The 144,179-nt window shown below is 39.1% G+C and overlaps 5 protein-coding genes across 7 annotated transcripts in view; 1 reads left to right on the top strand and 4 right to left on the bottom strand.

Moving 5' to 3' along the window:
- The window catches only part of LOC130558607 (NACHT, LRR and PYD domains-containing protein 14-like), a 203,743-nt gene extending 144,506 nt beyond the window's left edge, over positions 1–59,237 (bottom strand). For all 3 annotated transcript variants that reach the window (XM_057341115.1, XM_057341116.1, XM_057341117.1), the window contains exon 1: positions 59,228–59,237. The gene's annotated coding sequence lies outside the window, so the exon portion shown is untranslated. The remainder of the gene's footprint in view (positions 1–59,227) is intronic.
- Positions 16,509–22,745, top strand: nrsn1 (neurensin 1). The gene is made up of 3 exons (XM_057341129.1): positions 16,509–16,643; positions 18,576–18,782; positions 20,565–22,745. The coding sequence occupies exons 2-3, from the start codon at positions 18,585–18,587 to the stop codon at positions 20,961–20,963; spliced, it is 597 nt and encodes a 198-aa protein (XP_057197112.1). The 5' UTR covers positions 16,509–16,643; positions 18,576–18,584; the 3' UTR covers positions 20,964–22,745.
- LOC130558611 (doublecortin domain-containing protein 2-like) lies at positions 24,130–43,795 on the bottom strand. The gene is made up of 9 exons (XM_057341125.1): positions 43,181–43,795; positions 42,553–42,604; positions 41,061–41,137; positions 39,877–40,011; positions 39,240–39,389; positions 39,109–39,163; positions 38,840–39,026; positions 26,416–26,462; positions 24,130–25,933 (listed from the first exon to the last, which is right to left on the bottom strand). The coding sequence occupies exons 1-9, from the start codon at positions 43,465–43,467 to the stop codon at positions 24,992–24,994; spliced, it is 1,932 nt and encodes a 643-aa protein (XP_057197108.1). The 5' UTR covers positions 43,468–43,795; the 3' UTR covers positions 24,130–24,991.
- Positions 50,428–63,182, bottom strand: slc6a3 (solute carrier family 6 member 3). Its single transcript, XM_057341124.1, has 15 exons — positions 62,885–63,182; positions 61,593–61,953; positions 60,641–60,772; positions 58,444–58,657; positions 58,044–58,182; positions 57,235–57,369; positions 56,419–56,522; positions 56,033–56,157; positions 55,052–55,164; positions 54,244–54,372; positions 53,979–54,078; positions 52,481–52,581; positions 52,198–52,365; positions 51,607–51,678; positions 50,428–51,250 (listed from the first exon to the last, which is right to left on the bottom strand). Exons 1-15 carry the CDS (start codon positions 62,945–62,947, stop codon positions 51,227–51,229), a joined length of 1,980 nt encoding a protein of 659 aa, XP_057197107.1. The 5' UTR covers positions 62,948–63,182; the 3' UTR covers positions 50,428–51,226.
- A 12,680-nt stretch (positions 63,183–75,862) lies between these two features.
- On the bottom strand, positions 75,863–142,960 carry LOC130557649 (lysophosphatidylcholine acyltransferase 1). Its single transcript, XM_057339613.1, has 14 exons — positions 142,605–142,960; positions 116,364–116,503; positions 107,330–107,544; positions 98,960–99,072; positions 97,566–97,626; positions 96,564–96,622; positions 96,034–96,068; positions 95,716–95,770; positions 94,559–94,641; positions 93,619–93,744; positions 85,407–85,560; positions 85,136–85,234; positions 80,603–80,744; positions 75,863–79,299 (listed from the first exon to the last, which is right to left on the bottom strand). Exons 1-14 carry the CDS (start codon positions 142,716–142,718, stop codon positions 79,124–79,126), a joined length of 1,572 nt encoding a protein of 523 aa, XP_057195596.1. The 5' UTR covers positions 142,719–142,960; the 3' UTR covers positions 75,863–79,123.
- Positions 142,961–144,179: the final 1,219 nt, after the last annotated feature.

Below are 144,179 nucleotides of genomic sequence, written 5' to 3'. Positions count from 1 at the left end.
TGTTCAGATCTAGAAACACTCTTCATTAACTGCAAGCCGTTCTACTCGCCGCGGGAGTTCTGTTCGTTCATTCTCGTGAGTGTTTACATTCCTCCGCAAGCGCACATGAGCTCAGCGTTACAGAAACTCGCTGATCAGATCACAGACACAGAACAGCAACACCCGGGCTCTGTTTTAATTATTCTCTGGGACTTTAATAAAGCAAATCTCTCCCGCAAACTGCCAAAATACAGACAGCACATCACATGTCCCACCAGAGACAGTAATATATTGGATCACTGTTACACAACAATAAAGGATGCATATCACTCTGTTCCACGAGCAGCTTTAGGACTCTCTGATCACTGTTTGGTTCATCTTATCCCGTCCTACAGGCAGAAACTTAAATCTGCAAAACCTGCATTAAGAACTGTTAAAAGATGGACTATTGAAACAGAGCAGGATTTACAAGCCTGTTTCTCTCTCACTGATTGGACTGTTTTTGAAGCTGTTGCCACCAATCTGGACGAGCTGACAGAAACTGTAACTTCATATATCAGTTTCTGTGAGGATATGTGCATCCCTACCAAGTCTTATCTAACTTACAACAACGACAAACCGTGGTTCACGGCAAAACTCAGAGAGCTCCGTCAGGCCAAAGAAGATGCTTACAGGAAAGGGGACAAAGTCTTGTATAAACAGGCCAAATTCACACTGGAAAAGGAGATCAGAGGGGCAAAGAGGAATTATTCTGACAATTTAAGGAACAAATTCTCTTCCAGTGATCCTGCTTCACTGTGGAAAGGTCTGAAAGATATCACCAGTTACAAGACACCATCCCCCAGCACTTTGGAGAACCAACAACTAGCTGACGACTTGAACAAGTTTTATTGCCGGTTTGAAAAAACACCCCACACCCGCCCTGAACACCTCTCCACACAACCATTCACACCTTCAGCAACCCCCCTCTCTCCCACACCTACAATTCAGATCACTGAAGAAGATGTGTGCCAGGTCTTCAGAAAGAACAAAAGAAGGAAAGCACCAGGCCAGACGGTGTGTCACCACCCTGCCTAAAAATATGTGCTGACCAGCTGGCCCCCATCTTCACACAGATCTTCAACAGATCACTGGAGCTGTGCGAAGTCCCCTCATGCTTCAAATGCTCCACCATCATCCCAGTCCCAAAGAAACCCAAAATTACTGGACTTAGTGACTACAGACCTGTGGCTCTAACGTCTGTGGCCATTAAATCATTTGAAAGACTGGTTTTGGTCTATCTGAAGGAAATCACTGGTCCCTTACTGGACCCCCTGCAGTTTGCCTACAGAGCAAACAGGTCTGTGGATGATGCTGTCAACATGGGACTGCACTTCATCCTTCAGCATCTGGACAGACCAGGGACCTATGCGAGGATCCTGTTTGTGGACTTCAGCTCCGCTTTTAACACCATCATCATGGACACCTTTCAGAATAATCTGGCACAGCTCTCCGTCCCCACCTCTGTCTGTCAGTGGATCAACAGCTTCTTGACAGACAGGCAGCAGTTAGTAAAGCTTGGTAAATTCAAATCCAACACCTGCACCATCAGCACTGGAGCTCCTCGGGGCTGTGTTCTCTCCCCACTGCTCTTCTCCCTTTAAACGGATGATTGCACATCTAAAGACCCCTCTGTCAAGCTCCTGAAGTTTGCAGACGACACCACACTGATCGGCCTCATTCAGGACGGTGACGAGTCTGCTTACAGACAGGTGGTCAAGGAGCTGGCTGTCTGGTGCAGTCTTAACAACCTGGAGCTTAACAGGCTTAAAACTGTGGAGATGATTGTGGACTTCAGGAGAAAGCCCCCTTTTCTCCCCAAACTCACCATCATGAACAGCACTGTGACTGCAGTGGAGTCATTCAGATTCCTGGGCACCACAATTTCTCAGGATCTGAAGTGGGACACTCACATTGACTGTATTGTTAAAAAGGCCCAGCAGAGACTGTACTTCCTTCGCCAGCTGAGGAAGTTCAACCTGCCACAGGAGTTGCTGAAACAGTTCTACTCTGCCATCATCGAATCCCAGAAAAGGGCTGATAAAATCACTCTGGACCCCTCACACCCAGCACACTCCCTTTTTGAACTGTTACCGTCTGGTCGACGCTACAGAGCACTGAGCACCAGAACGACCAGACACAGGAACAGTTTCTTCCCTCAGGCAATCCATCTTATGAACACTTGACATTAAACGCAGAACACACAACTCTATTTTACATGATTTATTCACAAAATTTGCACATATCAGACCTGTACATACATAATTGTCTATATTGTATATTGTGTTTTGCTGTTTTGTACATTGCCTATTTCTATATTATTGTGTATTTTTTTTTTTTATCATCTGTGTTCTGTCCTGTTGCTGTCTTTCTGTTGCACTGTGGAGCTTCTGTCACTATAACAAATTCCTCGTATGTGGAAACATACTTGGCCAATAAAGCTCATTCTATTCTATTCTATTCTATTCTATTCTAGAGCCCCCAAACCGGTGGCTCACGGTGGCTATGGGATACGATCCATCTCGGTTACGCGATCTAGCTTGCCAGACGCCCGCTCAAGTTCCGGGCATCCTCTCAACCTCAGTCAGAGGCTAGGATGCTCCCTTGCTTTGGGCCGGGGTCACCACCCCTCTGGCAAGCGATCGTGGTCGTCCCTCTAGCCGAGATGTTCAATGGGTTTTGCAGCCCGTACTTCATCATCCCCCAAAAAAGGGGGGTTGCTAGATCTGCGTACCCTGAACAGGCACCTACTCAAGCTGCCATTCAGGATGCTCACGCAGAAGTGCATCCTGGCGTCTACCAGATGTCAAGATGGGTTCATGGCAATCGATCTGAAGGACGCTTACTTTCATGTCTCGCTTTCGAGGGCGGGCATATCAGTACAGAGTCCTCCCTTTTGGTCTGTCCCTGTCCCCACGAGTCTTCACGAAGATCGTGGAATTCGCCCTCACTCCCCTCGGGGAGAGAGGTTTGCGGGTACTAAACTATCTCGACGACTGGCTCATCTGGGCACACTCGCGAGATCTGTTGTGTACACACAGGGACCTAGTGCTCCGGCACCTAGATCGGTTGGGACCACAGGTCAACCGAGAAAAGAGCAAGCTCTCCCCTGTGCAGAGCATCCTCTTTCTCGGTATGGAACTCAACTCTGTCTCCATGACAGCGTGGCTGATTCAGAGCGCGCTCAGTCAGTGTTGAACTGCCTGAAACACTTCAGGCAGTCAGCAGTCCCCCTGAAACAATTTCAGAGGCTCCTGGGTACATGGCATCCTCGGTGGGGGTGGCCCCCCTCGGGTCGATGCACATGCGATCGCTCCAACACTGGCTACAGAGTCGGGTTCCCTGGAGAGCGTGGCACACCGGCAGCAGGCGTATGGTCATCACGCCTCTCTTCCGACACACCCTAACCCCCTGGGGTTGGGGTGCCGTGTGCAACGGGCACGCAGTTTCGGGGCGGTGGACGGGCCCCCGCCTGCGCTGGCATATCAACTGCCTAGAGTTGTTGGCTGTGCTACTTGCACTGAAGAGGCTGCAGCCTCTCGTGCAGGGCAAGCACGTGCTGGTCCGGCAGTTAACATGACTCCCCCTACGCCTCCTCCTGTGGAGTCAGCAGGTGATCAGCTCCCTGCGAGCCACACATATCCCAGGTGACCTGAATCAGACAGCCGACGCGCTCTCTCGTCAGTCGACACCTCGTGGAGAGTGGCGACTCCATCCCCGCTCAGTCCGGCTCATATGGGAGCAGTTCGGCCAGGCGCAGGTGGACCTGTTGCCTCCCCAGACTCCTCCCATTGCCCGTTTTGGTACTCCCTGACCGAGGGACCCCTTGGCACAGATACCCTAGCGCACAGCTGGCTGCGGGTCAAGCGTAAGTACGCCTTACCCCTAGTGAGCCTCATGGCACAGGTCTTGTGCAAGGCCAGGGAAGAGGAGCATCAAGTGGTACTAGTTGCACCCTATTGGCCCAACCGGACTTGGTTCTCGGAGCTAATGCTCTTGACAACAACCCCACCCCCCCTAGCCGATCCCCCTGGTGAAGGACCTGCTTTCCCAGGGGAAGGGCACGTTACGGCATCCCAGGCGGACCCCTGGAACTTCCATGTCTGGACGGGACAAGGAGATCCTGAGTGGCCCACCCCCTGCGGTAGTTGGGACATCACTCAGGCTAGGGCCTCGGCCACTAGGCGGCTATACTCCCATAAGTGGTGCCTCTTCTCGTCCTGGTGCTCTTCTCGAAGAGAAGACCCGCGGAGTTGCTCGATCGGGAATGTGGTGTCCTTTCCTCAAGAGAGACTGGAGAGTAACCTCTCCCCCTCCACACTGGAAGTGTATTTAGCCGCTACTGCCGCTCATCACGACCCAGTAGCTGGGAAGCCTCTGGGACAGCACGACCTGGTCATTAGGTTCCTAAGGGGCGCGAGAAGGCTACCGCCTCATCCGCGCCCCGTACCCTCTTGCGACCTAGGTGGCGGGCCTCAAGAGCCCCCTTCAAGCCCCTCAGAGATGCCGCTCTTTCTCACCTCATGATAAAGACGGCTTTCCTGATGGCGCTCACCTCCAAGAGGGACCTACAAGCACCCTCCGTGTCCACAGATTGCCTAGAACTCGGGGCCGATGATTCTCATGTTATCCTGAGACCCCAGCCCGGCTACGTGCCCAAAGTTCCCACCACTCCCCCTAGAGACCAGGTGGTGAACCTGCAGGTGCTCCCCACAAGGGAGGAAGACCCAACCCCATCCGTGTTGTGTCCAGTATGCGCACTGCGCCTCTACTTGGACCGCACGCAGAGCTTCAGAAGCTTCTGAGCAGCTCTTTGTCTGTTTTGGAGGTCAGCAGAAGGGGAGGGCTGTCTCCAAACAGAGGCTGGCGCACTGGATCGTGGATGCCGTGGCTACGGCATACCGATCTCAAGATCGCCCCTGCCCGTTAGGAGGGAGGGCACACTCCACTCAGGGTGTAGCCTCCTCATGGGCACTGGCTCAGGGCGCCTCTCTGGCAGACATCTGCAGAGCTGCAGGTTGGGCTATGCCCACACCTTCGCGAGGTTCTACAACCTACGCGTGGAACCGTTGGACATGTAGGACCGGCAGCCAGTAGGGCGTACGCCTGCGAAAGCCCTTCCCCCTTCCTCTAGGGGGATCAACGGCTATTTACGCCTCCCTTCTTTCCCCACTGGGTAAAGAACAGGCATTCCATCCATCACTAAGCACCTTCCTGGGGGCAGGCTGGGCAGAGCAGCCCTGTCCCCTTAGGCCGGGGAACAGTTGACTTATCTACCACATAGCTCTAACCGGACCTAGTGCTCCAGACATGGTAACCCCCCCCATGGGCGGTTCCGTCTGCTCCTCGTGAATGGTTCCCACCTCGGCAACCCATGACCTCCCTAGGTGGACTTCCACCTTGCGGTTAACTCCTTCAGTCCGCACATTTTCCCATGAGTTCTCCCCTGATGGTGAGACCATGTGGTGTCTCCACTAATTCCTCCCTATGGTAGGTAGTGGTCTCTGTACCGTTTTCCCCCAGGGGGGAATAATGCTCGTGACCGCCCGTGACGGCCGGTGGCAGGGGCTTCCCACCTTTTCTTCAAAAGCTCTGGGACCCCCTACCTCTCCACTGGACGGTTACAATTTCGCGCTAGCGCTCACGTCTGACTCGCCCAGGCCAGTCAGCGTCGCTCCGCTAGAGATTGTGACCGGGCACAGCACTGTGGCGTTTTCCATAGGAACCCCATCTGTCGGCTCAACACAACATCAAGAGACCGACAGAAAGGGAACGTCTTGGCTACGGATGTAACCTCAGTTCCTTGATGGAGGGAACGAGACGTTGTGTTTTTCTTGCCACAACGCTGGCCACCTGCCGCAGCGGTCGAGGGATGCTCAGGCTCATCAGACCAAAAGGTGAATGAATGCAGCACGCCGTCTCCCTTTTATACCCGGATATCCGGGGCGGATTCCGGCATGCAAATTTCATTCGCCAATTTCATTGGCCTTTTCTAAACTAGTCAGAAGTCGATAGGTTCTCAAGAGCGAACCCCATCTGTCGGCTCGACATAACGTCTCGTTCCCTCCATCAGCGAAGGCCTAGAGCCCACTTTTTCACAAAAAGAGTTTCCTATCTCCCTGGGTGTTCTTCACAGCCGCTCTCACCCTCTGTCAGACGGTGTTCGGCCACTCGACGTTGCGTCTTGGCGAGGCGCAACATCGAATGTATTTTGCAGCCCTCAGCACTCTCAAATCGACGGTGCGGGGACCTGCATCGCCAGGCAGGCAAACCAGCAGAGCCAGTCTTCTTCCCGGGGGCTCCCCGGCGAGAGACCCGCACTGCCAGCCATCGAACCACCCCCCGGGGGGTCGATGAAGCAGATCGTTCCCTTAGTCCCCCTGTCACGGTCCCTGGGAGCTTGGCTCGAGCTTCCCACACCGTCACGGTGGCTGAGAAGGACGATCCGTCTCGGCTACGCGATCCAGTTCGCCAGAAACCCGCCCAAGTTTCGGGGCATCCTCGTCACCTCGGTCAGAGGCCGGGTTGCTCCCGTACTACGGAGCGAGGTCGCCACCCTTCTGGCGAAGGGTGCGATCGAGTCCGTCCCCTTAGCCGAGATGTCCAAGGGGTTTTACAGCCCTTACTTCATCGTCCCCAAAAAAGGCGGGGGGGGGGGTGCGCCCCATCCTAGATCTGCGTACCCTTAACAGACACCTGCACAAGCTGCCGTTCAGGATGCTCACGCAGAAGCGCATCCTGGCATCCGTCAGATGTCAGGATTGGTTCATGGCAATCGACCTGAAGGACGCTTACTTTCATGTCTCGATTCTCCCTCGTCATCGCCCGTTCCTACGGTTCGCTTTCGAGGGTCGGGCATATCAGTACAGAGTCCTCCCCTTCGGTCTGTCTCTGTCTCCACGAGTCTTTACGAAGATCGTGGAGGCCGCCCTCTCTCCCCTCAGGGGGAGAGGTGTGCGGGTACTCAACTATCTCGACGACTGGCTTATCTTGGCTCACTCGCGAGATCTGTTGTGTGCACACAGGGACCTGGTGCTCCGGCACCTAGATCGATTGGGACTACAGGTCAACCGAGAGAAGAGCATGCTCTCCCCTGTGCAGAGCATCCTCTATCTTGGTATGGAACTCAACTCTGTCACCATGACAGCGCGACTGTCCGCAGTACGCGCCCAGTCGGTGTTGAACTGCCTGGATCATTTCACGCAGTCGGCGGTTCCCCTGAAACTATTTCAGAGGCTCCTGGGACACATGGCATCCTCGGCGGCGGTGATACCCCTCGGGTTGATGCACATGAGGCCGCTTCAACACTGGCTCCTGAGTCGAGTTCCTTGGGGAGCGTGGCACACCGGCAGCAGGCAGATGGTGATTACGCCTCGCTGCCGACGCACCCTAACCCCGTGGTCTTCCATGGCCTTCCTTCGGGCAGGGGTACCCCTAGGGCAGGTTACGAGGCATGTCGTGGTGACAACAGACGCCTCCCTGCAGGGTTGGGGTGCAGTGCGCAACGGGCACGCAGTGTCGGGGCTTTGGACGGGCCCCCGCCTGCGCTGGCATATCAATTGCCTAGAGTTGTGGACTGTGCTACTTGCACTGAAGAGGCTGCAGCCTCTCGTGCAGGGCAAGCACGTGCTGGTCCGGTCGGACAGCACTACTGCAGTTGTGTATATCAATCGTCAGGGTGACGTTCGCTCACTGCAGTTAACATGACTTGCCCGACGCCTCCTCCGGTGGAGTCAGCAGGTGATCCGCTCCCTGCGTGCCACGTATATCCCAGGCGACCTGAACCAGACAGCCGACGCGCTCTCTCTTCAGTCTACGCCTCGCGGAGAGTGGCGACTCCACCCCCGCGCAGTCCAGCTCATTTGGGTGCAGTTCGGGCAGGCCTAGGTGGACCTGTTTGCCTCACTCAAAACCACCCATTGCCCGCTTTGGTACTCTCTGACTGAGGGTCCCCTCGGCACGGATGCCCTAGCGCACAGCTGGCCGCGGGACAAGCGGAAGTACGCCTTCCCCCCAGTGAGCCTCATTGCACAGACCCTGTGCAAGGTCAGGGAAGAGGAGCATCAAGTGTTACTCCACACTGGCCCAACCGGACTTGGTTCTCGGAGCTAATGCTCTTGACGACAGCTCCCCCCTGGTTGATTCCCCTGGCGAAGGACCTGCTTTCCCAGGGGAAGGGCACGTTATGGCATCCCAGGCCAGACCTCTGGAACCTCCATGTCTGGCCCCTGGACGGGACGAGGAGATCCTGAGTGGTCTGCCCCCGGCAGTGGTAGCTACCATTTCTCAGGCTAGGGCACCTGCCAGTAGGCGACTGTACGCCTACAAGTGGCGCCTCTTCTCGACCTGGTGTGCTTCTCGAGGAGAAGACCCACGGAGTTGTGCGATCGGGTCCGTGCTGTCCTTCCTACAAGAGAGACTCGAGACTAACCTCTCCCCCTCCACACTGAAAGTGTATGTAGCCGCCATTGCTTCTCATCACAACTCAGTTGCTGGGAAGTCTCTAGGGCAGCACGACCTGGTCATTAGATTCCTAAGGGGTGCGAGGAGGCGTAACCCACCTCGTCCGCACTCCATACACTCTTGGGATCTGGATGTAGCCCTGACAGGTCTCACAAGGCCCCCCTTCGAACCCCTAGGGGATGCCTCTCTTCCTCATCTTTCGATGAAGACGGTTCTCCTTTTGGCGCTCGCCTCCATCAAGAGGGTAGGGGATCTACAGGCTTTCTCCGTGTCCCCTGACTGCCTAGAATTCGGACCCAGGGATTCTCATGTTATCCTGAGACCTCGGCCCGGCTACGTGCCCAAGGTTCCCACCGCTCCCTTTCGGGACCAGGTGGTGAACTTACAGGCGCTCCCCACTGGGGAGGAAGACCCAATCCCGTCCGTGTTGTGTCGAGTACTTGCCTTGCGCCTCTACTTAGACCGCACACAGAGTTTCAGGAGCTCGGATCAGCTCTTTGTCTGTTTCGGAGGTCAGCAACAGGGGAGAGCTGTCTCCAAGCAGAGGTTGGCCCACTGGATTGTGGACGCTGTCAAGACAGCTTACCAATCCCTAAATCGCCCGTGCCCCCTAGGAGTGAGGGCCCACTCCACCCGGGGTGTTGCCTCCTCTTGGGCCTTGGCACGGGGGGCCTCTCTCGCAGACATTTGCAGAGCTGCGGGTTGGGCTTCACCCAACACCTTCGCGAGGTTTTACAACCTCCGCGTAGAGCCGGTGTCAGCCCGCGTCCTGCATGGCCACATGTAGGACCGGCAACTGGTAGGGTGTACGCCTGTTCGTTTTTTTCCCCCTCTCTCGAGTGGGTCAGTATACCGATTTAGCCTCCATTCTTTCCCCACTGGGCGAAGAACAGGCACTCCATCCATCACTAAGCAAGCACCCCCTGGGGCGGGCTGGGCAGAGCAGCCCTGCCCCTTAGGCCGGGTTTCACCTGAGTTATTCGCAGCATAGCTCTAACCGGACCTAGTGCTACCAGATGTTGCAACTCCCCAGTAGGGCGGTTCCGTCTGATGTATCCTCATGCTGGTTCCCACCTTGGTAACCCATGACCTCCCCGGGTGGACCTCCACCTCGCGGTTTTCTCTTCAGCCGCACTTTCTTCTCATGAGTTCTTCCCCATCGGTGAGACCATGTTGGTATCTCCACTATTCTCCTCCCTGCGGTAGGAAGTGGTCTCTGTAGCGCATCCCCCACTTGAGGAAGTAGCGCTTACCCAGTGCCTTACGGTTCCGGGCGGCTTCTCGCTGTTAGAGAAACAAGGCCGCCGCCTGTGAGGCCGAAGGTAGGGGCCTTCCCACCTTTCAAGAAAGCTCTGGGACCCCCTACCTACCCACTGGTAGGTTACAATTTCGCGGTAGCGTTCACGGCTGACACGCCCAGGCCAGTCACCGTCGCTTCGTTGAGATTGTGACAGGGCACAGTGTTATGGCGTTTTCCATTGGAACCCCATCTGTCGGTTCGACACAACGTCGAGAGACCGACAGAAAGGGAACGTCTCGGTTACGTTTGTAACCTCGGTTCCCTGATGGAGGGAACGAGACGTTGTGTCCTCTTGCCACAACACGTGCTGTCCTCTGCAGCAGTCGTGAGAGGTCTCAGGCTCCTCAGAACTAATGTGAATGAATGATGCACGCCGTCTCCCTTTTATACCCGGATATCCGGGGCGGAGTCCGGCATGCAAATTTCATTTGCCAATTTTCATTGGCCTTTTCTAAGCAGTCAGAAACGATTGGTTCTCAGGGACGAACCCCATCTGTCGGTTCGACACAACGTCTCGTTCCCTCCATCAGGAAACCGAGGTTACAAACGTAACCGAGATGTTTTCCTTTATCGCTGTTTAGATACGTTAAGCATTTTTCACGTTAAGCATTTTAGAATGTCCCACTAAAGGTCGACAGGATTAACAAAAACACCTATGTTTGCTCCAAGGTAAGCGCACGCTAATGTTAGCTAGCTAGCTAACTCAGCACATCATTGCTTGGAAATAATGACGGTTCTTTGTATACATATATTTGAACATAAATTAAGATGATTAAAGGCAAGACGGAAATTTGTTTGTGTTGTTGATGATGTATGGCTCAGCTCAGCATCTCTGGCTTTTGCCAGGTCCAAGGCGTAGATTAGACCCACGACATGTGAGCAGTAGCCTGGCGCGCTACTAAAATATAAGCGGGAGAATGTTATCATTCATAGGCTTTAGCTTCAATTTTGATTAAATTATTTTCTAATCGGTTGCATATTATGTCGTGGATATATCCCCCGAATGCACACTGCAGTCCTTTTTGTCTTGCTCTCTCAGATATTTCACATGTTCGCCAAAAATTACTAATTATCTCCTTGGGAATGTCTGACACCGGTGCATACACACTGTAATACACTTGCCAGGCGTGAAAGCTTGACAGGCGTAGCAACAGTAACTAAGGAGGGCGGGGCTTAGCGAAGGGTCAATTGATACATCTCTGTGCTCTTGTATGCAATAAACTTTCATTACCAGCATTTGAATCTCCGTCTCCTCTCTGACAGCCATGATGACACACTGATTGTTTCACTTTAGAAGACATTCATTACCTTTCTGGAATTCACGAATCTGAGACTTAGTAGGCTACAAATAATTCTGCTGCATGCACCTATAGAAGGCATACAGTTAGGATGGATCTTAACAATTAATGTAAAGTTTTATCTTTATCTTTTATCTTTAGCAGGGCTGAACCAGGAACTAAAGAGTTAATGAGGTCATAAATCTCCATTGTCCCTTTCAATGTTATCTAACTTTCTCCAGGGAGACTGTTCCTGCAGCTGGAAAACTGTGCCTGATATAACCAAATAAAGAACAGTGCAGTGCTCTAAATATGTTATAAACATTGATAAAGCCTTAAATTCAGGCCAGTGTGATGTAGTTTTATGCAGGATTTTATTTGTTTACTTTTTGGGAGGAAAGTATGATGGAAATAACTTTAACTTACGGTGTTTGTCTACACAAATTTCCAAAATAAAACTGCTCTGAGCAACAATCACTAGACTAAAAATTGTGTCAGCAGGTAGCACAGACCTCTGCTAGGGCAGGAGCTGAAGGACCAAAAAAGGCACTTAAAAATAAAGTACTATTACTACAACGTATACATTAACAAGTGTATTTTTACAGTGTCTAAACAGGTGCCGTAATGTTTTATTAAATATAAATTCAAACCAAAATAGGGAGATAAAAAATACTATATAATTGTAATATAAATATATTTTACTGAACAAAACAGTAATAATCAAGAGGGTAATCATGTTGAATTTGTGTTAAAGCGGCCCTAACACACGCGGTTTCTCATATTTATAATTGCAATATAAATATATTTTACTGAACAAAACAGTAAGAATCAAGAGGGTAATCATGTTGAATTTGTGTTAAAGCGGCCCTAACACATGCGGTTTCTCATATTAATCTTAATTACCTAGAGTAGTATTGCATACTTCGTATCTTCGAAGAGTATTTAGTTTGATCACATTTATGAAAGATAGATACAGCTGTACGATTATTTCTGAAAGCATACGGCGCGTGCGGGGGGGAGGGATAGGCTGAACTATTAGGCACCCATTGCCAACTAAACACAGACATCAGTTTCACTCACCGCATGCGGTTCATGTCTGGCATCTTTTAGCTCTGGGATGGCTCCATATATCAGGTTCACACGATCTCCAAATCCAGCGTTATATCCACCGTTTATATAACATTCATTTAGGCATGGGCCAAATACCGGTTTCAAGATCACGGTTTTAAAACCACTAAAAGTTTATGTTATACCGTTCCAAAGGTATGAGCTGTTTTGTGCAGGAATCCATCAGGTTCTGTGCAATATTTTGTTTATGCTTAATTAGTTGTTTGCTCATCTGCATTTAATTTATTTATGTCTATGGATGAATGCATGCAAGTTTAATTACTGGAAATGCATTCAAAAGAAGACTAGAAAGTGTCATGACAGATACACAGGACGACCCAAGTGTGGTGTAGTAAGAAGGTTTTATTGCGTCACAATCAGCCAGACAGTAGAGAAAACCAACCGCGAACGTTGCTGTTCGCGGTCGTGAGACTTGAATACCCCCGAGGGGTTGAACACGGCGGCTCGGGCAGAGGATAGGTCTCCGGCAATGGACTGTGGACTGAAGTGCCTGAGGACCTCACTCAGCCCGGGGCCCGAGTCTGGAGGGTGACAACAATGAGAGAGGAAATCCGGAATCCTCTTGCGGGTAGCTGCCTGGGATTCGACGAAGTCGAGATGAGCGCCAACGAGAACTGCCGGGAACAAGAAGACAACAGTCGAGGTAACAGGTGAAGGTAAGTGACTTCGCTTGACGAGACATCACAGTATCAGAGAGTAAAACACGAATAAGGAGATTAAACTTCATCAGACGAGCCGCAGCTACGTCTGGGGCAGTCTGAAACTGGTTTTCACAAACAACGGTCAGACAACAGACGAGAGACACTGAGGGAATATAAAGGAGAACATAATGAGATGGAGAGGATAGGCAGGTGTGGGGTAATTACGGGAATGAAAGCTTAATGAGTAATGTGTCAACAGGCGTGTATGTGCGGGGTGGAAAATCACCAGTGCGGGGAAGCCAAAGAGACACGAGGGCGGGGTAAAAAACGCAGACACCGAGCACGCGGTCAGCCAAAGGCTCCCCACGTGCTCGACAACAACAACACAACCCCCGTGCAGATAACACCCCGACCAGACCAAGACCGTGACAAGAAAGGGGTGCCATGCTTTTAAAATGTTGGGGAAGCGCTGATTTAACCTGACATACTGACAGGTTAAATCATGTTTACTACTGTTCCAAATATTTTGTGTTGCTTAAAAATTAAGTCTATTGTGTTCAATGTTTTTTACTCAGACATTTAAAATAACACAATTTAAAGCTGCAACCGAAATATCGCAAAACCGTGATAGGTTGGCTTAAGGTTACCGTACCGTCAAAATCTCATACCGGCCCATGCCTACATTCATCACCCAAATGCAGTGAACAAACAAACACCTGAACTTCGCAAACGTATGCTCTCTCTCCAGCACACAAGTGAAAGTGACGTCTGCGCATGCTCCTTCTCCTGCTCTCCTTGCTGCCGCGTGGGCGTGCCGCGTGCTTTTCCGGGAGAATTGTCCAATAAGGGACTAAGAAAAATTGTTACGAAACAGTTGTATATGTTCGAAAAAAAAACTTTTTACGAAACCTGTACGATCGCTGGGGGAGTGTATCGAGCACAGAAATACTACGTAATACGCTCAACTCGTTTGTTGACAAGTTGACCATGTTAAGCATGAGAAGACAGCACGTTTAACATTGTAAAGAAGTCAGAATGCATGACACACCATTGCACCACCCCTTTAAAATGTCATGGTTCTATTATATAGATAAGTGCAAACTGTCATGAAATCAAAGATATTTAATGCTATATGCGGTAGAGAACTGACTTGGACGTTTAACTTAATCCTATTGGAATAATGCCCAAAAACACACTACAGAAAGACATTTTGTAATGATCTCCATGGAAAAACTGGTTCATAAGCCATATTCGCACGGGATTAGTATTATCTGGGGACCTCTGGTCATTTGTAATAATTGCAGAGATTGTCTGTGATCATGTTGCGCATTCGCACTGGATAAGTGAACTCTGTGATTTTACTCGAATTTACTGACTTATCTCCCGGAAATGACATGAAGGCGCTTCCCTCTTTCTAAACATGGCACGAAAGAGATGTTAACACGGATGCGCTGTCTGACAGAGATTCACCGACGCAACCTTTAGCCCGTTACTGTACACACCAGGCTGGACCTCGCCTTGCGCTTTGCCGCGTCCCACAGTTTAGAAGCTATCTATCTTTATTGAACATGTCAAAGCAACTGTTTCAAATTGCGCGAATAAGAGCGTGATTACATAATGTAACGCTAGACAAAGGATGTCAAAACAAACGGATGCTGCGTTAATTGCGTTAAATATTTTTCACGCGTTAATTTGAAATAATTAATCGCATCCGTTAACGCGTTACCGTTGACAGCCCTACTTGAAAGTCTTGTCGTTGTAGGTGTAGTTGTATGTAAACAGAAGAATGTTCCTTACCGCATGCTGCCATGCATGTCATCCATCTCCATATATTCCTTCTTTTTTGTTTCGCTCTTCTGATCCTGTCATGTTTTTTTACAGTGAATATTTTCTCTCTGCCAATATTATTGTTGTCTGGTATGTAGCAACATAACCCAGCACCCAAAATACTGTGAAAACACTCCAACGCAGCTTCCATTCTTTGCGAAAGATGATTGAAAAGGCGCACAGAAACCTTGAAAAAATGAGATACGATCCGCCAAATCTTGTTCAAAATTTCAAATAGCAGAGATGCCGATTCGCACTGGACTAATATTATCACAGGACCTCGGTGTTCGTCAAAATATGGTAGGTAATTTGTGGGGGGATTTTTACTTGACAAATTACAGACATGGCCTTTTCGCACGGGATTAAGATCACAGACAATCTCTGCGATTATTACAAATGACCAGAGGTCCCCAGATAATACTAATCCTGTGCGAATAGGACTTTAGTCATATTTTAATGTAAACCGTTAAAATGTCTGTAATGGTTATATGTAATGGTTTAGTATTGTTTTTTCAGCAGGGATGTTAACATTAACAAAAAAAACATTGTTACACTACAGAAACTGCATGGCATTTGTTTATTTACACTTGGGTTAAACTGTTTACATAAATAGTACAAAGAACGTTCCATATATTTAAAACGGTTAATGACTTTAGATTAATCTCGCAAAACTCCCATTATAATCAATGGAATTGACGACTACATTGTTGTTTATGATGAACTCGGTGAAAATCGCACACTTAACCTACCTACTGCACCGGTGACTCATTTAGACGCCTCTGATTGGCTATTACGTTACTAATCTCAACAGATCCGCCTGTAACTGGTTGCAATGCTAAACCCAGCAAAAGTGCGCCAGCTCATGCAGATCTACATGTAATGCTGTAATCGAATTTTTAAAATAATTTTCACACTTAATTTCAGTCATGACAGTTAGTAACAGTACTATATTAGTAATATAGTTCGTTTAATTGAGCATGGGGCGTTTCTTCCCCATTTATCATACATTTGGGCGTGTATTTGTTCATTGCCTCAACTAATTTCCGATCTTGCCTGTAACTAAAAAGCACAGTTGGACATTGAATTACCTTGGATTGATAGACCATAACCTGCATGCTGCCGCATTAGCTTCAACAGAATGGCAAATACATTTCTTCTGTGCTACCTGCTGCTGCGAAGTAACTAGGGTTGTTGCTAGAAAGGATACAGCTACTGTCGGAAATGGTGCAAAATCTCGCCATATCATACAATAAAGTACATTAGCTAACGCCTACACCTACCCCAACCCTAAACCTAACCTTACAATAATAAAAAATATTAATCAAATGTTTTCAGCGTGACAAAAATGATGCGGTATTGAAGTGCGCATGCCCAGTGGAGGTGTCTGTATCCCTTCTAGTCAAAACCAGTAACTAGAGACAGGGAGCAGCTGCGCGCGCAGCCCCCGCCTACTGCTCCACCCCCGGCGCAAATTTAATCATAAAACATATATATATATATATATATATATATATATTCGTTGCGATGATAGAAAGCAATTGTTATCTAGTATAATTATCACTTTTATAATTAATAAAACCTTTTTAAGTATGACCATGGGTACATTTACATTTTGACAAAAGGGGCAGGGGCTTGAGCCCCCTGGCCCCTCCCCTGTGCACGCCGTTGGCAGGTACGCTACCAATCCTTAGTATTTGGAATGCCAGAGTGTTTCTTCTACACCATTTGTGGTAAAAACGAAATATTTTAGGGTGATGCTGCGTCACAAGCACACCCCGTATCACATTTTTCCAGGTGGCTCGCAAACGTTACCTCTTTTAAACACCTTGTTTATCAGGAGAGAATTCCAACCTCTCGCTTTGCTCTAGATCAGACGCATGCGCAGTGCGTCGCTTTGAGTCAGGCTCGTCGACGGCTGGAGAGCGCAGAGTGATGAGAGCAGTGTGAAGAACGGCAGCCAGCGATCACTCTCCCGACTGGTTATGACAGGTATTCATATTTCTTCATTTATACTTAAACACGGTTTTAACGAAGCCATTTAAAGCCACTGCGATAGCTGTTATATCGATGGCATCGATTACGTTTGCGTATGATTGTAATGAAGGACACAGCATTTGATGGCTAGACAGTCACTGCTGTATGAATTTGCAAACATATTATTAAATAAATCGATTTTCAAATCGCTTTTAAAGTTATTAAAATGAATATGAATGCTGGTTTCGCATAATAACGATGTATAACAACAATTATTTGTGGGTACACAGAAGATAGCAACAGCTATTAATAGCGTTCACCATATAATTAGAAATCTGTAATGACACGACTGAACACTTGAGTATTGAGTCGTTAGTCTTTAGGGAACATAATGTCTCAGATATTCAAGCACATCAGATGATGACATGTTGGTGTGGCGTCATTTATGACGTGACACGGCGCGCAATGGATTCAGCACCAAGGACAGCGACATCATCTCAGAGAAAAATCCTTACAAACGCTTCACATACAGCACTTTATTTCAATACCCTGTGATTTATACCACAATCAAAAGTTTAAGACCACACTTATAATTGATTTTAAAAGCCTATTTTATATATATATATATATATATACGTATACATAAATCAAGGTCATGACAAAACAGCACTAGTTTGTAGGTCACTAACTAAAGGCAGTTGTTCATGTTAATTACTTTGGACAAAGAGCTTTCATACTTCTTTCTAGCAAGAAGCTTTTTGGATCATTCTAATAAAACACTATCGGATTTTGAACAGGTTTTGTGGCTTCCATGCTGGCTCATTACTGTAATTCTGGCATTTTAAGGAATGAGTAAATGTTGACAATATAATACGAAATCCCAGTATTGTGTATTAAATTAGAAAAGCAAAATGGTACAATTTTCTCCGACTTTTAAAACCCTCTGTATACAGTACATACAGTATGTCCATATTCTGACATTGTTGTAATCATAAAATGAAGCGGAAGATTTTTATTTTTAATAACAAATAATTAATGAAATCTCAGAAACTACAAACATACAGAGAGAAAGAAAGAGAGAGTGAGAGATTGTGATTGAGGCTCATTCATATGCCGAGGGAAAGCTGAGTCATTTCCTAATCAGTTTCAGCAGGTACACACTGAGCCGTGATTTAATTACAGCGTTCTGCAGGAAACGAACAACCTCATTTTCCCTCGCTTAAACTCTTCCTTCGCATAATACAAGCCGTCTTTCAGAAATATTAATATCTGAACCTCAGAAGCAGCAATAACTCACGGCATGAACGTAGCATTTGAACACATCCAACAGTTTCAGAATGATATTAGTAAGATTATAGAAAGGTGGAGGCAGCGAGATATCGGGGAAGAACGATCTGATTTATCTTTTAGGCCGCTGGTATCATTTAGTGCTGATCTATGATGTGACGCAGGTCAGATGCTCTGCTGCAGACAGAAAATGTGTCTGTCCGAGTGTAAAGTTTCACTGTGTTTACTGGCATTAGCACAGGTCTTCTGTTTAAAATTTAATTGTGACCTTTTTCGTGTATCCCAGCTTGAAAGAGACAGTAACAAGTAAAGAATTTGTAGATATATTTTCTAAGGTACATGGTGATTCTGTTTGGTTAAACATCCAACATGTCAACATTAGCTCAACCAAGGATTTGAGTTCAGGGCAGGGCAGTGATTGGGTTACCAGTTGACAAACAGTCCCTATTTAAGAATTTTCTGCTTAAATCGCAAATGAATGTATCACTTTTGATCTCTCATAAGGAATGATTCTTTGTACATTTATTCTATTATGTGATACAATGAAATATGTAGATGTTTAGATGTTAAGCATGGACTAAGGCATGAGTATATTTGAGTATTTTCCATGTTGCATAAAAAATGCTAATGTTTTGGGCCTGTGTTTATGTTCATATGCAGATGTGAAGCATGACTTCTTGCTCAGAGATCTGTGGGTCGGATTATACTGAGCAGGGCCACGGTGCGCTCAGCAGCAGTTACCAAGGTTACGGGGTGCGTTCCTACCTGCACCAGTTCTATGAGGAGTGCACTGCCTCCATCTGGGAGCGCGATGAAGATTTTCAGACACAGAGATCGCCTAGTCGTTGGAGCTCTGTCCTCTGGAAGGTGATTTTCCATTTTGTTGTATACTGTAGTGTTCACTTAATGTATACACATGTATGCAACTAAGTGCTATTTCTACATATTTCTAAATATATTCTTGTGTAGCTATAATTTTACTTTCAAATGAAGTAGTATCTCTATTTATGCTTATTCTGACCAAGTCCCTCTCACTTTACTAATATATAAAAGAATATATTGTGTGACTGACCTGGAAGGTAACTGACATATTTCATTTGTTCAGGGGGAGCTGTTTTTGAAATAGTTACATTTGGTATTAATTTGATTGGTGTGGAACAAACTTCACACCAATAAAACATGTTTATTGCGTTTGAAATCAGAATTTCTGCCCATCCAAAAGCAATAAGTGTTGATTGTTGTTGTTGTTGTACAGACATATCTAAGATAACAAAATGAACCATTCTGCTCATAGTTAACTTGCTGTCAACAAATATACTTTTTTTTAGATTATATTGCATAAACTCTTCAAGCTTTGACCAATCTTTAAAAACCGTTGATAACGTGTTTTTTATTTACTGTTATCCTTTTATCATGTAAATATAACTGTTTCCAGGTAAACAGATGAGTTCCATAAAGCCAGCCAATCAGATTAGGAGCCGGTATAAAGGTGCTTGAACAAAACTCGCGATTAGTTTTGAATTGAGAAAAAGCAACCCAATACAATCAGGCTTTGATGAATTTTGTTATCTTATCAACTTCCTCTGTCAAGTCAGTCTTTAATCCTAAAGCTAAGATGTGTGCGTGCACACGAAAGAGCGATGTCGTAACCGAACAACCAATCGCTTTTACATGGAGACATGGAGTTACGTATTTATCAGGAAATAATCATGCACAAATATTATCTGCAGCAAGAGAGAACTGTTTTAGAACAACTTCTTATTGCATTAATGCAAAAGTTAAACAAATATGTATGAAGTACATGTAAACATTTACTATAGACGGTTTCATCTTAACAACATAAACAAACATTACTGCGTAGGCGCACTTTTGTGACCCCCAACTGAACTTCCGGTACACATTGACAATCAATAGAGTGCCTGTAGATTATTTCTGATAACAATCAAAAGAAACCGAGAAGAAATGTTACTTGGCTAAACTTGTCTCTCCAATATTTTTAATTTAGACTCCGATACCAAGCTCAATCGCTAGATGTCAATGCCATACGGTTTGTTTAAATGCGACCAAATTACAGGACCCATTCAACAAATTGTTTATTTAATAAAATGAACATACAACAAAATTCAACAAATCTTTTATTTAATACAATTATTATATAGTAAAATAATAATACAAATTAATATGAAAAGAAAGTAAATAAAATATAAATATTTATATTTATATTATTAGACACTAGCCAAACACAAACCGGAAGTTAACTGGGGGTCAGGTGCGCGCACGTCCAATGAAAAGGTCTATAGTGTGGTACTGTAAATATAATGTATAGTTATACGTATAAAACCATGGTTAATTTTAAAAGGATTTTCACTGAAATCTACTTAGAAATAGGAAGAAAAAGCCATTGCAACACAGGTCACTTATATGTCCATTTTCTCGGAGAAGATAACCTGCCCCAGAGCAGATTAGACATGCAATGTAAATTATCATAGTGATGAACACAGATTAAAGCCAAACTACTTTCATGGTACCAAAATCCCAGGGTTGGCACGCAAACTAGTCTTAAACTGGCTTCATGGTACAGGCCACAAAACTCTTTTTTTTGTGTAACATGCTATTTGTTGCTATATGTGTGTTGGTTTTATTTAACAGGTCTGTCTCGCGCTTGGAGCTCTCATTCTGGTAGCCGGGCTGTCAGTGCTGCTGGTGGGCTATGCCACTCCTCCTCGGCTAGAAGCATTCGGTGAAGACGAGCTGCTCTTCGTGGATGGCCGCGCTGTGCGCTTTAACCGTGCACTGGATGCCTGTAAGCTGGCCGGAGCCGTTCTGTTTTGTGTGGGTGGCAGTGGTATGGCCGTCGGATTGCTGCTGGCTGCTTGCTCTCAGGGCACCTCCAAAGAAGAGCTCCGACTGCAACAGCGTTTCAAAGAGCGTCTAGCCGAGATCCAGGCCTCCGTTCAACCCATCACTCGGGCTCCGACCCCCGGGGAGGGCAAGGTTCCCGTCACTCTCTCTAAGGTGCAAAACGTCCAACCTGGGGCGGAGACCTGACCTCTGCCCCCTCCTTTACGACCGAAACGACCCCGTTAAAGGTCAGCTAACCGGGTTTCAAATGGTTTCGTGCAAAAGAAAACAACAGGAACAGTAGAGATAGATAATATTGCACTTTCTCTGATGCATATCATTCGTCTATATCGACTAAGAGTACCAAGAGTATTTATGGTGATAAGGCATTAATGTAACTGCACCCTGTAGATTATCATGCCACCACACTGGTGCTCCTGAATAAAGATATACAGCACAAACATACATGCTACGCATATTGCCGATAAGAACTGCTAGGAAATATCTATGGTCAATTTTAGGCAGCTGTTCTTAAGAGCAACTCCTGGTGTGTTCTTGAGGCGTCGGGGCATGTGGTTTATATTCAGTTTGCGTACTAAAACAAGCATTGTCGAAATCGCAAAACTAGTTTTCTCCATTACACTTCAGAAATGAACCAGAACGATCTTCATAGTCTTTCTGAGTTCACAACTTTCCCCCGTGCGGGTAACAGTAAATAGATTCGCAATCACAGTTTCCAGCTTGATTTAGGAGATGCGGCTGTATTACACAGTAAAAAGTAATTCGGTAAACCTCATAAACAAGCAAAATGAAAGTCTATCAGAGCTCTGTGCATTACTGGCTAATTCATCATTGCGCCTTACTAACACTGTCAACAGAATCTATAACATTATTTCAGCAGTTGTTCGAAAACCTTCACATCGGCTCATTACTGTCACCTAAGGCACAAATATTCTCTTGATTCTCTCCCAAACAAACGCTTCACCGTCTATTGCTCCAGTCAATCAATAGTTACTTGACAGAACGCAATGTGTTCCAGAGAGCCGAAGCCACAACTCAACACATTCTCAATAACACGCATCTCTCCTTTCTGCTCAAATACATCATCACTCGCAACGTCAAGGGTGAAAATAGATTAACGTCAAGAGATGCCTGTGGGATTATGTAATATCCCCCCATTGTGTAGCACATCATTCTTGCTGCAGTCTCCATTTTTCTCAAGAGGACATTAGGCCAAGTCGCTGTCTGTATGTAATTACACTCATTGGAGCGCAGCCTATTAAGAGTTTCATGTGCTTCAGCTAATGTTCTGGGATAATGCCACTTTCTTTCTGTTTTTTGTTTGTTCTCCATCTCATTTATTTATTTATTTTGTTTGTCTGTTTGTTCATATGAATTAAAAGCATATTACAAAAATGATTTTGTGTAGGTATTTGCTATCTTCTTGATAGTCATGTTATTTACTTTGTTTAGTGCTTTGGCCATATTTTAAAAGTTGCATGATCACAAAGTCTAAAAAATGTGCTGATGGTGAAAAACTGTAGATATTTATTTTGGATATGAAAATGAATTATGATGGAGCATATTGCGTATTAAACAGTACATTGAAATGTTTAAAAATGTCAAAGCTTGCTAACTTCATGAATCTCTTACACAGAGCACAGTACAGTATAAACTATTTAATAATATAATCTAATTGCTAGAGAACCCCTATTAGAGCAAAAGGAGTTAAAAAATAACATGTTTCAGTCATACAGTACATGAGCCAGGAGTTTGGTCATTTTCTGTTTAAAATGACATCATTGAATATTGCATTGATTGTGACTTCACAGAACTTTGTTGGTTATTCTCTTAAACTATCAAAACGTTTGGTTTGTGATGTCTATTGTTGGAAAGGAGAGAAACTGTATCTGAAAAGGGTATGGAGTTGTTTCTTAACCAGAATAAACATGTAAATGTTTGTTACCGCAAATGTCTATGGATTTTAATGATTGATTGCTCCGAATTTGCAAATCGAGTATACATTTTATAACTATCCTTCTTATGGCTTATTATTTTGAGCAAAATGTGGTTCATCAATCAGAATCAATTAATCACAAAAATTGTATTTTGTTTAAATATATTTAGCAATACAGTACTTATTATATTAATGTCTATTTCCATAAATGTTTAATCACTATAATATCCAATGTAGTACATGAATAATCAAACTTATGAATGGGTAATAACATTTACACAAGACACCAAACAATTGAAATGAAAATTCTGTCATCATTTACCCAACCTCAGGTTGTTTTAAACCTGTATAAATGTCTTTGTTCTGCTGAACACAAAGGAAGATATTTAGAACAATGTCAGAAACAGATCCCATCCCCCATTGACTCCCATAGTGTTTATTTTCCCTACTATGTCGGTAAATGGGAGAGGAGATCTGTTTGGTTACTGACATTCTTTTAAATATCTTCCTTTGTGTTCAGCAGAACAAATACATTTACACAGGTTTGAAACAACCTGGGTGTGAGTAAACGATGACAGAATTTTCATTTTTGGGTGAACTGTCCCTTTAATTTATTGTTAAGCTATTTGAAATGTGACATATAGGCTAATCATTGCCAGACAAAATGTTGCTTTTATATCTCCAATTCCTGATCCAAATAAGGCGACTGACAAACTTTCCAGCATACACAACTGATTTATGTATTACAACCCACAATTTAAACATTTGAGAATGACTTAAGTCTCTTTACATTTCCCTCCCACCCACAAGTATGCAGGGAGGGAGTCGGTGGGCTAAAAATAGATGTTGAGATGAATGAGTCATGGGTGAGGGATCTGTTGCCATCTCTCAGGTGGGAATGACTCATTCACACTGTTAACCTGACAAGTAAGCGGCATAAATACAGCACTATCTACAGAACATTTCTGGCCAGGATTATGTGTGAGTGTGCTTGGTACATATCTCTAATGTAAGATACTAGCTACTGTAATTTAATGTCATTTGTTTTGTACTATCTACTAGAATTGTGGTTTAACACTGAAAGAAATATAATAGGATAGAGCAATATCATTTTTTCCCAAGCTGCTCCTGTATTAAAGACCACAGGAAGAAAAAAAGACTTGATTGTTCTAATTTATAATCAAATAAATGACAAATAGACATTAAGGAGTACATAAGCACATTAAGTCTGAGGAAAATCACTCTAATAGCTTTGTAGTATTAAAGAGAAAAACTCGCTTAATGAAAATTCTGTCTCATTTACCATATGACTACAGCACATAAAAGGAGAATTTTTAAAGAACCGTCACAGCTATTTGTCATACAACTTGTTATACCAGAGCTTTTAAGCTTCAAACAGGACAAAAAGCACCACTTATGGCTTAAGCTTTATTCAAAATCCATACACTAACTTTGGCTGAGAATTAGCCGTTCTGAACATTCACACCCAACATGAGAACATTCCTGTGATTTCCCGGAAGGAGCAGCTGAAACATTCTGCTAAACTTCTGTTTGAAGTCATAAGGTTGCGTAAATTGATGAATAGATTACAGTTCGAGACTGTGTTGGACAGACAGACAGATATCTTATCATTCACCGCTGATGTTATTAGTCAGTTAAATCAGTTAAAATGTAAATATAATATAACAAAAACTAAAATCTTTATACAATAGTAGAGTAGACATTAGCAAAAAAATATATAAATCTACACATTTTGCTTCCACTGACAAAATAATCTACAATGAACATCTTTAGCAGATCTACATCTAATGGCATAAGCAGATATATTAGCATTACAGCTAATTTTGTTGTAGTCATTTATAGAATAGACTATAGAGAATATATATATATCCATAAATCCTACCAGGCTAGATTAGGTATGTTATTACATTTGTTCACATTATTATAATCTCAATGAAATATATTTGAATCAATGCAATTAATCTGCAGTTTTAGAGGAATAGTTTACATTAAAATGAAAGTACTATGATCATTTACTCACCGTACATGGTGGTTTTGATATGACTATTTCCGATATGACTATTTCTGCCATGGAACACAGAAAGAGACATTAAAAAGAGTGACTAAGGGTTGACAAGGCACTATTAAACAAACATAAAACTCAAAAGTTGTTCACTTGACATGTGCAATATATTTAAAGTCTTCAGATCATTTTGTGTACCACAAAGCAAGTCAGTTGGGGGTGAATTGTTCCTTTATGTTTTTTTTTTTTGTACTCTCATTCAGCATTGGTTTGTTCTTCACTCTGATCTGGACTTTCTTCTGTCTGCTCTTTCTCATTGTCTGGTTTCTCATCATTTATTTCCTCTTCTCCTTTCAGCTGCTGCTCTTCATTCTGCCTCTCTTCTTCATCTGCCTCACACTTCTCTTCATTGACATCCTTTGCCTCTGGATCTGATGTCTCTTCCTCATCTTTGATCTCTCCATCAAACTCATTCTTCTCTGCATCTTCTGTTTCTTTGTTCTCATCTTCTGCATTCTCATCCTCCTGATTCTGCTCTTCTTCTCCATTACATGTGGTTTGGTCCTGTTCTTCTGTGGTTAGGTCCTGTTCTTCTGTGGTTTGGTCCTGTTCTTCTGTGGTTTGGTTCTGTTCTTCTGTGGTTTGGTCCTGTTCTTCTGCGGTTTGGTCCTGTTCTTCTGTGGTTTGGTCCTGTTCTTCTATAGTTTGGTTCTGTTCTTCTACGGTTTGGTTCTGTTCTTCTACAGTTTGGTCCTGTTCTTCTGTAGTTTGGTTCTGTTCTTCTGCAGTTTGGTCCTGTTCTTCTATAGTTTGGTTCTGTTCTTCTGCAGTTTGGTCCTGTTCTTCAGTAGTTTGGTCCTTTTCTTCTGTGGTTTGGTTCTGTTCTTCTGTGGTTTGGTCGTGTTCTTCTGTGGTTTGGTCGTGTTCTTCTGTAGTTTGGTTCTGTTCTTTTGTAGTTTGGTCCTGTTCTTTGGTAGTTTGGTCCTGTTCTTCTGTAGTTTGGTCGTGTTCTTCTGTAGTTTGGTCCTGTTCTTCTGTGGTTTGGTCATGTTCTTCTGTAGTTTGGTCCTTTTCTTCTGTGGTTTGGTTCTGTGCTTCTGTGGTTTGGTTCTGTTCTTCTGTTGTAGATGAGTCGTCTATATTAACTTGTTCTTGTGAATTTTTCTCTTGATTAGGGTCTGGACTGACTTCTTCTACCTAATAAAAATATACAAAATAGACACATATAACATAACACAACATAACATATGGATTGTCACACTAGTATGTCTTTTGTCTCCATTTTTTCAATGGGTATTTTAGCGAAATACGCCTTTCTTTATATTGTTTCCTGCATATAGTTCTTGAGCTAGTAGTTTATGTTTACTCAAGAATATTAAAAATGTTCTCAAATCGCAACAGACATAGAGACCTCTGAGACCATATTTGTTCTTACTTTATCCTTAACCTGTAAAGTGCTGATCTGCGCTATGTGTAGTAATACTATATAAATCTGAGAAAAGTTGAACTTTTCTTGCAGAGGCTGATAGCGCAACACTTTAAAACAGGTGGGTAATTTCTTATTAACTTTGTTATAAAATGAATTATGTGTCTGCAAACTGAGTTTATGGCAGTCTTGTAAGAGTGTTAGAAATATTGATCAGGTTAGTGCTCCTAACCTGCTTGACTGCTGAACCCACCTCTGGTGAAAACTTGTCATCCTCTGCACTTCTGTCCTCTCCATCATCTGCAGAGAACAGGCATAAGATAAGAAATTTGAAACATCAGCGCCCCCTGATGGTGAGAATTAAAACTATACAGCGATTCAAGGCCCAGTTTGTTTGGATTGTGTTTGCTCTGTTTAAATACAAATCAGATTAGATGTGTTATATAGTTTAGTTATATACTGTGTATACTTCAACTATATAGTATAGTTTATCATATCACAGCTGATCTTAAAGGGACAGTTCACGCAAAAAAAAAATTCTGTCATCATTTACTCACCCTTTTGTCATTTCAACCCTGTATGACTTTATCCTTCTGCAGAACATAAAAGAAGATATTTATAGAATGTAAGTAACTGAACAATGGTGGTACCCATTGACTTGCATTGTTTTTTTTGTCTAGCAGTGAATGGGTACTGCCGTTGTTCAGTTACCAACATTTTTCAAAATATCTTCTTTTGTGTTCCACAGAAGAAAGTCATACAGGTTTAAAATGACAAGAAGGTGATTAAATGTATTTAACATTTTAGTTAAATACAAACATGTCTTCCTGATTTCTGTAAAATCACAATAAAATTTCAGTGAATACTTGATTATAAACAACATAACAAACTTACTGAATAACACAGCAACCAAATATCAGATATTGCAGATTTCATACAAGACTAAAACAAGCACATACAGAAATACGTCACACTCTTATTAAAAAGTGAAGGTTTTCTCTCATTAAATACTCGCATAATAATGGCAGTAATTAAAGGGAACCTATTAAAATGACCATTAGATTGCAACGGTGCTGTATAATTATTTCAGCAAGATTTACAGTCATACCATTGTACTCTCTAGTAAACAAGAAAATTACATGAGTGTTTTAAATAGTTAATGAGTAATAAATCCAAACAATGTGTTAGATATCAATACACTCTAAATAATTAAACAGCAGAATTAATGCGCCTCATATAAGTTCACGTTTTCCCAAATAGCAGCTATAAAAATATTGCTGTGCAGATTATAGGGTTTTACCCAGGCATTTAATGCATTTCAAATGCAAAACTGATTGAGGTTTAGCAGAGGAGATGAGGCGCTGTGGCAATAATGGGCTTCTTTGAATATTTTATGGAAATCGTTCACATTTATTAACTGTAGTCCAAAACTCTGACTGTAAGCAGGACAGCTAATGTAACAATAAACATTTAAATGTGATTGAGAGAAGAGCTTGTCTCATAAAAATGCTAAATAAAATTAAATATAACATTTTAAAACCTGCCTTCATTAATGCCCGCCGGCACAGAGGGGGCACGTCATAAAGCCTGACTAGAATGACTTGAGTTTTACCGGCTGTTTATAAGCCTACGTTTCTAGAACAACTGCTGTCGGACTAAAAATTGTACCTGCTAAGCAAGACTTTGAGGCTGCCTTCTGTGTAAATTACTTGTCTTTCCACATACAGTACAAGAGTTGTTGTCAAATATAACTAGATTTGCATTTGCTAAAGGAAATGCCAACAAACAATGCCTGGATGAAGTCATTAAGAAAGTGAGATCTGCTTTTGAAAGACCTGTGTCAGGACTTTATCACTTCTCACCGCACAAAGGTCTTAAGGACTCCAGCGGTGATGTATGCAGACATGTGAAGCTGTTAAGAGAGTCATTGGTGGTTGCTAGGCGCTTGGCCGATCCTTTAAACTCCCGCGGGTTGCAGAAGAACAAGTCCTGCTGTTTACGTGCTACTGGATGAGGTGTTTATGGATTATTTTAATAAAGACCTCCCAAGGCCCCATAAAGTATTCCAAAGTCTCATCTACATAATGTTACAAACCGAACGACACCACACACGAGACGTAATCTCTTCTCAGTGATGCTGTGCTGCCATGGGTTTCGGCTTTCCCTCGACTTCTGCTGTGCAGCACTGTTTTTACGAGCTCAACTTACTTGCATTCTTTGATAATGCGATGCATAATAAACCCGATGGAAATCAATTACACCAACAGCGGTGATTGATAAATATGAGAATATGATAATAAAATGTGCAAGTGTGATTGGAACGCCTGCACCTGGCATCAGAAGCATTAAATGGTTTTTCTGGATATGCAAATGAGGATAAAAGCCTACGCAGGCAACCAACGATGTACTAAATGTGTTTGACAGCAGCAGTTTAATCACAGGTGATAAGAAATATTAGTTTTTCTTAAATGTGTTGACTGCTGTGTTTATGAAATATTAAACAGGTAAACTGAAATGTTCTTATAAATATATTCAGTTAAGTCATAGTATAAGAACATCGTAAGTATTTAACAATTATTTTAATAATCGTTGAGAGCAGGTGTCACATAAGCTTCACAGTAAGTATATAGTAATATACTGTACTTTTACTGTATAAAAGTATATGAAGACATACAACGATTAGATGTACAACTATTAACTTCCAAAGAAAATAAAACAGAGATGAAGTAAAATTAATTATAATAGGGATCAGACATGATTCATATTAGGGATCAGACACACCCTAAAACACCCAAGAAACCACCTAGCAACACACTAAATTTATCCAGAGCAACTTACAACCACAACATTGCGATGGTGACTAATTCACAGCAATTATATTATTACATTTTATGCAGAAAACATGAATGTAGTTTAATCTACTCTTTTCCAAATGCGTTAATGATTTGTATGCATATTTATGTATATTATACACCTCATATTGTAACAGAACTGAAAGGAAAATAAAAAAAATATTTTGGACATATAGGTCGAGTCAAGGACACATAGGTCGAGTCAAGGAATGAGCAAGAAAGCCACAGATGGACAAAGAGGAGATGACCTATCACATGTTTTGTGTATTTCCAGACTGTTTCCAGACACCCTTCAAAAGCTTTCATCTCTGAAGTCAAGAAAAGTCCTTTCAAAAGCATCTGTGTGCAACACAGAAACAGGTTTTTTACTAAATGTGCCGCTCGGCTCTACAGACTAAAACCGAATCTTATTTCTTTCTTCTAATCCAATAAGCCCCCTTCAAAGGATCGTAAAAACTGTAGTTTTCAGGACGTGTGGCATGCAGGATAAGGACGTTGTTTTTTTTTTAGAACAATTCACTAAAAAATGACAGAAGACGCCACCTTGTGACACCCAGATCTCACGCTTGTCTGTGAAAATGTTCAGATGTGGCTCACTTTCAGACAGACCTGTCTGCTCAGATGTGTTTTCTGCACAGTTTCAGCATTTGTTTTTGGTGACTGTTGGAAAGCATTTAGGAGACGTTTCGATTGACTAATTCGCTTTGGCAGTGTCACCTTTTTTTTAACAGAGCAGAGGGGGAATATTAAACCTTGTTGTTTGCTTATAAAAGCGGCTTTTAGCGCGCTGATAGCCAGATTAACAAGCGCGCTTTTAATCACAGACTGCTCATAAAGACAGAGGGCTATAATGCTGTCATGGACAACAAATTAAAACTCGAGTTCAACGGAATGGGAGACTTTAGCAGCGCCTGACCTTGTGGACGTGAGACCCTGGGAAATTTAGCAGATAAAGGGCTTTTCATATCACCGCCTGCTTTTGATGACCGCAGAAGTGTTCACATTTTTAACAGTGCCCAGAAGGTTAAACTGTGAAACAACCAATAAAACAGAAGTGGGGGAGTAATCTATGAAAAAAAAAAATGTTTGGAAATTATTGTGGCAATACATTTATACTTAATGCATTTGTATTGCGCTTCAATGGTGCCATTACGGAACCTGTAACCTTCAGTCTTTCTGCAGTGTAATAATATATGAAATATGATGTGTGTGAATGTCAACATCTGAATGTGCTTTATCATCAACGATCATCATACAAACACAAAGAAACATGTTCATGATCTGTAAACTTAAAGTAGTTCTTACATTTCCAGATTTCACATTGAAACAAATATGGACTATATTTGAACATGTCAGATACTATGTCAGATATGGACAGATCTAAGCTTCACAAAACATTTAAATACATTTCGGAAAGTTTTGATATTTTCTAAAAAAATGAATTGGTCCTTGCAAGTCCTGAGAATCATGAGTCTATTCCTGAGTCTCAGCCCTCAGTAATTCAGGAATCCTAGTTTTTAATTCTGGGAGACTTGGTGACATTAACGTTTTAAACCCTTAAAAATGATGCTTTACTTCTCAGTCAGACGGCGTACTAAACGGTCAGTGGCCAGTGAAAAATGCTATTGAGTCCAGACTTTCTTCTCGCTTCCAAACTTATCTTCCGGTAGACCTCCACAAGGAATCAATAACTGTTGTGTAGTTTTAATTTAATTGAATACACTTAATATACAGTACAAACTTCAGGCCATGCGTGTGCATCCGAAAAAAAACATCTATGAAAGATATTCTGGTCTTATGGTTTACGTCCCTCCTACTGGACAGTAAGTCTATATTAGATCTTTGATATGAAGGGACTGGTGCCGTGGCTTTCCCTTACGTCAAATATAAATACTTTCATGTGGTTTTGACATTTCTTAATCAATTATTAATCAGCATTATCTTATTTTAAATTGATGATTTAAGCATGATTAACACCAACCTTTTCTGATACAGAAAGTAGAGAATAATTCATGGTTTAAGTAAGTCTCTAATGAATGCTTAGGCTCTCTCTTCCTGCTAGGTCAGTGTGACTGTAAAAGGGACTTCTTATCATCATGTTTTGGGAACATAGCCTTAGTCTGTGTAAGAGAATGCGAACGAACAAAAGATTGCGGCCTTGGTGTATATGTGTGTGTGAGTGTTCGTAGGTCGAGTCAAGGAATGAGCAAGAAAGCCATAGATGGACAAAGAGGAGATGACCTATCACATGTTTTGTGTATTTCTAGACTGTTTGCTGTCATACCTGACAATCTATGGAACCATATGTTCTACGACGTATATTCTAAAATTGTTCTGGACCTTTTGTCCTTTTACAGAGATTATTTTTTGGTCCAAACAATCACGGAAAGATGTCTTAACTAAGTACTGACGTATTTTAGTTAGCTAGTTAATAGACTCTGTTAGCATAAATACCACTGCAATTCAAATGTAAGGCAGGTCGGCCTGTGGAACTTCTTGAGAGTGCTGAAGCTGACTTCTGCTGGCAAAACTACAAATTATTTTTCTTCACTAAATTTTCTTCTATTAATTATATTCCTGACTCTGAGTCTTCTTTCATCATAACTGGTCTACGGGTCTTTTACTGTAAATCCCCTTACAGTTACTTTAAGCATGAGCAACAGTAGTGGTGATGCTCGCCTTAGCAAATACCACAAATAATTCCCATATGGCTGATTGCAGCGCTCTCAAAAGCAATTTATTATGCTATAATAGTGAAGGGAATTTGGATGTCTCACAATAGAAGACAGGGCTGGGATTTTGAGTCTTTAATCGTCTTCACATTAAAGGCTTTAATGGTTCGCTTTACCAGCACAACACTGCATTATCAGCAAGAATCAGTCCGGGATGGGACTTAATTGGAGATATTTTAAGCCACAGTTCGAGTGCGTTTCACCAATTTGGTGGGAAGCAATTTGCTGCCTTTGACAAAAATAAACTAGCATTCTTTTGGAGGGAGGGCTGGGTGAAAACTCATTACCACCTGCTCTTTGTCTAAGTGTGGGCAGAAATCAAAAGCAGGTTCATCGGTCCTCATTTTCATTCGCTGGGGTGTTTTCTTGCATTACTGTTGATTTGTCAAAGGCAGAAGGGAAACTCCTATAAGAGCCCTGTTACCAGCGAGCAGCAAACCCAAAAATGCAATTGTCCAAGCTCCGCCCAGCAACTGTTACATGGGCCTTCCATCTCAGCCAATCACGTACGCCAGCCTCTTTTTGGCCTCAATTTTTCTTTTTTTTCCCAGAATCTCATAAAAATTCAACCTGAGGACTAATCCGACACGAAACAGTATTCCATCACTAAGCTTAATTGTAAACATTAATAGTTAATGCATCAAAGAGAAATATGTTTAGATTCTCATCAATCCCTCAGACAGATGCGCCCTGTCCTCTGTCATGGGCCAGTGGGATATTTCAGTCAGTAGAGAGTGAAGAATGATGCCGTTACTCATAGCTGGAAGACTCCTCCTTGGGGGTGTGCATATATATATATATATATATATATATATATATATATGTGTGTGTGTGTGTGTGTGTGTGTGTGTCTCAGGTGGACAGACAAACAGGCCTCGCATGACCCTACACCTATTGTTTAATGTGTAGAGATCCCAGAGGAGTGAAAGAATAGTGTATTGTGTTTAATGTGTTTCATTAACACATTTTTTCTCTAGCAATAATACATAATGAATTAGGACAATGAAAGACAAAAAATGTCGTATTAATTTAATTCAGGCACAAAAAAATGCATGTTGGTCCTATTCAGGCACATTTTACTCACCGAGTCATTAAAAAAAAACAGTGAAATCAGGATTTGGATGAAAGATTTTTTTTTTCAAATAACAAAAAAGTTCTTAATGTAATAATGAAATAATAAATTAAACTGGTTTTGTTCATGTCAAATATGTTGTCAAATTAAATATGACGCAAGCAAGCTGACCTTTACATCTGATCAAGTAGAAATATATGTTTATCTGCTTTTTGTAGTGGGATTTGATACAAGAGACATTATTATTACAATTGACTGCAGGGGACAACGTTCCATAACGCTAAGTTATACAAAAATATTTGATCGACCAATCAGAATCAATTATTCCAGGGAGCATGACACAACGTAGTATAGTTGTGTAACTAGCATTAGCTCCTTTTCTAACTACAAAAACACTAAAATGTGAAGCCTTTAACTTATGTACAACTGTAAAGTACAAATTGAAATAAATCCTCTTAAAGGAACAGTTCGCCCAGTTCTGTCCCAATTCTTGAAATTCTATCTTCGTTTGATCACCCTCAATTTGTTGCAAATCTGTATGCATTTCTTAGTTCTAATGTACTGTCATATAAGCCCAGACCAGAGACCAGAGACGTGGAGATTTACAATAAACTAGATTTTTTTTAAATAACAACAGACTTCTTACTACGAAACAAGAGACCACAACTATAAACCATGCCAATGAAATGTAGTCCGGGGGGAAACACAGGCAATAGAGAACACCGGGATGCAGACAAGGCCGTGACATGAACACAGAGAAAGATATTTGAAAGAATGCTTGTAACCAAACAGTTCTTGCATGGCTTCCATTGACTATCATAGAAGGAAAAGTTACAATGGTGGTCAAAAGTGCCCCACAACTGTTTGCTTTCCTACATTCTTCAAAACATCTGCTTTTGTGTTCAACAGAACAAAGAAACTTACAAAGAAATTTCCCTACTATGGTGTATTCATTAGAACAAAGAAATGTATAGACGCCTTTACTGTTAGTAAACACTGTGACACGTTTTTGTGGGCGGAGCTTAGATGGAGGCAGAAATATCCCACTGACTGCATTTCTAATGCTAGGTAGCACATTTTGTTTGCTTGCTTTTTGACAATGACTAGAAAAATCTGATTAAGTTTTAACATTTAAGGTCACTCACTGTCTAGGACTGTGATTGTTTTTGAAAAAGTTAACTTTAACGCCATGAACCTGGCCGACCTGTACGCGCTCACTCAATGGATCCAGGGACGAATTGAAATGATTACCTCCAGTTAAGTGGCCTGACATCTACACCTATTACACCAGACAGAGAAACCAAGCGTGTATAGTAAAGATAACCTGAGAGCGTATAAATCTAAAGATGCCTGCATGTACTAACAGTGGCAAACGTTAGCAAATGCATTTACTTGAACACAAACCTGATACATAACATGAGCATTCTCACTGTTACCTCTCCCTTAATATTAATGCACTTGTGACAACTAAAGAAAACGAGATGACAAACAGTTTCCTTTATGTTTAGTTTCTGGTTAGCGAGCATACCCTATGAGTTCAAAAGCTAACGCTAACTTACGTGAAAAATAACATTGTTCCTCAGTTTCTGATTTGGGATCATAATCCACACCAACAAAAGACAGTAGCTTTTTAATCTTAAATTTTATGAAGTGAAACGCGAGCATTTTTGATGGAATCTAATGAGATCACATAGGTACAGAACACAGAAAGCACAAACAAAATGATCAAATTGTGACAAGAAAATTACATTCATACATTTATGTCTCCTTCAAACCGTCTTTTATTCTCATCTTCTGCCTGTGATTCAGATATTGCATTACTCTCATCAATGCGGGCCATGATCTAATTAGAACCTTGCGAGACTTTAGCACTTGTCACATCTCAGTCTGTTCTGAGATGCTGAAAGAGCCTCACACACACGCGCGCGCTGAGAGACTTCTGATCAGTGAAGTGAGGCAGAAAGGGAGGCACCTTAATGGCCTATTTCAGCATTATTACAGTATTGTGGATGGATTGTCACCAGGATCCCTGAGATACTGAAGTGTGAAAGCCATCAGCGGCTCTCATATGTCTCCACGCTCCTCTGATCTCTCCCTGTTATTACTGGAGTGGGGCAGAAGCATGGCAATTTCCCTCCTGTCTCTCTCGTGCACATCCACACATCCTCTCGTTCTCCTCTCGTAGCTCTCTGACTTCATTATGCGACGTGATTGGAGGATTTGCCCTACATTCACTTAACACTTGTGCCATCTGTTAGACTTCCTTGTTAATGGTGTCATTTCCTCTGCAAATCATTGATATTCAAATGTATGCACATAGCTTTGAAAGTGTTATATTCCAACACTAGTTTGACGCCTTCCAATACGCGGTTTATTTATGAAAGAGGGATACTGAACGAGAGATGCCAAATGTTTTGCCTGCGTGAAGAGCTGTTTTTTTTAATGGCAGAGCTTTACTCCGAACGAAAAATGAATGTTTAAAACGGCCTTTATGTTTCATTTATACTGTAAACGGGTTTTGTAAACAGCTCAACTTGAATTAGACATTCCAGCTATACTGCAGCCACAAAAATGTCATTAAAAATAAATAAAAAAATCACTGAATTGTATTTAGCATTTATTTAAAGTAAACATGAAATGCAATGCACAACACATCAAAACAAGACCACACCAAAGCCATCTTGTGATGATGCTAAAGTCTATGAGCTGACAGCGGATTGGTCCATTTTCAGGTGTCAACACTTAGAACACTATTTCACACTACGTGATGCCCATCTTCGCCGTTTAGACACAGATTTAGTCCCACTTCTGTATTTTTACTGCTTTTATAACAAATACTGAATAAAAGCCACAACATCTGCACACGTGCGATGCTATCACACCTATTACTCACTCCAGATTTTACCCTGCTTTCTCACCTGGCTCCTACTGTCTGTGAGTAAATTTCAAGAACACACGGAGTGGCCCAAAGGCATCCTGAAACTCAATCACAATCCGCCAAAATATGGAGAGTTCTGCTCCTACACAATTGAATAAGTGTACAGCGAAATACTGCTTCTTTAAAACACATTTAAGAGTACAGACCATACAGCAGAAAGACTACAGGCATTTAAACACGCTTGCTCTGTAATCCTGTAGGCTCCATGAACTAATCACACTTGGACATATATCAGCGGCATTGAAAACTTAATTGATTTACAATTTGATAAACTAAAAAATGCTAGGTTATTTTCAATCCAGTGTTGGGTCAAAAAGGGGCGACTCCCCAGCAAATTGGGTTAAAACTAATTTAGAACCCAAATATTGGGTTTGTCCCTTTTTGACCCAATGCTAGGTTCAAAATAACCCAGCATGCATGCTAAAACTGATTCACTCTCATTATGGGGTGCATATACAGTAGGCCTACACATACATTTACAATGAACATCTACAGTTGACCTAAAGTACTGTATTATGCCAACATTTTGTGAGGTTTTATAATGCAGAAGGCAGTATTATTTTATTATGGTTATTATTGATGTATTTTGTAAAGCCTAATTGGCATTTCGCAGACCAAGATCTATATCTCACTGGACCAATTTTGCTCTGCATGTAAACACTTTTGTTGCTGTTTTTAGTCATTGTCTACACAAAATCCCTCCCTAAAAGAACCTCTGATTCATGTCATTCATAGCAATTAAAATCATAAAGTGGAGCGTAATGTCCTTCATTCAAAACAGCAGAGTGAATGTCTGTGGATAGTTTAGAAAATCATCCTTACATAAGTTGTTGCGCGCATTCAGAAATCGTTCATAAAACAGCAACCGATTTCATAAATTGTCGCATGTGTTAGCAAATTGTTCATAAAACCACAACAATTTACATAAGAATGGCAAACAATTTCCACAGAAATCTATTTACGAACAATTTACGCCAAAATTCACTTTGATCATTTTTCTTGAGCACGATGGCCCTGAATCTGCATCTGAGAGTTTGGAGTCAGTAAAAGCTAAAGATTGGATGTGCTTTTGTTTACTTCATCACCATGGTGATTTAATCGGCTTCTTTCAGCCACCTGGGTACCAGCAAGACCCCTAGAGTGCTAATGAGGGAGAGACGCTCTCCTCTAACTACAGGCACACAAATGCACACACGCACTCAAACCCGGCGTAATAAATGACAAGCTCTTCTTACGACGGTCCTCTTTTCAAGATCAAACACTACTCATTACGTGACACTCACATTCAAACACCTTTATTTTTACTACATCTATATCAATTCAAGCACGAATCAAAGAATTCCGAAGACATTTGAAGACAAATCTGGACTGTAACTAATGGAATTTACAGGCGATCTTTGCAAGGACTATTTTTACACATAAACGTCAGTACGAGATGTTTTGGAAAAAGATGCAAGCAGTCAGCCGTGACTCTCATCTCACACCTCAGGCTGCAATCTGAGGAAACATGATGATGAGGATGATGTAATCCTTCTGGTGCCACAGCAAGCACATGAACGCTGGGCTCTCGATGGCCCACTCGCAGACCACCACTGCCATCTCTTGGTCAGAAGGGAAAACTATGTAAAATTCAGTGAATTACATCACCGTTATACAGACAATGGTGGGTGCTGAAAACGTTACTCATTACAGGTGGGTGCACACAAAGAAATACATAGTAAAAAACAGGAGTAAGAATAAAAGTCACAATCACAGTTTTCACCACATTTTAGAGGTCAAATCTGCAAGCTTAACGTGAATTATCCAAAAATATGTAAATAGTGCTAGGAATACAATAAGACAAATCATTGTCCATAAATTGAAGCTACCGTTGTAATATTTGACAAAAGCACCACACATATAGAACAGTTCACCTGAGAATACAAATTCTCTCATCATTTACTCACCTTCATGTCAATTTAAACCTGTTTGACTTTCTTTTCTCTACAGAAAACAAACGAAGATATACATTGGCTCCATTGACTTCCATTTGTATGGACACAAAACCACGGAGACATTTCTCAAAATATCTTCTTTTGTGTTCCACAGATGTAGGAGTCATGTACAGAATTTGAATGATGTAACAGTGACTAATTGATGATAGAATTTTATTTTTTGATGAACTCCTTTAATCTCTGCACCACATCTTCCTAATGTCTAGTTTTGTAAGGAGCTATGAGGCATTACAGTTCTGAGCCTCAGACAACAAGACCACCCACCTTCCTCTGTCCCTTCACTGAATGTCTGATGCATATTGCACACAAAGCTGGCAAGAGCTGTGTTCTAATCTGATTGGTTATGTGCAAACACAATGAGTCAGGTGCACATGCTTTCACCAGACCTCCAGGAAACAAGGTCGTGTTTTATAGTTCTGCCACTTCCAAGAACTCAGACAATAGATTTTCTTCATCAACGTTTTACATTCAGACATTTGGCAGAATTTTATCCAAAAGCAATAAAATTCTGATTAAAATTGCGATTAGTCGCAACTGTACAGCCCTAATGGGGTATATGCACATGGAGCGATGACGTATTTCCGGCAAAATCTCAGCCAGCTCTGTTACATCCCGTGCACGTAGCATCCATAGGGAAGAATGGTGTTTTTCACTGTCACTTCAAGGTGCACATAGGATTACGGTCATCGACGTGAATCAAATTATCCAAAGACTACGTCATACATTGACAACCAAAAAGGAGAAGCGCTTCAGGCTATCCGTTTCGAGCTACATTTACAAATATGAAAAAAGTAGACTTTTGCACTTACTTGAGGCTTGATCACAGAGGAACATAGCAATGCTCAGCCGTAGTGCTGTTTGTTCGTTGAAATTTGAATCTTTATCGCTTGATGAAAAATGACCTCAGCGCTATGAGAACGGAAGTACGTCATCACCCCGTGTGCATATACCCCATTCACTCAAATAAAAATACAGTTACCGATTAGCCTGAGATTGTGTTGGTTTATCAAATTCGCTTTAAACTTGACTTATATCTATTTAATAAATATCTTAGATCAACAGGATCAAGTTAGAGGTTTAATGTCTTACCGTCATCTAGAATGTCATGGGATGTCATGAGACCACTTCTCTTTTTGCGAATGTACATAAGTTTGGCCTGAGAGATCTCTCTGACGAGAGAGGACAGATGTTCTTTAGAGCTGTGCGCCGGAGGGCTGCTTTTGTCCTGTCCACATTCACTGCCACCCACCACTGACTTACTGACATGGTTCCCCACCTGCCAACACAAAAAATTACGATTTACTATTAAAACCATTCGGGTGAATGCACACAGCCTACATCTTTCTTTTTGTACTCACATCTCCATTTTGTCGTCTGTATTTGTATATGGGTGGTAGTGATGCTGCTTTTGACCTAAAATTATATTAGAATTACATTTGGTTTGTAAACTTAGTCTTCTTTTAAAACAATTATATTTTGCTTATCTTACCCATTAACTCTCTTCATGCCTATAGGTTTACTGAACAGGAGGTCACTGTATGGAAGCTTTTTAAATTTGTCTCTGCCAACAGCAACATAAAACTGTCCATTTTCCAACTCCTTCCCATCTGTAATGAGAGTTCCTTCAAAGGTGTACAAACTGCAAAACAAGATTTATAAAGTTAAACACTGCCAGGGCGTTTATGCAGATATAAATGATTAATTCGCCCAAATAAGGAAGGCATCCATTAACATTTATATCGCTTTTTATGAACATTTTAAGGACAATGTCCAGAAGAGCTGTTATAATCTAAGTAGATACAGTAATTGTGTAAATCTTAAATTAAGTAAATACTTTGAATTGTTGCATACTCAGTAACTTCTCCCAAAAATATAGAAAAAAATTAAATATTAATAATTACCAGTGGGTAAACACACTAGATTTTTCCTGAAAACATAAAGCTCGAAAAAGTCTAAAGTTTAATGTAAAACTGCTAGAAGAAAAGGTATTGATGAGTTTTTACAAATTATGTTTTTTTTTTATTCTTCAGAAGCTAGTGCATAAAACTGACTAAATAGAAATGTAAGCAGTTTTACTAGTGCATTCCAATCAACTGAATCATTCATTGTTTCTTAAGTGTGCATACCTCCTCACACCCCCCACAATCCTCAGGCCCATTTTCTCTGTGATCATCTCTAAAATACGTTCGAACTGGCCAATCACACGACTGGGTATCAATAATCTCACCGCTGGATTCAGGACGTCTCCATTAGCCATAACACTGAGGACACATGCACACACGCCAACAAACACACAAATCTTATTTATGACTTTGGATGTATATAAAAAAATACAAAAAACATGTTTTGCACTCAAGCTGGCATGGACTCTTTTGTGTAAATAATTACACAATGTAACTGTAGCGAGGAAGGCTGGACGAGAGCCGTGGGGCAGGAAGGCGGGGCCGGTGGCGTGAGTGATAATGAGTATCAGCTGTGCGCGCACCGGTCCCGCATGCCTCACGGGGGAGCTAGGGAGCATAAGAGGACGAGCGACGGTACTGCCGACGAGAGAGGACCGGGCCCGGAAATTGTTAAGGTTTGTGTTAAGTTTTGTGTGGCCGGCAGTCGTCCGTGAGGGGCTGCCGCCCTGTTTTAATGCTGTTTATTTATTTTTTATTAAATATGTTTAAATGTTTGCCGGTTCCCGCCTCTTTCCTTCCCTTCTATTGAACTTTGCTACAGTAACATTTTTTTAAGTTGTGTTTCGCTTAAATTTTTACTGTTTCTTTATGAAGTTTAACATGCCAAAAATCCTATGATTTTTTTACCACAAAAAAACTGAAAAATATTTTCACACATTTATACATTTCGGTATTATAATACTCGTACGCAGAAATGACAAGGTGCTGGCAACACTGAGATCAAAACAACAGTTTAACATAACAGTTACTAAAAATTAGTCGTCCAAAACTTCAGAAGTGTACATTTGATCGTTTTTGTCTCAGTAGTCATAAAGTATGTTCCAGACGTAGTCACCCATTCTCACTTCATCCCACCTTCCCTGTGCTACAGAAATTTATAGAATTTTCTAACAGACACTATTGGAAAATATTTTTTTAAATATGTGGAAATTTGTACAGTTTTTGTTTATTTGCAATATACTGACATTTTTATAAGCTGCTTGGAACCCCACTGAGATATTTTAATATATAGTGGCTCTGCTGTTATTATTTGTGCTAAGCTGGTTACAAGTTTCCCAGTGATGCTGACTGACTCACTATGGACTGAATTGTCTGAAGTTCACAGTTTTGAGAAAAGAAATGCTCACAATATTGCACAGGGCTCTTTGATGGGTTTGAGGAACCGGGCAGATACTATCATACGACTCTGGGGTATAGGTTTCATCTGCACATAGAACAGAAGAGAAACATAAGAAATGAGTATGTTCTTTACAAACAACACTAAAAGTGATTATTGCTGTATGGTTAAAATGGTCTTTATGGTTACCTTCATGCACCGTTTCATATGGCTGTAAAATCTTTCATTTACATTAAACATACTTTTTAAATGTAAATGTTTTTTTTAATAATCTCTATATTACACATAAATACCCCAATTATGACCACAAAAAAAATGCTGGGTTGTTTCAAACCATGGTATGGAGAAACTGTTGGGTAAACATAGAAAACCTGCATATTTCACCCAACAAAACAACCTAACATTATAAGAATGCCCAGTATGTTAAAGTGAGAGCAGCTCACTTGCTATCAGGGTCAGATGTTAGTTAGATTTACCGGTGTATTTAAGTGAGGGCCTTGCTCGGTTCAACCCAAACACAGGCAGACAATCGCTCTCATCTACTGTTTCAGTGTCTCTCGGGGCCCTGACGTATCCCCTGGTAACCCTGCAGGGCTCTTGTATAAAAACAGAGGGACAGTGTGTCTTTGGGTCACTACCAGGCCTCTCGGAGACAATCAGAAGCTAGTACGGACAAAGTGTGGCTCTCATCTTAAATACAATTGCCTAATGATGATTAGGACACCGTCTAACCAATTACCACAGCAACAGCCCTTTAACACAAATGGCGGACTTGAATGAAATAGCTCCTGAGTAGGTGTGACCATACTCACTTTGTGTGAGAGTTCATAAAATTTTAAGACTGTCGTAAAGTCCCTGGGCTTGTTTTTGTTTTGTTTTCTCTTTCTGTTATTCTCTGACAATATGAAATGTCACTGAGACTGTCTCTGAAGGGCTTTGTTTGCACATTGGGACTGAGCCATCTTAAACATGCATCCAAGAAGGTGGATAACAATTCACAGGTTAATAATTCATTGCTAAATGAGCCAACAACAAAGCGATTTTTTCCAGACGACAAAGGAGTCTAAACATTACACCTCGCTCAGGTAGTTTTTCTTGAACACTAAAGCAGGCGAGACGATCGCCACACTAATGATCCAAGCATGTGTGTTTAAATACGATCGTAAACTCTTTAAACAGTATTTGCTAATGTCTGTTCTCTGGGGTCGACTGTCTGCCAACAGTGTATTCAGCTTTCAATGGTACCTGGTCCCCTGGGAACTGTCATGCCATATATACTGTACCTGAGTACAGTACCAACCAACCTGTCAAAGTCATAAATACTGTAGATCAGTGATTGACTGCTACACTAAATGTTTGTGTTAAACCTTCACCTGGTTTTTTTTATTAATAGGACAAACGATTGCTAGACGTTAAGTTTGCATTACCTACACTACAATATATACATTTTTTTTGTCACATTGGGTTCATGTGTACAAATAAAACATGAGTGTGTTTCTTACCAGTCCATTTGACTGAGAAGTTCTTTTCTTCCTGGTTCCTATCTGTAAATAACTAGAATCCAAACAGAATCATTACCTGTTTTAATAAATAAAATATAAAAAACAAAATATTTCCAGACGAATATAAAGTGAATATGCATGGATTTCTTTACACAAAAATTGTAAACAGTAAATAGTAAATGTTATTATTGTTAGTTTACGGTAAGGAAAAGGTTCACTAAATGAAAGAAAAATAAAAAACAAACAAGTGTCCATGCACCATTTATGTATCTATTATTAATAATATCTAAAAAAAAATTCGACCAAAATGTGTCTTGAACATATGCTTTGCAAAAATGGAAAAAGGTAATTAAGCGCTATAAAATTGGATTCGCGAGTGTGTCCAGAGTGTGCAGAGTTGGAGATTATGTAGGTTGCTGGTTCGAATCCCATGAAACACACATAAATCGTGTAATGTCAAAAATGTGAACAACTGATAGATAGATAGATAGATAGATAGATAGATAGATAGATAGATAGATAGATAGATAGATAGATAGATAGATAGATAGATAGATTTTCCCCAAGTCAAAGCTATACAACTTTAAACAATATTACTAAAAACCGTCATGTTTCAGAGACATCTTACTCTATTTTCTTGAACTTCTCTCGTCCAGCAGCCACATACTGCTCTCCGCTTCTCAGGTGCTCCAGTGAGTCTACTCTGTGTCCTGCTTTGGGCGTGTAGATGTTCCGCACCGCTCCAAACGGAGCGCGCACGCCACCCGTCACCTCCCGCAGCAGCGTGTCGAAGGTCGACACCCGTTTCGCGTTGACCACCAAACGCCTGGGCTCGTAATACGGATCTCCATTCCGATAAAAATAAATGTTTTTCACTTCGGGTTGAGACAGAAAGTTTGGCTTTTCCGCACTCATGGCCGCGCAAGGTGAAAGTTACCGATGGAGAAAAGTTGCGTAGCGCGCAATGGGGCGACTTTATCCAGTTATATATCCAGTGCAATGCTGTGCATGTTAACATCATGGTCGTAGCAACCCATATGCATATTTCAGCTTCTTTAAATGACTGACTAACATGCCTTTGCAAAACAATAAACAGCCAAAGTGTGTAAGGTGAAAAAAATAAGATCTCCAGAAGGTTGAAGAATAAACGCGATGTGCATATCATGAGCTCATTAGATTAAAGATTACTATACATAAGCACAAAAGCTAAATGACGGTCTTTAAGAACGCGTGGAGTGGGCGCTTGAGCATCTCCCGCAATGAACGTGTACGCGCATTGAGCGCGCGGCGCGGCGGGTATCATGGGAACTCTTGTGTTATTTCGCATGGTTTCTATAGTAACATTACAATCTAACTAAAGCCGATTTAACTGATGCAATTAAAGTTGGTAGAACCTCGGTGTTTTTATTAAATATGGATTGTGTGCCCTCATAAATACCTTTTTGTGATTAAACATACTTTACATCCAGACGTAAATGTATGGAATCATATACTATTAGTACCAGTATAAGAGTCATAAAAGCACACTCGGTCTAATTGGACACTAAGGAATTAATGTACAAGTCCTCTGTTGCTCTTAATCTAGATATATCTTGGAACAAAAAAACATGTTTGTTTGGTGTGTTGCATAACAACTGTGTTAAATGCTTTGACCATTCACAAGATTAGTGTCAGGGGAAAATCGAGTTGGAAATGTGGTTAATTAAGACTTCTCTCTGCACATGTGTGGGAAAAACCTGATTTTTCTGTGACAAATTAAATAATGTCCTATCCCATGAAGGGGAGTGTGGGGCACAATGCATTTTGGTTTAAGCTCCATCATTGAAAAAATATTTGGGTTTGAGTTTCTTCATACAAGCAACATATCTCTGCTACAAAAGAACAATTAAAGGTTGTTTCTAGAACCTATCATTTTAAAATAATTAAAACGACAGTGTGAGAAGTGCAAATGTTACACTAAGTGAAAATTAAACTTACATTTATACAAAACTATCTTCCAACGGGCGTTTCGGCCGCCTTTTTATTTTTTCGAGCTTGAGCCTTCTCGACCAATCACGTTCCTCGCATGTAGTTATGGAAACGACAGGTCTCTATCATTGGTTTGCTGTGAAAAGGGAGCTTGACGTTTCAGAAAAGTTGAACTTTTCTTCAACCTCAAAAGACGCTCTGAGCTGCAGAAAAAGACGCCGGCGCTGGCGTTTAAAAAAGCGCTCAGGACTTTTTTTTGAAAACACGGTTTATTACATAGGATTATAATGTAATGTATAATGTAAGTCAAGTCTGAACATGGCCTTATTCAGATTTTCTCATCCTTCGAATTATACTCATCAAAAACTGTTTTTATTATCATTAGCATTAAAAAAATGCAGAAGAGGGTTAGAACAGAATTATATTTTTAATATGACAAAACTTTTTTTCAGAATTATATTTTTAATATGACAAAACATTTTTTCTACAACAGCAAACACCGCAACATCCCCAGCAGCCTCCTCAACATCAGCTATAAGGTATTTGGAAGAATGTCAGTAACTAGACAGATCTCATCCCCCATTGATTCCCATATTATTTATTTTCCCTACCATGGCGGTAAATGGGGGATGAGATCTGTTTGGTTACTGACATTCTTCCAAATATCTTTTGTTGTGTTCAACAGAACAAAAACATTTACACCGGTTTGGAATAATCTGAGGGTGAGTAAATGATGACAGAATTTTCATTTTTGGGTGAGCTATCCCTTTAAGGTTTTTGGACAACTTTATTCACTTAAGTTTCTAATCCCAGACTTGTTAATAGGTGCAACTAAAATATTTGAAAACTTTTGAACATTAGAATGGTCTTTTCTGTTCTGTTTCTTTTTCAAAACAGCATCATGGCATTTGCTGCTTTATCAAGCATCCGTACACTGTAAAAAACGACACAGCTATTTACTTAAAAAAATTAAGGTAACAGTATTACACAAAATATTTTTAAGTACTTTAAAGCATATTTTTAATGCAATATTCCACGAATAAATCAAGTAAAATTACCTAAAATATTTAAGCACGTCACATGATAAACTTTAAAAAATCAAGAAGAAATACTATTTTGAGCATTGGAGATAACTTCTTGATCTTTTTTAACTTCAGTTTAACATTTATTATTGTTTGTAACATATATGATGTACAAGTAAGCTGAGAGTTGACTCATACTGACATTAGCAGCATTACTGTTCACTGTGTGAAAAAACAAACAGCTTGAGCTATCCCACAACCTAAGCACAAGCACCACTCTTCTGAAAGATGGTAACCACGAAACTCAGAAATAACAGAATATCTTCTAAATCTCAAAGACAACTGAACAATAAACACTATCAAGTCTTTCATTTTATTCTAAAGCACATAAAATAGCACTTTTTCACAAAAATGACTCTCCTAATGCTGTCGCATGCAGAGCATGCTGGGAACTCTAAATTCACTGCTCAGTTAGGGAAATTAATTTAAATAATTCATGTAGTTCCACCACAAAATAATTAAATAAAGATCCTTTATCCAATTTTAAGTGGGTTGAACATGATAAAATTAAGTTGAATTCACTCAATTATTTGTGCATTTAGAATTCCAAGATATTTCTATAATTTTAACTTAAATCTTGGTTAAAAAAACAAGAACACAATTGTATTAAGTCAAGTTTACTCAATTAATTTCATGAAATCTACTATGACACATAATCATTTTTTACAGTGTATTGATACACGTATCAGCAAGGAATGCATCGCAATATACAGTATTGCTGTATTGATGTTTTGAGCACAGCCATATTTAAAGCCTTGTTCCATGTGCCCCTTTTATACTTTGAGCACCTGCCCCTTTAAAGGTCTGTCCTGTTTAAAGACATGTCACAAAGTACAATGATATGACACGTGCGACTTGATTACACACCAGATGTTAAACAAAACTGAAATGACTCTCAGTACCATAAAAGTGAATAGAGACAATAACTGTAATTTTAGTAAATGCGGACGTATAGGCTAAATCTATATACTCATATTGTTTACACAAATTGCTTCAGATTGAAATGATTTGTATATGGACCATTTACAGTATAAGATGCTTTAATGTGCTGTCAGTTCCCTTGTCCCAATTCACTTTCACTGTATGGATCGAGAAAAGCTTTTTTAATGCAGGTGTGGAACATTTAAAAAATATAGTTTATTTTTGGTTTAATTTTCTGCAAACAAGTTTCAAGAATTAAGAGGGATAAAAGCATCAGGGCACAAAACAAACAAAGAAACAAATTATTACCCAAGAAAAACTGCGTTCCTTATTAACTTTCAGAGGGAAAAAGATAAATGCACCAAAACATTTATTATAAGTACACTTTAAATTATTTAATTAATACAATTGTAATATTTATCTAACCATAACCCATTAACCTGCTGTCTGCTATAAAACGAGCTCTTCTCGGCAGAGTTTACAGTGTTCTGACTTACAGATCTTTGGGGAAAACATCAAAACCAGCAGAGGTCTCCAGACACACCACACTGTGAAACCCTTAAGCCCAATTTATGGTTCGGCGTAGGACCTACGCCGTACGTTGTACTGTTCTTTAGTAGCTTCTGTTCTGTACTGAATGTGCTACTGTATACATCCCATACATCCGCGTGATTCACATGGGTTACTTGACAGTGACAAATTGTGTGTCTTTTATTTGCTGTTTTTATTAACACAGACTGTATTTGTGTTATTTACGTGTTTATGCTTTACCCGTTACGCTTACCTGCATATACGTTCACTGGCCACAAGATGGTGCAGTATGTCAAATAGAGAATAAAATAAACTCATCCTGTTGTGTTATGGGGAGTCCAACTGCAGTCCAACTGGCTTGATGAAGTTAAGCTTTTTTAAATACATCTATGCAGTCATTCATAAATCAAAGTGTATATATAATTTGATCAAATACGTGCATTTCTTAAATGCTCTTAAATTTACCATCATATAAAAAAAGTGATTTGCATATGAAGAGTTTGGTTCCAAAACGAGATAACTCCGTTTTTAAAATGTTTCAAAAATCATGTTTTTTCCCACCAAACAAAGGCATGTCCAAATGACGTCTTTTCTACATCATTGATGACGTAGAAGAGACGTCCCCTGAGGAGCCAGAATGAAAGTTTTTACAACGTCTTTTTATGACGTCTTCTGAACTTCTGATTTTGATGTTCTGGTGATCTCTATAATTCCATTGAATCAATATCACTTTTGCACCTGCAATTAATGTTGAAATGTATTAAACCACCATTATTGTGATCAGTGTTTGCTTTAGTTGGGCTCTTGACCGTTACATTTCACTTGTCGTTAGGTTTTCTTTGGCCATTGAAACAATGTGCTAAGATACATTTGTTGTGGCAAAGCAAACAAAGCTAAATGAATAATTAGTGTCTCATTTTGGAACCAAACTCTTCATATATTCCCACTAATAGGCAAATAGCCTAGTAATGATCCTAATATAAATCTGTTTGTGTATTAGAGGGTAGGTGCTGGGTGGTGCTCTTGTTTTTGTCCTTTGCAAATATGCTTTTAGATTCAACCACTGCAGCATGACATGAAATTACGGGTAATTGCTGTTGTTTATTGGTTATAGTAATAGCTGCGTTTACACCGTGTCCTTGTGTTGCCCAAAGTGCTTCGTAATTGGAGCTGTTTGACAACACGAGCGCTGAGACAACACTATCCAAGAGGACATTCAGCACACACAGGGAGGCTCATCTCAATACCTCAAAACTCCTGTTTAGCCTGCAGGTGACCCCTTCGGTAACCTGCTTACCACTGCGATGCCCAACCTACAGTAGATGTTTAACATCCAGTGTTTGTGTAGCTAATGTAATGACCCAATGTACAGATTCAATTAGTTTATTTTAGGTTAACACAAATAATTCTAGCAGTATAACCTGAACGAATTTGATAACACAACACATACATTTTCATTTAATTTCTCGTTGAGGCATAAAGGATGTTAAATAACGACTTTTAATAACACAAATCTGGTTTCAGGACTTCAATGGAGATTGTGCTTAACATTTGTGTTTCACAGAAGACAGTTGTAGTAAAAACAACACCACAAACATTAGTAAATGATACATTTTAGCAATGGATGTTTTGTGATATTTCAGTCACCGTCTGAAAATGACATCAAATTTAAATTCCTCAATTCAATTTCAAAGACCTTCAGTTTGACATCAATTTACTCCCAACTCCTCATTGAGCAGTGACTAACTTTGGCTCCTTATAACTATACTGTAAAGTTTCATGCAGTTGTGTTAAACATCAAGTAATAATTCATTTGTGACTGAGCTTCACCTGAACACATTTAGTCTTTATATCCATTTTATAGAAGTAGTTCTTAAAATCACACTCAAGCATACTGATTTGTTAAAAGTTTTGACGTGTTAAAGTATAGTGCATTATGGGGGGGGATTGAATTGTGTTTGAATTGTTTATGTGCTGCAGATGGTCACATTTGTGCCAATTTGTCCCATAAGTGTCAGCAGCTGCTGATCATCTGCAATCAATGACCGTTAGTTTGTCATTTTCATGTCTAAATCAGCTAATTTATTTACCTAATATGAAGTGTTGCCTGTTCAACACATCCTAAGCAATCAGACTTTCCATCTGTGCTCAGGTGTCTGTCTGAAGCCGGTCGTCATCAGCCAAGAAAGGCTTCTCAGATTGAGACTGCTGCACATAATGAACAGGCAGGATTCAGGAACACACCAGTCATCTTGAAAAAGGCCAAAACAATTATTTACCTATAAGGTCACAGAGGCCTCTGGTTTTACCTTTTATTAAGTGCTAGACGATTTGTTATGTAATAATTTGACCTTTCAGTCTGATGGTTTATTGACTGCCAAAATGTCTCAGAAAATGCGCTGGCTTGATAACAAGAGATCTTTATACTGTAGTTTCTGTAAAAATTAATTGAAAATATTATTTTAACATGCAAAGAAATATTAACGTGCGTGATTTTTCTTACTGTGGAATGTCAGAAAAGCAACACCTGGAATGTTTTGTAATAAATGCATATTTTATTCATTAATAGGTCTGTATATTATCTAGGCTTTAAACGGGATTCAGAACAAGTTGGGTTCAGGAGTTGTTAGTAGCCCACTGGTTGAATGGATAAGTATTGACCCAGTTTTTTATCCACAATGTTTGACTCTGTTAAATCAAGGTTTAAACAATCTCTTATTCTGTTATTCTGAGTACACTATGTAATCTTAAACAATATAGGCCTATACATTGCAACATCCTTATTATATAGCATATGAACTAAATTGACACTGTATATGGATTATATTTATAAACAGACAGGAACATTTAGATAAATGAAGGGCCCTGCTGTAGTCTGAGATGCTGAGATAATGTATGCTCCAGCCCTCCTGTGAGGACAATCATCTTTGGAGAATGGATGGACGGATATTCCTGACTGACTGAATTAATAATGTTGTCATGTTAGTTCCTGATTGATTCATTACTAAGACTATATAATCTGTAATCTTTGTGTTATCTGCTTGGACCTTATACTGTATATGGTAACACTTTACAACAATGTTGTATTTGTTATCATTATTAAATACATTAGTAAACATATATAGTTTTTTTTAGGATTTTTTAATGGATTAATCAGCATTAATGTTAGCTATTGTCAATACAATTATTCATGTTAGTTTGTGGTGTATTAACTTATGTTAACAGTTACAACATTAAATTTTAACTGATGTATCAGTACATGCTGAAATTAACATGAACTAGTAAAACGAATTATGTTTTCATATGACTTTCAGGAAAAGATCAAAATATTTCAAAATAAATAAAACTAGAAACATTTACATTTTTATTGACATATTTCAGCAGTTGACAAATTCCAGCAGGCACTCCAATAAATGCAGAGACTCCAATAAAGTACCATTAGAATATTCTTAATAAACTTTCATAAAATTAAAGCTGATAAATCAAGTGAATCAGTTGTGGATGACAACATTCAGTGATAGAAATCTCATCCACGAGTCTGCAAAAATATATACCTCACAAAAGTAACACACTGGTCTCAATGTTTGTTCTTCAAACATTGAGCAATTGCCCCAAAGCAAATTGAAATAACCTCATTACATAATGGCAACATGTCTGAAATCACAGGAGTTATTTTTGAGTCTTTTAGTTTGCACACTGTATATGACAGATATACAGTATATGACATGATTAACTGACACTGATTTGACTAAACTGTTCAACTGTAAATTATTTGCACTTGTCAGACACAAATAGAATAGATTTATTTTTGCAACAGCACTATTTACACATCTCTAAACTTGAAAGTATTTCTAAAGAATGACTTTGTACAGTTTTGACACTTCAATCACATTTATTAATAAGGCTCAGTTGTACTCTGATCACGAAAAAGTTGAAATCAACAGCAAATAAACAGTCAGTGTGGACAACATTGGCCATCATAACAGTCATCGTATATTGAGAGGAAAACTGATACCGACAAATGTCAACCACGTTGTGATCAAAGTCACGATACAGCCACACGTCCGATTATGCGAGAAAGAAACAACTAGTAATACGTTTTTTTTGGCGCAGACACACATCGCCCCTATGGAATAGAGTTTGTCTCCTGCCGTCTCAATAAAGAGGGCCGCTCAAACCACCAGCCAATGTTGAAGCTGTAAACAGACAGAAATCAGTTGCTTGCATTTACAGTAAATGCTGTTGTAGAATTATGCTGGTGCATTTCAAACATGCTGAGTATGTTTACAGACTGCACAAATATATCACTGAAGGGTCATGTGAAGTTTTGCCCTTATCGGGAGAAATCGGTCAGGCTAGAACAATCCTGCCCTATCTGAGGATCGCACTGTCCTGAAATCGCATTTATTTGTGATAACGCTGCAGTTAAATGTCATGTTTAGCATAATTAAAAGTTCACCCATAAAATTTATGTAATCTGCCTATTCTGACTGTGCACATGAAACAACTGTCTGCTTTTTGCCATCCATGATTATGTGAGGTAACGTCTTACCGTGAACTGCCGGACCTCTCCACGCTCAACCAAGTGATGTTCAGTCTCTGGAGTTATGGCATATGCCACTTTCTACAAAGATAATATACAGCTTTACTTTAATATATGCTATACTATACAATTGGGTCAAAAGTTTAGGGTCACTTGACTGAAATGTTTTTAATGATCATAATCACATTTTAATATAGAGGCGTATACTTATATGTTTGAGATGTCATTACTGTTAAAAATGCCTAAAATATAACATAATTTGATTTATTCTGAGTTGTCTTTAGTCACAACTCAAACTTATATTTGTGTTATTCAATCATATTGATTAGTTTTCTGTTTTTCTAAAATGTAAAAGAAATATAAACAAATAATGCCTAAGTGACCCAAACCGTCGAACAGTAATTTACACAGAAGTGCTTTGTTTCGAAAGAATTATATGCAAATGCAAGTTTAATTAATGTAGGTACATCACAAAAAACAAATTACGTATGCATTATAATTTCGTGATAAATGTTTCTTCCCAGACACTGTAAATAAATTACCTTTGTAATTCATCAGTTCAGTCTTATATTAGGTTGAAAACGACTGAGGGATACTTACGTCACAACAGCTTCCAGGCAAAGTGCAGAACTTGTAGATGGCATAGAGAGGCACCATGATCATGGACGATATGGACAGACACCAGCCAATCATGTTAGCCCACGTGGGGAAATAATAAGAGCCGTATTTTGGAGGGTTGAAAGTTGCAAAACTGACAACAACCATGAACTGAAAAAAGAAAGAGAAACAAGTAGCACTATTTAATGAGATCAATGAGGGACTATAAGTGGAATAGTAGTTATTCATTGTGTTGGTGACAGAGGAAGTGTAATGGCAATTGTACCAAGAGAAAACAAGGGCTAACAAACTTCCAGCACAGTCTCCAGTACAGACCGGGTCTCTGTCCAATCATCTCCTCGATATCATCACTAAAGCGATCCACACCTACACACACACAGGATGGTAAACTTCAACACATATTTTTTAAGATTTCTTGAATTTTGCAATATGTTTTGCAAACATTTTGTCTGTTGATCTTGTTTAGCACAAATGTGTTTGAGCAATAGAGGATCTTAACCTCTGCCTTGACCCAAAGATTACAAACTTCAAAGCTGTGTCATTTGTGAAGTGAAGTAGATGGTAAATGATTATTGCTTGTTACAAACAGAAATCCTAGATTGTGATATCAAATCCCGTTTCTTAGATTTGCTCATAAGACATTGTTCAGAGGAAGGACACGCCTCAAATTCAGCCATGCTTTACTGACAAAAACATCCCTTTAATTGATGACAGTGTATTGGAAGCAAACATCATCGGTGGCTTCAGTGTGGAGCAAATATCTTTCTCTCTGAGTCTTCCTGCCTGCAGGGCTTTGATCAAGAGTTGCTGTATAAATGCAGACTGATTGCTCAACAGAAAGAGCAGAGCTGTGTCACAAGATGAGGGCCAAAGGCGCAGGTGTTGTCAATTAAAGGAGCTTTCCTAAAGGCCACTGCAGCCTCAAGCTAGACTGTCTTTCCCTGGCTGAGAGCCTGAAGCCTGCGACCCAGTTCTCTAAGGAAGCAGGGCTGTGATCGTTGCTCTCCCAGTGATGAACTCTCAGTTAGCTGGAGTCACTCTGAAGTTCAGGTCTTCAACTGAACTCAATAATCGTTCATTGCCTCAGGTATGTTTGAAAAGTTCACATTCCTGTGACCAGTGGCTGGTTTGAAAAAGGCAGAGAAATTGATTTTTGAGGACAAACTCAATGTGGAAATTATTAAAAGACTTGAGGATGTTCAAAAAAAGATTTTTAGAGGTAATTTTTGGGCTGTCATGTTTTTTTTTAGATCATGAAACGCAAATTCTATTATCAAATTTGAGGCCTGAACTCAACATTTTGTAGTGCCTGGTTACACTTTTTTGTTTTTTATAAAATTAGTGGAAATTAGCAATTTTGCTAATTAAAAAATTTAGAAATTTAAATTTTACGTTTTTTTATAGTGTAGACAAATATCTTAAAGATAATATGTCTGAATTTTGTATGTTACATTTTTTCCTATCCCAACGTGAAAAAAATACATTCTTGAAAAGAAAAATGTTTCTTACGTCACTGATGTGAATTGTGAATTTATTCACTCAGTATTGCAGACAGTGTAAAATGGCAAAAACAATTTAAGAGTGAACTATTCAATGCTCTACAGAATATGGATCCACAAGCTCAAGAATTCGACCGTATATCAGAACTCTAATAAAACACGGTCAGCCATGAGCACAACTGCCGGCATTCTGTCTGATAGCCCATCACCACTCTAATGTCACATCAGCTTCTCTGGACATGTAATAATAGGAACCACCCTCACCATAGAACCAGGCGATACCAATGGCCTCAATCAACACTCCAAAGAGAATCGATGTTCCTGCAGCAAAGTGGTCCAACAAGGTAAACACGTAGATGCCCCCCTGGAGGGGGAGGGGGGTGAGAGCAACAGACAGACAGAGAAAGAAATCAAGATGAACAGAAATGTGTCACAGCTTTGATATGTTGTTATCACAGACTCTTTAGTCATTGAGAGGTGTAGCAAAAGAAAAGATAATTTGGTAAGCTGAACGGAGGGGTTTTCTCACGTTTGTCACACAGATGAGTGAGATAAGGAATGTGGAAACAACAACGAAGAGTGTGAAGAGCTCCCGATGTTTGTGCAGGAACTTGAATTCATCTATGAGTCCCGTAATGACAGATTCCATCCCTCCCATCTGAAAAACAGTGTTTCATTCTCGTTACTTTACTAGGACTTATCATCTGGGAAAAATTCAATCCTTCCTAACACTTATTAATATTTTAAATGAATATTTAACAAGCAAAAGAATTGTTAAATTGAGGTAAGCTAAATAGGAATAGAGTTGTGTATCATATGCATAGAATAGAAAGTTAATTCCATGGATTCTGTTTATATCATCTAAAGGTAACATATGAAATTAAAAGAGCAGAGGTCCTAAAACAAAACCCTGTTGGACACCACAAGAAATGGCAGAGGTGTTTGGAAACTTTTTTCCAAAGCAGCCAAAAGCAATCTATTCATCAAGTGTGATTTAAAACATTTCAAAACTGCATGTGAAAGCTTTACAGTGAATGAGAATACATTCTGAAGCAGTGGTTCTCAAACCCAGTCACTAGAGGACCCTCCTCATCAGTATACATTTTGGACTTTTTTCTAATCAAATACAACTATTTCAACACATCAGCTCGTTATACAAGTTATCCAAGAGCTAACATATCTGTCCTGTGATACATCCAAACTGGGCAGTGTTGAGGATAACAGATAACCACTCTGTTCTCTGTACACTAGATCAAGCCATTTTATAGGATGTAAATAGATCACAGGGCTTTATTAGCTAGTTGGTTTGGTTTATCAATGTTGCCAAAGGGACTCACAGCACTGTCGATTCCTAACGTGAGCAACATGATGAAAAAGATAACAGCCCACACTGAGGAGCCTGGGAGTGTAGCAATGGCTTCTGGGTAAATTATGAACACCAGACCAGGACCTGGGGAGAAGCAGGTTATAATTTGTTTAGGGCATAACAGAGCAAGACTATACTATTGTATACAGCAATTTACCTAAACAAGCTGAATAAAACAGTCTAAAATAAGACTACATAAGACCACTAGTGTCATGAAAAGGTGCACAACTCTATAAGCAGGTTTTCAGATTTCTTCCATTGGTTGACCAAATTAATAGTCCTGTCCTAAATTAATGCTATTGGACCGAACTAGTGTTGCTGCATAATATAGGCAGCATATTATTATTTATTTATATTTTTGATGAAGTGCTTGTTATTCAATTCCACTTAATTCAGTTGTTTATGCAAATGACATGTATATTTTAAAGCAGTCAATGTAAACAACAATCTAACAGAAATAAAGCATGAATGTTACTGACAATCAGACAAATCTGTATGTTTTAGTTCTATTGACATTCTTCAACTCACACATGTTGATTTTCCTCTCAAAAAGACAAGACATAATTCTCTGTCTCCAGACAGTTTATGTGATTATGACTGCACAATGAACACCATATTTAAATTAAATCAATATGATATTGTTGTGAATTTGATTTGTTTGTTCTAGACCATGGAACATAATCTCAAAATCAAAAGTAAGAGAAACATCTTTTGCATTATTATTTAAATTGCAAAGATGTAATATTTAACATTATTTGTTATATTTAATTGTCAGTAACTTTAACAGCAACTGTGCATTACAAAATGTGCATAGTTGCCATTAAGAGTTTGTCAAAAAAGCTGCATTTAAAGTTTTCATTTTAAGATATTTCTTTGCCAAGATATATGATGATAGCCTGCTATAGGATTCAGCAATCAGAGGAACAGATACACAAGAGAAACACTCACTCACCATCAGTGGCGACTTTATCAAGGGCAACATTGTGTTTTTGTGACATATAACCCAAGAAGGAGAATATGACAAATCCAGAAAAGAAGCTGGTCAGAGAGTTAATGGAGCTGGTTATGATCGCATCTCTATAAAAAAAGAACACATTTGAGCAAGAACTCTCATTGGCTCCCTCAATTTCCTTAATTTATATCTGATATTGAACTGATGGGACAGTTTATATAAAAATGCAAAAAGCTTTTGTGCAAAGCATCAAAGGAATTTTAATTTAGCAATACCGGGTATGACCAAATGTTCGCTTTTGTGTGTGCGCCCCCTCGAAATCCTGGCATGTATGTTTGTGTTATCAGTTCAATATGACTCCAGTCTCATGGTTTGGGTTTGCTCACCTATAACAGTTGTTGCTGAATTTGTTGTAGCTGGAGAAAGCGATTAGCACACCAAACCCCACACCCAGAGAAAAACAGATCTGTGTGGCTGCCTCGATCCAGACCTGCGACAAAAACGGCCCCGGCCAGCCGCACAAAAGGGGCCGCACAACAGCTATCATTATAGATAATTGCAGGAAACTCATTGAACAGAAAGATGAAAGACACTTGTGAATACAGGGTAATTTTGCAAATTGCTGCTGCACACATGTGTCTAATCTAATTCTGAAATTGCTGCTTTGAGGTCTCCTTGCCAAGTGGCCCTCTGGGAATGGATCGTAGATCCTAGAAAAACTTATTTAAGGCTTAGTAACTTAACCTGGCATTTGTGATGAGCGATTCTTAAAAGCTATTTAAGAGATTGATAGGTAAATATACACAAGGTAGCTTTTCTCTCTGGTTCTCCAAGAGCAGAGCAACATGCGAATGAAACCTGATGACCAAATGCTGAGACTTCTGTTTGCCTTTCTTCAGTTCAAAAAAGCTTACTGAATTTCCACGTGTGCTTAACTGAGACATCCAGGTGTCTGTGTATACAGATGTAAACAGGTGCGCATGTGGGTGTTTAGAAAATGAGAAGATTTGGTGTAGCAGTATATGTGTCTGGGGGTTAATCATCTCCAAATGTCATGAATTTTAAATAACCGTTCATATCCGGAACAAGAAGAACTACAATATCTCACTTTTAATTCTTTTATTTTAGCAATTTGGCTTAGTGTTAAAGTAATTTTAAAGAAGCAACATGTACGGGGACACCAGATAAATGTTTGTGTGTACCTGAGCATCATACAGGCGGAGGAAGTCCACACTCAGGTAAGCTTTAATGCCATCGATGGCTCCAGGCAGAGTCACACCACGCAAGAGCAGAACGGTTAAAACAACATAGGGCATCGTGGCTGTGATCCACACAACCTGCGCACACACACACACACATGCATGTATGAGGCATGAACAAAACACAACTGACTGAAGCTTTATACTTTAAATTAGCGATGCACCGGTATATCGGCCAATAATCGGTATAGGTATCGGTTGCTATTGGCTCTGTATATAGAAAATGCCAGGAAACTACCAGATTGATGTTCAGCGTAAATCGTCACTATATGAATGAATAACATTCAGAAAGTCAAGAAATATTAATTTAATCTTCAGAAACGGTATCGGCAGATAGCACTCGAAATAATCGGTATCGGTGCATCTCTACTTTAAATGTTACTGTATGTTGTTAAATCTCATTTGTTTTACTTAACCGAGCATGTCTATCATTGGCTAATATTTTGTGGCCTGCTGAAATGCGGTTACCTTGGTGTTCAATGTTGGTTGTTCTTAGTAGATTTATATATGACTGCAAGTGTAAAGAATTGTATCTATCTCTGTTTATCATCCACCAGGTGAAAATCTTTTGTCTGGTCACTTAGCACAGAACTAGCCACATAATTTAAGTTATCACATGTCTTTTGCACAAACAGTTAGAGATGAGCTCCATGCTGAAGTTTAACGTTCTCAAGTGATAATCCTCTACTGACAATCCATCACTAATAATAGCCTTCTGTCATACATTGAGTTATTTCTAAGAGAGGTCAAACCTTTCCTGATGTCTTCACTCCCTTCCACAGACTGAAGTAAAGGACCACGATGACCACAGCCAGGCATGCAGTGAGCTGCCAGCGGGGAAGACCCAGGTCATCTATACCAGTGCTTTCATGAAGATGCAGGACCCCTCGCCTAAGAGTGGAAGAATTACATGTTATATCATATAACATTGTTATTCAACTCATGTAACCCAATATACATCATCATATGGTTATTCAACTCCGTTCCTGGAGCATAACTTTCCAGCAAAGTTTGGCTCCAACCAGACTCATGCTGTTGAAACTTTCATTGCATGGACACAAAACGACCGAGATATTTTTCAAAATATCATACAGGTTATAAACGACAAGTGTGAATAAAATGATGACAGAATTATCGACCATTTGGACATACTCGAAGTACTCCAGTGCAGGCGTCGCCTTGTGCGTGTCGTTGAGCAGGGTGTCATTGAGGTCCGAGCAGTTGGGACTGTTCCAGGTGTTGTTACAGTGGATCCAGGGCAGTTCACCGGAGAAAGAGGAGAACAGGTAAAACAGAGCCCAGGCGATGATAACGTTGTAGTAGAATCCCACATACAACGAGATCAGGATGACGGTGAAGCCCACGCCTGAGAAAATAGTTTCAAACCAGCAAGTCGAACAAGTTTAATGTTGTAAATAAAGTTAATAAGATCCTTAAAGGAATAATTCACTCAGGCTTGAGTCTGATGGACACCAAATGCCATTGGAGCTTTTGTTATATCATGTCACATAAGCAAACCCATCACACTATTCTGAAAATTGGGAATAGGAAAAAACATTTCAGAGCTGCAGAGGAAAGTGTTCAATAAAAACTCGTTTCAAAAAAATGTTTGTCTGATCTTAATACAAGCCTATCATATTGCATTAGATAACTAAATTTGGAAAATGTCCTCATTTAAAAAAGTGAAACATACTCAACCATGATCTTTATGAAAAGAACTGCAAGGAAATTTTGGGTTAACCGCTGGGTTAATGAACCCAGAACATGGTTTCTACAACATAGGTTCATTGGCAACTTATTTTTTTTAACTGAATGATAGCATATTCAGAGATTTGTTCTCCACACTTTTCTTTACGGTGACATTTTTATCATTATTGAAATTTAAAAAGACCCCAATTAAATCTTGGACTATTATGTGTGTATATAGTTGAGAAAACCACTTTTGTTTGCAAGAGATGACTGTAGACAGCCATCCACAAGCAGAAGGAAGTGTGATTTTGACTGTGTAGCTCCATTTCACGTCACTGAAATTACAGTGCAACTATCAGCCAAACAAAATGATTGAGAACGTTTAACATTTATAATCACTAAACACAATCACAAGTCAACAGAAGTGCTTCAGGGTCTCTGCACAGGAACTCAAGATGATAAAGTAAGTTTTCTCCCTGGCTAACAGCAACACGTGCCAGCAAACCCCTGTGGTTCTTAAAACAGAGTTCTTTGTCTCAAAGCAAACAGCAGGATTCTCCTATCATATATTATCAGCACATGTGTGATTCCCAGCCCCTCTCAGGGCATCGATCCTGAGGAAGCAAACATGTTGATCAGTGATAATTACAGTAATCTCTCGCTGAGTGCCAGGCTTACGGAGAGCCAAGCTTGTGATTAAAATGTCCGTCTCCTTCTCTCTTCCTCTGCGACGTGCTTGACAGCCCATTTCGGACACGAAAAACAGGCGTCTTTGCCACATGGAGGGAAACAGATGATGGCTTTGTCAGTGTACCAGAACTTAAGAGTGTATTTAGAGTGAGGCTTTGGGGTCAAGTGGCCATAGAATGAAGTGCTTGCGTTGAATTAGGAGTACATTTATGATTTAGGGTTTTATGACTAAGTTGGAAATTTTATTGAGCCTCTGACATATTTTAGGAGTTGGGGTTTTGTTAGACAGAATTTTTGTTCCAGGATTATGTGTGATAATGCACTCTAAAAAAAAGCCGTAAAAATAGGGCACAATATACTGTATTAATATGAAGGAATTTTCCGTGTTCATTTTTACAGTTGTTTTACCTGTATTTTACATTTTGCACTGCATTCATTTGCATTTTAGCATTAATGGAAATGTCCGTAAAATAAAGGAAAATGTACTGGTAATTTTCTGCCAGTACTTTATCTGTTTTTTTACGGGATTTTTTTTTACAGTGTGTGTTAATTCAGAAACACACACTATTTGGCAAAATCGTGGTCCCAATATGTAACCTATAGAAACAACGTATGTAAAAAACAGCAGAGAGTTGGCATCGGTCCACCATTATGATTTGATACCAGTGAAGTGACAAAATGTGCTTGCCACCACGAGCCGAGCTCTGCCAGACAAATTTCATACTAAAAGCCAATTTTACTGTCTTCCATTTCACTGCAGATGATTTCAGCAAGAGATAAACAATACCTGTCTATTGTCAGACTGAATGTTTGTCCGGATGAGCTCGTTTAGGGGACAAAAACGGCTTTTGCCTCAAGAGCTGGTAAATACATCTTTTAAATAACAAACATTCAACGTGTAACAAACATGCTGAATACGAATACATGCAAGATATATGAAATAACGTTATTGAAATAAGAGTTTTATTACCTTTAAAGATAGGACAGATCTTCCAGACTCCCGCTGCTCCTTCACGGTTATACTGACCCAGTGCTAACTCCATATAGAACAGCGGCATTCCAGCTATCACCATGAAGAAGATATATGGGACCAGAAAGGCGCCTGACAAACAAAACCACAACAGAAGCAAATTTACAACACTGGTCAAATTTGTGGACACACATTCTTATTCTTTATTGCTATATTCAATGTTCTTGTGGAATTAAGAAATGCATGTCAGTATAGGACCAAAAATGTTATATGTTTAACTACTTAAATTCTTCAAAAGATTTACCACAAAACAAGATTGAATGGTTTGAAGATTATAAGAAACATACATTTAGGTATACGTGTCAAAATTTGGTTATTATAGACTTATACTGTATCAAAATCCCGTAAAAAAAAACAGAAAATACATTTTTGTAAATTTGGAGTCTTTTTCTGTACTTTTACAGTTTTTTACCGTATTTCACGAAAAAAAACTTCTAAGAAACAGAAATTTTCTGGAGGCTGGGGTATACACTTATAAACTTATACAATTCTGTATAAGTACAGTTTTTACATCATATGTAAAAAAAATCTGTAAAAAACAGATTCTTTTACGCTGAGATATCAAACTATTGGTTTGTTATGGCTTTATGGACTGCCTAACATTGTGCTTTACTATATATCTCCTGATTTAACACACACAGACGCACACACATGAACAGGCTCTCCGATTAAACTGTAAATGACTGCTTTCACAGAAAAATCCATCTTGTACATCTGGGTTTAATCAATTTATTCCATTCAGAACATTGGTAATAATACAAAATCTCATCTTCGATCTTACTTTAAATTTTTTTCAGAGAAAATAACCAACAATAGAAAACTTGCACATAACTGAAAATCAACAATATCAACATGTTCAACACGTTTTCATACAGTACATATGTTCCCTCACCTCCTCCATTTTTGTAACACAGATAGGGAAACCTCCAAACGTTGGCAAGATCCACAGCGAACCCAATCACAGAAAGCAGGAAGTCAATCTTTTTACCCCAGGTCTCCCTCTCCTCTCCCGAGGGGTGGGTTTGACCCTTGGGGCTGATCAGGTTGGAGGTGGTGAACTGCACTCCATTCTGCTCCTTCACTAAGATCAGCTCCACCTCCTTGGGACCAGTGGTGCTGGAGGGTTTGACGGGGGCGATGGCTGATGACATGTGTGTGACTGGTAGTCTGCCTTTTAGCATGGGTCGACGGGCAGGGCCGAATGAAGGCAGAGGATGGAGAGAGGACCTACAGGTGTACTTACAAAAGCCTCTCTGACAGGATGAGGGGATGAGAGAGGAGTGTTGGACAGAGAAGAGGGAGATGGAGGGAGGAGCAATTCAGCCATGTTGATAACGGAGTGACCAAATCCACGATCAACATGGAACGGACACTCGACACTACGCTTCACAAAAATATCTAGATCCAATACCAGTATACAATTTTCAACCAGTCTGTGAGCAACCTGAAGGTTGTTTGTGGACAGATGCAGATATAAGGATTTAAAAATATAAAATATGGACAATCATTTTTAATTTTTTTTATTTAATTGAATGTATATTTATAGTTAAGGTTTATAAAAGGTCTAAATGTCTATTAAAGTAATGGAATAAAAAGTTATAATAAAGAGATAAAATGTAGCTTTTTAAAATTGGGGGTTCGTGGATCTGTAAAGTTAGAAAATCACGGTAGATCAACAATTGACCAATGTTTATCCCTCCGTACAAAAATGTATTTATCACATAAAAAATAAGATTCACTATATCTCATTAAACATTTTGTCTAAATTGGAATATTATGAATATATACTACAAGAATATCATCCTGAATTACATTAGGTTCACTTACACTTATTTTTTAGACTCAGGAACAAAAAGTGCACATTTAAACATTTTACAGTGTACCTGATTAAAAACTTTATCAGCTAATCGGTTTTAATCCTATTGCGTATCAAGAATGTAGTAAACAATATTATGAGACTAATGCAAATATTGAAAATATTTACAAATATATAAAAAAACAGAAAAAATAAGGAAAAGACAGAGAGACAAATTCTACCAAAGGTAATAACCTTTTGGACTGTAAAAAATATATTTTTACTCCAATACCAGGTAGCAAAACCCAACCAGAAAGTAAAAAAAATAGTTTTACATTTAAAATATCAGCCAATCATGCAGTAAAAATAAAAAAAACAGTAAAACCTACCTGCAAGCTGGTGTAAAATACTTCTCTGCAAAAAATCCTCTTAACACTCCATGCATTGATCATCCTTGTCAATTTGGGAGATAATTTTAGCCATTATTGTCAATGTAAAATAAAACTGTAATTAAAAAAAAGTCAGTAAAGAGGCAAGAGACAGCTGTGAGTGTGTGGATGGTCTTTCTCCTACACTGGGCAGAAGCAGACACAGTTCCACTGACCACAGGGGGGTCTAGAGATGTCTGTGGGATATCCAGAAATTTGAAAGACAAGTACCTTCCCATATCTCCTCCCACCTCCCTTTCTCTCTCTCACCTCCTCATTTGCCTCCCTCCCTCTTCCTTCATTTATCTTTATCTTATCCTCTTTTGACATAATCAGATCATATATGACATTTTCTTGTATCACATAAGTGTGATGCAGGACATTATAACACACACAAAAAAAAAAACAGGAGAAACTATCGACATATTAATATATTGGACACATTTATTGTAATGTTTTACATGTTCATAATATTTTTTGTCTCTGATTATTTTCGTTTATAAATGTGAATAGATGTTAAAGGCTTTGTAAAATCTTTATTCTTTTTGTGAATTTTTTTGCTTGATTGTGGGGATTTTATAATTCAGAGCATTTATCTTGGCCTGAGGCTCGAAATTAATCATTTGAAGTCGACATCTGTTAACGGAGACAACTGTTTGGCTCAAGCGCAGCATATAACAGATCAAAAAGAGGGTTATTTTACCCTTTTCACAGATTTGACAAATCCACCACCCATTATGGTTCCAGAAAAAGGAAAATCTTGAGACGTGCTTGTAACACTGGCGCTTATGATGATAAGAACACAAGCCTAGCACAGTGTAAGAATGTTTTTACTAGATATATGTAAATCACATACAGTACTCACCCATTCATACTGGCCAAGTGAAACCATACAGTGTAAAACATACAAGAACATGTGCATTATCTTCCCAAATCCTTTTAAGACTATTTTATTCATTTTTTGCAAAACCATTTTTTTTACTTTATACTTGTAATGGAATACATTTACCAGCAAAACACAATTTAAAAAAAAAATGTAAAAAATGGAACAACAGTAACATATAAACAACGTTTATATTGTGACACATGCACCTGGTAATTCAGATGCCAACGTGCTTTTTGAACAAATATTATTATGATTTGTGGCCGTCTGGGTTAATTCAATAATTGACACCTATTGGATTTCCATTTCCAGCATCAGCACAATAAAGCAAATTAGAAGTTCTGATGGGAATGTTTTGCTTATAAGATTTCACATTTAAAACCAAATTGATCCCCATTCTACATGCTACTTATGTTGGTGTCAAGAAGAACATTAAAAATTACATTAAAACCATTACAAATATTATGCTTGTTTATGCCGAAACAAAGTATAATTCAAATCCTGGCAGAAAGGCCTACTCTTCAGTCCAATTTAACAATTGCGAGGTTCACGGGAAAGAACAGTCACAGCCCAGATGTCTTTTGTAGACTTTATGCTGTCATAGAAGCAAACAATGTGGAAATTCCACAGAAATACAGTCATTGCAAGACTCACCGATTTTAAACAATCCTCCATGAAGCTGGACACCTGAATGGCTCCAATTAATAGAGCATTTCATTTGTGATTAGAGATGACTGAACACAAGGATGCAGAGTTAAAAGCTCTGTGTTTTCAATCTGTGTATTCTTTTACTATTCAGTACGGTCAATCATGCATGTACTGTATGTGACCCTGGACTACAAAACCAGTCATAAGGGTAAATTTGTTTGTATTTTTGTATATTTGGCTGAGATACAATTCTTTTTAAAATCTGGAATCTGAAGGTGCAAAAAAATTAAAATATTGAGAAAATCACCTTTAAAGTTGTCTCGTGGCAGAGTTAAAGTTTATGGGGTGGCCAGGGGGTAGCCAAGGCTACTTCAGGGGGTCCACAGACCATGACAGAAAATTAGTGACCTGGCATCGAATTAATATAAATAAATCCAAGGATTGCTGATTAGAGGTACAAGTGATAATTTACTTCCCAAAGTTCCTCAATCCAAATGTGACAAATGTATATAAAACAATTGCACAACATAATGAGATTAATGCCATTCAAAATATATGTAGCTGAAATAAATGATAAAATATAAATGATGAAAATGTTGAAAAGTGATTATGAATAATCATGCTGATTATTACCCTTGATGTTGTAATCTTGATTATTGCTTTCAGAATACATGAAAACGTTTTGCACGCTAAAAAGCAAGCTTGAGGAGTGTTTATGAATAATTGTATTGCTCTTTCTGCGCTTTTATCAAACTGCACACTGTTTCTCTAAGGAACTTACAAAAATCTTAACAGTTAATCAAACGGGAAACACATTGAAAACAATCAAAGAACATTCAACATCATTAAAACACTCAATGGCTTCAGGTCATACATGAAAGAGTCCCGCTACTCTAAACAATGAATCTCTTTCTCACATCGTATCTCTACGCGCTTGTTCATGAGCGCACTTCAACATTCACTGTTGAATCATATAAACCCCTCTGATTGGCCAGTATATTCATAATAAACTGTGGTTTGCTGTAATGCTCAAAGCTGTAGCAGAGCTAAATGCAACGTTGTCATCGACATCTTCACCTAATCTTATTTCAATTGCGACCGTCGTAGTTAGTTTTTATCACGCAGGGGCGTTTTTTCTCTTTTATCTTGAATTTGGAGGGCATTGACATTTTTTCCAAAGCCTATGTTAATTTATGACCCTGATGTAAACAATGTATGTTGGAAACCGATCGATCTTACCTAATAAATTATCTCTTAGTGGAGCTTACGTTAACTTACACAATGACAAGGTTGTTGAGGAATCCTGAAACCCAAGGCTAAGTGAAACTTAAAATACGATGCTTCCTTCTTGTGTATCTCTAAAGTTTGTATAAAAGACATCTGCTTAGAATGTTAAAAGAAATAGGGGATCTCTCCTACTGTGTTTACATTTATCTAAGGTTAGAAACGTTGGGGAAACTTTACATTTATGCCAAATACCGTATGAAGGTGTAATGTTAGAAATGGTAGGGGAGAGCGGGGATGGTTGTAACATGGATCAGTTGTAACACTTCCAACCTCTCCAATCAGGAACTAGTTACAAATCACCTGATTCACTTCACACATGCTTAGTTTAGTCCTTATTCCACGTGTGAGAAGGTAGGGCCCTGTGGCAGACACAACAGATGTTAGAGGAGAAAAACTTAATTTCAGGTAAGACAGTACATTTTTTACTTAACTTGCTATTGTGATGGCAATGCCTGATTTGTAGTTAAACTAATCAAAGTTAAATTAGGTTATTTGTGTGTCTGTGTAGATTTATTTCATACAAGTTGTTGATGCTAATGAGTTAGCTTTTAGCTGTAAGGTGAGCTAATTCATGTCTACAAGACTATGGGTCAGTTGTAACAACAAGACTCAACACACAAACACAAAAAATGTTCAAGTGTTCATGTTTAATTTTAATTTGGTCATTACTATGACAGAGTAACAAACTTACAGACACACCCACATGAATGTTAGCTATTCAGTTTTATAAGGATGATGCTAATGTAACACACACTCACCCACACAAATAGTGTTAAATTGTTGAAGCTAATGCACATTTGCACGTTTTATTTAGCTTTGTCACACCCACACACACCCACACACGCACGCACGCACACACACACATACACACACACTGGTTATACTGAAAAGTCAATAAAAAGCTTTAATATCCATTTTTTGTCATAATCCTTATTACATTTTGTTACATATCACCTATTCTAATGTTACATTTTACCCCAGGGTGTTACAACTAACCCAGACTATGGGGTGAATTGTAACATTTCACTCCTTGTGTTTGAAACTAAACCATGCTTTTTTTGTTTGTGCTGCAAAGATAACAACTATGTCATTTAATAGCTGACATTTGAAACTACTTTGATTTGCATTTTGAATGCACTGTCTTAAAAAAACTCCAAGATGCAGACTGAAATGTAAAAAATGTTACAACCATGCCCGGTCTCCCCTATGGTTCAACAAAAACAACTTACCCGAGCCGATTCGAGTCTGATATGAAATGGCTAGCAAACTTTGTTTCAATATTACATTTATTTCAGCGAAGTTCCATACGATTAGATGAGCTGCTATGGAAAATCCACCCACAGTGACCTTAAATATCTCTACACAAACAGCTTAAACACAAACATGAACTATGTTCTGCTTGTAACATCTTATTTTTGACTTGCGCATCTACTGTTAATCTTTTCAGGGGATTTAGCTTTTTAATGCATTCCCTATGTTCCTTATGTCTAGACTGAAGTAAATTGTTTCAGTCTTAAAATGAGCAAAATCTCCTTTTTTTGTTTTGTATTTAACCTGAAGGTTCTGCTTCGTGCTAAATTCTCCTCAGCTTCAGGAAGTGTATTAACAAAGAACAGAAGAGATGCACATTTCGCTATTGGAACACTTGCATACGTTTTTTCCAAGTATATCCTATAACCAAAAAAATCACGAAATATTTGCATCCCTTTGGTTATTTAAAGGGAGGCCAGGTGGCTGGAGGTCCATTTGTTGTTGATTGTCAATTTATTTTGGTATTCAAGCACACAGGCTACAGGATGTAGGTGTATCCTGTTGTAATAATGTGGTAACAGTGGCCCTGAAGCAATTACTTTTCAGATTTTTACAGAATTTAATGCATGTCAGCTAGCCGGTGAGCAAACATATTTTTTTACTACTGTTTGTTTAGTCAAATGTAAATGTCAATACGTGTCATCTTTGCTCCCACAGGTAAGGCTAATGGCCCATGTTATACAGCTCGCTCCTCAGACCTGTGACGGTATCAGACAAACCCAGTACAGAAGACTTTGACAGGACCTGCCACTAAATACTGACCACCTGGGCAAACAAACAACCCCGATGACCATCCGACGTTGTCGGAGATGTATCTCAGTCATTCCTGGGCAGCTAAGTTTTCTCTGCGTCGCTTAGAGATATTCTGTCTTTTAATAATGATGTATAAACACAACCTGCTAAACGTGCCACAGACTCGAAACCCCGAAACAGAAGGAATCGCTGGTCTGACTTAGGAAACTTCTGCAGACAGACACTGAATTTGACAAATATGCATAACATATTATATTTCGTACAACACATGCATTGTATATCTGGGTGCATAATAGCTGGAACATCGTTTTTTTTGCTCATTTTTGCTGTTTTTGATTTCTCATGTCTGTTGTCCATCCAGTTATCTCATAGCTATACTTTGCCACCTACGTCTGTAGTGTTTTGTAGTTTTAATGCATTCCACGCCTGTGCAGTCACAAGCAGGAGCAGTTTTTTTGATTACTTGATTTTCAGTTTTTTTTTCAGGTCAAAGACGTAAGCTGTCATGTTTACAACGATTGCAATAAGAATTTATAACGATCGACTAAACGCTTAATTCTTAAAAGTATGCAAAGATCACGGCATAAACACGTTGTTGCTGTTAACTTTTGACATGTTCGTGAATGTATACCGGTCTATTACTGCAGGGACATTTTCACGCCTCTAAACATGATGCGGCACAAAACAAAATGTGATTGGTTGCTTTACCTGTCAGTCATAAGGCGAGACTAGGAAACAAGTTTGTTTTAAAGGGCTCATCGGATAAGCACTTTCAACAAGTTGGTATGGTTTATTAGGGTCTTCATGAAATGTCTGTAACATATTTTGCTTAAAAACACCCAATGGCTATGTAAACAAAACCCTTTTTGCCTTATCAAAGTGTTTAAGTGTATGTCTCTTTAAATGATAATGAGTTATTGTGCACCCCACCCCCCTTCCGTCAGGTGTTCTGTCAATTTATGCTACCCTGTCGAATATTGCTACCTCCATACAAAACAGGACTAGCCCCTCCCCCAACCCAACCCTTACACCTAAATTACCCCTCCCCCAAACCAATCACAACACAAGGGTATCAAAATTCATTGGGTAGCATAAATCGACACAACACACGTGTAGCACTGCCAAGGCAGTCGTTTGGAATGAAGCTGATGAAGTAGTTCAATAACAGGTAAAGCCAGACAAAAATCAAGTATAAACCATTGTCTCCATGGGGTCCTCCTCATTAGCACTGTACCTTGTGTGGTGCACTATAAATAGACTGATGTCTTCACAACGGACATTTCAGCAGTTGAAGCACATCCTTGTTTTCTTCATGTATCAAGGTGATGTGGTTGAGATGGATTGAATGGAGTGAAGATGGACCAATGGTAAACTGAGGAGACTAGATGATACTATTTCATCATTTGATGATCTCCAGCAGTGAATTAGCAGGACTTAGCAAAAGGTGAACTAGCGACTTCACTCTTGACAGTTACAGTACATATCAAGTGGTTGGCGTTTTGCATGGGATCTCGTTCAAGATACAACTAGGCAATGTTAGAACAGAATAAAATCTGTTCAAGGGTGAACTGCAGGAATGGAGGAATTGCAGTAAATGCAAATCACAACTCCCTTCATTCCCCATCCTGTTTAAAGAGCGACAGGAATGAGCTTGATAATAATATTAGACTTCAAATATACTGTAAAGAGGGTCGCAAGGGATGCGTTGCGCCGTGTTGCATCCCATCTAAGACAGCTGTATAACACCACGGACACGTAGCTTACATTTAAGCCCAGTTCAGCCAGCCAGCATCTTTGTCGTTGTGTGTCACTTGTCTCTTGCTATGATATCGTTAGAAGGCGTTCCTAGCTTTGATTGTCCTATTAACAGCTTGAACAAACCATCCAGTAACTGACGGATGACGTGAGCTCCACTGCTTAAATCCTATTGGTAGTCGCTCGCGAAAGTTGCTTATCATTTGCATAACGTTGAACAGTTCTCAACTTTTGTCGCTTGACTCCCGTCGCTGGACACGCCCACTTCCTGTCACCAACGGTCACTGTCGCCTGTTCTCTATTGACATGAATGAGATCGTGTCGATCTGCCGCTGCTAGTCGCTAGCGATCTGAACGGGCCGTTATCTGCGAGCTCAAGTTCAAAGTGTACTCCTGATGCAAGTGGGACCAATTTTAACTTAGCCTATTTTTATGTTATTTTTATTAAACAATATGTTTATTTGAACGTTATTTAATGAATAGGCTCTATATCATGTTGGTAAGTCCGTTATTATTGTTTTGTGTCTGCAATTAATGTGGTAGAATTGAGTGAAAAATAAGGCTTTTTGTATTAATGCACTACTTTGTTCCGTTATTCCCAAACAGATAAATATATCTTGCACAGGGTTGTCCAGTGCAATATGTCACACGTGCTACGAAAAAATGGCCCGTGCAAAGAACAATTCAACTAGTGTAGCACACGTGCAATAGGTTTGTCATGTGCTGATGTACTGATGAGAGAAATTTTATTTTGAAGGTGAACTTACCGTGGCCGAGAAGTGCAAAACAAAACAACAAGTTGCAAAACTCAAAACAAATCTAAAAGCAAAATAAAAAATCCAAAATCAAAATGACAAATCTGAAAACGCAATATCAAATCTAAAAACAGAATAGCAAATCTTAAAACACAACAACAATTCGGGAAACAAAATAAGTCCACAACTTTAATAACAAAATGTGGCTTTTGAACCTTAATCAATGAATATGCACAGTATCACATATGCATGTCCTTTCTTAAGCCCATTGCACATTGAGTCCGAAATTTACGTCCGAAATTTACGCACGTTAAAAAATAAATACGACCTCACGTTGTGTCAATCACATTTACACACTGCCTCCGATATTTTCGTCCGTCATAAAAAAATTCGTAGGACGAACGTAGGAATCGTTTTCAACGGTGTTTTGGCTATTCAGAGCCACCGTACAAGCGAGCGCCAAACTTCAAGATGGCGTCTGAGTTAATTTACTTCGTCTCCCAGCACAAAGCACTTTATGACAAACAAAGTAAGGAATACAAAGACGTTGAATATAAAGAGAGAGTGTGGCAGATGATTGCCGAACAGCTTGGAAAACAAGACGGTATGTACTGATTTCAAAACAAAGGATCAAAAGTGCTCAAAGTAGGTAAACAATAGCTTGTTGCTAATGACATTCATCCATTTGTACCAATAATTTATGAATTCAGTTGGGAGCATTCTTGGGCTTTTAATAGAATGTAATAATTTGCCTTGTTTTGTGTAATGTTAGTTGAAGAAGTGAAGAAAACGTGGCGTAACCTGTGGGACACATATGTCCGCTACAGGAAAGAGGGAAAGGTCAGAAGTGGACAGGGGGCCAGCAAAAAAAAGAAGTGGATACATATGGACGCGATGTCCTTCTTGCAAAATTCCTTGGCAAGGAGAAGGTAATGTTAGCCTATAGAAATGCACCATAGAGAGACGACCCTTGCAGAGTGCCTGCAATGATTGTAGCCTATCATTTCATATCTCAGATTGCTTACTTTCAACAGGTCAGATGGTAATATCCAAGTGGATGAGGAGGAGGAGGAGGAGAATGGAATAGGGGAAGATGCGAGAACGCAGATAGAGAAGGAGAGCGACAGTGTAGAGATGGAGGCAGAGGGCGATGCCAGCACAACTCCTTTAGGTAGCTGTGGTGCCAAACGCAAGAAGACACAGGCAGAGAGTGAGGACAGCCTAGCATGGTACTGTCAATGGAGAGAAGCAAGGGATGAAAGCAGAGCTAAAGAGAGAGAGGCAGAGCGACAGCAGGGTCAGGCCTTGCAAAATGATGAGGTTTCCACTTTTGTCAACAGCTTGGCCCCCTGCATGAGGAGACTTGCCCCAGATAGACTGTCCTATCTAAAAATCAAAATGCAGGAATTGGTTCATGATGTTTCCTTTCGAGGGGTTTATTATCAGCAGCTTTCCCAGGGTCCAAACTTCAGTTCTCTGTGATTATATTGTTTTTGTACATGTTACAATGTTTTCACAATCATTTAAGATAATCTGTTTTAATGTCATTTTTATTACTAATGCGCTAAAGAGGTTAATGTCAAATTCCTGTTTAATGTTATTAATAATTTATTATTTAAGTGTATCATTTATACACATTTGGACTGTTTACATGAATTCAGGTTCTGCTTTTCTGGACAGCAAGTTCTTTTGAATGCAGAATAAACAAGAAATTAGTCATTCATTGGTCTTGTGTTGCTTTTCTTTATATGTTTATCATATAAATATTGTATAACAATACTTAAGGTAATATAAATAAAATAACTACAATAATGCAAATATTACCAAAATAATGCATATTGTATGAACAAAATATAACAATGTATAAATTATATACAACGTTGTTTTACACTTTGCATATAACAGTTTGTGGTTCCGTGTTGTATTGAATTGAATAATAAGATAATGATAGTTGTAATAATAATGTTAACTCATTGTATATTTGGTTTTGTTTACAATATATAACAGCTAATAACTAAATTGTGTGTGTTTGTGTATATATTTGTCCATTTAATCTGAAGAAGACCACCAATTTCCACAATCAAACTGATCCTGAATAGGGCTGGCAGTATGTTTAAGGTATGGAGACAAGAGTTTAATTGGCATTTCAAATTGTTGCATCAAACTGTTCAGGACTGTGCTGGACACCTCAGTCAAGCATAATGTCTGAGCTGGCTCATTGTCTAGTCGGGCATGCAGTGCTTATGCACTGTGTGTGTGTCAAAAAGGTGTAAAGGGCTGTCAAACGATTAATCACATCCAGAATACAAGTTAGTGTTCACATAATATATGTCTGTGTACTGTGCTTATTAATTTTGTATTTATATTTACCATTCATTTAAATTATAAATAAACATGATCTATTATTACTATTATTTTTATTTTGTATCATTATATATAAAATTATTATGCACAGTACACACAAACTTTTATTCTGGATGCGATTAATCATTCGACAGCCCTAAAGCACACACAGTAATAGTGTACACAATACATGAACACAGGTCAGACATTATGTACAAATGAGGTCTATACAATAACTGTGTGTCCACAGCGCACACGGTTGTACTGCCAAGGTACCTCGCCAGCAGCTGAGACAAAATATTTTCTAAATGTGTCTCTAATGTGGAGAGCCTCTTCAGATGCGCGGTTGCACCTTGGCCTCTGGAACTCCTCCAAGCACGCATTGCCAGCATTGTCGAAGTCAAAACTGTCAACCTGGCTGACTTGTCCCACTACTTCATGGCGCAGGTAGTTGCTTAAGATGCATGTTGCTTTGATGATGTTGTCTGCCAGGTCAGGGTTAACCTCCATTGGCCTTTTGTAAACCCTGAATCTTTGTGTCAGAATGCCAAACGCGTTTTCTGAGATCCGTCGTGCTCTTGACAGGCGGAGGTTGAAGATGCGCTTGTCTTCTTGAAGGCGCTTTCCACCGTAGGGTCGGAGCAGATATGGCTTCATGGGAAAGGCCTCATCTGCCACGATAACATGGTTGACCTTTCCCAATTCGGGTGCAGATGGGAGCTCTAATGGGGCTGGAACATTCAGGGTGCCACGATGGAGGGCCCGTCCCAGCGCAGAATCTGCGAATATGCCTCCATCGCTGTTCCCACCATAGCTCCCCACATCGATGGCCAGGAAACGGTAATCAGCATCCACTAATGCCAGGAGGACAATCGAGAAGGTGCCTTTATAATTAAAAAAAGTGAACCTGTGTTTGCCGTGGCCTCAATCTTGACATGTTTCCCATCGAGAGCTCCACCTATCATTGAACCTCCTCGCCGTGTGTTTCCAGATGTCCTCTGTTGGAGTTGGCATGTAAGTGTCCTTGAGCTGAAGCCAGATTTGGTCACTGGTCTCCCTCACAATCATCCCTACAGTGCTGATGCCCAACCTAAAACTGCTGGCGATGGTGGTAAATGAGTCCCCGGTGCTCAGATACCTAAAATATGCAAATATTATAGCATATTAAAGCATATTATATAGCACACAAAAGAATGGTGTTGTTTGGTGCTGTGATTTATATAAAGTTTTTGTATTGTAATATTACAATTATAATATTTTGTATGTTTAAAATGTTTGAAAAGATTATTCACAACCATTTAAAATAACCAGTTTTGATGTAATTATCATTACCAATGCATTATTCCAGTTTAACTTAATGCTTGTAACCAAACAGTTCTTGGACCCCCCTGATGACCATAGTTGGAAAAATAGCTTTATACATTTACATATACATTGTATTTTTTCCTACTATGGTAGTCAGTGGGTTCCAAGAACTATTTGGTTAAACATTCTTCCAAATAATTACTCTGTCTTCACAGATTTGGAACAACTCGAGGGTGAGTTAAATTATGACAGAATTTTCATTTTTAGATGAACTGTCCCTAATGTAAAACTCGTCCGATGCCACAGTTTGGTGCGAGTGTGTGCGCGCGTGTGTCCACACACACATACTGCCAGTCTCTGTTCAGGATCAATTGGTTCACGGAAATTGGTGGTCTTCTTTTTAATATGTGGCTTCAGTATCGCTAGCAAAGCATCAAACTGAGCAACTGACATCCTGAAGTAAATTTTAAATCGGTCAGGATAATCCCGCAGTTCCATGATAAGGAGGTGGAACTCTCCTTCCTCGTTACGCAACCTCAGGACTGGATGGACCCAATATTTCCTCTTTATTTTTCTCTTTTTAAGAAGAGAGAGGACAACAAAATCGTCATCACTGCTTGAAGACTCCATTTTGTATTTTTTTGCGATTTTTTTCGCAACGGATTAATAAATACGCATCGGACTCAGTGTGCAAGGTTTCTGTCCGTGACGAATTTTTAGAATGACGAATACGAAATAACATATACGAAAATTTCGGATTGTATGTGCAAAGACCTTTATAGTACATCGAGCGTCCTGGATATCTTGATTGACAGGAGTTTCATCCAATCAGCAGTAGCTATCCCATTTCAACAAAATACCTACCTTTTCCGGTTTGACTGATTTGTTGTTGTGTTTTCTGACTTGTCGTTTTGCTTTCTGACTTGTCTATGTGGTTTCTGACTTATTTTGTTTCTCGAATTGTTGTTGTGTTTTAAGATTTGCTATTCTGTTTTTAGATTTGATATTGCGTTTTCAGATTTGTCATTTTGATTTTGCTTTTAGATTTGTCTTTAGTTTTGCGATTTGTTGTTTTGTTTTGCACTTCCCGGCCATCGTATGAACTACTCTAACTACTACTTTAAATGCGAACTTGGTGATAAATCATGATCAATGGCTAAGAGAGTTCAAACCATGTAAGCCTATTGTATAAAAAGATACAAGGAGCCCAGATAAGCAATAAAGGCAAAATAGCACCCCGCCTATATACATTTGATTGATTTATACATGTGGCAGAAACTTTCATCCAAGGCAATTTACAGTGCAATAAAAGGCATTTGTTTTCCCTGGGAATTGAATACATGATCTTTGCACTGCTTTACCAATTGAACTATAGAAACACAAAAGATCAAATAATAATATTTTTGAAATACTTCGAAATTATGAAATACTAAATAAAAAACTGCATGTTTTAAATATGAACATTCTGCAAATTGTAGTAAACCTATGTTGCACTGAAGTATGAGTGTTGTTGAACATATCAAATAACTTCATGCATTTAACATTTTCAGTTAAAAGTACTCCTAATAAAAAGCCACACGCAACCCCATGTAAATTTCCGTGAAAATGTGATAACATCGGAAAAACATTATTTTAATTTTTTTGACATGGCAGACCAGTCGGAATTATTATATTGCTTAAGAGTGAAAAAAATACTGTCACCTAAAATTATTTGCATCATGTCATTTAACTGATTTGACCTCAACCGCTGAAATGCTCTCATGGTACAAGCACTTGCATCAGACAATATCTTGCCAGTCATGTTGTGGATGTACGTACACTAAACCCCTAAACCTCTAGGGGGAGACAGAGTTAAATAAAAGGAAAGAAAAAACAAACAAACAAACAGAAGAATGTAGTCAAGCGTCCCTTTTTTTAATTAAAGAGTCAGAATGACATTTTCATATAGCAGTCAAAACAGACAAGCCCAGGTATCTTGTAAAAACGACTTTTTACACATTAAAAAATAAAACTCAGGGTAAAATAGAAAACAAACCTAAATCATCTACATTAGCCGAACGGGTGACCGAAGAGCCATCAGAAAGACACATCACTTGGAAAAAAGAAGCTCAGTCTTTCTTCTTCAGCTCAGTGTGGAACACCGTGACAGGCAGAGGAAAGTAAAATAAATATGATTTTACAGTTTAGAAACCCTTTACAAAAACAGAGTAGAACAGATATTTCAGTGAGGTAATAAACAAGGACAGTTATAAACTGAAGATTAAAATGAAATCAAAATAAATTGAACTCACTGTTTCTACAAATTTCAAGCAGGTTGACTGGGGTCTGCTCAGGGTTCCATTTATCAAACATCTGCTGGTCAAATTCAATCTGGTATGAAATAAAATATGAATGGCATGCTGGCCTTCCACACAAAGTTGAATCATGCTACATTTCACTTCCCTGTTCCACAGTAAAAGCGGTTTTTTGACATTTACCTCAATACTCATAACATACTCAAAAAGCATCTGTTTAGCAAAAGAACTACACTGCAACTAATGAAATACATGCTATTTATCTGCTAAGTTTTTACTCTCACTGTGCAGAGAGCATTTGGTGTCTATCAGTCAGGGATTAAAAGAGCGCTGAGCAAACCCACAATCCCTTTCATCTTTCTACAATCCAATAAAACCTCCGTGGTAAGTATCGATACAAAGCCACAATAATGGCAATACAAACCACAGTGACACCACCACAGTGACACCACTTTAACATGCAAACCAGCATACTGTCTCACATTATTCAGAAAAAAATAAAATAAAGCTTACAAATCTAAAGTGCCAGAACAAGTGAACAGACATCAAATTGGGATAACACGGGGTGTCCACGACAACTGGATTGAAAACATCGTGTGGCGTGTTGGCCGAACCGTCATCTGTACAGAGACTGTACTGTACGTCAGGTTCAAGCGTCCCTCACAACTTCCTGTTTGTCATTTTAATAAATGCAGATAGTCGAGTATATAGTTACTTCAGTTATGACATCAAGTTTTACTATTAATTGTGATGGATTGTCAATACATTCTCTTTTCCTCATAAAAATGACATTTGAATTCAAGGCCAAGAATAACATTTATGAAATCGGAAGCATTTCCAAACTGAGAGGAATAAAACGATTACATGATTATCAAGAAAAGTAGCACAAAACAACAAAATAAAAGTACAAAGAGGAGCAAATGATATTAGTTTATAAATTCAGTCATTGTAATATTTAAATAACACTTTAGATCATAGATCTTTCATGGCAGTGAAAAGAAATTTCTTCATGTATATCAAAATTCACAAAATGCCCTGCATTTGTAACATTCAAAATACATATGAGAAATATAGATTTATTTTAAGTCAAAGATGGCGACATCGATAAAATATTGCTTTACCGAAAATGTGAAGGTAAAATGGAATTTAGGTGCATACTGAAAAGTGAAGCTTAATAACCCTTTAAGGGGCCTGGTATTAATTTCTCTATAGAAAAGTAGTTTGTATCAAACGTCTCAGATAATAAGTGCAGATCTAAGATCAGGCAATTCACATTCTACTGACAGAAAATCTTACAGATTCAGGCCGAGTCTAGATCAGCACTTTTACTCTAATATTATTTGATAGCCCATGTGTTGACGCCCGAGAATGTAATGCGAACTGATATTCTGTAATGTATCAATGAATCTAACCTAACTTCAGATGGCCAATTACCATAAATAACAAATCTTTTAAAACAAAGTTGGGTAGAATTCTAGCAGTATCTTTTAGCTAAATAACTTGACAACATTCAAAACTGCAGTGGTAAATTAAATGTACTGAAATAACCGCACTGAAAAAAAAATCAACTTTGTTAAAAAAAACAGCCATCATAATGCTTTTCAAAACTCAAATTGAACGGCTGATTTATTTACACACACTGATTCATTTTTAAGTCATGCAGCTTTTCTGTGCAGGCAGAGAATAATTTTTTGTTCATTTAATACAAAACAACATTCCTTAGGCTAGTTCAAAAACAAATCAAATTGAACTTTTCTTATTCGTATGAAGGCGCAAACCTATAAGAAAAATAAAAAGGAAGACTTTTGAAGGGGGAAAGAGAGAAACTGTAAATTAATCTCAAAAACGGAGCCACAAAGCAGTTTAAGCACACAACGAAATTTACAGGTTTCGATTTCAAAGCCAAATTATTATACTTGATGAGTTTAACGTTGGCCATTGGGAGTAAAAATAGAAAAATGGTATTTATAAAAAGGTAAACATTCTATTTTGTAACTCCTATTTTTAAAGCGAAAAACATTGTTCCTGAATCTCAAAACTAACTCCACCACAGTCGTTGTGTATTTGGTCCATATAAAAAGATTTTAGCAACTGTTCATCTTAGTACCTAAAGGAAAGCAAAACAGGGACAGTCGACTGACATGTGATCATGACATAAATTGATTGTGGTACAGTAAACCTCACATGAAACGAAAAAAAGAAAAGAAACAACAGCAAAATGAGTCACTTTCCCGCACCCCTGAGCTAAGTGACGGAAAAAAATAAATACAAAAAAACACATTAAGGATATTGAACTGGCTCATTTTAATTAAGACCAGCACTTTCATTGGACCCTTGAGCACCTCAAATCTGATCCTGCACACAGACTCAAGCAGAATCAGATATTTGTCACCGGTGCTTAATGATCATTTAGTCAAATACTGAGTAATACTGTTGTCTAGCATCGAGCCCATGCAACACTTACATTCTATAAAGGCATCTACAGTCACAAAGCATGAAAAAACTGTGGGCAGTGGTGGACATAGGGAACCAGCAAAATAAACCAATCGTTTAAGTTCCTTATCCATTACATTTCGTTTGCTTGAATATTTCACCCCATATTTCAAAAACATGCACAGTCAGTATCACTCAATTTAAAACTAAATAAGTGCTTGGCCTTCAAGTATTTACGTTTGAAAAAATCCCTTTAATTCTCTCTTTAAAAAAATAAACATTCCCCATCCCAAAAAGGCCGAGCTGAAATGCTGAGGAGAAGAGTAAAATAACCACAAAAATGTTACGGATACCCGGAAGTAAACTTTGCAACGTGACTATGACTGCATCTCTTCCATTGCTCTGGAGAGCGACTGGAGGTTGCGGAAGGAGCTCAGTCGAGTTTCTTCTGAGGAGCGTGGTGGTCGCTCGGGGTGAAATCAGCACAGAAACCGTTGGTCACGGGAGTGGAGGCGTGGGAAGAGAAGACGCCCCCGAATCCAGCGTTGTCTGAGTAGAGGTAATCCTCGGCAAAGTCCGGATACTGCTCTGCAAAGTTCCTAAAGCTCTCTGCCACAAGGTGGCGGCAGAAGAACAGTGAGAGTCAGAGCTTGAACCGACCCGATGAAATCACCTCTCACAGACATGCATGACTATGCAATTATTGATACTCAAATACTGATTATTGAGGTAATTTTCTTGTGAAAATTTAAAAAAAAAAACTTCGTTACAGCACATACTTCTGCATATATAATAGGGATGGGCATTTTTCAATAATTATATATATCGAATATTTGAGCTCATAAAAAACGAATATTCGTTTATTTAAATTAAGTTAATAATGGCGTAATTTGTGACGTTTTTATTTAATCACAATTTCACATCAAGCTTGTAATTATCATTAAATATTCATACATTTATATCGCATTAAAAATATATCCTGTATTTAGGTTTTTTAATGTTGAAAAAAAGAAAAAATAGAAAAATACATAAAAACTACATTTAAACCTGCGTGGAACGGTATAATAGAAAAAGAAAACAGACAAAACAAAACGCAACATACAGTATATTGACAGTCTGTGATATATGGTTATTTTGTTTTACATGATCTTGATAAGAAAACAAGCATATAGGTCAATTTTACTCTGGCTCTTCTATAACTCCCGGCAACAAAACCCAGATCTGGAATTCCTCCGTCCATTCACTAACTTACTGCGTCCGAGGCTCTCGATCGCTGTTTGTCGGGTGTATTATACTTTCTCTTGTTCTGCTGATTAACTTACACACACCCGGGAACAGAAACTGCTATTACAGCAGATAAACGTAAATAATACGAACTACGAAGCGTCGACGCATTTCACGCACGTCAACGTATTTTAGTAGTCGACGTAATCGACGACGTCGACGCGTCGTTGCAGCCCTATTGTTAATCATTTAATATTATGTTGGTATTTGTATACCTAATGTAAGTAATGTTAACGAATTCTGTGGCTCACCAGTTTTGAAACATTTTAATACGGTGATGTGACCCGAGCATAACACAGGATCCGGGCATCCTTGTGTAAACTTAAAATATTTAAACTAGCTTGCGATCTGAGTGAACCAAGATTTAGGAACACATACAATTTTTTTTAATATTTTCTGTATAATATAAAATCATTACAGATGAAGTGAAGAAGCTTTAAATAAGACGTGACAACTCTAAGGTTTTCTGTAAAGGTAACTTAACCTTGTGGTGACGCAGTTTTATTCTTATAAAAAATATAAATATTCAAATAGCATTTTTAATATTAAAATATTTATTGCGGATCGAATATTCTAACATTCGTGCACATCCGTAATATATAATACACCAAAATATAATTATTCTTACCAAAGGTGATTTTGCCAGAGTCCTCTTCATCTATGGCTCTGAACAGCCGGCCGACTTTGAGTTCTCCCACCCCCAGAGCTGTCCTCAAGACACTCATCAGCTCGTTCTCCGTGATCGCCCCATCCTCCTCTGCCTCAAACATCTGAAAGCAACAAATATCCAACAAATAAGCTTAAACAAAACCCTGCTATTTACCATAAAACTCTGACAGAGATCATTAAAAGCAGTTTTTTAATTATAGAAATCAAGTTTCAAGTTTACTTTATTTATATAGCACATTTATCACAGCCGCAAGTCTGACCAAAGTGCTTCACAGAGTACACAGCATCATAAAAAGGTACAAAACAGATTAAAACAATGATCTCGAAATAAAACACAAAAATATAATAGACATAAATAAAAATCTAATAGGCCAATGAAAACAGATGATTTTTTAACCAAGCCTTAAAAATGGTTAGACTAGGGGCCATTCGGATCTCCACTGGCAAGTCATTCCAGAGACGAGGCCCAATTACCGAGAAGGCCCGATCACCTCTACGCTTAAGTCTGGAATGTGGAATTAAAAGAAGGTTCTGGTGACCAGATCTTAGACTTCTTGAGGGGATATATTGGTGTAGCAATTCAGATAGGTAACTGGGTGCTTGGTTGTGCAAAGATTTAAAAACAAACAATACGATTTTAAAATGTATTCTAAATTGTACCGGCAGCCAATGAAGGGCCTTTAAAAGCGGAGTAGAGTGATCCTTTTTTTCTTTTTTAAAAGAAATCTAGAGGCAGCATTTTGGACCAGTTGAAGACGGGCAATTTGGGCTTTAGAAATGCCACAGTATAGCGAGTTGCAATAGTCGAGCCGCGACGTAATAAAAGCATGCACCGCCATCTCCAGTGTCTTATCAGTAAGGAAATGTTTAATTTTTGCAAGAATGCGTAACTGATGAAAGCTGGACCCAATTACAGTAGAAATTTGTTTATCAAACTTTAATGAGTCATCCAAAATAACACCCAGATTCCGTACCTGCGAGGACCTAAAGGCAGATATGGATCCGACATCATAATTAAATGCTTTCGAATTTTCTGAAGGGCCAAAAATGATTACTTCACTTTTTTCCTCATTTAATGTTAGGATAACCAGGATTTAACCTCATCTAAACAGGCTGAGAGAGCAGTCATGGCCAGTGGATCATTTTTCCTAAACTGTAAATAGATTTGAGTGTCATCGGCGTAACAGTGGAATGACACCCTGTGTTTTCTAAAAATAGATCCTAGAGGTAACATATATAATGAAAAAAGGGAAGGGGACAAAATAGAACCTTGCGGGAGGCCACAGGGGAGAGAATCAGTGGAGGATAGAAATTCTCCTAGTCTAACCACATATTCCTATCAGATAAAAATGAATGGAACCACTTTAGAACTGTGCCAGAGAGACCCACCCACGATTTAAGTCTATTTATTAAAACCGAGTGTTTAATGGTGTCGAAAGCAGCTGATAAATCTAAGAGAACGAGAACCACAGAGTCACCTGTGTCGGTAGAAAGATGTCGTTTAGCACTCTCAGAAGGGTAGATTCTGTACTGTGGGCAGCCTTAAAACCAGATTGAAAATGCTCAAACAGATTATTTACAGCAAGGAAAGATTGAAGTTGGAACAATACAATCTTTTCCAAAACCTTGGAGATAAATGGCAAAACAGAGATCGGGCGGTAATTTTTTAAAACTGACTTATCTAGTGACGGCTTCTTCAGGAGAGGTGTGACCGTGGCCACTTTCAGATAAGCAGGAACCACCCCAGTTGAAAGACACTTATTTAAAAAGGATACTAGACCTGGTCCAACCGCATCAACAATTTGCTTTAAAAACCTAGGGTGGATAATATCATTTGAAGAAAAGGAGGGTTTCACCTGGGCAATAATGTCACTGAGTGATTGAAAGGAGACAGGTTCAAAAACGTCCCAAGAAGCAGACAGTTGCGGGGGGAGAGGCAGCTCAATAGGGGGAGTATGAGTCACCATTTCAAGTTTAACTACTTTTTCCTTAAAAAACCTCGAGAAACTTTCACAAAGAGCAACAGAGGCAACAGATACAGTGTTGACCGGGGGATTTACAACAGAATTTATGACCGAAAACAAGACTTTAGGTCTAGACTGATTTTGTAATATTAAATTTGAAAAGTAGGTTGCCTTAGCCGATTTGCCGGCTCTCTGAAAAGCCAATAAACTGTTTTAAGCAACTGTAGTGAGATGTATAGATTGTCCTTCTTCCACTTACGCTCAGCCTTTCTACAAGCTTGCCTTAGCAACCTAGTCTCAGCAGTATACCACAGTTCAGATTTTTGTTTATGCTTAATAGGCTTTAAAGGAACAGTCTCGTTTAATACATCAAGCCAGGTGCTATTTAACAGACTCAGATGTTCGTCCGCATCCAGGTCCGCTGACGGAGAGACCATAAGTAGATGAGAACTGGACTTAGTGAAACACTGACTAAAACTTTCACTGAGCTGAGTAGAAAAAACCCTGGACATAGACGATTTTTTAGAAAAGACATGAGGAATACTTTGAAGAGACATGGAAAATAAAATAGGCTTGTGATCAGAGAGCATATAATCAGAGACTATAGTATCAGCAATATTGACCCCGTAGGAAAGAACAAGGTCCAGAGTATGACCGTGGATATGCGTGGGATTTTTAACCCACTGTATCAGGTTAAAAGTGTCAATTATATTAAGAAATTCCTTTGACATCGGGTTTGCCTGACAGCAGACATGAATTTTAAAATCCCCCACCAATAAAAAACGATCAAATTTAATGACTATGTTACCAATAAAGTCAGTGAATTGTTGTACAAAGTCCTTAACTGAGTGTGGAGGATGGTAGATCACCCCTAAGCCGACAGGACCATTCCAGTCGAGATGGAGAAGTTGGACTTCAAAGCTGGTGTAAATATCTACCGGGACGTTGCGACATTGCGCAAGATATGTGTTTTTCATCAGTCACAAGCCCACCCCCTCATCCACATTTGCGAGGGGAGTTAAATAATGTACAGTTAACCGGGACCAGTTCAGAAAAAGGGGTAAAATCGCCATCCTTAATCCATGATTCAGTTATGAACATAAAATCCAAATTGTGCGAAGAGAAAAAGTCATTCAGCAGGAAAGTCTTATTCACCACTGAACGCGCGTTGATTAAAACAATCTTGGGTGGAGGAACGGCTCCGGAGGAGAGTGACACTCTGCACAGCGGCCGCAGCACACCAGGAGCCGCTCCAGCTCTTTGGAGAAGACAGCCGGTCCGAGGAGGGCCATGTGAAATGTGGTCATTTTAAGTGCTTGAATACTTGAAAGATCAATCTGTGTTTTGGTAATTGTAATAGGAGGACAGAACAAGTTTCACTATTTTATAAATGTCCGAAAAACATCTTTTGTCTTGTACAGGGTTCGTACACATTTTTACCAAAACATTTCCATGACTTTTCCATGACTTCTCCATTACTTTCGAGGCAAAATTCATGACCCATAAACTCTGAGCCAATGTAGTTAGTCTTCACCTCACTTCCGTCCCACAGCCTGACGTGCATGTCTAACTGTTTCGTCTGTAAGTAATGATTCAGGCTTTCGTCGAATAACATCACATACACTCTTTGCTTCGATATGTTTGACAAAGTTAGTTTTTTAAAATAAGGAGCCAGTCCAAACGTGCAAATATACGAACATTTACGTTCGCCGCATGCAAATCTGGCAGCTATCTTGCTGTCGGGAAACATACCAGGAAAAACTTGCCTTATATCTTCACACGACTTGTAATAGTGAGAATTAGCCACCTTTAGTGCCCACAATACCTTTGCAGTTAGGGCTTCGTTTCTTGACACAGCATCCGAAATGGTCCCTTGTTTGATGGAGGACTTAAGTGAAGCACCGCAGCTGGCTGTGGGTGTCACGGCGTTCCTCGGATTTAAAAACCCGGTGATGGGGTTCAAAGTTTCTTCGTGCGCAACAGCAGACTGGTGCTTCGCGCTTTTAGCATGGCTACTTAATGCTGCCTCTCCCATGTTCGAAATGTCAAAAACATTTTGCAAAGTCGACATTTTGCACATCCTGGATGATGATCTCTTTCAAGCCATACATTATACTTATCTGAATGAAGCCATGCATTATTAAATCGGCATTTTCCTGGAATTTTCTAAATTTACATCCACAATTTATCAGAGACATTTACGTTAACGTTACGTTGCTGGCTGCAGCAAGGGTCCTCTCGCAGCGAGCACTCCCTCTGCTTTGCCTGTTCGCAAGATCGCCTGATTTACCAATTAGTTAAAATTAGCAATTAAACATATTTTATTTTTTACAGGTATTCTTTGGACAATTTCCATGACTTTTCCAAAACTTTTTGGGTTTATTCGTTTTCCAACACTTTTTCAGATCTGGAAAGAACTTTTCCAGGTTTTTCATGACCGTACGAACCCTGCTTGTAGATTGATCTATTACTTGTATTAGCACGAGAGGAAAACCCCTCATGATTCATTTTGGCTAAATCTCACTCACCTTGAAGGCCAACTTTATGGTTTCCATTGTTTTCGCTGGCCTGCACACCACAGAGAAGGCGATCACAAATTCTCTGATGTCTATAGAGCCGTCTTCATCCTGCTCAGCAACAGACATTTAAAATAAAGAACAGACATGTATTACATCTGTGAGATATGCAGTAGGATATGAATCTCAAGTAAATCTGATACACATTAAGGAAAATCTGAATCTAATATTTCATGCAAATTATGATGTCAACTCAAAATACGAGCGTGACAACAAGATTCACCTCATCGAAGAGAGCGAACATGTCTCTGAGAACATCCGATACGGGAAGGTCCAGGAACTGGGTAAAGTCTTCTAGACTCAACCGTTCACCCTGGAGCTTACAAGCTCTCATTCCATATTCCTGCAGGAGCTTCGCGGATTTCTCACGTTTGAATCTGAGATTTACACACATTCACACAAATGCAGGAAAAACACATTATGTCATTAAATAAATAATTAATATTAAACTCAAACTAGGAATGCTCATTTCGGTTAATTTCCCTAACCGAGGACCAACACTCGTTATACGATTCTGAACATTAACAGTTAACTGATAAGATTTTTATATTAAATTTGAATGAAATAAAAATCGCTAAGCTGCTGTTTGCATGTTAAAGGGGTCATATGGTGCGAATACGTGTTTTTCTGTGTCATTGGTGTGTTATAAGTTGCCCATGCATGTATTAGATAGTGATGTTACGTTCGTGAACGAATCGTTCTTTTTGAACGAATCTTTCAAGTAGAGGTGGGCGGAATGGCCAAAAATCTATTTCATGGAATGAGTAATTTTATTTCACGGTAACGATATATTTCATGAAACAATCTCCCATTATAATTCTATATTTTATACCTCATTTATACCTTAGATTGATTTAACTAATTTATTTATAACAGTTCATTTAAATGCTCACCATAGTTAAAATGTAGGCAAGTTATGAAAATGTACTAAAGATATCAAATTAAGTTCTGATAATCATATGTATTATTTATTCATATTTGTCTTCTGGCTATATCATATGTATACAGTAGGAAGATAGACAACATATATAACAGTAAAGTATGAATATGCACAAACAATGAGAGTACAGTATATAACTAGTGTTATAATACGCCCTTCACTGAACGAACGAGCCTGTGTTTGAGTCTGAACGAGAGTTCTCGTTCGTACACGAACAAAACGAGTCAAAGGACCTGCTGATTCTCATTCATGAACGACAATCGATCTCGTTCATCTCGTTCGTGAGTGAACGAAAGGACCCGCTGATTCTCTGTTGTTGTTACTTCTTACCCGTGAACGAAAGATGAGGTCTCTTGTTCAACAAGTACAGAAACGGACACAATGTAAAGATCCTTACGAAAATAATAAAATAATGCAAGCTGATGGTTAAATGTAACAAAGTTAAATTAACATTGTCATTTTTACTGCATGGAAAATGTCAAGCCCTGTTTCAGTTATTGAACTGCAAGCACAGGTGTTTTGTGTGCATTTTGTATCATTTATTGTTCTTTCAAATAAAAATGACTTCATTGCGTTTAATTCATGTCATGCACTTCTCTAAAAACTGTAAAACAAAAAGTATTGGTTAGCTCTCATTCGCGTCACGTCAGCAAATAGCATTCCAGTTCCGGCTGTGAAGGGACATGTAATTGGTTAGATCTTCCACTGAACGAATACGCCACACTGACCAAGTCGCTGTTGAGTCTGAACGAGAGAGATCTCGCGTGTGAACGGATTGAACGAACTGGTACATGTCGTTCATGAACGAAATGAACGAGTGTACACTGTAGGTCGGTCAATTAGCATGCGAGTCTCGTTCAGCAGTCAGCAGAAAGCAGATGCAAAGCACAGTTACAGGTAGGCTACTTTGCACGCTTGTTCATTTAAAATACATAAACTTCACGTTTAACATAATCCCAGATTTATGAATGTGTAACTAACCAAACAATTAACTTTTTAATTATGCAGAAAAACCTTGTGCATTGGTCATCTGAACATCTTATTTAGACTTATTTCATTTATTTAATGATTAGATCAGAGACACACATTTTAATAAAGCCTGTAATCAGTTTATACGTCCATTAATACGTTCGTTGACATAACACAACTCTTTTTCGCCACCTGCTGGCGTATTATAGAAATGGTCACTGAACGAATCAATGAACGAATCTGAACGAATCCTTTTGGTGAAAGAACTGAAAAAGAACGAATCACTCAAATGAATCATAATTCCCATCACTAGTATTAAGACATGTAAAATTGCAAAAAATTAAATTGTCGGAATAAAAGATGCATTCTGTCTAAAAGCAAATGCTCACCCAGACATGATTGAAACGCCTTGTGTAACCACACCCCCACAAATCTACGTCAGTTCGTTGTATGATTTGACTAAGACTGCCCAAATGTATACACAAATAAGGTGGGCGTACCTGTCAGTACACTGCGTTCCAAATTATTATGCAAATGATATCTTTCTCTGGTTTTCCTAATTTGTCGATGCAAATGACAGTCAGTATAATTTTCAAGTAATCAACAGTTAGGGTACATTTGGAATTTTATTGAACAAACCTCCCACTGACAACAGTATTTATTTAAAAAATGAAAAACTCAAAATGCACTGTTCCAAATTATTATGCACAACAGAGTTTGAAAACATTTCATAGGTTGTAAAAAACTGAAAATGGTCATTTGTTGAATTTGCAGCATTGGGAGGTCATATTTACTGAAATCAAAAGCTATTTCAATCAAAAACATCCTAACAGGGCAAGTTACATGTTAACATAGGACCCCTTCTTTGATATCACCTTCACAATTCTTGCATCCATTGAACTTGTGAGTTTTTGGATAGTTTCTGATTGAATTTCTTTGCAGGATGTCAGAATAGCCTCCCAGAGCTGCTGTTTTGATGCTAACTGCCTCCCACCATCATAGATCTTTCGCTTGAGGATGCTCCAAAGGTTCTCAATAGGGTTGAGGTCAGGGGAGGATGGTGGCCACACCATGAGTTTCTCTCCTTTTATGCCCATAGCAGCCAATGACACAGAGGTATTCTTTGCAGCATGAGATGGTGCATTGTCATGCATGAAGATGATTTTGCTACGGAAGGCATGGTTCTTCTTTTTGTACCATGGAAGAAAGTGCTCAGTCAGAAACTCTACATACCTTGCAGAGTTCATTTTCACACCTTCAGGGACCCTAAAGGGGCCCACCAGCTGTCTCCCCATGATTCCAGCCCAAAACATGACTCCGCCACCTCCTTGCTGACGTCGCAGCCTTGTTGGGACATGGTGGCCATCCACCAACCATCCACTACTCCATCCATCTGGACCATCCAGGGTTGCACGGCACTCATCAGTAAACAAGACTGTTTGAAAATTAGTCTTCATGTATGTGTGGGCCCACTGCAACCGTTTCTGCTTGTGAGCATTGGTTAGGGGTGGCCGAATAGTAGGTTTATGCACAACTGCAAGCATCTGGAGGATCCTACACCTTGAGGTTTTCGGGACTCCCGAGGCACCAGCAGCTTCAAATACCTGTTTGCTGCTTTGCAATGGCATTTTTGCAGCTGCTCTCTTAATCCGATGAATTTGTCTGGAAGAAACCTTCCTCATTCTGCCTTTATCTGCACGAACCCTTCTGTGCTCTGAATCAGCCACAAATCTCTTCACAGTACGATGATCTCGCTTAAGTTTTCGTGAAATATCTAATGTTTTCATACCTTGTCCAAGACATTGCACTATTTGACGCTTTTCGGCAGCAGACAGATCCTTTTTCTTTCCCATATTGCTTGAAACCTGTGGCCTGCTTAATAATGTGGAACGTCCTTCTTAAGTAGTTTTCCTTTAATTGGGCTCACCTGGCAAACTACTTATCACAGGTGTCTGAGATTGATTTCAGTGATCCAAAGAGCACTGAGACACAATACCATCCATAAGTTTAATTGAACAATATAAAATTAAATGTTTACGACACTTAAATCCAATTTGCATAATAATTTGGAACGCAGTGTACAACTGACCCTTCGCTAAGCCCCGCCCTCCTTAGTTACTGTTGCTACGCCTGTCAAGCTTTCACGCCTGGCAAGTGTATTACAGTGTGTATGCACCGGTGTCAGACATTCCCAAGGAGATAATTAGTAATTTTTGGCGAACATGTGAAATATCTGAGAGAGCAAGACAAAAGGGACTGCAGTGTGCATTCGAGGGATATATCCACGACATAATATGCAACCGATTAGAAAATAATTTAATCAAAATTGAAGCTAAAGCCTATGAATGATAACATTCTCCCGCTTATATTTTAGTAGCGCGCCAGGCTACTGCTCACACTCGTGGGTCTAATCTACGCCTTGGACCTGGCAAGAGCCAGAGATGCTGAGCTGAGCCATACATCATCAACAACACAAACAATTTCCGTCTTGCCTTTAATCATCTTATTTTACGTTCATAATATACACTCACCTAAAGGATTATTAGGAACACCATACTAATACGGTGTTTGACCCCCTTTCGCCTTCAGAACTGCCTTAATTCTACGTGGCATTGATTCAACAAGGTGCTGAAAGCATTCTTTAGAAATGTTGGCCCATATTGATAGGATAGCATCTTGCAGTTGATGGAGATTTGTGGGATGCACATCCAGGGCACGAAGCTCCCGTTCCACCACATCCCAAAGATGTTCTATCGGGTTGAGATCTGGTGACTGTGGGGGCCATTCTAGTACAGTGAACTCATTGTCATGTTCAAGAAACCAATTTGAAATGATTCGAGCTTTGTGACATGGTGCATTATCCTGCTGGAAGTAGCCATTAGAGGATGGGTACATGGTGGTCATAAAGGGATGGACATGGTCAGAAACAATGCTCAGGTAGGCCGTGGCATTTAAACGATGCCCAATTGGCACTAAGGGGCCTAAAGTGTGCCAAGAAAACATCCCCCACACCATTACACCACCACCACCAGCCTGCACAGTGGTAACAAGGCATGATGGATCCATGTTCTCATTCTGTTTACGCCAAATTCTGACTCTACCATTTGAATGTCTCAACAGAAATCGAGACTCATCAGACCAGGCAACATTTTTCCAGTCTTCAACTGTCCAATTTTGGTGAGCTCGTGCAAATTGTAGCCTCTTTTTCCTATTTGTAGTGGAGATGAGTGGTACCCGGTGGGGTCTTCTGCTGTTGTAGCCCATCTGCCTCAAGGTTGTGCGTGTTGTGGCTTCACAAATGCTTTGCTGCATACCTCGGTTGTAACGAGTGGTTATTTCAGTCAAAGTTGCTCTTCTATCAGCTTGAATCAGTCGGCCCATTCTCCTCTGACCTCTAGCATCAACAAGGCATTTTCGCCCACAGGACTGCCGCATACTGGATGTTTTTCCCTTTTCACACCATTCTTTGTAAACCCTAGAAATGGTTGTGCGTGAAAATCCCAGTAACTGAGCAGATTGTGAAATACTCAGACCGGCCCGTCTGGCACCAACAACCATGCCACGCTCAAAATTGCTTAAATCACCTTTCTTTCCCATTCTGACATTCAGTTTGGAGTTCAGGAGATTGTCTTGACCAGGACCACACCCCTAAATGCATTGAAGCAACTGCCATGTGATTGGTTGATTAGATAATTGCATTAATGAGAAATTGAACAGGTGTTCCTAATAATCCTTTAGGTGAGTGTATATATATATACTACATGCCTTATTGAGAAAACATAGGTGTTTGTAATCCTGACGACCTTTAGTAGGACATTCAAGCTTAAGTGAAAAGCTTACGTACTAAACAGCGATAAAGGAAAACCAAGTTTCGTCAAATTTTACTTCTAATACACATTGCTGTCAAACAGTAAGAGTCTTGGTCCACAGTAAGTGAGTTATTGACAATTTCTCATTAGTGAATTAATACTTCAAAAGCCACCGTGCATTGTGTTAAAAAGTGCAGTAGGGGCCTCTTTATGCCCTGTCTGAAACCAATATTAAGAAATGAGGCTGAAAGGCAATAAAGTTGCTAACTCCTGGCTTCAGTGTTGTTACATCGAGCTGAATAGCCTGTGGAGCAAACTAGAACAAAACAGCACAAATGTTTCTAAAAGCTCTGATAAAAAGGGACAGAAATATAAATGAGATGATACAGTGCGTTGTTTAGGTACGTTACGCCACGTTAAGCTGTTTCCTTATAATGGACTTCTATGGGGGAGAAAACGCTTAACGTGATATTCACTTTATCCGCGGAACAAGAGCTCGTTCTTTTGACAGCAGCAAGTGTTTAATACAAGGAAGGTTTGACAGAAATTTGGTTTTCCTTGATTGCTGTTTAGGTACGTTAAGCTACATTAAGCGTTTTTCACGTTAAGCATTTTAGAATGTCCCACATTTAGTTGTGAATGAGGCCTTCCACACTGCTTGATCCACATCCGACATTTCTCCCCTTGGGTTTTAGGTTTCGGGAATGGAAAAAATTCCACCACCCCGTCCAAACTTTTAGGATACTGGCTATCAGATTTACACAATCCATACGCACAACGCTTCGGCATGTTTCCCTCACTCGAAAGCTTGACAGACCTCCCGTGCCTAGTTACGGTTGCTAAACCACGATTGGCCTGTGGCTGTTTTCGGGAGTGGCTTAGCGAAGGGTCAATTGCTTTGGAACCTGATGTTCCAAATATGGTAAGAGGCGTTACATTTCCATCACACACTTGCAGTATTTGACCAATCACTACGCACTGGTTAACTGGCCAATCATAGCACACCTCGCTTTTCAGAGCAATGAGCTTTGTAAAGAAACCGCGCTTTTCAGAGAGGCGGGGCAAAGAGGAAATACAATCATGCACGGTATGTGGAAATACAGCGTTTTATAACCTTAAATCGTGTATACACATTGCATTACATCTAAAACAAACGATAATATTTGTTTTAGCCGTGCAATATGACTTCTTTAAAATAAATCTGTGAAAGAAATGTTTGTATTTTTAACGTGTCACAGACCCTCGTCAACTGTAGCCGTGTCTCTGTGACGTTAAAAATACAAACATTTCTTTCACAGATTTAACATGCAAACAGCAGCATAACGAATAGATCAAAATCAGCACCTGCATTCACATATTATCACATTTTCACAAACCTGCAGCATTTGGACAATGAAGAAAAACTAAAATAATATAAATCCAAAGCATCAAATAAACAGGCAAGAAAATAACTTGAATAATTAACAGATTATGACAAAACGAAAACACAGAAGAACCTGCAAAGTTTAATTCCATCAGAAAGTTTTTTCATCAAATAACAATAGCAGGCCTACCTCAATCCAAAGCTTGGACAGTTTTTATTTAATAAAGTAACATGTTTAAGTGTCGTGGGGACAGTCTGGAGCCTGTTGACAGTTAGACCCGCCGCAAAAAAACACCCTTTCAGATGGCACGGATGTCCCGGGAATGCAGAGATAACGCCTCGGGAAGCGAGTTTCATTTGCTTTCTACCAGCCAGAATTAATATCCAAAGAGGGCATAAATGTGTCTTAGCTAAACACGAAATAAATCCAATCTGCTATACCCACGCAAAATACAAACATTATTTATTACTTGTTCATATTTTGCATTCGTATTTTTACGTCACGTCTAAAAGAAGGCAGGGAAATCACGGGTCCAATTAGCTTTGTTTTGCTGAGCTTCATTTTGCTGCGGTGTAGACACGCCGGGAAGACAGAGAATGTCACAGCGCATTGTGAACATGATTGTCGGGCGTCTACATTTAAAACAATGAACTTGAGCTTGAGCAAGGCTGCCATGACGCACTCCGTTTGGAGGAGTAAAGCCCTGACAAATAGGGCCTCGACAATCAGATGAATTACACTTGTCCTATTTCGTCAAGTGGTTTGCGTGATCGGATTTGAATCTGTCTCGAAAACGTTTCAGAGGGCATTTACACCTGGTCGCACGCATCTGCACGCTCCGAGAGTTAACACGTGTAGCATATTTTTCTTTCACCATACAGAAAACTAAAAACATGTATGATATAATAGTTATTTAAAAACGTATTATTAAATTATTATAAAAAATATTATTTAACTAAAAAAAGAAACATACCTTTTAAATTGTTTAACTGATAGTATTAATCGGTCAATCGGTTAACGGTCAATATGAACATCCCTAACTCAAACCCAAATTTACAGCCACGTTCCTGTACTTGATCACACTCCACACAAACATCTATGATGAACATCTGACATGTTTTTATTTTAAAACTTAATATGGTTATATGACAATAAATAAGGGGTCTGGATTTCCGGTTTTCCAAACCGATGGTGTGAGCTACACAACCTGTTGTTGACAGTGGACATATTTACACTGCACCGTAAACTACAGAGAGATTTTATGAGTCTGTTGAGTAAGGCATTAGAAAGGCCTCAGAACATCGTACCTCATCCATTCTGATAATGACTGTGGTGTTACGTAATGAGACTCACCCTAGTCTCCGCACCAGTTTGGCAAACTCCAGCAAACACGTGTCCACCGGCAGCCTGATCTGACCCTTGGCCATAGCCAACTGACAGTCTTCAAACGAGTAGTCTGTCACAGGGACCTGCAGGGCCCTTTACACAACAGCACATCAACTTTAGACACTTCAATCTCGCTCTCATTTTATGCACTTATACAGCTAGGACATTAAGAAATGTTTCTATCATAATGTTTTTTTTATTCTAATACATAACAGCATTAGGTAAAACAATAATATGTAAACATAATGGTAAATCTTACAGTCTCACTGATCTTAGGTACCGAGTTTCTTAAAAGCAACCTGTGTGCGTGTATTACGTGAGCGATGATGAAATACTGTGCAAACATACATTTGTATTTTATTATTCTTAACCATTTTTTTATATTTATTTCATTAGTTTTATATTGCATATTAATTTCATTCTACCTATTTATTCTATTCTGCATTATTTTTAATAATCGTATATAGTGTAATATTATGTATTTGTATTGTCAAGATAAATGAGATTTACATTGTATTAGAATAATGACTGTAAAAGTATTTCTACAGACACATATATAGCAGAAACGAACAAAAAAGCATTAGTAATATAGTTTTAATGTACAAGTTACATTTTTGTTCTACTGATATTTCAATACACTACTGTATACATATACACTATTGCTTTTGTTTCTTCATTTGAGCAATGAGAATGTCAAATTATGCATTACAGTAGAAGTAGACCAATACAAATATTTTATTAATAAATACTATGAAAAACAAATTGCAGCATTAAATCTCAGGGTTACAAATTGTAATTATGGAAATCACACTTAAATATGCAAGTATTCAATATTTGTATTTTTATATATATATAAATTGATAAAAAATTGACAGACAACATTGCTTGAGTTTCTACCCGAACTTACTTTGCCATCAGGCGGCGCACATTGTGGGCGAAGAGCGCAGGATTCTTCTTCTCCTCCTTTGAGGGCGTGTAGATGGGCAGATACTGAGAGAAACAGACAAACCAAGTCAGTGCTTCTCTTTACACTCTCTTGACCTCATCACACCGGAGCCTTTTTATACCACGTCTATGCGAATCAAGGTCAAGCTGCGCCTAGACTCTCAAATGCAGCCCAAACAAACCTGCAGCAATTCTACAATACTTCTCTGTCTCTGCACGCAACACTCTCAGCACAATGTAGGCCAAGCGGAGCTCTCCAAGATCTTCAGCGAGCGTGTAAATGAGGTCACGGTCTGATGCTCCACGGAGCGTTCGGTTCCATGTTCAATAATGAGAGTGGCAGGATTTATACGCGGCACCTCGTCCCTCTTTACCGCTCATAATTAAACTCTGTTAATGGTTTCTTAATGAAAAGATTGAGTCTGGAGAATTTGCAGGACTCGCTTTTCGCCTGCTGGTAGGGCTGTGCAATTAATCGAAAATTAATTGTAATCGTCAATTTTGGCCTTCAACAATTACAAAAACAAAATAATCGAGGTAAAACGATTATTGTGCCACACTCCATTTTGCAAGGATCCTCTCTTTTCTTGTGGTATAAATCCACAGCGCACCCCTTTCCTTACAGTGGTTCAGCTGTGCTATTTCTTTACATTTATTTTTCAGTTGAATTCACAGTTTAAAAGCAAAGTTATTTATTTTCTATGTTGTTTTAAAAGTTAATGAGTAATCGTGTTAAATAATCGGGATCTCAATACTTTACAAAATAACCGTGATTATGTTTTTTGTCATAATCGAGCAGCTCTACCTGCTGCTGGTGTGAAAAAGCTGTAGCAATCTGCTCGGAAACCCTTCCAAAATACAAGCGTAACCATATACTATACTATACTATACTATAACCATATGCCAAATGCGATGCCCGTGATGCGACAATCAATCACGAATCAGAATGGTGCGTTCTGGTAGCCATATGGGCATGACATCATCCATCTCTATTTAGTTAGATTTTACACGAACAAATGCTAATACAGTTTAAGTTTAGGGGAAGCTCGTCTTTCGGTTTTTAGCACAATTCTAAAGTGTTTCCCATGCAAAAGAGAGCGAGAGTAGAGAGAGACTCACCTCAATCACAAAGTCATTGTGAAATTGGCACAGAGTCAACCAGAGGATCTTAAATCTGCAAGAACAAATTTACACATTGTGTTCAAATGTGTCTATCTTTCCTTTTCTGATGTCCAGAATGAATTGAGAATCTTTCATGAATATTGCATGCAAGGCAAGCATTTACAACCGCAACGTTTTCAAATCGTTGAAAACGAGTTAATTATAAAGGGAAACAAGCCAGCAAACACAAGCCACGAGTTGTTAACTTTAAGAGCCGCCTTTACAAAGATTTTTGTATTGCATGTGCATGATACGACTGAACAATGTAGTACTCACGCGCCAGGCCCCTGCCATGTCCAGGTGATAGTGTCCTGCAACAAGAAAACACTGAATTAATCCATGGAAACTTATACAAACACAGCTCGGTAGTCGAATGTGTAATATTGGCAAGAAGAACTAAACAACATTAAAACCAGAGAAATTAAATCCAACACATACAAAAAGCTTTCCTGTAGCTCAGTGGTTAGAGCATGGCGCTAGCAACGCCAAGGTCATGGGTTCGACCCCAGGGATTGCATATACTCAGAAACATATTTATAATATAATTCAATGTAAGTCACTTTGGATAAAAGTGTCTGCCAAATGCGTAAATGTATTGTAAAAATGTAAAAACAAACAAGTTTGCTTGAAAGGAACAGTACACCCAAATTACCTTTAGCATTCTAACACCATATAACATTTTGTTTTGTTTTTACAGAATAAATAAAATCACATGGGTTTGGAATAACTACATTTTTATATGTATAAACAAATGAAAACAACAAACAAACTATTAAACCAAAAACACAAGAACTGTCATGTCTTACCAATTGGTTGGGGTAGCGGATCACTACAGGCTGTACTGGTACTGCTGGAATGAACGCACCTGCAACACATAAACAAATTAATCATTTAAAGTCATACAACAAATGTTGTACCGCAGCGCACTTATGTTCTTATTCCATATGTGTTACAAGTTTTACCCTCTATCCGTGAGTTTTACATTTCATGACAATGTGCTGATTCAGGCAGCTGAGAACTGATAACACCATATCACTGCTGTTTTCTTTTTTGCCATAAATCATTATTATTAGTCAACCTATTAGTCAACTATTATTAGTCAACCTTTAGAAATATCTAACCAATAAAAAATATTAAAAAGTGCTTGTTAACTTTGACGACACAGTATTTTTTCTATTTCCTGAAAAACAGCAAATCTGTGTCGTGATTCTGCCTCATTTTGTCATGTCTTTCTTGATCTTAACCCTATCTACATACAGTTAGGGTGATATTAAATGACTAGATTGCCTTCTCTATGCAACTTCGTCAACCTCGTTTCGTTTGGTCACACCACAAGGTGTTCCTGTGGCCTCAAAGCTTCAGCACCGCCGCTCTGAGATCGATTGCTAATGTCTGAGGTGAAACACGCCCCCACTCATTAGCATACAGACGAAGAAATACATAAATAAATAAATGTAGGAATAAATACATATATACATGAATAAATGTGGAAATAAACAAAAGTGGAAATAAATAAATGTATAAATAAATAAATGAAAAAAAAAATAAACGTGAAAAAATATATAATTACACATAAATAAGGAAATAAAAGTATAAATACTCACTTTTGCTTTTTTACATTTCTTCATGGATTTATTTTTGGATTTATTTATTTTTATTAAGTCACGTTTGGAATTCCATATATATGCACCTTCATGCAGAAACGCATTGATGAAATATATTATAACTATTCGGGGCTTCCTTAACTAGTGGATATTGAAATATGTTGTTTGGTGCATTAAGCAGCAAGTGGATGAAGACATACAAACCTGGTTTGAAAGTGATCAGACAGGATCTATTGGTGCATGTCCCCTCTGGGAATATCATTATCTAGAAAGCAGAGAATGATCAGGCTAATGAGTTTTCAATCGGTTCACAATGGCTAATTATTTCTCAATCTAATTAAACCACACCACAGAGTGTAAAATCTTTAAATGATAATGTTACAAAGAACACTGACACGATAACACAGTAAAGGGAATTAACAGTAGGAAGTAATGTGAAAAAAACGAGAATCTACTCTTCATTTAATAAAATGCTTGCCGTACAGCAGGGCTATTCAATTAGTTTGTCATAGGGGCCAGTTCATGAAAAGCATCCCAAATGAGGGGCCGGAGAGATATGGCTTGCAATATGAGGGATGACACAACAACAATAAGAAATCCATTTAATTTTTTCCCAAATTCCGTTTTTTTCTGTTTAAAATTTTCTGCACTCTGCATTTTCCGTCCTTCACTATACAATAGTAACATATTTGCCCACATGAAAAAAATACTTCAGTATACTACAGTATTCACTTATAAACTATATTAAAAACCTGCAGTAGATACAGTACGTTGAACCATACAGGGGAAAATAAAAATAGAAATAATAGAATCTTACATAATACATTAGCAAGATTCTGTGACATTCCGCGTTATACAGCAAAATCTGTTTAATGCCTGAAATCCGTGATTCAATCTTAGGGCCGTGTATGTTGTATTTTTACATTTTTCCCCATAAGACACCCAAAGTTGTTTCCTACATTTAAACATTCTGATGTTGTATGTTAAACTGCACATAAACAACATCGGTGCATTGTAAAATGCCCAAGCAGGCTTTTCTACATTCAAACATGTTCATTTCTTGTATTTTGAAACTGCATAACACAAAAGGAAAATTCAGTGAGTGAAACAACATTAACCTACACAGGCGCTGTTCTCCGACGCACTATTCTCTGCCCTTGCCTCTGTACTTTTAAAATGGTGGTCCTATTGGTGCTAGCAAAATGTCAGAAAAGAAACTAATAAAAGTTATCATCCGTCATCGTCCTGCTCACCGCGTCTCACAGGAAGGAAGGCTTGCGAGTTGCGCTACTCGCCTAACGTCACGTGACTCCTGCTTGGTGTTGGTACAGCTCGTGCTGAATGGACACAAGCGCGTGTCACTTCAGTACTGTAGGGTCCGTTCCCGACTGAACTAAATTTATTCTATAGATTCTTTTTCACACTATGCTACTTGAAAGGCCGGAACAAATTACATCGAGGGCCAGGTTTGGCCCGCGGGCCGCCAATTGAATAGCCCGGCCGTACAGTTTCAAAGAGAGCTGACTCAAAGAAAGCATGGAAAATAATGTCAGTCTCCAAAAAAGATGTCAGTTACAGTCTGTAAGGTGTGACGGTACCTGAGGCCACTCTCCTCCAGACTGAGCCCTTCTCTTAATCTCTTCCACCGTCTTTCTTCTGGAGTCTTGATCCGAGCGGGACACAAATACCGGTCGGATGTATTTGATTAGAGCTGGAGAACATAAACATGATTATCATGACATAAGGTCACACAATGTTATTAAAAAGCATTTGTCTTGTGTGTGTGTGTGTGTGTGTGTGTGTGTGTGTGTGTGTGTTGGTTTACAAAAAGATTTGTAGGTGTCGAGTTATTTTTAGTCTCAAGAACTTAATGAGATTCTTGATTGCAAGAGCTGATTCAATGTCACATGGAGGACATTATAAAAAGAAAAGCTATTACAGGAAACAAATGCAAGCTTTTTTGAATGCCTGTTTAGAAAAGGGGTCAGTAAAATTATAGCAAAATAAAAGTACTGAAAACTAAATACACTGAAAAAAAGAAAGAAAACCTTAAATAACTTTAACTAAATGATTTACCATCTATTTGGTGATTGTTTACTTAAAGAGATAGTTCACCCCAAAATAAAAAATCTGAGGGTGAAAAGTAGGGCTGTCAACGTTAATGCGTTAACGCATGCCATTAATTTTTTTAAATTAACGCGTTAACATCCATTTGTTTTGTCATCCTTTGTATAGCGTTACATTATATAATCACTAGGGATGCAACAATACAGCTCACCCACGGTTCAATACGAACCTCGGTATTTCGCCCACGGTTTTCGGTTCGGTTTAGGGATGCTCATTTCGGTTAATTTCCCTAACCGAGAACCGACACTCGTTATCCGAACATTAACCGTTAAGATTCTAATAATAAACTGGAATTAAAAAAATACATGCTGTGTCTCATTTCGAAGGCTGCGTCCTCCGGAGGTCGCGTTTGTCCGCCGCATACGCCTTCGCATGCGACATCCGGAGGACGCAGACTTTGAAATGAGACACAGCTACAGTTGACGAGGGTCTGTGACACGTTAAATATACAAACATTTTTTTCACAGATTTATTTTAACATGCAAACAGCAGCATAACGAACACATCAACAACAGCACCTGCATTCACATATTATCACATTTTCACGAACCTGCGGCGTTTTGGACAATGGAGAAAAACTAAAATAATATATAAATTCAAAGCATAAAATAAACAGGCAAGAAAAAAAACTGAATTAAATAACAGAATATGACAAAACGAAAACAGAAGAACCGGCAAAGTTTATATCCGTCAGAAAGTTTTTTCATCAAATAAAAATAGCAGGCCTACCTCAATCCAAAGCTTGGAGTTTTTATTTAATAAAGTAACATGTTTACGTGTTGTGGTGACAGTCTGGAGCTTGTTAACAATTAGACCCGCGGCAGGAAACACCCTTTCAGATGGCATGGATGTCCCGGGAATGTAGAGAACGCCTCGGGAAGCGCATCACATTTGCTTTCCACCAGCCAAGTCTTAGCTAAACACATATAAATCTGATCTGCTATACCACCCTAAATACAAACATTATTTTTTACTTATTCATATTTCACATTCGTATTTTTACGTCACGTCTAAAAGAAGGCAGGGAAACCACTGGTCGCGTTTTCTTTAGCATCCATGAGATAAGTTCATGTAAAGGATAAATTGATGGCTAGCACCGAAATCCCCTTGCAGTAGCGCCGCTATTAGCTTTGCTGAGCCTTATACACACCGGGAAGACAGAGAATGTCACAGCGCATTGTGAGCGCGATTGTCCCGTGTCTAAAACGAAGAACTTGAGCTTGAGCAAGGCTGACAGTGGCACTCCGTTTGGAGGAGTAAAGCCCTGACAAAGGTGGCCTCAACAATCAGATGAATTACACTTGTCCAGTTTCATCAACTGACTTGCGTGATCAGATTTTAATCGGTCTCGAAAACAATTCGAAGGGGATTTACACCTAGTCGCACGCGTCTGCACGCTCCGTGAGTTAATGCTTAGCATGTTTTTCTTTCACCATACAGAAAACTAAAAACATGTAAGATTTAATAGTAATTTAAAAACATATTATTAAAATATTTGTATAATTATATTCTTAATATTATTAAACTTAAAATAAACATACCTTTTAAATCGTTTAACTGATAGTATTAACCGGTCAAAATTTTAACGATCAGTTAACGGTTAAACGGTCAATATGAGCATCCCTAGTTCGGTTCTGATGGCTTCGGCACATTAAAGTGTTTTTTCATTGTTGTATGCTTATGTGACAGGAACAGTAAAAACTTAAGTAAAATAAAGAGAATTTCAGTAAAAGAGTTGTTTTTTCTTCTTGACTTATTTTATTATCTTTAAGCAAAAATCAACTTGTACAAATTCCTGGTGTATTGAATAAATGTAAAGATTTACACTGGCAGCTCACATCAGCTTTTGGTTTACTGTTCATCAACATGCCAGTATAATAAGCTTCTTGAAGAGGTTTTGCGCATCAGAGTATTTAAAATAACGCAATGCAAAACTTGCGATTGCTGTAATCTAAGTAAATGTGCGCTCAATGGGAAAGGCCAAAGATAATATATTAACAAGGTGCGCCACTGCCATTGCAATAAATTGGAAGAAATGCAATCCTAAATAGCTGCTTGGAGGCGCTCTTGCTATGACATAAATAGCTTTCCGAAAGGCCGCCGAGTGGCATGACTTTCGTTAAACAGACTTTGGCATGGTGCTGTAGACGCTCTTTCTGCATGTTCTGAGAGCAACGCGAACGTGCTGCTTTCGTATGCAGTGTAAAAACACATTCTTGATGCGCCAAATTTGGACATTATCACTTTAGTACAACGGGCATACAATAAAGCCAGCACGTGTCTGTTCGTCAGCATTATACTCAAAAGCACATTGCTTCTCGTGTTGCAGGCAGTCTCGCTTCACCACCCAACCACCACTCGCAATTAGATATTACTCGTGGGGATGCGTTTATCTATCTCAGCATACAGACAAACATGGACAGAGCCATTTCACAGTGTAATTAGGCGCACGGAAAATTTTTAATGCAAAACCGCAATTTACTTACACGTATTGAACCGTGGAGGTCGTACCGAACGGTTCAATATTATATTGAGTATTGTGGCATCCCTAATAATCACGCTCTTATTCATGTAAAGGCTTTTAAACCATTTAAGCGCGATTTGAATCAGTTGCTTTGACACGGCACAACGCAACGCGACAGAGGTCCCGTCTGGTGTATATAGTCACGGGCTAAAGGTTGCATCAGTGAATCTCTGTCAGACAGCGCACCAGTATTAACTTCTCTTTCGTGCTTGAATGAACAAAACCACACAAGATTATGCCAGAAAGCCCATTTTGTCTAGCATTTTTGTAAGCACAGACGTCAACATGTTAAATAAAATCTTAAATGAATGCAAAGAGATGTGAAAATGGTAAAGGGCGTCAGATCTGCATAAAGCGGCAGCTCTTAAACTTGCTGCTGTGACTCCAGTCGCTAATGTTAATCAACAAAATTAAAACAAAAAAAAGGAATTCAATGTGTTTTGTAGCTTTAATGAGAAATCTTCTGTACTTAATTTAGAATTTAGCATTAAAGACTGTAAATTGTTTGAGAACTTCATTCAATTTCTGTATATTTCCTACCTGTTAGACATGATAGCTCTCAATTATACTGTTGAAGGGCTATAATTAATGTTAAAATAAATTCTAAAAATATTAATTTAATATTTATATAATAGTTTCAGTACTAATATCAAAATGTTGGCTTTCATCATAAAATGATAGTGTCAAAGAAATCTGTTGTTTCTACATTAATTTGGAGATTAAATTAGAAATTATTAGAATAAACATTAACGTTATATGCAATTAATCGCGATTAATCAGATAAATTTCTTTAATCGATTGACAACACTACCCTCTTGTCATTTTAAACCTGCATGACTTTCTTTCTTCTGCAGAACACAATAAAAGATATTTTGACGAACGTTGATAACCAAAAATTGGCGGTACCCATTCACTTCTATCGAAAATAGACTTAGAATGGTCTTTGCACCAGCTGCTAAAGTTAGCAAGCCAACACAGTTCACCAATCATAGAGCACCAGCACCATTTGAATGGATAAGTGACAAGAGAATGTTTGTTTTATTATTAACTTATTCTGAGACATCACAACATTCAGCTGACCATGCTTCCTCTTTCACTTCTCTACATTCTCAGCTGAGTTTTGATACACTGCTGGATTTTGCCCCCTTCAAGTCTATCTGTCCTTCAAACCCTGTCATACTGATAGGGATGTAACGATTCACCGTGAGCCGGTTGAAAATCGGTTATAATGAGTGACGATTCAATTCGGTTGAGGCTTGAACTGAATCGCAATACATTTTTTGAACAGCAGGGGCCGTATTTTCACTGCAAACCTAAACGTGGATGCTGATATTTCTTAAATGCAAAAAAATCCAAGATAAGCACAGACAGTATTAGTTTGTTTATATTAAAGAGACTTTTTCTATTATTAATTTGTTATAAAATCGCAGTTTACTTTTGTTATTTGAAATAAAACATTATTTTATTATGCAAAGAAACGTGAAGCATTTAAGAAATAATGCAAGGGAAGTTGTTCATTTCTAATTTGTTTCAACTCATTTTTTAAAAATAAATCGTGAGTAAATCGTGAATAAATCGCATCGTGAGATCAGAATCGTGAATCGCATCGCATCGTGAGCTGAGTGAATCGTTACATCCCTACATACTGAACATCCAATCACTCTGCTGTAGGGAAGAGAGCATGTGCTGGAGGCTGGAATGAGCTCACAATCTCTTGGGTTCAATTCATCAGCACATCCTTCAGAGCTCTGGAGGTGTATGGGGGAAGGGCAGATGATTTAGATGAAGACCGATGTGGTATAGATCACTGCAGAGCAGGAGAGAAGTGATGGACACTGTTCGACACTGCATAGGGAATGAACTGCAGCTTGCAGCTCAACACCTACCAGGTTGATCAGGGACTAGATCACTTAGAAATGGAAATTCAGTTATTGAGTTATCATTTACCTATTTAAACAATATGCAATTGGGTGAATTCAAAAGATACGCTCAGTTTAAAACTGAATAAAACTGGACATTCATCAAATTATCTTCTCGCATTCTAAGGAAAAATCATAAAATAAAGTCATAGAAAAGAAAGAAAAGTCATACGGGTGTGAATAGGAGGAGGGTTTATGCGAGTAAACTAAGACAGATGTTTTTGTGCTAACTATTTTACTTAAAATTAGCATACACTTGGTTCTGCATTTTATTGAATTCGAATTTTCACCACAACCGATGTCCAATGGTTGCGATGTCCAATACGCTGTAGTGTGTACATAACAATTTGAGCACAACCTTATTTTTTCACAATATAATAACCCATGCGCCCTAAACCCTGCATGCCGTCTAGAGGCCAGCCAATCAAACTGCACCTGGTCATTATTGATCTTGCCATTTTATGTGCATCAGATGGTCAGCATGTCAAAAACACAGAGGGACAGGGCAGCACATGCTCAAGACCTTCTTTACAAGTGCATATAGCAACAACAGACCAGAATTACAAGCACAACATTTCTAGATCTTCACGTTCTGTGCTGTCAGGTAAGCACACTTCCTACCGCCTGTCAACAGCCTAATAGCCCTGCTGTTGAAATACAGAACACAGAAAAAACACAACTGCTTTCCTAAATGTCTAATATCCCCAGGAAACCTTGAATGAGCGAGTACATTTGCAAGTATTTGTGGCATAATTGGATGCATTTTCGGAGAGAAAGACACACAGGCAGCAGAGATTATGCAGTTTGCACTGGTGCATCTCACATGCAATCCATCATTGACAGCTCAATTCTTTCTTTATTTGTCTGCTGGGCCCCACAGGGCCCTCAACACTGGCCCCTAATGCAGAGGTGGGTAGAGTAGCCAAAATCTTTACTCAAGTAAAAGTACAAGTAACTAGAGAAATTGTTACTCAAGTAAAAGTAAAAGTCACTATTTTAAAATTTACTTGAGTAAAAGTAAAAAAGTATGCAATGAAAAAACTACTCAAGTAGCTAGTTACTTGGTTACTTTGTATCTATATAGGCCTACTACATAAAATTAATATTAACGGCAATATTTTAATATTACATTTTAATCAATATTTTTAATTATCATAAGCAGATATCTTTGCAATATACTAGAGAGACTAAAGAATAGACAAACACAGAAGACACAAGCATTTCTGTAAATTTCATCTAGTACTGATGTCAATGTAGTTTACACAACTTATTTAGAATAATAGACCATGTCAAACTAAAGCATTAACTAAACTCAGAGAATTTCCTAAGATGATCTAGAACATCTGCAGTGCTCTCTTAAATGAAAGCTCATGTTTTCTCGTGTTGTGTCACGTGTGTATTGTGAAACGCTCTTACTTGTAAATAAACAGTAAACAGTGAACCACACGCCCATCAACAAGTTTTCTTCCTTCTGTTCTTCAAATGTATATTTCTGCAAGCCCACGTCTCTGTGTCTAACAGGTAACGCGCATGTTGCTGTGTCTGACGAACAGGTCGCGCGGGTGCGCGCATATGGCAGGCATTTATCATTGCTGGCAAACAATATGACACATTTGCAGTTTTGATTGTATAGATATAGATTAATATCCACTTCATCCAACGCTCTTCGTGTTCTGCGTGTTCTTAAATTTCGCGCTACGAGGAGTGAGTAATCCTGCTTCAGATGATTCAGATCGTGCTGCGAACTGAACAAATCATTTGAACTGATTCATTAGCCTATTCAAATGGTTTTGCCCATTGTTCAATTAATGCTTTCAAAAGAATCGACTCAAAAGAATCGATCACTCGGGAATGCCCGTAAAAAGAGACGACAACCTTGAAATAAACAACGCGTTTTAAAAAGCATATTTTAAAATGAAGGAACGAAGGAACGTCACGCAATGCAAATTATGCAACGAAGTAAAAGTACAGATTTTCTATTAGAAATTTAATCAAGTAAGAATAAAACTACACACTTAATTTGACTTAAAAAGTACATATTTTCCAAAATGTTACTCAAGTAAATGTAACGAAGTAAATGTAGCGCGTTACTACCCACCTCTGCCCTAATGTCATTAGAGAACCAGCCTGCTGACTAACTATTGATTTACAATCTGCACAGATAAGACGATCGCACTTTTGCAGTTAGCTGAGCACAGGTTACTGTTTAGTCTTTTTATAACGGCGGTTTCAAAACGGAAGCATTGTCATAAGGAGGAAACACAAAGTTTATGACCTGTACTGCAGTGCATTTCATGGTTAAATCCGAAACCAAATTGCCATTAAGTTTGGATATTTTACATTAATTCATTTTAAAAAGGGAGACGGCCAGATATGGAGGACTAAACCTGCAAAAATTATAAATAAATGAATGTATAAATAAATAAATATATAAACGAATAAATGTAATAATATGAAAAAAAAATACAGGAATGAATGGTTTGATAAAACAAAATAATTCGTTTTAGCTATTATTGATCTTAGCTTTAACTTTTCATTTTTTAAATTGATTTATTATTTTTTGTGTCCATTTTTAATTATTTTTAATTATTATTATTTTTTATTTTTAGATTATTTTATTTATCCTTTCCTTTTATTTTTATTGGTTCAGCGTAGATTGAAGCGTTTGTCTGATCGATTACTCTTGAACTTTTGTCATTTATCTCGCCGTCAATCTGTAATAAATCATCAATAAGTGCATCTAATCTGAATGACACACAGTCATTTGATGCATGGTTATCGACTTCATTGGCTAAATGCTGTAACTCTCTAGCTAATTGTGCGCACGCCATAAACGTTATACACGAAGCAAACGATCAGTGAGTGACGTGACGTTAGTCCAAAACAAGTCAAGAGTAATCGATCGAACGCTTCAATCTACGCTGAACCAATAGTAGGCAAGACCAACCCATCTAATTATCATACAAGACACAGAAAAGTAAGAATAAATACAAGAATAAATAAATAAAAGTGGAAATAAATACATGCGATAATAAATAAATATAAAAATAAATAAACGTATAAATAAATAAATGTAAAAATAAAAGGAAAGGATAAATAAAATAATCTAAAAATAAAAAATAATAATAATTAAAAATAATTAAAAATGGACACAAAAAATAATAAATCAATTTAAAAAATGAAAAGAAAAGTTAAAGCTAAGATCAATAATAGCTAAAACGAATTATTTTGTTTTATCAAACCATTCATTCCTGTATTTATTTTCATATTATTACATTTATATATTTATTTATTTATACATTCATTTATTTATAATTTTTGCAGGTTTAGTCCTCCATAGCCAGAAGGAATGAATGAACAAAATGCAACAAAACGTCAAAATCAAAAGAAAAACTTACTTCCCCAGACAGGGATGTCTTTGCTTTCAGCTTTCATCACGATGGACGCCATCGTCATGGTGACGGGAATGGCGTCGAAATATGACGAGTGTGGGGCGAGGGTGAGGATGGGAGCCTCTGTTGGCATAGCCTGTCTCCCTTTAATGCTGATCCAGTGAAATCCACCCGCAAACCACATGACCCGCATGATGGTCCTCAACACCAGGTCCACTACCCTGAAGAAGAAGGCTGGGTTAGAGATCAGCTCATGTAATATGTAGACTGCAGGTTTTGGATTCAGAATTGATTCATTGTTATATTAGGTTTATTTGTTTAGTGTGAAAGAAAGAACCGCACTATTGTTTCTTTGAAAGTGGACAGAGAACCAATTTTCAGGGGTCTCGATCCACATACTTGAGGCACACCAATGTTTGAATAGCAGTGTTTACACTTACTCAAATAAACCACACTAATAGAGCAAGCACATGAGTTCGCTTTAATCGGACCGAACCTGCTAAGTGTGAACAAATCATTAAACTAAAGAAATGCTCAATGGAAAAATCATTTTTGAGAACAGTTTAGTCAAGTTTCATCTCAATTCAAAATAACCAACTGCTCATTTTATTGGGGTCATATGAGGTTATTAGTAGTTATTAACATTACTGGTCTTAATTTGCATCTTATAAAAGAGTGTTTAATTGGAAGGCTGACTTTAGATAGTGTATGTTTCCCAAAGGGGATCTTGCAAATGCCATTGGAAAGACTGCAGCAGCATGCGTGTATGTGTGTGCGTCATTAAGACTTCTGTGTCACCAGAACGATGTGACTGCCAGTGCGAGTCATATCACAGTTTCTGCATTAGACAATCAAGCACAGACTGCTGAATCACTACTCTCACCTCTGGCTCAATGCGCATAAGACCACTTGTTTATAGACCATTTACAATTTTAAAAGTTTTATCCCAGCCTAATATGATTTACTTAGCTAGAAAGAAGTCATATGTAGGTTTACAGATGTAAAAATGTGTCAATAAGGCATGAGAATCATACTGGCTCTGGATTATCATTAAAGAAACAAATCTGTAAGAGGAACGAGTCTGTTCGAACAAGAACATTCTTAAACCGTAATAAATACGCTAATGTACTGGACTGTTTAAATCCAGGGTCCCCAAACTACGGCCCGGCCTCACATTTGGACCGGCCCTTTGAACAATGCAAGAGATATATTAATTTAATTATATATACAAATATAAATTATATATACTGTATATATATATATATATATATATATATACAGGTGCTGGTCATATAATTAGAATATCATCAAAAAGTTGATTTATTTCACTAATTCCATTCAAAAAGTGAAACTTGTATATTATATTCATTCATTACACACAGACTGATATATTTCAAATGTTTATTTCTTTTAATTTGATGATTATAACTGACAACTAATGAAAATCCCAAATTCAGTATCTCAGAAAATTAGAATATTACTTAAGACCAATACAAAGAAAGGATTTTTAGAAATCTTGGCCAACTGAAAAGTATGAACATGAAAAGTATGAGCATGTACAGCACTCAATACTTAGTTGGGGCTCCTTTTGCCTGAATTACTGCAGCAATGCGGCGTGGCATGGAGTCGATCAGTCTGTGGCACTGCTCAGGTGTTATGAGAGGCCAGGTTGCTCTGATAGTGGCCTTCAGCTCTTCTGCATTGTTGGGTCTGGCATATCGCATAGATTTTCTATGGGGTTAAGGTCAGGCGAGTTTGCTGGCCAATTAAGAACAGGGATACCATGGTCCTTAAACCAGGTACTGGTAGCTTTGGCACTGTGTGCAGGTGCCAAGTCCTGTTGGAAAATGAAATCTGCATCTCCATAAAGTTGGTCAGCAGCAGGAAGCATCAGAAGCGTCTCGCCTGGGCTAAAGACAAAAAGTTATTAACATTAACATAGCTTAATTATTTGTTAGATTCACCCACCAACAGAACGGTACGTTCAATGACGTCCCGACGTAATCGAACAGGTCCTAATGCACTTAAGCCAGCGAAATAATTCAAAGAGACGACAACATGGCGAAACGGTTGGGAAAGAGAAAAGTTGAGGGTATTTAACCAAAAGTGGACAAGTGATTGTTTTTTTGTTCAGTGCAAAGAAGTGGCTGTTTGTCACATCTGTCAAGAAGCAGTGTCCGTGTTCAAAGAATACAATCTAAGCCAACACTTTGAAGCCCGCCACAGAGAGTACGCAAGCTTGCAAGGCCAAATGAAAGCAGACAAAGTGTCGAATTGTTGTATTCTGCTAAGCTGATAGGTTTCTACGCCAAACCCAGTTAAACTAGTCATCCGTTCGAGTCATCGAACTAGCATCACGACTGACGGGGCTCCTAGCATGATTGCTCGTCGTGGGGACTTATCGGAAGCATGAATAGATAAATGGAGAAAAGAGGTCTCGCCCCCAATTTACCAGTTCACTGCCTGATTCACCAGCAAGCACTCTGCTGCAAAGTTCTGAAGTGGGAATCGGTCATGAAGGTGGTGGTGTCATGTATAAACTTCATCAGAGCAAACGGACTTAAACACAGGTAGTTCCAAGCCTTTCTCTCCGAGCTGGAGTTTGCTCATGGAGATGTGCTTTACTACACAGAAGTCAGATGGTTAAGCTGGGAGTTTTGAAGCGTTTTTACGAGCTGCTACCTGAAATCCACGCATTTATTCTGAAAAAGGGCAAAAATGTACCAGAACTGATCAACGTAGAATGGAAGCGGGACTCCATGAGTTACATGACCACGCTAAAGAAATCCGCCTTTTCCAGAACCCTTTTGCTGCCGACATTGACAAAGCCCCGCCTTATTATCAGTTTGAGTTTGCTGAGTTACAGAACTGTGATGATGAATTCTATGCTGCCCTCCCTAACGAGACATACCCAAACATCAAAAGGCATGCAATGAAAATGTCTACACTTTTTGGTAGCACGTATATCTGTGAGCAAACCTTTTCATGCATGAAACTGATGAAAACTCCAATGAGATCAAGACTCACTGATGAACATTTGCATCAGTCTTTGAGACTGGCTGTGACAGGAATGGAACCTGATATTGGACTTCTCACCAGACAGAAGCAAGCCCACAGTTCACACTAATTAATATGCATAAGTAAATGTTTTGATTTCGATAGCAATGAATATGAAAAAAGTCATTGTTATAGTAAAAATACTCTTAATAGGCTGCTATATATCCCAAGTAATGCTCATTTGTCTGTATGGTGCATAACAAAATAATAAACTATTCAAGCATTAGGAGGAATAATAAATACATTTTAAATCATACTGCAATCTCCACAATAATACTGGTAGTTACTCTAGCCCAGCGGTCTCCAACCTTTTTTAAACCACGGACCGGTTTTGTTTTAAAAATATTCACACGGACCAGCTGGTGGGGATGGAGGAAAGTACAATGAAAATAATTATTCATTACTGTGAATAAATAACTACATATTACGTACTTATTTATTTAACATTTAATTTCCATTCATGCCAACTGCGTAAAAATAAAACATCACAAAGTCAATTTAATTTAGTTTAAATCGTAAAACTTCGCCCCATTCCAACTTCATACAACAACTAAATAAAAAAATTACAAAGTCAATTTAATTTACATTAAATCGTCGAACTACGCCGTCATTCCAACTTCATACAACTTAATAAAACATTACAAAGTCAATTTAATTTACATTAATTTGTAAAACTTCTAAATATAACGTTACAAACAAAGTCTTTTACCTTTTACTTAACTCAATTAATGGGAGCCTTGGGCTTGTTTCCCTGCAATAATACTGTCCAAACGAGGAGAGATGGGTGACAGTGAGACGCGAAGTGTGTTGCAAATGTCCAGCCTGCTTCGTAACTTTGTTTTTGTTGCTGTCAGTACAGAAAACCCTGCTTCGCAAAGGTTTGGACTTGGGAAAGGGAGTAAACATTTCAGAGCCTTTGCAGCTATCGCTGGATATTCCGCTTTTAATTTTATCCAGAAGCCTGCAAGGGAGGATGTCTGAAAAATGTTCTTTAGTCCCCCATCATTTGCAATTTCAATGAGCTGGTCCTCATCATGAACCGACGTGGATGATTCGTGGGGCATATTTGCAAAAGGATCACAAACCCATTCTTTTCCGATTCTTGGATCACTCGAGCTTGGAAAGTAACGTTTAAACTCTACTGACAGTGAAGCTATGTGGTTACAGATCAGCTGGGAGAGAGATGGCTGAGGGTTCTTCTTTCCTAAATGTCCAGATAATGTTGGAAACATGTCAAATGTACACCTTGGCGCACGCTGTCCCCAGAGCTGCAATTTAGCTTTGAATGCAGACATTTTATCTGCCAACTTAAAGACAGTTGTCATTCTCCCCTGAAGGGACAAATTGAGTTCATTCAACGGGTTGAAGATGTCACACAGGTATGCAAGTTTACCTATCCATTCGTCATCACCAAGGTTTGCTGCCAGTGGTGACTTTCTTTCTGAAAGAAATATCTGTATCTGCTCTCTGAACTCGTAACCTCTCGCCAAAGATCTCCCCCTAGAAAGCCACCTGACTTCTGTGTGTAACAGAAGGCGTTTGTGTTCTGCTTCCATTTCTTCGCAAAGCTGTTCAAAAATTTGGGAGTTGAGGGCATTTGCTTTGATGTGGTTAATTATTTTAACAACATCATTCAGTACAGAGTGTAGTTCTGGTGACATTTTACGGCTAGCCAGCATTTCCCGATGTACGACACAGTGTGTAGGTTCACATTCAGGGGCAACTTCTTTAACCCGGGTAGTGAGGCCGGACAGTCGGCCAGTCATACCCGCAGCTCCGTCTGTGCATATTCCAACGCAAAATGACCAGTCAAGTTTCCCTGATATGTAGTCATTCAAAGACTTGAACATTTCTGCCCCAGTTGTGTTAGTTGGCATTGAGCGCACACACAATATGTCCTCGTGCACATCGTCTTGAAATATATATCGCACAAAAACAAGTAGTATTGCCTTTTTGTCAACATCGGTAGATTCGTCGACTTGCAGTGCATACCACGGTGACTCGTTAATCCTTTCTAACAATTGCTCTTCGATGTCATGTGCGATGTCATCAATTCTCCTTGTGACAGTGCTAGCTGAAAGAGGAATCTGGCCTATTTTGTTAGCTGCAGTTTCGCCAAACATCTCACGGCAAATGTCTTTGGCAGACGGCAAAATCAATTCCTCCCCAATAAGGCTTTTTAGCTTTAGCGATACGATCAGCCACCAAGTATGATGCTCTCAGTGCAGCTACGCTTGTCGACGTAGTGGCTTTCAGCAGTTGCTGTTGCCCTATTTGTTCACGTTTTTTTTCATTCAAAGTAATCAAAGGGTTTGTTTTTCAGTGCTGGGTGCTTAGTTTCAAGATGTCGAAGCAATTTTGAGGGCTTCATTGACTCATTCGCTAATTTATCTTCACATATTACACACATAGGGCTTGGAGCTTGTGAGCTGCCAGTAGCGACGAACCCATAATTTAGATATGAATCGTCATATTTTCGGTTAAAGGTGGCTTTCTTTTTCCCCTTTTTCTCGTAGGTAACGTTAGCTGTCTCTGAATCGCCATCACTTGGTCTTTTCTTACCTCCTCCACTAAAGAAACCTTCGAGCGATGTTTGTTTGGCACTCAGTTTAATTCTGGTTGAACATGGAAAGTCTAATCATTGCTTAAAAAACGCTCCCTCTGTGTAATTTTGAACGGTCGCTCTTAAAGGGCCAAGGCATAATAAAAATATACAGTGGCATAACAGGGATTTTTAGCACATTCTTGCGACACGGCAACGGCTCTTTCATGGCCCAGTACTGGGTCGTGACCCAGGGGTTGGGGACCTCTGCTCTAGCCCATGTCATTTTCTGTTACAGACCGACCCGGCCCCCTGTTAAAGAAAGAACAATTATGTGGCCCTCACAGCAAAAAAAGTTTTGACCCCTGGTTTAAATAATTGCAGTTTCAGAGGCTTTGATACATTTATTAAAAACAAGAGATTAATTAAGCTGCTTTTACAATGCACACGACATTCGGACACGGCTATCAGAGTTTGGCCCCTAGTGGACATCGTAATGAACTTTCAGTTTGATCATATGGCGCTTTTCCACTGCATAGTATGTCACAGTACGGCGCAGTACAGCTCACTTTTGGGGGGTTTTCCACTGTATACAGTACCTAGTAACTGAATTTTTTTAGTATCACCTCGGTTGAGGTTCCAAGCGCACTGTACCGATACCAATTTGTGATGTGTTTAGTAGGGCTGGGTGATCAATGGGCGTTCGATTCTTATGCTCTCAGTTTCTCAATGAATTACGGTTAAATGCCGCCTCATCTGAAAGCCAGAGGGCGCTCTTGCGCAGAAACTCAGAATATGGGAAACAGAAGAAGAACGATAAGTTCCAGGAAATGCCAATGGTCATATTCTATCGCTGTTCTTCAAACCTTTTCAGGTATTTTCATGATAATAAAGTATATTTATAGTGATGATGTTTGACGAGGGTTGCTTTTTCAAATGCAAGTTATAAACGACTCAATCTCATAGTGATTTTAAATCGAACAGACGAGCAGTACTTCCTACTGATCAAAGAGCCGTAGTTCATGGAAGAGCTGTGCATAAAACACAGAATCGATTTCAGAATCGATTTAGACATGTATAATTAGCGTGAATCCCGATATATATATCGCCCAGCCCTAGTGTTTACACACATATCACTGATTGGTCAGAGAATCATCGTTACCAGCGTCATTGGATTTGAACACGAGAATATTAATTTTAAATTGTAATATTGGCAGTTCATTAGGCTTTCCTGTAGCTCAGTGGTTAGAGCATAGCCCTAGTAGTGGTGAAACGGATCGCAGTTGATCCGTGATCCGAACGGATTGTGCACTACGGTTCAGAATGCATGTGACCTGCAGATTAAGCTGTAAATTAATCAATCAATCATAGAGTAAAAAGATAGTTTTAGCACACGCGTTCTCGCTGGCAACGCCAAGGTCATGGGTTCGATCCCAGGGATTGCATATACTCAGAAACAAATGTATAGAATAATGCAATGTAAGTGGCTTTGGATAAAGGCGGCTGCCAAATGCATAAATGTCAATGTAATGTAAATGATGCAATTGAGACCATTAACACTAGGGATGCACCAAAATGAAAATTCTTGGCCGAAGCCGAACATGATGTGAAACACTTGGCCGAAGGCTGAATAATACCGAACACGTTTTTTTGCATTTCTTCTATTTATTATGCTATTTTTTTCACTATTGCACAAACTGAATAGTCAAAATGTGCTTTTTATAATTTGTCTTGCTTTTCAATAAAATACGATACAACTTAATCTAAAATTGAGCAAAACAAAGTAAATTCAAACAAAAAATTGAGCCCTCTCCCTTCATGAATAGCCTATATTAATTAGGCCTATAACTGACTGCTAAAAGAATGTAATGTAAGTTACTCTGTACTCCTACAACAAAACACTTCATTAAAAACTGTCATTCCACATTAGGCCTATAAACTAAAAATACGAATAAAACTAAAACTGTTGGATTATTATAGGCTACATTGCAAAATGATTTGAGAAAAAAAAACATCCAATGCAAGCAATTCTGACTGATGCTGACTGACAACCATTTCAGTTCACGTCTCTCCTCCAAACTCCGCCCACAAAAGCTGACTGTTCTCTCAGGTGCACTCGTGGCCAGGATGCACAGAACATACTTTGACAAGTTGTTTAGTACAGGGAACTGTGTGCACGTGACCACTGTATGATGTCGCGAGCGGCGGGGCTACTGTCAGACAGCCCGCTTCCGTCTGAAGTAAAGTTACCGACCGGTACAGACGCTTGCATTCGGAAATTTACTTACAAAATAATTTGTAATTCCACTCACTTTTAAGCGGTACTAAACTGCAGTGGAAAAGCAAACTGAGCACAAGTGAAGTGAGCTGTACTGAGTCGAGTCGTACCGAGCCTAACCATACCAAGGATCAATAATTTCCACCTCGCACACAGGGATTTGATTGGAATGCATTGAAATACATCACTTCCGGTTGGCGTGACATGTTTATTAGTAGCTCAAATTCAATTTTTAAAACGCATCCGAAGCTCAGATAGGATCCATAAATTTCGCATCTCTAGATATACTGTATATCTAACGGCTGCAGTTTGTCGTGTGCAGTGAAAAGACGGCTTCAAAGGATAGTTCACCCAAAATCCACAGAGGCATATTTAAGAACTGTTTACAGTCATGAAAATTATCTGTGAAACCAATGAGTCCTATTACTGTTTTTTTTTTTTTAAGGAAAAACATTCCAACTCCCAACCCTATGTTAAGTGTACTGGTCTTAGTTTTTCCCTCGTGGTTTGAAAATCGGTTCGAGTCATTAACCTCTCCATGAATGAATTAGAGGATCTCAAAGCAAAATCACCACAGCAAAGACAATCAATAAACAATGTAGCATGAGATAAGCCACAGTGCAGTATAAAATACGTTTATACACCGTTTTCACTATCAAACATGGGAAGGTGCCACTTCTCACAGTTTATTTCTTAATACACCATATACAATATTCAGTAACACTTTAGTATAGGGACCAATTCTCACTATTAACTAGTTGCTTATTAGCATGCCTGTTTCTAGCATATTGGCTGTTTATTAGTACTTATAAAGCACATATTCTACATGACTATATTCTACTTCACTAATCCTACCCAATACCTAAACCTAACAACTACCTTACTAACTATTAATAAGCAACAAATTAGGAGTTTACTGATGCAAAAGTCATAGTTAATGGTTTATTAATACCGAGAATTGGACCTTAAAATAAAGTGTGACCCAATATTCTGCATTCTGTTTTCCAACTATTTGTTTAATGCACTAGATTTGCTTTATTTAGTTATTGGCACTCAGAGTTACATTTATGTCCCAGTTTCCTGCTAAACCATTTCCCCCAGGGACAAATTAATGTTCTCTTATCTCTTTGTGTATGTTTAAATAGAGGAAGAGAAGATCTCACTTTCTCCATAAGCACTGTGGCTCCACCGCGGACTCTGAGCGGCCCATGGTGGCGATGAAGGCAAACGGCCAGGCTAACAGCATCATGAACGCAGCAATGAAGAGCCGGATGGGAAACAGCGTTACAGTCATCAAACCAATCTGCAAAGAGATATGACAAGATTTAATGGTTTAAATTACATTTCTAAACAGCTAATGGGTGATTCAAGTTCAGGGTTAGGGTTAGTTAGTGATTTTGTGTTTCACATACGCAACAAGTTATTTAAAGAAAAGGAAATAGGTGGACATTTAAACATCTACATAGGAGATATATGGCCATATGATTCCCACGATGCGGAATTAAAATGTAATGAAATGCGTGTCTCTGAATGAATGATTTAAGTGGTTTCCTGTAAGGTATCCGTAACGTTCAAAAACACTGTAGTATCCAAGTCTCCTACTATAGTTATTAATAAGTAAATGCAATCAAGTACTTATGTATTTTTCACATGGACAAAAATATTGTTATTGCAACGTTAAAAAAACAGAAAACAAAGAATCCAGAAAATTTCAAATGGAAAAAAAACGGATTTTGGGAAAAAATAAAACAGATTTCATAGGGCCCTAAAGTTATGATTTTTTGTTACGATAAGATATGCCGTCACCCTGCTCAGACTAGAGCTGCACGATTCTGGATAAATTGAGAAACACGATTCTTTTCTTTCAAATTGAGATTGCGATTCTTTTACGATTCTGAATGATGACTAAAAGTAATACATCGTTTACTAGAGGCTCTGACAAAAAATATATATATTTGGGTATGTAATATGTAGGACCTTTGCTTCAAAATTATTACATATTTCATGGTTAACCTACAGTAACTATAGTGAGAATTTGTTTACAACAAATACCATAAGTAAACTAAAGGTTTTTTTTTTTACTTTAAATGCAAAAGTTTAACTTCCTAAAAAGTATTATTGCATTGAATCAACTTGTATATGAAATATTTATACTGTAAAACAAATTCATAAGGTGACACTTGCAAGGTGATTTGGTCTTTAGAAAGATTTATCAATTTGCCTGACATCTACAGACTGCTTGAAGGGGTCTTTAAAGTAAGACACTACTGATAAACATAACAACGCAGTATTATCTCCTGTAAACAGTTTAAAATAACCTGAACACATGAAATGCTGTGCAACTTGATGAAAAGCTCTAATAGCGCAGCTTCTCTATTAGCGTAAATACAGTGATAAGCGACACGCACTCTCGTGTGACGTGTTTTACCGTAATGACGGATATAACCACGAACTCGGATTTGTCCGCGCTACAAACTGCAATCGTTACTTTCATTTGAAAATCTGTCTAGTTAAGATGTGAAGCATAATAATTCAAACAATGTAACAATCCTGAAAGACAATCATCAGTTTTGTTGTCAGGCTGTATTTACTTGAGTGTTTCCCCTAGGTTTATGGCTTTGGGGGGGGGGGGGGGCTGCGGTCTCTATATATTTTTTGCGGACAATACTTTTTAAAATAATTAATGTTAAATCAATCAATCTAATGTTTTATCAGCACATTTACTTTATATTCTGATAGCCACAGTCTGTATGAAACATAGAAGGTCTGGTAACTGAGAAAATGTGTTGTAGGCTCTGGTGCTGAAGCGAAGTCCCAGTGGTCTATTTTAATATTTAAAAAAACTACTGAACAACAAAATGTAACAACTGAAATAAATATATCGAGACAAAATAGTAAAAACTCAACCTCCAAGTCTGTCCTATAAATTAGTACCAACCACCCCCCAAAAGAAAGGCTACAGTGTTTTTCACCTATAAAACAGGAAGATTTAATTAAACTTATTGCAACATCTAAACCTACAACTTGCTTATTAGACCCCATACCAACTAAATTATTAAAAGAGTTATTACCCGTTGCAATTGAGCCCATTTATAACATTATCAACTCGTCAATTAATCTAGGCCATGTCCCAGGACCCTTTAAACTGGCCGTCATTAAGCCTCTTATCAAGAAACCAAACTTAGACCCCAATGAACTAGGAAACTATAGACCGATTTCAAATCTCCCTTACCTGTCTAAAATACTAGAAAAAGTAGTGTCCACTCAGTTGTGCTCTTTCTTACAAAATAATGACATACACGAAAAATTCCAGTCAGGCTTTAGACCGCATCATAGTACTGAAACTGCGCTCGTTAAAATTACAAACGACCTGCTTATAGCATCAGATAAAGGTAACATCTCACTCCTAGTCCTGCTCGACCTTAGTGCTGCGTTCGATACTGTAGACCATAAAATACTTCTAGATCGCTTACACAATTATACCGGTATTCAGGGACAGGCACTACAATGGTTCAGATCTTACTTATCAGACAGACATCAATTTGTCCATTTAAATGGGGAATCATCAAATCTAACGCAAGTAAATTATGGATTACCTCAGGGATCGGTTTTAGGACCCTTGCTATTCTCCATATACATGCTGCCCCTTGGAAACATTATTAGAAAACATGGAATTAGCTTCCACTGTTATGCAGATGATACTCAGCTATATATCTCATCAAGACCAGATGATTCCTTCCAACTATCCAAATTGGCAGAGTGCATCGACGATATAAAGCATTGGATGACTTGTAATTTCCTTCTTTTAAATTCTAATAAAACAGAAATATTACTTATCGGACCAAAGACACGTGAGCAGAATATTTCGGATTATGACCTGCAAATTGAAGGCTGCACTGTTACTCCAACAAATACAGTTAAAGACCTTGGCGTTATATTAGACAGCAACCTGTCATTTAAAAATCACATCTCAAATGTCACAAAAACAGCCTTCTTCCACCTTAGAAATGTTGCCAAATTGCGAAATATTTTATGTGTGGCTGATGCAGAGAAGCTTATTCATGCATTTGTGACCTCAAGACTTGACTACTGTAATGCACTGCTTAGTGGTTGTCCTGCAGCATCAATAAACAAACTACAGTTAGTTCAGAATGCAGCTGCCAGAGTTCTAACCAGGTCCAGAAAATACGATCACATAACCCCAATGTTATCAACCCTTCACTGGTTACCCATTAAGTATCGTATTGACTTTAAAGTTCTTTTAATTACTTATAAAGCCTTAAACGGTTTAGCCCCTACCTACATAACAGAGCTTCTACCACACTACAACCCATCACGCTCTCTAAGATCTCAAAACTCCAGACTTTTGATAACACCTAGAATAACTAAATCCACCAAAGGGGGTAGAGCTTTCTCATACGTAGCACCTAAACTCTGGAATAGCCTCCCCGATACTATTCGAGGGTCAGACACACTCTCCCAATTTAAATCTAGATTAAAGACACATCTTTTCAGCCAAGCATTCACTAATACATAGCTAATGAACAGCAGCTACGCTAATTATTCTCTTTCTGTTTCTGCCCTCGCCTCGGGATGCCCATCCCGAGGTAGGGAGAGATTCCGCCAGACCCAGATGAACGTCATATGCCCATCCACAACTAGAGATTACGCCAGCTACATCTGAAAATCCCGTGCCATCCTCCTGCGAGAGCCTGCGGACTGACTGACCATCCAGCTCCATCCAAGGCAATTCCATCACCACCCAAGAAAAAGGCGACCATCTGGCCGGCCCAGCTCAGACAATTCCATCCCCAGCCGAGAGCAAAGACGGACTACCTGTCACATAAATGCTAAATTTACAATACTTGGTATTTAATGCTAAACTTACATCACACGACAGCAGTTTGAAGTTATGGCTGCACTCAGTGACTTTGATTGGAGGTAGCTGGGTGGGTGTTGTGGGGAGTGGGGGGGCTTGTTGGTTGTGGTTCGGGGCGTTTCATTTGTTGGGACTGTGTGGGTCTGGTCTGGTTGGTCTTGTTTTGTGGTCGATGTCGGACAACAGAGGAATAAAGTTAATTATGCCATTACTACTTTTCCCTGGTTGTTCCTCTGTTGTCTGTTGTTGATCACGGAATGGGACCGGGTTGGACCTGCACGGTTTCGGCGGGTGGGGCTTCCTGGGTCGCGGCTCGTGGGCTCTCCCTGTTCTTCGTGGACGTTGCTCGGTGGCTTTGGTCGGGGTCACTGAGTGCAGCCATGACACGTCAGAGGAGATCTGGCCCTCCCGGCTGAGCCTGGTTTCTCCCGAGGTTTTTTTTTCTCCATTATTCAGCATTGGAGTTTGGGTTCCTCGCCACAGCAGAGCAGTGCAGTGTTGGCTTGCTCACCGGGAGACTGTATTTATTTATTTATTTATTCATTTATTTATTAGATATTATTTATTATAATGATCTTGCTTGGTCTATAAACACCATGCACTGTGCTGTGTTTTACCTTTCTGTGTTTTTCTTATTTGCTCCTGTAAAGCTGCTTTGGAACAATGCATATTGTGAAAAGCGCTATATAAATAAAATTGAATTGAATTGAATATCATTAGCAGGAGTACTTACAAAGTTACTAACAGCCTTTCCATGCCATTCATACTAGAACTGATTCTAAATATTCTTTCCAATTAAAACATGATTCACAATGAAATGCTCTTAACATGCTGATTATTTATGCTATTAATATTATAAATGCTATATGTAGATACAAGACGTTATGTTTTCTAATCTGTCATAAACCTATATAGCAAACAGTAAACTGACTGACAGCTAAAAATACTTCATTACTGCTGCATTTTCGTTTACTTAAGCATTACAGAAAAAGTGTCCATTTATTTACCTGCTCTTGGTGTCTGCAGGTCTTTATACGCGACGTGTCTTTGGCGGGAGAAGCAGCGCTCACGGAGCGGAAAGGGTTAAAATGAAGAGCGTTTGGCGCTAAATAAAGATATTAGAGGATATAGCGGCAAAATATAATCAACATAAATGTCCCTGAGTGCGTGTATTGTGTACAACTCCGTTATGTAGACACGTGCCGCTGCTCAATTTAAACCACAGAAATAGTCTGTTTTTTTAATGGTTCATTGTGTCTTGCAGTCCGGATGGAATGAAGGATAAGCTGGGTGAAATCCTGTCATCCGGTGGTACTGTTGCTTGTCAGGGCAGGGCATGCGTATTTTCACCACCCTGGGAGCGTTTAAAAACGCAATTTTTTTATCTGCTTTCAGGTGGTTGACGCAACATATTTTCTAGGGCTGTGTATTGGCAAGTGCCTCCCGATACGATACATATCACGATAGATGGATCACGATACAATATATTACTATGTATTTCAATACGATACACATTTATGGTATATTGCAATACTTTAAATAGAAAATGTAAAAAGTAGAGCTAGAAATACAACATGCTGTGCACCACCGGGGGTTTTCTGTAAGGGTAAGTGTAAAAACATCCCTTACCTCTGCAGAGTGGCCATGATGTGCGATGCATGGACCTTTAGATCAGAGGTTTGGGTTCTCAAACTATGGATTGCTCCCCTCAAGTGGGTAGCACAGCGGAATAAGGTGGCTCATGCAAGTCACTTGGCTGTTGTGGTGCATTATGTTGTGGAGCTGCTCTTACAGTTCTACTCAGCTGTCATTGAATCCGTCCTCTGCACTTCCATAACTGTCTGGTTCGGCTCAGCTGCAAAAACTGACCTCCGAAGACTACAACGGATAGTCTGGACTGCTGAGCGAATCACTGGCACAACCCTCCCCAATCTACAAGAACTGTACTCATCCAGAGTGATTAAAAGAACTCGCAAAATCACTCTGGACCCCTCACACCCCGCACACTTTCTTTTAGAACTGCTGCCGTCTGGTCGGCGCTACAGAGCACTGAGCACCAAAACAGTCAGACATAGGAAAAGTTTTGCAGGCCATCTACCTCTTGAACAGTTAAATGTTCTACTGTGCAATAAAAACATGTGCAATACACAACTATATACTCATATTTATTATACATATGTTGTTGATATAATATTCAGCTATCCACATTCCCCTGCATAACTTGTATATAACAGTATAATCTGTATATAGCACATCTGTACATCCAATATACTGCCTATTGTCCTTTTGTCAATAGGCAGTATATTAATTTATTTTTTACGTTTGTTACCTGTGCCTTGTCACTTTTACCATGGCAGTCATGGCCTAATGGTTAGAGAGTCGGACTCGTGACCAGAAGGTTGCCGGTTCGATTCTCAGGGTCTTGAGAAAGGCACTTTACCCCTACTTGCTCCCCGGGCGCAGCAGTGATAGCTGCCCACTGCTCCGGGTGTATGTGTGTTCACTACTCTCTGGATGGGTTAAATGCAGAGGTCACATTTCGGGTATGGGTCACCATATCTGACAAATAGGTCACTTCACTTCAATAAAGCTCTTTCTGATTACAGTTAAAACAATGAACATGGGCCGTTTAAACCCCTGGTTCATCCGTGCTGTAAACGCGCTGGTGAAAGCACAATAACTGTCATTGTTACTTTTCTTACTTTTGGCCGTATTTATATGACATGATTTAAAAAAAATTATCGATAGTAGAGGTATCACTATCGATACACAAAAGAAAAATATTGCGATAGTTACATGTATCTATATTTTTGCACAGCCCTAATATTTTCCCACTCTCTGTCCGCTGGTGAAAGTGTGCTTACCTGTGTATGTGCGCGCACGTGTCTGTGTGTGTGCGCACTTCGGGTCGGAACTCGATACAGAGAGCAGAGGAGAATTGTAAAGGTGCGACCACGTAGAAACAGAAATTACATGCCGCCATGTAAATAAGATAAATAACATAATGCTATTTAGTTTGTTTAGTACGAGAACAAGGTATAGACATGTTATATAGGAAAGGTAACCTTAAATGACTTCTCTTGTGATCTAAGGCTACATAAAAAATTAAATTAACTTGACCTTCAAGGGGGGCGGGAGGTGCGGTTGGAGAGGTGGGGCGCTCTTAATGAGATCATGTGGGTGTTTGAATCGAGATTGCGATCTTTTAACGATTAATCGTGCACCTCTAGCTCAGACCAAACTGACACAGCTGATATCATAATTACGATTTCTCAACTTGTTAATACAAACTTCCCAGAGGGACTTCAACTCACCTAAACATTTGGTCTTATGACTATAATGCAAATAACATTTTCAATAACATTACATTTTTCAATTGAATAAATCGTAAATTAAATGAAAATCTCTTCTTATTAAACAGAAATTAGTTGACACAAGAAAAAAGCCAAAACTGTTAACTGCCCAGGGCTGCAAGTGTATTGGCTATATCCCAATAACCTTAAAATGCCCAAATATCTCAGTGTTTCCCATTCATTGACGAGACAATGACGGCACGCGCCATAGTCTCCTTTGTTCCGCCACAGTCTTAAAACGAGCCAAATTTTTTTTCTTATAACAACAAATATTTCTTTGAATTTTGTTGAATTCTGCACCATTGTTTCGTTGCTGTGAAATTGTTCACAGCTAGACGAAATGCATCCCCGAAATGCGTGGGAAGCACACACACAAACACATACTGTAGGTACGAATGCAAGCTCACTCGCTACTGTTCCAGCTTTCGCGGTTGAAACGCAGACACGCGAACTGGCCAGGATTTGAGACGCCACCAAACCATACTGAATACAACATCGTTTGAGGGAAGTAAAATCTAACAAATGTTTCAGTATTCACTGCAGTTATCCACCAGTACAAACATGATTTGATCAGTGTACGACTGAGCAAACAGATAGCATTACCTCATGGCGTTAGCATCATTATGTTCAGCTTCTATATTATTTCCAGCTAAAACAGCAGTCTGCATATTGGGACATTTGACAAACACCATTTCTGTTGTTTAAAATGAGCAGCGCATCTACACAACGGAGCTGAAGTCGAGTCCGACTGATGCATGATGGGCATGAGTCTGTTTAAATTCCCCCTTTAGCTTCGACTGTCGCAGTAGTATCTGATTAACAGTCCCAGCCAATTATAGACTGTCACTAGTTAATTTAATAAAAAGTCTAGAAAAAGCCTGTCCAGAGACAGAGTAAATGCAGGAAAATCGGAGACTGAATAACCTAAGACTAAGATCTTGGAACAGCATGCTCACACTGTTATTAAACATAACTATATCTTATCTGCAGACTACCGTTAAGGGTTTATGTCAATATTTGTATTGTTCTTATCAGCACTAGGCTGCATTTGCACACTGATAGCATTTAAAGGGACCAATTAACATCACTGGCACTGTGCGATTTGGAAGAGGTTCAGAATGCCTTGCCGGTTTTCACAAAGTCAATTTCATTGAGTTGATTACAGACCAACAGGCTGCCAAATCCCATATCAGCAAGCAGAGACGTGGGATGAGCTTTTCTAAAAATATTTTGCTATCCATGAAAGAGCACAGGAATGAATCAATGAAGGATCATTTTGCTGGTTCATGCATGAAACTGTACAAACAACAAACCTGTTCTACACTTATTTTCCAAACCCATGAGGTCGTTAAAAGGTTAGTTGATGCAAAAATGTAAGTTTTTGTCATTATTTACTCTGTTGTTGAAAGCCCCCTTCCTTGTGTTCAAAACGACTAGTGATAAGTGATTTGTGTCATCTACAATAGTAAAGTATTGATGAGTAATAAAAAAAAAATTGAAAAAGAAATATAAATTTATAAAAAATAAGTTAAATTTTTGTGTGTATTAACCTTTATGTTAGCATGTAAAAGAGGTATAAACGGGTCCCATGTCCACAAAACATGCTAATACCATATTGTTTCTATTTACAATTTCTCTCTGTAGAAAATAAACAGGTTTCATTTGAAAAGTAAAAAAGACTCATTGCCTGTGACACAGGAGACTGTATTGGTAAGCTCAAGATTAAACCAGTAACATTAAAGAGTAGAGGTCGACCGATTGATCGGCTGGCCGATAAAGATTTACAATGTGGGTGAGCATTAAAGGGGACACTGGATACATTTCCACCGAAAATCTGCATCCTATGTCCCTTTTAACAGAATTTCTAATGATTCTTAATATGAAAATGTGTATTGTTTAAGTGTCTACAACAGAGAGAAACTTCAAGGTGGTGTGCCACAGTATGTCATGCATTCTGACTTCTTTACAATGTTAAATGTGCTGGCTTCTCATGCTTGACATGGTCAACTTGTCAAAAAACAAGTTGGACGTATGACATAGTATTTCTGGGCTCGATACACTCCCCCAGCATTCGTATAGGTTTCAGAAAGCTTTTTCCAAAATGAAAATCTGCTTTGTAGCAACCTTTCTTAGTCCCTTTTTGGACAATTCTCCGGAAAATTACGCCCACGCGTCAACCCGCCAGAACGAGATGAAAGAGCACGCCCACGTCAACCAGCTGGAGCAAGAGAGAGAGAGCACTGCGTTCGCGAAGTTCAGATGTGTTTGTTTGTTCACTGCATTTCAGTGATGGATATTATATAAACGGTGGATATTCGGGGTGCAACGATATACTCAGCTCACAATTTGGTACATATCTCGATGCTGGGTTCACGATACGATACACATCTCGATATTTTGAACAAAATTCAAAAATGAAATTGAAATTCAAATAACATTTATTTTCAAAATATGAACAATTTCAGTAACTTATTTTGTTGCACATTCAACTTAATAAAGAATTTAAATATTTTAAGGCTTAACTGAAATTAGAATTAAGATCAGTGTCAATTTTGACAGCAAATTTTGATTTAGTTTTAGTCATAGTCTTTTGACTAAAATGCAATTTAGTTTTAGTCATCCCAATTTATCATAGTTTCAGTCTATTTTTAGTCAACGGAATCTACATTAAATTAGTCTACTAAAATCTATCTGGATTAACTCATTTAATTGGTGTAATTAAATGTTCCATACAAAGATTTAACTGTTTCGACATAATTTACTTTACCTTGGAATTAAATTAAACCAGGTCATTACCTTTATTTTTTAGAAAAGTTGAGTAACTACTGGATATGCATTGTTGTAACACAGAGAATATTAGACCATGAACAGCAGTTCGTTCAGTCTCATTTTGACTCAATTGACTCGTTCGTTCAGTGAAGGGCGTGTTCATTCAGTACATTCAACCAATGAAACGCTCTGACAGAGCTCACACTCGAGCGCTATTGGCTCATGTCTCTTTGAAGCTGCACTGTCTTTACTTGAGACAGTAATGAATGAGAAAAATCTTTCAAAAAGACATATTACATAAACTGTATTACATTTCTTCAATCATGCAAATCACATACTTGTTTTTTAGCATGTCATTCGATCTTTTAATCCGATCTTAATAATACAGTACGACTCACTTCCAGGGCTGTTCCGATCAAAGAAGCAATGTTTTTTTTTGCTTTATGTTGCATATCACGTTATGCAGCAGCTTACGTTGGCGGATAAATCAACATTGGCATTTAAAAACGTTCGTGCTGCCTTTGTAATGAGTTTCGGGGTGACTCACCTGCAGTCACGTTTCAAGTTTGCTGTGCTTTAACAGAGATTGCGAAGGAAAATATGACACTTTGTAAACAACTTGGAGACACAGATTGTCTCTTGTGCTGCTCTCTCTCTCTACCGCATATGTGAGATAAGCACACGTGACGCGCTGGCGCAGAGTAGGTAGCGTCTTGACAGCTGAACGAATAGAATTAAACATATCGTAAAATATCCCCATCTCTCTATGATGCGCATCGTAACATTTTTGCATCGCAAAATATCGTAATACGAAGTATCGTTACACCCCTAGTGGATAGAACACTGGATTTGGAGATTGTTCGAAACTGATAGATGGAGCGGTCCCAGTACTAAAATATGCCAGACATGGACCGCACAAGGTAAGTGAAACGGAGTCATATGTCTGTTTTGTTGGCAATGGGGTGCGCATGCACTTTAGTTCCGGTGGTTTGACCACTTTAGGTGCTTGACATGTTCTCATATTTAGAATACTGGATTTAGCATCAATATTTTTTTATTCTGAGCTTTAGGAATTAATATGGAGCAAGTAAATGTCACTAATTTGACACACATTTGAAAGTGCAAATAAAGCCGTTGTTGAGTATATTCTTCTCTACGTTTAACAGCGATGCACATGTGGGCGATGCAAGTTCAAGTCTGACTCACATCATTACCCGATCATGCTGCCTCTATTAACTTTCTCTCACTTTACTTATCAATAAAGTAGAAAAAATATGCTTTAAGAAGGACCCGCCAAAGGTCATGCTTGTTTATAAAATCTGTGTCAGCTATTCTATTCGGCAGTCTCGGCACAAACAGCAGAGTTTGCGAACTTTTTTTGTTATGCATAAAGTTTTTTTTATACAGATTGCACTCGCAATTTTACTCATTGTGAGTTGAAAGCAAATTTGACGAGATGGGCGTATCTTTAAATAACAGCTCTAGCTACAGTCCTGCATTTATATTTCCACTGACATTTAAGTATTTCCAGTCAGTACAACATCTTTAAAAACACTGTGATCTCAGTAACCTGATGTATAAATGTTGCTAAAACACACAAAAAGCAATAAAATGTGTATGCAATTCTCACATATTAGGGTTTCTGAGCAAGATTAATAAAAGACTACCGAGTTGAGTTCTCTCAGGGCTCTAGAGTGCGACTTTGGTCGCACATGCGACCTTATTTCTCAATGGTGCGACTAAGAAAAATCTGAGTTCGCACCGGTGCGACCAGCCGTTCCAGGGAGAAAAAAAGTCTCCGCGACTCTGAAAGTCTCCCTGTGATTCAACAACAGACACACATTAGGCCCATATCGTGGTCTAAACCAATCAGAGATAGTGAAGGGCGGGCCCCCCTCTGATTGGCCGTGGTCCAGATGTTCCTGTACATGTGTGTACCAGAGGTCGCGTTAAACGAAAATTCTCTGTCACTGACAGATTTTTTTACCAGTGACGGAAAAATCAAAAGTCCAGACACTATGCACATGATAAACAACGTTTCCTTGTGTAGTAATAACGGCAGAGCTCTCGTTCTTTAAGTGTGCCCTGCACCATTTTCCTTACTTTCGTTTTATTCAAACGGTTTTGTACAGTATTTTTATAGACTTCAACACTGGGAATTAAATTGTTAATAGAGTAAGTCTCTTACCACTGTAAAGTGACTTTTACTTGTGATACTGGACTGTTGTGCTTTTATTTTCATCGCTTAACTTTAAATCCGTTTTCCTCCAAATTCCGTTCCTGAAAATCATAGCGCTTCAGCCGACCTCAGCCATAACTTTTGTTACATACACAAGGTATGAGCAAAATAAAAACTGATTTGGAAAGGGCTTGAATATGGTATCAAAAACTGTAATATATAAATTTGCACCATGTGTTGGGTTTTCCCAGATCGAATCACATATGTACATAAACATTAAAACATTAAATATATAGATGAATATAAACAACAACGGCTTTATTGGGCATTCAGTTGTATTAAAATACAACAAGTTCTGAGACACAAGTACAGCATGATGACGTCACGAACATACTAATTACCACCTAACGCCACCTTGCACCATAGTGACGGGTAATAATAGATTACGACGGATTTTTTACGAGCCTGTCAGTCAAAATGACGGACAATAAAAAAGTCTAGCGCAACCTCTGGTAGTGTTGTCAAAAATATCGATATTTCGATAAGTATCGATACTGAAGAATCTGAAACGGTTCCAATACCCATGTCCCACGTATCGATATCAGTTGCGCGTTCCCGCTCTCTTTCTCTTTTCCGACGTGAACGCATAACAACAGAACCCCGCCTCCTCTCACATACTTGACTCGTTTGTGGCAGTTAAATCGTGTTTATTTTAGAAAAGATGGCCAGTCTCAGTAACACATCTGGCGTGGTGCACGCTCGTTACGCTTCCCGTGTTTACCATAGCGATCCATGTATGTGCGCTGATCAATAATTTTATCCACTCGTTTCATTCGCCCTGGTTATATGTTGTTTATGTTAGTACAGAGTACTAACTCCGCAACAGTTCTCATGTTTAATGCACGCGTTTCTGTCTTTATGTGCGCTCAACAATGATTTCATCCACTCGTCTCGTTCGCTCCGGTTAATTTGATATTTGAAATAATGCTGGTGCGAGTAAAGTCTCCGCAACAGTTCTCGCGTGTGATACACGTTTGCACTTCCGTGTTTACCATAGCGCTCTATGTGTGTGCGCTGTTCAATGATTTCATCCACTCGTCTCATTCGCTCCGGTTAAAAGTTGTTAATGTTAGAAAGATGTCCAGTGCGGAGTCTCTGCAACAGTTCTTGCGTTTAAGTTTGTGCGCTGATCAATGATTACAGTATGGGCCTATGTGAATAAAAGCCAATTTAGCCAAATAAAAATGTAGGCTATTAACTAACATTAACGAACAATGAATGAGCACATTTGTTCAAGTATTTATTAATCTCTTTTAAATGTTAGTTAAAAAATACAACTATTTATGTAAGCTCCCCTGTTGAAAAATCCAGTATATGCTGGGTAAGGTATGTTTTGATCGATGCTGGTTTGATCTTAAACCAGCTAAGAACCATCTTAAATCAGCATATGACCATCTTAAACCAGCACATGAACAGTTTAAACCTGCACAAACCAGCATCAAAACATACCAAACCAGCATAGGCTGGTTTTTTCAACAGGGTCTGGTCCATTAATACTGACAAATACAACTTTGATTTTAAATAGTAAATGTATTCGTAAAATTAACATTAGATTAACAATTAATAAATAATGTAAAAATATATACCTCATTGTCTAGTCTTGTTCAATTTAACTTCAAATAAAAATTAAAAAGGCCTATATTGCTATTGCTTATTAGGGCCTTATTGCTATGGCAGTTTATTCCCCGTGGTATCGAAAATGGTATCGAATATCGATATTTTTTTAGGTATTGAATCGAAGTTAGAAATTCCAGTATCGTGACAACACTAACCTCTGGTGTGTACGTGTGAAAATGCGTGTGCTGCAGTCAGACAGAGAGGTGAGGAGCCTATAGGCCCGTCAGTTATGTGAGTGGATGTAGCCGCGGATGATGAGAGAAGATGAAAAGAACGATTGACAACTATTTCGTGAATAATGTTAAGTTAAGGTCTGATCTGTCCGAAAATCATAAGCAATGCTCTGACACGGAGCCATCAACCTCCCAGGTTATGTCAAGCCCTGGTCCATTTATCTTGAGATGTTTTAAGTTTAAATTTCAGTTCAGTGAAGCACTTTAAGCACCAACACTTTTTCAGTAAGTTACCTTTCTTGTAGAAATGTGCTTCAAATAAAGAACTTTATGTTCACCAGATTGTTAGTTAATCATTTACAAGTCAATTTTGCCTATATGGACAGCGATTTTAAAAAAAGTGAACTGGTAAAACTGCGTTGTTAAATGCGATGTGGTCGAAAATTTTGGTGCACCTAACTTTTGTGCTGGTGCACCTAAGAAAAAAAGTTAGTCGCACCAGTGCAAAAAGTTAGTCTAGGGCTCTGTCTCTCTAAAAATTATAAAGAGATTATTAGCCGTCATAATCTAAATGATCTCACAGATTGAAGGACTGATCATCTGACATGACGTGATGACTGTGAAAGACATCACCAGCATTCACCACATACGAATGAAGGACCAGATGTTCTCCACAGACTCAGCAACATGTTAAAGTGACACATGACTGTCTTTTTTCTGTATAAACACTAGCAAGAAAAGCACATGAACTGAACAATTGCAAGTGTTAGCCCTGACAACAATTCAAAGAAATAACCATTTTTGCAACTGATACACTTTCAAACAATCACTGGGCAACGTGTAGATATCAGTTGCTAAAGCACAAAGAGATAATATTTATGTTGACAATCTACTCTGCACATGCGGTTTAACACTAATAGTTGATGTTGACATGAATGTAGAAGTGACAACATTTGTTGCTTCATCTTGTATTTTCAAACTGGATTCTGGAATTTAAAAATACTTGCCTAAAAACCGTCATTCTGTTTACCTTACTGCCGTGTGCAGACTTTACTTCTTTTTTGAAGCTGTTAGCATCTGTTTTACATTATAATCCTATGGAGTAAACAGTGTTTTCAAAAAACATCCTGAGCACTTTTTTAAACGCCAGCGCCGGTGTCTTTTTCTGTAGCTCAGAGCGTATTTTGAGGTTGAAAAAGGTTAAATTTTTCTGAAAAAAAACCCACCCGACGTCAAGCTCCTTTTTCACAGTTAACCAATGACAGAGACCTGTCGTTTCCATAACAACATGCGAGGAACGTGATTGGTCGAGAAGGCTCAAGCTTGAGAGAATGAAATGGCGGCCAAAACGCCCGGTGGAGCATAGTTTTGTATAAATGTAAGTAGGGCTGTCACGATTATGAAATTTGATTGACGATTAATTGTCTAATAAATCATTGCGATTATGCCGATTAATTGTCTGTTTTAGGGCTTTGACGATTATGCCGATTAATTGTCTGTTTTAGAGCTTTGACATTAAATTCTCATACATTTCTGATTCAGCGATTGAAACGACCATATTGTTCTGAATACAAGATTTTTTGTATTCTTATTACTCGAGTTACTCAAGGAATCGTTTCATCCCTAATGCCTCGATGATTTTTTGTATTCTTATTACTCGAGTTACTCAAGGAATCGTTTCAGCCCTAATAAAGACTATGTTCTTTTTCTTGGAAATACATCGGAAAAAAATGGATCATCATACTTAAGGTTTAGGCTTTTACCTGTCAATAATACAACCGCCAAATACTTGTAAATTAAGTAAATTGATCAGGAGTGAATTGAAGCCACCATTAAAATACTGTCAGTCATAGAAAAGCTTCTAGTCTGATTTTTTCTCACTTGCAAGACTACAATAAAAGTTTACTTCTATGTTAATCAGATTTTGGTAGACTGGTTTTCACACTGAAATAATATTCAATTGTACTGAAGGTTATTTTTATGCAGATGCACTACAGCTCCCCCTAGTGTCTTCTATAGAGACGTGCAATAATTGCGATGATCTGAAACCATCGCGATGAGGTCAAACAATCGCGATGAGACGATTATTTAATAATCATGACAGCCCTAGGCGACAATGAACAGCCTTGTAAGGACCGTGTAAACAGGCTTGTTTAACATCAAGCTGCGCTGCAGACACGGATCGACACGGTGACATTACAGCAAAGCGCGAGAGAATCGAGAGGCGTATGCTTTTAAATAGCTCGCTCAGTACTGCGATGTCATCTGTTGATCGGTCTGCGTGGCGCCGAATGAAATCAAACAAGCCTAATAACATGGATTACCTCATCTAACGTTATCCACACGAAGACGTCCTTGCTTTTCCTCGCCATCATGTTCATTTTGTACTGGTCGGTCTGTGACTAGTAACCAACTGTCATCAACCAACTTATTTATGCCCCTTATTTATGAACTGTTATTATTTATGTATTTGAAAAAGCAACACTCGTCTATCATCATTACTATAAATCAACTTTATTATCATAAAAATACCTGAAAAGGTTTGAAGAACAGCGATAGAATATGACTACAGGCATTTCCTGGAACTAATTGCTCTTCTTCGGTTTCACATATTCGGAGCTTCTGCGCAAGAGCGCCCTCTGGCTTTCGGATGAGGCAGCATTTAACCGTAAGTCATTGAGAAACTGAGAGCATAAGAATCGGACGATATATCGCCCAGCCCTGCGATTTCGGTATTGTCGTGTAAACGCAGATTTTGTTTCTAAAACGCACGTGGAAACGGCAGTATAAAGGAGGAACATATTTAAAACACTGTTTTTGTACGACAATGGGCTAATGTAAACACCACCTTACACTCCTAGCTTGAAGGCAAGATTGAGTCCTGCATGTGTGCATGTCTGTTTCGGTTTTAAGGCAAGACACAAATTCAAACAAGACCAATTTTGGTATCATCATAGACAGGGCTCTAGACTAACTTTTTGCACTGGTTGCACTTGTGCGCCTAACTTTTTTTCTTAGGTGCACCAGCACAAAAGTTAGGTGCACCCAAATTTTCGACCGCATCGCATTTTACACCACAGTTTTACAAGTTCACTTTTTTTTTAAATCGCTGTCCATATAGGCAATATTGACTTGTAAATGATTAACTAACAATCTGGTCAACGTAAAGTTCTTTATTTGAAGCACAATTCTACAAGAAAGCAGGGCTCTAGACTAACACTTGAGAGAGGTGGCACTGGTGCTACCAAGTTATTCAGTTGGTGGCACCAGCCCTTAATTTGATAGCACCAGAGTCGTGGGGTGAGGTAAGAAAAAAGAATCACTAAAACTTCATTAAAATGTGTTTAATACATTAATAAATCAATTAGAAATTAATACAAATCATTGTTTATGATTGAATTATTTTTATTGTATATGTAAACTCTCTTTCAACACTTTACCATATTTAAAGCACATCATTCTTAAAGCTACTTTCTTCCTTTATTTGTTGTGAACGACTCCTATAAGAGAACACAATTCCTTTAATATCAGTGAGTGTTTTTGGGCCCGTCCGTTGTTGTTTGATGAACATTATAAACAGAGATCTTTATTATGCTGCTGCCCCTTTAAGAGCTCGCGCAATATACTGGAACACGTGTTTTGTTTCCCAACTGTTTGGTCACGAAACAAACTGAATACCTTTACAAGGTTTCTTGTTAATATGGGAATTTTTAGCTTATTTTGTGTTAATATGTCCGTTTCAGAGTAAGAAGGTGTGAAAGAGAACTCCGTTTAGTATTTTGTGCTCTGACTCTCTGGGCGCGCGCATCTCAAACAACCCGCGAGACCTGAAGGCTTTTAGTGATTATTCTTCATGAAAGCTGCATTGATACACGTTTGGCTTCTATCAATAGCGACTCACAAATAAATAGAATTTAGCGTGATGTATAACGTTTTGTATGCTTTGCAGTATTGTTAGAGATCTTTATACAATAGTTTAGTGCATAAAGTTTAAACACGTTTCCTGCATTAGCTTCACATGCATACAATACTTGCAACACATTTCATTATCTTTGCTGTTTTGTACCTTAGCAGGGGAAAATCTTGTATTCTGCATATTTATTTAAGTTGCGAGATTGAGCGCTTCACTCGTCTGCTCTTTCGGTCCTTCGCCTCTTACCCGTAACCCGCGAATTACGTCTTTGGGGGCGGGCCACTGATAGATAAGTGAATGGTTGAAGGAGGGGAGACGAAAATGAGTGACTGAATGCGCAGCTTGCGCAATATAACATTTCTGCGCATTAAATTTATAATACGCAAAAATTATATATTGATCAGTTTGACAGTCGCACTGGTGTGACCATTAAGAATAACAGGCAGGAAAAACAGTCGCAAAATGAGACCATTTAGTCGCAGAAAATATTTATGATTTTCGGACGGATCAGGCCTTAACTTAACATTCTTAACGAAAAAGTTGTCAATCGTTCTTTTCATCTTCTCTCATCATCCGCGGCTACATCCACTCTGTTTATCTGATGGGCCTAGGCTACTCACCTCTCTCTGTATGACTGCAGCACAGCATTTTCACACGTACACACATGTACAGGAATATCTGGACCACGGCCAATCAGAGGGGGGTCCGCCCTTCACTATCTCTGATTGGTTTAGACCACGATATGGGCCTAATGTGTCTGTTGTTGAACCACAGGGAGACTTTCGCAGAGACTTTTTTTTCCCTCGAACGGCTGGTCGCACCGGTGCGACCTCAGATTTTTTTTAGTCGCACCATTGAGAAATAAGGTCGCATGTGCGACCAAATTGGTCGCACTCTAGAGCCCTGATAGATATAATCTTATTTTTGTTACTAATTAGGCTTATTCATGTTGAACGAATTAAACTGCACCGGTCAAGATGACTCAGTCACTGTACCCGGATGACCCTGTTTTATTAGCTTTGAGAGTTTTTTCGGGGAATAAAAACCCCTGGAATTTGACGACTAGCCAATCTGAATAAAGTATTTCAGAGTTACGAATGATAACTTCAATGAAAGCACAATGGCAGCTGCCTGAAGCTTCTGAGAAAACAAAGACAATGCAAGCTCCACAATATTTATAGAGTTTAGCACAAACTCAGAATAGATGACAGATGTAGCCCAATGTTTTGGGTGCAACTTAAAGTGCTTCCAAATGCACTTATCTCATAGGCATAAGCCTAAAGTTGTGATTTATTACAACATAAACATTTAACATATTACTTGTGTAAAAAAAATATTGCAAAAAGCTGATTAAGCAATACAATTATCAGTACACAACTAAATCTAGCTTGGTTAAAAGTGCTGCGTTAGACTTCTTTACAACCATTATTAGTACAATTTACACCCTTTTCAGAAAAGAACACACCCTCTGGACTGAACGTTATCATAACATAAAGCAGTAGAGGTGCATACACTTGGCTAATGTGGAGGCATAAACCAGAACAAACACTAGATTAAGCCGCGGTCACACTTGACTTTTCGTTTCTTTGACTTCCAATTCATACGCATACGAATGGGACAGACCGGCAACGCAAGCCCGTTCGATAGGGCTGGGTACCGAAACCACCTATATATCCGGTATGAACTGTAACTGGACCGAATCGAAAAAAAACGCAGATATCCGTGCCTCATTTCGGTGCCACTTAAATGCTGACTGAGCCGTTGATTGAGACATTTGCCCTCATTCACGTGAACGAAAGTCGGAAAGCTCTGATAATACAAATCCAACACATTTTATATAATGGACATCAGTCTGTCAAGCTTTTTACTCTGACTGCATGTATAGGCATATAATTATACTTATTCATTATACATACGTCTGTTTTTAAAACGATGCAGATTTAATGTAGGGATGGGCATTTTTCAACAATTTCATATTCGAATATTTGAGCTCATAAAAAACGAATATTCGAATATTGGTTTATTTAAATTAAGTTAATAATGACGTAATTTGTTACGTTTTTATTTAGTCACAATTTCACATCAAGCTTATAATTATCATTAAATATACATAATGCATTAATATTATATCCTGTATATCATTTTTTATGTTGAAAAAATAGAAAAATACATAAAAACTGCATAAAAAATACATAAAAACTGCAGAAAACGGACTTAACAAAACGCAACGTACATTGACAGTCTGTGATATATGGTTATCTTGTTTTTTTTGTTTTACATGTTCTTGATAAGAAAAACAAGCATATAGGTCTATTTTACTCTGGTGAAAGTCTGTTCAACAAGCTGACGGTTAACAAGCCGACAGCAGAGAAAACGCGCTGCTCTTCTCTAACTCCCGGAAACAAAACCCAGATCTGACCAGAATATCTGGCTTTATTGTTTATAATGTTGATAATAAATAAAGTAAATGGGCTTGATATCTTATGCCGACTGTTAAGATCCTAAAAAACACCCCGCAACAAAGACAGAGCCATAGTGCTTGATTCCCTGATTACGTGACCATCATCTTTATATAAATATTGTTTTCTTTGTCGTTCACGGTCAGTGTCTGTCTTGTTTAGCTTTGGAGTTGCATCAATAAATAAGGTAGGCCTATTTATTTCAACTAAGGTAAGGAATTACAGCCTGTTTTAAAACAAACAAAAAAAGGCATCCGTGCAAATTTATTTACAGGCTGTAACTTGAAGGCGACGACCCTATTTCAGCTTGCTTTTAGGTATGTAAAATGTGCCAGTCGTATGTTAAGGCCAAATTCATTAACATTTGTTGCAGTGAAATGTACATTTTCATGTTTCAAGTTGTTGAAATTAGCATTACTTAATATATTTTTAACGAACGAATATTAATTTACTAAGAACAACCGCTGCAAACAAGTAATGGTAATAAATGAATTATTGTTAATCATTTAATATTACGTTGATATTTTTATACCTAATGTAATGTTAACGAATTCTGTGGCTCAACAGTTTTGAAACATTTTAATATGGTGATGTGAGCCGAGCATAAAACGCGATCCGGGCATCCAGTGTGTAAACTTAAAATATTTAAACGAGCTTGCAATCTGAGTGAACAAAGATTTAGGAACACATACAAATGATTTTTTATATTTTCTGTACATTAAAAAATCATTACAGAAGAAGTGAATAAGCGTTAAATAAGACCTGACTCTAAGGTCTTCTGTAACGGTAACTTAACCTTGTGGTGACGCAGTTTTATTCTTATGAAAAATAGGAATATTCGAATAGCATTTTTAATATTCGAATAGTTATTGCGGATCGAATATTCGGATGTTCGAATATTCGTGCACATCCCTAATTTAATGTAGCCTAGAATGCTCTCTGTAAATGGACTTAATCTGTTGATATATTCAACGCATTTTCTGCCCATATTTAATACAACTATGGTCAGCATTTAGTTGTAGCTGGAGGGTAAACAAGGTAAACTGTTAACACTATAACATTAGCAATGTTAGTGTCCATGCTCATTTCACATTCACTTAAAACTTTAATTGTGAATTTGTTGTGCATTTTTATTATTATTTAATAAAAAAATGTAATTGACCATATTGTTCTTTAATGTCATCCACCAGTGTTTTGTGGCTCTTTTTTAAAAGTATAGATTTAGGCAGTGGTACCGTTTTAAAAGCATCGATTTGGCACCGGTATCGAAAAAAAAACGTTACCCAACCCTACTGTCCGAAGATATTTCGAATTTTGAACTCGGACCTGCGAATTCGCATCACCTGAGTGCGTGAGACCAGGGGCCTCATTTATAAAACAGTGCGTAGAAACCTTCCTAAAAGTGAACTTACGCCAGAATGCTGAAAAGGGCATTAACAAACAAAAATTGAGATTTATAAAACCTTGCGCACGCACACCTGCACGTAATTTTCTCTTTATAAATCACAGATTACCTGCAAGTGTGCGTACGTGAATCAGCCTCATATCCCGCCCTGTACACGCCCATTTTTGCCCATAAATAGTCAATGCAAAGCAGCTCATGAATGCTTATTCGTATATTAATAAATCTGACATCCAATCCGCTTGTTAAGCCTGACGTCACGCACCATTATGGACGTATACCGTTTCCGGGTTCAACCGCTATCAGATGCCATAGAAAAATAACAAAAACTTATGTAAACCCCCCCGATCCTTTATCTACGTAACGAAATCACAAATGGCCACACATGAGATTCACTGAGATTTCCATATTAATAATTGTTATAATTATTATTATAATTATATTAAAGCCAAAGAAGGTCTCTGCAGCATTTATATGTTTACATTTAGACTGATCATTTACACCTCATTAAAATCACATCATTAATTAGTTGTGTCCTTCACCTGAGATAAAATTTGAAGACATAATTGTTAGAGATGGATGTTTCTTCATTCCGGTTTTGTTATGAACATAGTTAGAACCGATAACGAGGACATTTAGAGTAACGATTGTGCGAGAGTTTAATGGCTGTATTTCCAGACTTTGACATTCGATGATTATGCAGGAAAATATACAGGTGCTGGTCATATAATTAGAATATCATCAAAAAGTTGATTTATTTCACTAATTCCATTCAAAAAGTGAAACTTGTATATTATATTCATTCATTACACAGAGACTGATATATTTCAAATGTTTATTTCTTTTAATTTTGATGATTATAACTGACAACTAATGAAAACCCCAAATTCAGTATCTCAGAAAATTAGAATATTGTGAAAAGGTTCAATATTGAAGACACCTGGTGCCACACTCTAATCAGCTAATTAACTCAAAACACCTGCAAAGGTCTCTCAGTCTAGTTCTGTAGGCTACACAATCATGGGGAAGACTGCTGACTTGACAGTTGTCCAAAAGATGACCATTGACACCTTGCACAAGAGGGCAAGACACAAAAGGTCATTGCAAAAGAGGCTGGCTGTTCACAGAGCTCTGTGTCCAAGCACATTAATAGAGAGGCGAAGGGAAGGAAAAGATGTGGTAGAAAAAAGTGTACAAGCAATAGGGATAACCACACCCTGGAGAGGATTGTGAAACAAAACCCATTCAAAAATGTGGGGGAGATTCACAAAGAGTGGACTGCAGCTGGAGTCAGTGCTTCAAGAACCACTACGCACAGACGTATGCAAGACATGGGTTTCAGCTGTCGCATTCCTTGTGTCAAGCCACTCTTGAACAACAGACAGCGTCAGAAGCGTCTCGCCTGGGCTAAAGACAAAAAGGACTGGACTGCTGCTGAGTGGTCCAAAGTTATGTTCTCTGATGAAAGTAAATTTTGCATTTCCTTTGGATATCAGGGTCCCAGAGTCTGGAGGAAGAGAGGAGAGGCACAGAATCCACGTTGCTTGAGGTCCAGTGTAAAGTTTCCACAGTCAGTGATGGTTTGGGGTGCCATGTCATCTGCTGGTGTTGGTCCACTGTGTTTTCTGAGGTCCAAGGTCGACGCAGCCGTATACCAGGAAGTTTTAGAGCACTTCATGCTTCCTGCTGCTGACCAACTTTATGGAGATGCAGATTTCATTTTCCAACAGGACTTGGCACCTGCACACAGTGCCAAAGCTACCAGTACCTGGTTTAAGGACCATGGTATCCCTGTTCTTAATTGGCCAGCAAACTCGCCTGACCTTAACCCCAAAGAAAATCTATGGGGTATTGTGAAGAGGAAGATGCGATATGCCAGACCCAACAATGCAGAAGAGCTGAAGGCCACTATCAGAGCAACCTGGGCTCTCATAACACCTGAGCAGTGCCACAGACTGATCCACTCCATGCCACGCCGCATTGCTGCAGTAATTCAGGCAAAAGGAGCCCAACTAAGTATTGAGTGCTGTACATGCTCATACTTTTCAGTTGGCCAAGATTTCTAAAAATCCTTTCTTTGTATTGGTCTTAAGTAATATTCTAATTTTCTGAGATACTGAATTTGGGATTTTCATTAGTTGTCAGTTATAATAATCAAAATTAAAAGAAATAAACATTTGAAATATATCAGTCTGTGTGTCATATACAATGAATATAATATACAAGTTTCACTTTTTGAATGGAATTAGTGAAATAAATCAACTTTTTGATGATATTCTAATTATATGACCAGCACCTGTATTTAGCTATTTATTTACACTGTGTTATTTGATGCTGTCCTATATTCTATGCAGTCGGATCATCTCCTCCTCATGCGCTCATAGTGTGATGTTGAGACAGCGCTGATTAAATATTTAGACTGAATTTTTATTTAAGATTTGAGTTTGATTTTACAAGAGCTGCATGAAACAAGTATCACTCAATACAAGCGCAAATAACTCTGCAGATTTAATCTTCGTGATAGAAAGGATATTTAAGGTAAAATTAAATGTGTGTGAGGGATTAATGCTTATAATCATTTTTATCACACTTACCTTTTGCAATCTAACTTGAGTTCACTAACTCACCATTGGTGTCGCCAAACTGCTCTGTCTCCAAAATGTCTGTACGCATGGGTCAGAGTTTGCGTGCAGGAGCGCACATTTTTCCGTCAAGTTTGTTTTTATAAATCCCATCTTTTGCGTGGGAAGTGGCGTACGCCTCTTTCAGGGCATGTTTTGTGCATACGCAACGGTTATAAATGAGGCCCCAGAAGATCAAAACCTCACAGCGTGACCTCTCGATCCAGAAATGTAAAAGATGGAGGAATCGCTCCCGCCCATTTTCACAGAACCGTCCGAACGAATTTTGCATGCTCAAAGTCTAGTCTGACCACGGCATTTCTTCTTGTTTTTATACAACAGTTTCTCATGGGCAAATGTGTTAAAACGTGACTCTGTGGTTATAGGGCATGACAACAAACAAGGCAAACTGAATGAAGAACAGGGTCATGTTGAGACCCTGTCTTACAAGTGATTAGGGATGTAACGATTCACCGTGAGCCGGTTGAAAATCGGTTATAATGAGTGACGATTCAAATCGGTTGAGGTGTGAACTGAATCGCAATACATTTGTTGAACAGCAGGGGCCGCTATTTTCACTGCAAATCTAAACGTGGACATGCTAATATTTCTTAAATGCAAAAAAATCCAAGAAAAGCTCAGACAGTATTAGTTTGTTTATATTAAAGAGACTTTTCCTATTATTAATTTGTTATAAAATTGCAGTTTAGTTTTGTTATTTGAAATAAAACATTATTTTATTATACAAAGAAACGTGAAGCATTTAAGAAATAATGCAAGGGAAGTTGTTCATTTCTAATTTGTTTCAACTCATTTTGTAAAAATAAATTGTGAGTAAATCGTGAATAAATCGCATCGTGAGATCAGAATCGTGACTCGCATCGCATCTTAAGCTGAGTGAATCGTTACATCCCTACAAGTGATCACTGCACAACATGTCTGACAAGTAAGCACATTTTGCCAATGGCCCATTACCCGACAAATCAAGAGCTCTTTAAATTGGAGACTTAAAGGATTTCAGAGGAACAGATTTGAGACCCAAAGCTTTCAGCATTGACATGCTAAAGCAGTGTTTCCCAACCCTGGTCATCGGGGCACACCTTCCAGAATGTTTTAGATCTCTCCCTATATAAAACACCTGATTCAACTCATCAATCAGGTGTTTCATATAGGGAGAGAACGAAAACATTCTGGAAGGTGTGCCCCGAGGACCAGGGTTGGGAAACACTGTGCTAAAGGATCCCTGAGAGGTCAATTCAGTTTATGTTAATTGCTTGGCAAATGGCAATCCTTGACCGCTGGTCACACACCTTTACATGTGCTGATGCACTGAAATATAACGCAGGGTGACCGAACTCAAAGATTAACATGAGAATATGACACATGCAGTGTGTGACTCATTCAATAACAGACACATCTAACTCTTCATCTTATGAATCATTAATGTTAATTTGATTGAGGTTTGAGAAATGGGGTAAACATGGACATTTTGATAAAACTTCATGATTGGACGGTGAAACTGTAAGATTTAGTTTGTACATTTGCTCTTAGCTCACTTAGTGTAGCACAGTGTTAGCAGCTTCAATCCCAAATCGTTTCAAGCACACACATATGTATAATGTGATGCACTGCAAGCCACTTTGGATAAAAGCGTCTGCCAAATGCATAACCTTGGTTTTTGAGGGAGACAGATAGATGCACCATCTGGTAACGTTAATGCAGATATAGGCAAAAGTCACGTTCTAGTCTTACATGTAGCCTACTCATGTGTTGATAACACTTCTGCTACAATAAAAATGCAATCCCTAACATTTACCATCCCCGAGGCTCTTAAAATTGTGTGCAACATGTAGCAACGGAAGAAAACTCTCATTTGACCAGGCCGGAGAGGAACTGATGGGACACCTACAGGTAGTATTACTGGCCATGGCCTACATTAGCCATCCACATCACGCATGACATATGATCGCAGTGCATACCTGAAGCTTTTGAAATGTTGTGAATCTTAAGTCATGCACGAACGGGTTTCTGAAAGGAGGAGCCAGCTCGTGCTTCGCTTCTCCATCCGCGTGCGGGCTCTTGATCAACCTCATCCTCGACAAATCCCAGTCAATTAAAGTCACAAGATGACGGTGAAATCCCTGTTCCTCTTCTATAGGCCCGTTGGTTCCACTTTACCGCGATATTATTTGGCAGGCCGAGGGGTTGAGAGATTTGGCGGATCATGTATTTGTTGATCGCTACTCTTTCCGTGTGCGCAACAGCAGCAGTAAGTCCAGTTGGATGTCATGGAGGGGCTGAATCCTTCCCGCAGTGCGCATGTGTGAAAATCCGCTCCTCCATCCACTCACGCCATTAGTGAAGGCGCATGCGTAAACCCCCTGTGAGCCACTATAGCCAGCAGTTTCTAAAAAGAGAAAAAAATATCAGAAGAGCTCATTACTTGTTGAGCGGCACTTATAAGATACATTTGTCTTATTAGAGACATTTTAGAGCTGAATATTTATTTCTGATATATATGTATTCCATGTACTGCCACTCTGACCTAGAAAATTTCACTTTAATCACAAACGACTTTGAGCCACCCTAACCAACGCTGAGAAAAGTAACAGGTATCACGCGACAACATCACATTCTTGCTGTTTCAAAATCAGTCTTTATGACAATTTACAAATGCTTTATGACACTGAGAAACATCAATTGTAAATACACAGTGTAAATTAAAACATGGGATTGACTTTAGAAAGACTCGCCTACGCCAGACCAGTCAGAAAAAGCTTGGGCCACGTATCCCCGCCCACTTCATTATTTTGTTAGAGGCTAACAGCCGCTCTGCCTATGTTTACTGGTGTATTTCTGTGGGTAGCAACCTCAGTACAAAGGAAGGTGCGCTAAAGAATCAGGTGCCACTGCCATATTGAATGGGGGAGTTATGTGTTAAAATTGGTGATAGGATTACATGTCCTATTAAAATGTTATTGGGTGGAATTTCAAATTACAACAGATTTAAAGAAATCGATCAATTTGTAGCCTAAAGCTAGCCTACTAACAAATATGCCGGCAGATAGATAGATATAGATAGATGATAGATAGATAGATAGATAGATAGATAGATAGATAGATAGATAGATAGATAGATAGATAGATAGATAGATAGATAGATAGATAGATAGATAGATAGATAGATAGATAGATAGATAGATAGATAGATGATAGCGTGCTTTCACATCGGTATCATCTCCTAGAGATTGTAACAGGAATGGGCAGCCTCTATTTTTAGTCTTGCTCATAGTTTGCCTTGTGGGGGTGGGAGTTAGTTGAGAGCTTTGTAAGTGTTATTTTCAGACAGAGAAAGATCTTTAAGCACCTCTGGTCTGCCAACTGCATGACCTTCTTTTTGTCTGTGTGGGGGTGTTGCTGGGTAAAAATTCAGCTATGGTTATTATTAATCACAATGTTGGTCAGCAGCGTTGATCTTTTACACCAAGAGACATTATACACCAATTGTGGGTTTAATTATACAGCATGCTTTATTATACAGTAGATTGTACACT

Source organism: Triplophysa rosa, linkage group LG8 (assembly GCF_024868665.1).
Source record: "Triplophysa rosa linkage group LG8, Trosa_1v2, whole genome shotgun sequence".
NCBI lineage: Eukaryota > Metazoa > Chordata > Actinopteri > Cypriniformes > Nemacheilidae > Triplophysa > Triplophysa rosa.
Note: the sequence above shows the minus strand (reverse complement) of the source record. Positions and strands in the feature narration are given on the sequence as shown.

Excerpts from the sequence above, each read along its gene's own strand:
- nrsn1 (XM_057341129.1), top strand. The coding sequence starts at position 18,585 with ATGACTTCTTGCTCAGAGATCTGTGGGTCGGATTATACTGAGCAGGGC. Across the intron at positions 18,783-20,564 it reads GGAGCTCTGTCCTCTGGAAG|GTCTGTCTCGCGCTTGGAGC; the intron begins GTGATTTTCCAT and ends TTTATTTAACAG.
- LOC130558611 (XM_057341125.1), bottom strand. The coding sequence starts at position 43,467 with ATGAGTGCGGAAAAGCCAAACTTTCTGTCTCAACCCGAAGTGAAAAAC. Across the intron at positions 39,390-39,876 it reads ATTGTGGGGGGTGTGAGGAG|TTTGTACACCTTTGAAGGAA; the intron begins GTATGCACACTT and ends CTTGTTTTGCAG. Across the intron at positions 39,164-39,239 it reads GGCATGAAGAGAGTTAATGG|GTCAAAAGCAGCATCACTAC; the intron begins GTAAGATAAGCA and ends ATATAATTTTAG.
- slc6a3 (XM_057341124.1), bottom strand. The coding sequence starts at position 62,947 with ATGATCAATGCATGGAGTGTTAAGAGGATTTTTTGCAGAGAAGTATTT. Across the intron at positions 56,523-57,234 it reads TCCGCCTGTATGATGCTCAG|GTCTGGATCGAGGCAGCCAC; the intron begins GTACACACAAAC and ends TTTTTGTCGCAG. Across the intron at positions 51,251-51,606 it reads GAGAGGTCCGGCAGTTCACG|CTTCAACATTGGCTGGTGGT; the intron begins GTAAGACGTTAC and ends GTCTGTTTACAG.
- LOC130557649 (XM_057339613.1), bottom strand. The coding sequence starts at position 142,718 with ATGAGGTTGATCAAGAGCCCGCACGCGGATGGAGAAGCGAAGCACGAG. Across the intron at positions 96,623-97,565 it reads TCTGATCACTTTCAAACCAG|GTGCGTTCATTCCAGCAGTA; the intron begins GTTTGTATGTCT and ends TATGTGTTGCAG. Across the intron at positions 95,771-96,033 it reads ACATGGCAGGGGCCTGGCGC|ATTTAAGATCCTCTGGTTGA; the intron begins GTGAGTACTACA and ends TTGTTCTTGCAG.